Source organism: Furipterus horrens, unplaced genomic scaffold (genome assembly GCF_987537825.1).
Source record: "Furipterus horrens unplaced genomic scaffold, mFurHor1.1.pri manual_scaffold_4, whole genome shotgun sequence".
Lineage (NCBI taxonomy): Eukaryota > Metazoa > Chordata > Mammalia > Chiroptera > Furipteridae > Furipterus > Furipterus horrens.
This window is the reverse complement of record NW_028327174.1, coordinates 49,485,856-49,591,725: the sequence shown is the minus strand read 5'-3', so window position 1 is coordinate 49,591,725 and position 105,870 is coordinate 49,485,856. Positions and strand designations below refer to the sequence as shown.

The 105,870-nt window shown below is 42.1% G+C and overlaps 3 protein-coding genes and 3 pseudogenes across 4 annotated transcripts; 3 read left to right on the top strand and 3 right to left on the bottom strand.

The window, feature by feature from the left end:
- Positions 1–13,857: 13,857 nt before the first annotated feature.
- Positions 13,858–31,405, top strand: ADCY6 (adenylate cyclase 6). 2 transcript variants are annotated; one of them, XM_090273086.1, is made up of 22 exons: positions 13,858–13,951; positions 18,000–18,858; positions 22,453–22,602; positions 22,951–23,072; positions 23,166–23,277; positions 23,441–23,568; positions 24,076–24,234; positions 24,310–24,451; positions 24,566–24,694; positions 24,938–24,963; positions 25,193–25,340; positions 25,575–25,672; positions 25,839–25,926; positions 26,082–26,198; positions 26,463–26,621; positions 26,932–27,110; positions 27,953–27,988; positions 28,071–28,200; positions 28,493–28,756; positions 29,521–29,725; positions 30,827–30,951; positions 31,167–31,405. In XM_090273086.1, exons 2-22 carry the CDS (start codon positions 18,001–18,003, stop codon positions 31,290–31,292), a joined length of 3,501 nt encoding a protein of 1,166 aa, XP_090129212.1. In that variant the 5' UTR covers positions 13,858–13,951; position 18,000; the 3' UTR covers positions 31,293–31,405. The 2 variants fall into 2 exon arrangements, with proteins under 2 accessions (XP_090129212.1, XP_090129213.1); XM_090273087.1 differs by lacking the exon at positions 31,167–31,405 and adding an exon at positions 29,962–29,995.
- A 2,606-nt stretch (positions 31,406–34,011) lies between these two features.
- On the bottom strand, positions 34,012–64,891 carry SPMIP11 (sperm microtubule inner protein 11). Its single transcript, XM_090273089.1, has 5 exons — positions 64,786–64,891; positions 43,941–43,954; positions 36,883–37,005; positions 34,683–34,827; positions 34,012–34,201 (listed from the first exon to the last, which is right to left on the bottom strand). Exons 1-5 carry the CDS (start codon positions 64,803–64,805, stop codon positions 34,153–34,155), a joined length of 351 nt encoding a protein of 116 aa, XP_090129215.1. The 5' UTR covers positions 64,806–64,891; the 3' UTR covers positions 34,012–34,152.
- LOC150011684 (U6 spliceosomal RNA) lies at positions 35,918–36,013 on the top strand (annotated as a pseudogene).
- On the bottom strand, positions 41,926–42,435 carry LOC150011683 (transcription factor BTF3 pseudogene; annotated as a pseudogene).
- Positions 64,890–94,864, top strand: CCNT1 (cyclin T1). The gene is made up of 9 exons (XM_090273088.1): positions 64,890–65,417; positions 70,099–70,180; positions 78,877–79,005; positions 81,208–81,268; positions 82,584–82,646; positions 84,317–84,362; positions 85,466–85,629; positions 85,794–85,864; positions 92,969–94,864. The coding sequence occupies exons 1-9, from the start codon at positions 65,257–65,259 to the stop codon at positions 94,367–94,369; spliced, it is 2,178 nt and encodes a 725-aa protein (XP_090129214.1). The 5' UTR covers positions 64,890–65,256; the 3' UTR covers positions 94,370–94,864.
- Positions 68,146–69,147, bottom strand: LOC150011681 (cytosolic 5'-nucleotidase 3A-like; annotated as a pseudogene).
- Positions 94,865–105,870: the final 11,006 nt, after the last annotated feature.

Below are 105,870 nucleotides of genomic sequence, written 5' to 3'. Positions count from 1 at the left end.
AGTCACTTTGAAGCAAAAAGGGTATGTAATTGCTATTATTATTACTTTTTGTAAATCAATCAAAATTACACCTATTTTTTGTCAGATAGGCAAAAAATTAACATTTTTTTTGTGTGCCACAGAATTTTAGTAATTAGTTTATAAGTCATGAGATGAAAAAGATCGAAAATCTCTGGCCTACAACATCCTCACCCCAGGAATTTCCCTCATGCACCTCCACAGTCACTACCCAGCCTCCAGTGGTAATGGCTCTTCAGGCTCTTATCACCATAGATTAGATTTGCCTGTTCTTGAACTTCGTATGAAAGGATTGTACAGAGTGTACTTTTTGTATCTGGCTTCTTTCCCATAGCAGACTATTTTTTTTTTAAAGATTTTATTTATTTATTTTTAGAGAGAGGTGGTGGGAGGGAGACAGAGAGAGAGAGAAACATCAATGTGTGGTTACTTCTTGCGTGCCCCCAACGGGGGACCTGGCCCGAAACCCAGGCATGTGCCCCTGAATGGGAATCAAGCAGGCAACTCTTTGGTTTGCAGGCTGGTGCTCAGTTCACTGAGCCACACCAGCCAGGGCAGTAGTCTATTTTTGAGTCATCTTTGTTGCATTTTTCAGTAGTTTGCTCTTTCTTATTGCTGTGTAGTATTCTGTTGTTGGAATACACCATAATTTATTTATCTGTTCTCCTATTGATGAACATTTAAGATGATTTCAATTTTGTTGATAATGAATTAAATTACTGTGAACCTTCTTAAACATGAGCCTTTTGGTAGACATAGGAACTCATTTCTCTTGAATGTATATGCCTAGAAATAGAATTGCTGGGCAATAGGGTAGGTTGTATCTTTTTTAATGTACGCACTCGCACGCACACACGTGTTTGTTTTTTTAGCAAAATGATATCATAATCGGCATGCTATTCTGAACTTACCTTTTCTCAGTCAACTGTCTTCACCTTTCTACTTCATTAATTTTCATTTTCTCTAATCCCAGTCAATATTCAAATCTCCTCCATTGGCCCAAAAACGTCTCTTACAGGTGACATGTCCTCATCAGCACCCAGTCAAGGTCCGCACAGTGCATCTGGTAGTTGCACCCTGTCAGACCTCACTGTCGGTTCTTGCTGGGTTGCCTGGAAACATCAGTTCCTCTACATAGGGTTACACACCACAGGGCGACTTACTTCTGAGAGAGAGAAAGGATAGAAGTTGCCGTATGTTAGAGATTTTGGAAGTGACTGTTCATCACTCTTGCTGCGTTTTATTCCTTAGAAGCGAGTCACCAGATCCAGCCCACACACAGAAGGTGGAGATTATACAAGGACTTGAATACCAGAAGGCAGGGGTCATTGGGAGCCATTTCAGAGCTGCTTACCAATTCATTGTAGGTGTTGTTGCAGACTTGACCACATGGGAAGATCCGTAGCAATTTAAAGAGCACTGTCATATATATACGAAGATGAATGTTCCTGCTTCCATTTTATACCTGAGAAAACAGTCTCGGAGAGGCTTCCTTTTCACCTTATCTAAAGTAGGTCCCTCTAGTTGCCTTTTATCACATGTTTCCCACAAAACACCTTTAAAAAAATAGACTTTATTTTATTTTTAAAAATATATTTTTTACTTATTTTTAGAGAGAAGGGGAGGGAGGGAGGGAGAAGGAGAGGGAAAGACACTTCAATGTGTGGTTGCCTCTTGCCTGCCCCCAGCTGGGGGCCTGGTCCGCACCCCAGGCTTGTGCCCTGACTGGGAATCCGTTTGCAGGCAGGGCACTAATCCACTGAGCCACACCAGCCAGGGCTAAAAATAGACTTTATTTTTTAGAGCAGTTTTAAGTTCACAGCAAAACTGAGCATAAAATACAGAGTTCCCATATGCCCCCTTGCCCCTCACATGCACAGCCTCCCTCACCATTAACTTCCTCCGCCAGAGTGCCACTTTTGTTACAATCTGCAAACCGATGTTGGACACATCCTAGTCACTCAGAATTCATAGTTTGTTGGGGATCACTCTGGGGTGTTGCACATTCTGTGGGTCATGGCAAATATAGAATGACATATTTCATCATTATAGGAGCATACAGAGCAGATGTACTGCCCTAAAATTCCTCTGTGCTCTGCCTATTCACCCCTCTCTCCCTGAAACCTCTGGTAACCACTGATCTTTGTACCGTGTCCATAGTTTCCCCTTTTCCAGAAGGACAGATAGTTGAATTCATACCATATGTAGCTAGATTCTACAATATACTTTTCATGGTATTTACTTTTCTTCTTCTTTTGTCTTTGTGTTTATTATCTGCCTCCCTGACCTAGACTGCAAGTTGCATGAGGGCAAAAACCTTGTCTGTCTCCTTTACTTACCGTTACAGCCCCTGGACCTAGAATTGAACTTGCTACCTCTTTGAGATTAATGGATATTTGCTGAGAGGAAGAATACATTTTGAGGTTTGTCCATGCCACAACTGATTTGAATCCAGGTCTCCTGGACTTCACAGCTCAGACCCGTCTATTCATCATACCACCCGGGAAGGAATACAGGTGGTGTGGTGTGGGGCAGAGAAGGGACGCGCAAGAGGATTGAAGGGGAGGAGAAAGGGTAGGAGGCAAACAGCTTTTTTACAAAACACACTTGGCCAAGGGGGCAGCTCTGTAAGGCACTGCTTTCCCTTTAGAGCTCTGCCCAAGGCTGGGGGTGGGGGTTGCACAATCCCCTTGTCTTGGTTCTTTGGAACATAGCTGAGAGAGGCTCCCATTTGTTTTAAGCAAACACAAATCTTTACCTAATATTAAGGAAGAACAAAAAGAAAATAAACAATGGCCTCTAAAACAGTCCAGGATAGACTGAAGTATAAAGTTTCCATTCTCACTACAGCTAGAAGCTTTCTCGCCAGATTCCCAGACTCCAGATACCCAGTTCCAATGGGCTTTTCATAACTGTGCAGCCCCCTGTGCACCTCACTGGCTCCCCTGCTGTCAGCTCCCTGCCCATTTGCCTCAGTGGGTGGCTGCAGGCACAGGAAAACTTTAGACCCTTTAAGCCTGAAAAAGATTGTGACAGTCCCTTCACAGAGAAAAAAACAAGTCAACTGTAAAAAAATTTTAAGAAGTCTGACAAAATGCTAAAAAATTTCCATGACAAATTTGATGTTTTTGGAAAAATATCAAATATCAAATTATTTCTAAATAAATATTTTTTCAGTGTTTCTGCTGTGCTGGCAGCTAGCACTCAGTGTGCCTATTGGGCAAATACCCACAGTCGCACCCCACTCCCACTTCTATGAGAAATTTAGGGGAACTACATTACCCTGTTACTTTCCTCTTTTGGAGTACTGTTCTGCTGGCATTAAAACTCTGAATGTTTGGCATTTCCCCAAATTTTTATCTTGAAAAATTTTAAACCTTTTTGTACACTTAAAGTTACAGGAATAATACAATGCCTGCATATACCTTTCCCCTAGATTCATTGGTTGTTAACATTTCCCCACATTTGCTTAATCTCTAGGCAGATGTGTGTTTTTACTGAATCATTTTGTGACATCAACTTCATTACTAAATATTTCATCATGTATTTACCAAGAACAGAGAGCATTTCTACATAATAGAGCATTTCTACAAAATATCATCACACTCAGGGACTTTAACATTATGCAATGTTTCTAATATACAGATTGTTTCAAATTTCCCCAATTGTCCGAACAATGTCCTTATGGCTTAAAAAAACAATCTGAGGTTCAATCAAGCATCATGTATTACATTTAGTTATGTCTGTCCAGTTTCCTTAAAACTATATGAGTTCCCCAGCTTGTTTTTTTCTTATATAATATTGATATTTTTGAAGAGTGCAGACCAATCTTTTTCGAAATGTACTTCAATTTATTTCTTTGTGATTAGATTCAGTTTAAACATTTTTCTGGTATGATTACTACCTAGGTGCAGTCCTTCCCAGTGCATCTGATTGGGGGTCTATGATTGTCAGTTTGTCCCATTTTTGGTGAAGTTAAATTTGATCACTTGGTTAAGGTGGCATTCGTGACAATTTTAGAGAGGAGAGAAATGAGGAGAGCTGGGAGGAAGAGTGAGAAGACCAAAGAGAAGAGGCTCAAAAAGGAAAGCTGTAGATGTTGATTGTTTTTCCTGGGGCCAAGAAAGCAAGAAGCAACTAGGTGCTTCCTGCTCTTGTCCCAGAGGTCATGACCTTGGACCCTGCCTGAGCCACGCCCAGCAGCAATTGATCTTCCTCCCTTCCCTTCTCCTTCTCCTAAGCCCACGTCCTGAACCAAGGGCTGAGATACACCTGGGTCAACCCCAAAGCAAAAGAGGATCTTGGTTCCGAGGGTCTGTGTCCCATGTCTGTGTGATGGGGCTCGAAATGAGCAGGGCAGTAACTGATTCCTGGAAGATGGTTCTCTACCTCTGGCTTCCTCCAGGATCCTTTCCCTTCCTGATCTGAAAGATCAAGCACAACACAAAAGGGGAAATGCCATATGTTGAACACCATGTTTTTACTGATGACAGTAGCTATAAGTCAAGGACAACCATCCCCACCCTACATTCTTTTGTTCATGAATTTGTATGTCTCTGAATACAACCCTAAAATGGGAGCCCTCTGAAGCTTATGAGATGGAAAACTGTATTTGTTAAATATTGTTCCTTTTAGTTCCTCTCACCTCTTATACACACATACAATGCTGGCTTCCTGAACCATTTTTGGCAAGAGCAAAAGCAACTTTTTCCATGGCAACTACTTAGGGATATTGGGAAACAAAGGAAGAGTGACCTTATGACTCTTTTCTTACTACTCTAAAGTATTAAATTAAATTTAATTAATTAATTAATTGATTGATTGATTTTTACATTTTATTTTTTATTGCATTTTATTTTTAATATATTTTATTGATCATGTTATTACAGTTGTCCCAATTCCCCCCCCTTGTCCCCTTCTACCTGGTACACCCCTTCCCTCCCGTGGTCCCCCCCTTAGTTCATGGGTTATGCATATACATTCTTTGGCTTCTCCATTTCCTTTACTATTCTTAACATCCCCCTGTCTATTTTACTTCTACCAATTATATTTCTTAATCCCTGCACCATTTCCCCCATTCTCTTGCATCCTCCTCCCCACTGATAACCCTCCATATGATCTCCATATCTATGATTCTGTTCCTGTTCTAGTTGTTTGCTTAGTTTGTTTTTCTTCTTTTAGACTCAGTTTTTGATAGTCGTCAGTTTGTTGTCATTTCAATGTTCATAGTTTTGACCTTCTTTTTCTTAAATAACTTCCTAACATTTCGTATAATAAGGCCTTGGTGATGATGAACTCCTTTAGCTTTACCTTGTCTGGGAAGCACTTCATCTGCCTATCCATTCTAAATGATAGTTTTGCTGGATAGAGTAATCTTGGTTGTAGGTCCTTGCTTTTCATCACTTGAATACTTCTTGCCAGTCCCTGTTTCCTGCAAAGTTTCTTTTGAGGAATCAGCTGATAGTCTTAAAGGAACTCCTTTGTAGGGGACTCTTGCTTTTCTCTTGTTGCTTTTAAGATTCTCTCTTTATTTTTAGCCTTTGGCATTTTAATTATGATGTGTTTTGGTGTGGTTCTCTTTGGGTCCAACTTGTTTGGAACACTGTTCTTCCTGGGCTTGAATGTCTATTTCTTTTGCCAAATTAGGGAAGTTTTCTTTCATTATTTTTTCAGATACGTTTTCAATTTCTTGCTCTTCCTCTTATCTTTCTGGCATCCTTATGATTCAGATGTTGGCCCTTTTGGAGACGTCCCAGAATCTTCTTATAGTCTCCTCGTTTTTATGAATTCTTGTATCTTTGTTCTGTTCTGGTTGAAAGTTTATTTTGTCCTTATGTTCTAAGTCATTGATTTGAATACCAGCTCCCTTCCTTTCACAGTTGGTTCCCTGTAGATTTTTCTTCATTTCACTTAGTGTAGCCTTTATTTCTTTCCATATGCTTTTGCCATACTCAACCAGTTCTCTGAGCATCCTGATCATGAGTGTTTTGAACTCTTCATATGATAGGTTGGCTATCTCTATTTCCTTTCATTTAGTTCTTTCTCTGGGGTTTTGTTCTGTTCTTTCTTTTGGGCCATATTTCTTTGTCTCCTCAATTTATCAGCCTCCCTGTGTTTGTTTCTGTGTATTAGGCAGAGCTGCTTTGGCTCCTTGTTGTGACGTACCTGTTACATTGTAAGGGGCAGAGCCTTAGGTATTTGTCAGTTTGGGGCCACCTGTTTCACTGCTTTGTGGCGCTGTATGTGGGGGAGGGGTCAGAGAGGGAACAATGCCGCTTGCTCAACACTTGCCCCATTTCCAGTCACTTCATCCACTTCTCTTATGCGACTGCCGCCCCTCTAGCTGTTGCCTTCGTGTTGGTTCCCAGAGTGGGTGAGTTTGTGTGGATTCTAGGACCGCGGGGGCCCTCTAAACAAACTCTCCTAAGAGACGGGCAGTTTCTTCCGCTGTACCAACTCCCACTGGTTTTTACAGCCAGAAGTTATGAAGCTTTATTTTCCTGGGGCTGGAACCCCGGACTGTGAGGTCTGGCCTGGGGCTGGTATCGCTCCCAAGGTGTCCCTCCCAGCTTTTACCCACCACACATGAATGTGGGACCAATCATTTCACCAGCCGCTGCCATCTCACCACAGCCACACCGAGTCTTCTCTACCCCAGCTCCCCTACTCTGCCCCTCCTACCCGTCTGAGTGAATATTTTTTCTTTAATCCTTGGTTGTCAGATTTCCATACAGTTCGGTTTTCTGGCACTTCTGGTTGTTTTTTGTTTTGAGTTTAGCTGTGATCCTTATTTTGGTTGTGCAAGCAGGTGAAGTGTGTCTACCTATGCCTCCATCTTGGCTGGAAGTCCTATTTTATTTTTTAAAGATTTTATTTATTACTTTTTAGAGAGAGGGTAAGGGAGGATGAAAGAGAGGGAGAGAAACATCAGTGTGAGAGAGAAACATTCAATTGATTGCCTCTCATGCAACCAACCAGGGACCTGGCCCGAAACCCAACCAAGAGTCCTGACAGGGAATCGAATCAATGACCCTCTGGTTCTCAGGCCAGCACTTAGTCCACTGAGCCACACCAGCCAGGACACTCTAAAATATCTGAAAGAAAAGTGTGTGCATAATGATATTCTACTACTAGTATTTCTTGAGAAGAACATCAGATAGCGCCAAAATAACATCATTCCTCCTAACGCAAACATAATCCCATCTGACAACCAGTACATCTTCAAGTTTCCCCATTTGTAAGAGGGGTTAATTTTGATGGGTTTGGGTTGAAGAGGGACTTGAAAAGCCCTCAAGAAGGAAGTGGGATTGTGAACAAGGCCTTGACTAACAGCTACGTAACATGGCAGGCTGACTCCAAGACAGCCCCAAATGATCCCTATCTCTGGGTATTCATGGCCTTGGGTTAGTCCCTCCTCTTATCTTTGGACTTGCTTCTAGTTCATAGAACACAGCATAAGTGATGGGACGACACTTCTGTGGTTAGACTCCCAGAGACTGTGACTTGCATCTTGCTAGCAGATTCTCCCTTGCTGGCTCTGATGAAGCAAACAGCTGGGTGGGAGAGACCCATGTGGCAAAGAGTTCGAGATCTTCAGTCCAGTGACCTACAGGAACTGAGCCCTGTCAATAACCACCTGAGCTCAGAATTGATCTTCCTCACTTGAGCCTCAGATGAGACTTCATCCTTGGCTGACACCTTGATGGCAGCTTTGTAAGATCCAGAAGCAGAGCACCCAGCTAAGCCATGCCCAGACTCCTGACCTCCAGAAACCAGAGATGATAAGTGTGTGTTGTTTTAAGCTGGTAATTGTTATGCAGTAATAGATAATTAATATACTCATCTAATAAAACAGACTCGCATATGAAAATTATTGTTATCATCCCTTTTTACTGAGGAGAAAACTAAGGTTCTGAGAAGCTTGTCCACTTGTCCAATGTACCAGTCATTTTCTTGATTGCAAAAACAAAAACAGACTCTAACTTTTTTTACTTTCAGAGCAGAAAAGACATTTATTGGAATGTTAGTGAATAATTTGCTCATAGAATTGATGGAAAGTCCAGAGTACCAGGCTTTTAAAAAATGGGCAGAAACAAAGGGAAATTAGACAGCAGGAACCATGACAAAGTCTGGCTTAGGGCCACTGTCACTGGAGGCACAGCCCCTGACAGCAGAATGGATTCTAAACTGCTGTAGCTTCTTTACATTACTAGCTCCAGACTCAAAGCCCTGGTGGGGACGTCTGGTCATCTGAGCTTGGGTCTACTTTGCATATGGTGCCTGGGATCAGCTCACAGTAGGTGCTTAGAATAGTTTGTTTAAAGCTCATAAACAAGAGATGAATCTGGCAATAGATGGAGGGCTAGCTTATGCCTGTAAGGCTCAGAATCTGATGTAAACCTTTGTCTTAATACAGTGACATTCTCAGCCCTCCCGAGAGTTTCTGGAATTTCCTATATGGCTCTCTGGAGCAGGTAGCCAGAGAAGTTTGTAGATTGAGCAGTGAAAAACTGAGATTAACTTTGGGGTGCAGTGTCAGGAATATGCCACGAGAAGGCACACGAGACTCAGAAATCTAAGGAGCCTTGAGGGAATCGCAGGGAGAAGGAAATGGTAGAGAAAGTTGAGGAAGTCTGGCGTGACTAGGACTCTGACAGGCAGAGGGAGCTCTGGGGACCCAGAGAAAAATGAGTAGTGGTGTGGCCACCAACAGGTTTCTCTTGTCCTGTGGCCCTGGCTCTCCCCAATGTCAAAACGTTGGGCTCCCCTGGTTTTTGCTCTGAGATCTTGGGAGAACTTTGGACTTTTTTTTCTTTTTTTATGGCATCAATTCTCCAGCTGTAAACACTCCTCAGACACCATCAACTCCAGCTCAGCATTGGAGTAGAGTGCAGGGGTGGAGTGAAGGGTGTGCCTCTGGCCCTGAAAATGGGGTGGGTTGGGATGGGCAGTAGCTTCCCCAACTTAAGAGTTTCCTATGGCAGTAGGGCAGGAGGAGGTGGGGTTTGTCTTCTCTGGACTGTAACTTCCAGTGCCTAGCACAGTGCTTGGCGTATAGTCAGTGCTTGATAAATATTTGTCAGTTTTTGATAATTATTTGGTATAGATAAACCATGCAGAGGCAAGAAAGACCAGTCATTAGGCTACTCCAACTTCAAAATATTTCCTGTGTCCTTCCACTTGTCATCAGTTTGCTATTACCATGCTCCTTCTACCTGGACCATTATAATAGCTAAGTGGTTTGCCTCGCATCTCTTGACCCCTGAATTTATTCTCCACCCAGTAGCCAACACAATCTTTTAAAACCATAAATCAGGTCATGTGACTTCCAAGCTTAACATCTTCCAAAGCCTTGCCATTGCACTTTGAATGAAATCCAAACTCCTTACCCTGGCCTGTGAGTGGTGCACCAGCTAGGGCATGCCTCCCTCTCTGACCTCATCTTCTACTTTCTCTCTGCAACACACTGGGTTTCAGCCTCATAGACTTTCTCTTTCTTGGAACGCAGTGAGCTTGCTGTTGCCATGGGACTTTTGCAGGAGCTGTCTCCTTTGCCTGGAATGCTCTTTACTCAGATTGTTTGCATGACTGATTCTTTGTCACTTAGGTCCCCATGTAAATGTCACTTCCTTAGAAAGGCCTCTGAACAACCCAACCTAGGTTCCTCCCTTAGTCACTTTCTAGCCATCCCCATTTCTAATGGTCATCATTGCGTTTATCACCATCAACTATCACCCCATGAGACTAGGGAGCCAGTCTGCTGAGTTCAATTTCTGTATCCTAAGCACCTATTAATAGAACAGTACCTGGCACATAGTAGGCACTCAATAAATATTTGTGGAAAGAATGGATGGATGAATGAATGATGGGGAACTAAGGAATGAGCAGGGAAGTTTGTATCCTTTTGGAGTTTAGTCTATAATTCCATTCCTGTGGGTGTTAGTGGTTGTGGGACTGATGGTGGCCAAGGCTTCCTCCACCCCTGGGACCTAAAGGAAGCCAAGAGTCTCTGGGCAGTGGTGGGAGCAGCAGTCATGTTAGGGATGGTGAAGTGGACAGGATACATTGGCTGGATTGAATGAATGTGGGCTGTCTTTACACATCTTTCTTACTTTCAAAAAATATAACTTAAAGAAATCTGATCTTTAAGACAGAAAAGTTAAGGAATGGTTATTTGCACTGTAAAAGGAATCCTTGCTTTGTAAAAGGGAGTAGGCAGAGGCTTGCCTAGCTGTTTCCCAAACAACCCAGGGAAGGCTCAGGGGACCCGAGCCCATCCATTTGTTACATTACAGGGTGTTTCCAACACTACATATTTACAGAGTGTGGTCCAGACACACTTACTGCTATATGGAACTTGCATTTACATATAATACATGCTCCTTGTAGGAATTTTCTCTCCCAGAAAATGAGAGGTTGAGAATGCATCACTCTGTGACTGTGGTCTGTATTAGAAAAATAACTGGCCATTTGAGACTAAGTTAGACTTGGAGAAATAGCAACAGCTCATGCCAGCTGCCTCTTTCCCTCTCTCTCTTTCTTCTTTTTTGTCAGAGCTAAAACCTTCCAATTCATCCCTGCTTTGCTGTTTGTTTTCCATCCTGGGATAAGGAGACTCATTCTGAATATTTTACTTATTGTAGTGGTTCTCAAACTAGGCTCAGCAGGGCTGATGATCCATAGGCTGGATCAAGGTGCTCAGCTATGAAAAATGACTGATAGCCACCTTGTCCTAATTCAAAGAAAAAATTTGATCGGTAGAATTTTCTCAATTTTAAGGCTTTACAATATTTTTTTTTTCTAAAACTTTGGTGCCTGCGATTCTAGACTGTATTAGATATGGCATAGTACAATATTATGTATTTAGTTATTTTACTATATTAACATTTCATCATGTTCTGCTGACTGTACCATTTCTTTTAGGGGCTCAGAGTAAGTCTTAGAATCACTGTCTTAGGGACTCCATGTTTCCCACCAAGCTACTCACCTGCAAGCTTTGTAAAACAGCCTTGGTACATTTCAGAGGTAAATGGCTTGACTAAAATAGGTCCCACACATACAATCCTCTGCTTTGGAGGGGATTGGTGGCAGGCCCAGACTCTAACCTGCTGGTCTAATGAGGAGTCCCTGTCCCTTTGCAGTTTGTCAGTAGCAGTGGTTCTCACACTTTTTGGGTCATGAAGCTAAAGATCCAGGGCCCACTCTCCCCATCCTTCAATGTACATACTCCCCACAGCGAAATGCAGATAAAGCCCACCCATTGGCAGAAGAATGTCAGTGCTTCTGAGTAGACTTTGGGAAGGCCTGGCACAATTCACTTCTGTGATATGTACAGACATATCGTAGTGAGGCGGAGTGGGAGGCGCAATGAGTTGGGATCAGCGGCTATGAGTTTTGGTCCTACTTCTGCTATTACCAATGTGACCTGGGCAAGTCACTTCCCATCTCAGGGGCTTGGTTTTCTGTAGTCAGTATAGCATAGTCATTATAAACACAGACTCTGAAGCGAGACTGCAAGCATTCAAGTTCTGGATCTACCACTTCCTCTATGACCTTAGAGGAACTGTTGAACCTCTCTGTGCTATCTCTAAGGTGAGGATGATAGGAATAGAATCATGAAGTTGTTATGAGAATTAGAAGGGCTAAGAAGAATACTCGACACATAGGAAATGCTATATAACTACTTGCTATTATAGTTACTAAAAGTATAGCAGCTGAATTAGATCACTTTTACGATCCCTTCTGTTCTGATATCCTGTCCATTTAAAGATTCAAAAATTGAGCATTTCCGATGTGCCCAGAACAATCTATGAAATAGGAAACTAGAATCATTTCTAAGGCCTGAACAGTCTATAGAGCTAGATATAGATCTTCTGTGTAAGGTGCCGAAGGTGGCTGTGCCCTCCAGTAACCGGAAATGGCATTCAGGAGGCGGGACTAACATACCAGTGTGACTTAAAGCGCCCAGAGATGGACCCCTAACATATTTCTCCGGCTTACTTGGTTGGTGTACAAACTTTTTTTCATTCTAAAATAAAACAAAGGACAAAGCCTTCCATTCCAAATACAAAGTTTCACAATGCACACCTTTGTTTTTCTCAATTGCCGTCTGCATTTCCCCCAAATACCCCATAAGCATATTATTCTAAGAGATAACTGGCAAATACTGGATTCAGGTTGGAGAGGAAATTTTAACAGTGGTGAGAACACTGGCTACTCAATGGGAGAAGTCAGGCAAAAAGACCCCAAAGGTCAAACTACAAGCTGGGCCTGCACATTGTATGTGGTAAAATAAACTATGTCTTTCTCATTTTCAAACATTTTAACCAACACTTTTCTAATTGAGTCTCAAAATCCTGTAAGAAAGACAAGGCAGATAGTTTCATCCCCATTTTATAGATGAGTCTCCAAGAGAGTAAGTGATGATTTACCCAAAGTATATAGTGTGCAATTATATATGCCTGATAAATAATGGAAATTCATTTTCCTGATTCTTTCCATCTCTTGCTTGCCTCAAGCTCTGTCCTGGGCTTAGGAATCCCAGTGGGGATTGGACAGGGGCAAGAGTTGGGCCCTGAAGGACAAGATTGTAGGGAGTGCTGAGTCTGAGGGGGGAGTAGCTTGAGAAGTCTAGATTGTGAGGCCTTAGACAGCGAAGGGGCTGCCAGGGGAGGAAGAGCTACAGGTCATGTTGAGAGAACAGGGGTGGTCCTCAAGGGGTGCCAGGCAAGCTGCCCGTTTCCCAGTTCTGGAGAAATGGCACCCCCTCTAATGTGTCAGATTCACCTGCGTCCTGGGAATTAACCCTCTTCCCCTTTCTTGCCTAACCCTCAAAGGGTTAAAGCAGCTTTCACAAGACTTTCCCGTCACCCAGGTAGCTTGGATTGCTCCTCCGTGCTTGGAAACGTGGGAAATAAAGCCCCAAACGATTCTCAGTTCGTGCGCCCAGCAATGTACCCCCTTCACCCACCACCCTCAGCAGGGAAGCGCTATCCTTTGCGTAAAAGGTGCTGGGGGAGGGGCCATGCAGGTTGGCAGGTGCCGGGGCGGAGCTCCCCCGAGACCGTGGGGCCCGCGACTCCCTCAGTCCCCATTCTGGGCTCCGGCTGCAGTTGGTTCGCGTCGTGGCCGGTGCCCCAGAGAGTTGGGGGAGGAGGAAAAAAGTACTGCGCGGGGAAGCAGGCCGCACACACCTGGCGCCTAGTGGAATGAAATCTTAATTAATTATTAAACAGAGTTCCCGCGGGCGGAACAAGGCCGTAGCAGGCAGGGCGGGGGAGGGAGGGAAGGGTGAGGAGTGGGCACCCCGGACCAGTTCAGCTCCCGGGGTCCCGGACTGGAAGGCAGCCGACCCTCCGTGGGCCGCGCCGGGGTGTTCGCTGCGCGAGGGTGGGTGTGCGGGAGCGCTGGAAGACCCCAGGGATGAGAGTGGGAGGAGAAGGCTGGAGGATGCAGCCCCGGGGTGGAGGGAACCGGGAGCCGGCTGGGCTGCCCCTTCCCCCCGGGGTCTTGATCCCAGAACAGTGGCCGCTTGTTTTCCCAGGACTGGGGGAGGGAGCGGCCGGAGGAGAGGAGGGGGCGTGCGGAGGGAGGGGTCGCCTTCTCCAGTCTCCCCCCAACCCCTATCCAGTTCCTGGGGAGAGCAGCGGGCCGCTCAGCGGGCGTCTGGGGAGGGGGAGGGGCGCCCAGACAAAAGGAGCTTGTGCCTTTAAGGCGGGGAGTCCGGGAGCCAGCGGGGAGGGGACTTCTGGATCCGGGGTAGAGGGCGGCTGCGCTGGACAGCAGAGCAGGGAGGGGGCGCGGGCCGTGCGGCGGCGGACGGCGGGAGGGACGGCCGGGGCGCGGGCACGGAGCAGGACTACGGGACTGCGGGCCAGGGCCCGCGGGGGCGGCGGGGCGGGGGCCCGGGACAGGCGCCGACCCCGACCGGCAGGTGAGACGCGCCCGGGAGTAGGGGGCGTTCGCTGCGGCGGGAGGACTCCCGCCCGGCTCCCAGAGTTTCTTGGAGGGGCGCGGAAGCGGGGACGGGGAGTCTCGAGGGTGCTTGGGGGCAGCCCGAGGCCCTTGGGGCTGGCAGAGAGCAGTCGGGGCGGAGGTAGGGGCTCGAGGCTCCCGGCCCTCACTCGCTGCCGCACGCGTCCCCCCTCCGCCCGGAGCCAATTCCCGGACCCCGGGGAAAGGCGTGCACTGCGGTAGGCGCTGTCCCGAGGTTTTTGCAGTGTGGCGACCCTGCAAATTTGGGGTAGAGTGTGGTTGTGTTTCGGGGAAGGAAAGGCAACCTGGGCGGAGGGAGGGGTGCCTCTGTCTGCAGGAGTCCCCTTCCTCTCCCCACAGACCTGGGGAATGAAAGGGAGGAGGGGTGGTGTCAGGACCGCTGCAGGGTGGGCCGGGGAGCAGACTGAATGCCGGCTCTGGGGCCTTAACTGCAAAGCTCGAGGTGGATGAGGCGGCGGGACTCTTTCCCCTTGCCCTCCTCTTTCGAGGTGGAGCAGCCTGGTGGGGCTTTTGTGGTTGGGGTGGTCTGAGAGCTAGGGAAATAAGGGGAACGTGATGCTGAACCTCCAGTTACGGGCCCCGGGGAGGCTCCTCTACATCTGGAAAGGCCTGGAATTGAGGCCCATGTCCCAGGATGGTGGGTGGTGCTGGCTTTGAAGGGCTCTGCCTGGGCAATGCCTTCTACCATGAACTTTTCTGAAGTTGTATTAAATCCCCTGGAGCCTCCTTTTGCCAAGGAGGGCAGGGGCAGCGGATCCCTGGAGAGAGGACCAATGGGAGGTAGCCAGGAAAAGGGTTTGGGCAAAGGAGAGGACAGAGCCATCCTTGGAACTAGGCCTTGGCCTGCTTGGGACTTTGGGTCTCAGGCTGAAGGATCAGGGTTTGGAGGCACTTGAGGTATGGGAGGCCATGGGCCTCAGTCTTCCAGGCTGAATGGACATGACTGGCTGTGGGAGCCTGTGGTGCCTGGAGCAGCAGATCTGTTCAGACTGAAGACACAGGAAGCCAGGGGAGGAGGAGATCATTGGCACAAGCTCAGGAGCCTGTCTCTGGGGAAGAGGGAGGTGATCTGTGGTTCACAGTGATGGGTTCCTGGACAAGGAGAGTTGGAGGACCATAAAGGGAAGTTTTGTGGCATTGAACAGCACCTTCTCCTGTTCCCTGCCATTCCAGCCTGATGTGGGGTGAGCTCCCCAAGATGGACAGTGCCCTGAGTGGAGCCTGGGATGGGATGGTTGCATTTGGCTGGACAATTACAGAGCTTTGAAGCCATCTCTATGTGAGAGTCAGAGTGTTCTCGGGAGGGTCATGTGTTCCCCTGGACAGTGTCTGCCCTTTCCTCTGTGGGTATGAGCCAGATGCTAGGATGTGCTTCCAGGGAGCTGGGAATATGGCCAGAAACAGGTCCTTTGGGAACAGAGGTCTGGGCCAGTGTGCTGGTCCGGGTAGTGACAGGTCAGGGGACTGGTAAGTGGGAGGAGGCTGAGGCAAAATGTCATGGGGTGGGGTGGGAAACCTGCTCATTCTGGGCTCTGTCTCCAACAGCTCTGGGGACTGACAGCCGAGAGGACACAGGGACTGATAGAACCAGGCATCTGACTGGCTGGGGAGATGGGTGTTCTTGCTCCTGACTTTTCTGTCTTTCCATCCCTTGGACACCAGCAGAGTTTTGGGTTCAAAGTGGCAAAGGGTGGGGAGAACTATTTATTGACTGTGTGGTATGTGACAGGTGCCGTTAGAGTCTTTCCTCACAACTATGACTATTCCCATTTTGCAGATGAAGTAACCGACACAGGGACGTTAAGGAACTTGTCCAAGATAACAAATAATCACAGTAATGTTTGAAACCTGGTCTGTCTCCAAAGATAAGACTTCTAATCAAGTATTTTGGAGAGCCAAGCTTTCTTTGGTGACCTTTTGGAAATGACAGGCTGGTCAAAAGTCTTGGGCTTCTGATCTTCCCCTCCATATGGTGCTGTTTGTGATACTAAGGAGTCTGAAGGATGAACTGCTCTGTGGGGATGCCGAGAAAACTTGGCTGAGGGTGAACCAAGGGTGGGGGCATCCTCTGTGCAGAGAGATCCCAGTTTGCATTCTGCTTCGTGAGCCCCTGGGTGTCTGCTTGGAGCACTGCTTATCTGGCTGAAGCGGCTGGTCCTGTGACCACCTAGGGCAAGGGCTGCGTACTCTCCCCTTGTCCCCTAGTGAGTACAAATGCCAGTGCTGCTAACTGCAGGTTTAAGTACAAGGAGCACCTCAGGGTGCCCTGTAGGCATGGAGGAGTGTGACCCTGGTGGGGACACAGGCATCCATTATGATGGTGCTCTCATCCTTGCCACTGGAGCTCTGGAGCTGGGCTTAGCTAGGGGACAGGTTGAGGGTGATGTCGTGGAGTCCTCCTACCCAGTTTAAGGCACTTCACGTCAGGAGACCTGAGCTGGGAATCGAACCAATAACCCGTTGGTTCTCAGGGTGGCATTCAATCCACTGAGCTACACCAGCCAGGACTCATTGAACATCTATTTAGACCTTAGGGAGGTTGCAAATGTAGCAGTGAGCAACACAGGCCAAATCCTTGCCTTCATGAAGTTGACATTCCAGTTAGAAGAGACAGACAATGAACAAATTAAAAAAATATATATGTGTGTGTATATATATATATATATATATATATGTATATATATAGAGAGAGAGAGAGGGAGAGAGAATGGCAGTTGTTGATAAGAGCTGTGGAGAAAAATAAAACATAAAGCTAGGAAGAGAGATAGGAGCTCCAGGAAAGGGGTTGCTATTTTAATAGAGTGGTCAGGGAAGACTCATGATACAGGGACATTTGAGCTGTGACTTGGAGGAGCTCTTGTTCTAAGCAGAGGGAGCAGCAAGTAGCAGGGTCTCAGGCTGGCCTGTGTATGGTGTATTGGGGACCAGCAAAGAGGCTAGGAGGACCGGAGTGCAATGAGAAATGAAGAATCATAGAATTATCATTATTATTATTTCAAGGTAGATGCTCTATACCAAAGCCCTTGAGGTTTCTATCTTTTCAACATAAATTTATTGATTCCCAACTATGAGCCGAGTTTAGTAGTTGGTGCTGGGGATAAAGCACTGAGCCAGTGCATAGATGTAATCTATATAGTCAGAGGGGCAGAGACACACATTAACCAAAGGATGATTTAATTACAATTATGATAAGTACCATGGAGGAAATGTACAGAGGGTAAACAAGGGACCAAACTTAGCTGGGACATCTTTCCTGAGGAAGTTCCATGTCACCTGTGACTTGGGGAAGAAGTTGAATGTAGCGTAGTAGAGTGTGCATTTTGTGTGTGTGTGTGTATGAGTGTGATGGGGAAGGATGTGGAAAGATTCCCTCTTGTACAGAGGTCACCGACTGGCAGCTCACAGACTGAATCCATTCCACAGACTTGATTGATTTGCTTGCAGGGTTGAAAAATGTGAATGACTCGCCAACATTTAAAAATCAGGAACTGTCTCATTAAAATCTACATATTTGTTTTCCGCTTCTGTTGAGAAATCAGATCAGGTTCCACTGGGATGCCAGGGGCAACAATCTACTCACAGGGGCTGGTGTTTGCCTCTGAGCTCAGGGTGTGCACTCTCCTGAACCAGGGAGGTGGCTTTGCTCATTGACACAGGCACTTGAGTCTGTAATCACCAAGAAATTACTAGTGCTTTTTAGGGAAGAGGTGAATGTTTAAGTGTACCGCTTTGGAATCAGGTGGATCTGGGTTAGAATCTTTGTTCTCACCTTTATATGGCTGCTTGATCTTGGGCAAGTTACCCCACCTCCCTCTGTCTCAATTTCCTCACCTGTTCAATGGGGATACCTACCATTATCTTCCTCAGAGTCATTTTATGAGAATGACGTGTCTGAACTTGGCAATGGGATGTGCTCAGTTAATAGCAGCTGCTGGTGGTGGCAAGCCGTGATGGTGGTATTAATACCATCTCATTCCTCCCTGCAGCATGTCATGGTTTAGCGGCCTTCTGGTCCCCAAAGTGGATGAACGCAAAACAGCCTGGGGTGAACAAAATGGGCAGAAGCGCCCTCGTCACAGGACTCAGACCGGTGGCTTCTGCGCGCCCCGCTATATGAGCTGCCTCCAGGATGCACAGCCACCCAGCCCCAACCCCGCTGTCCCATCTCGGTGCCCCTGGCAGGACGAGGCCTTCATCCGGAGGGGCGGCCGGGGTAAGGGCGCTGAACTGGGGCTGCGGGCCGTGGCCCTGGGCTTCGAGGACGCTGAGACAACAGTGGCAGGTGGGGTAGCCGAGGTGGCACCTGACGCAGTCCCCGGAAGCAGGCGATCCTGCTGGCGCCGTCTGGTGCAGGTGTTCCAGTCGAAGCAGTTCCGCTCCACCAAGCTGGAGCGCCTGTACCAGCGATACTTCTTCCAGATGAACCAGAGCAGCCTCACGCTGCTCATGGCGGTGTTGGTGCTGCTCACAGCGGTGCTGCTGGCCTTCCATGCCGCACCCGCCCGCCCTCAGCCTGCCTACGTGGCCCTGCTGGCCTGCGCGGCCATCCTCTTCGTGGTGCTCATGGTGGTGTGTAACCGACACAGCTTCCGCCAGGACTCCATGTGGGTGGTGAGCTATGTGGTGCTGGGCATCCTGGTAGCTGTACAGGTTGGGGGCGCCCTGGCAGCCAACCCCCACAGTCCGTCCACAGGCCTCTGGTGCCCCGTGTTCTTTGTCTACATCACCTACACGCTCCTGCCCATCCGCATGCGGGCAGCTGTCTTCAGTGGCCTGGGCCTTTCCACCCTGCATTTGATCTTGGCCTGGCAACTCAACCGTGGTGATGCCTTCCTCTGGAAGCAGGTGGGTGATCAGGGAGGGAGGGATGGGGGCACTGGGCTGAGAATGAGAAGGGGTCTGGTAATCGATGGTGGGTGAGTCACAGGTGGGTACTGAATGCTATATCTGGGAGGAGGGGCAAGTGATGGGAGGCCAAGTTTTGGGGGTTGGTCTCCATTTGGGATCTGGGCCAGAGGACACTGTTGAGGGGAAGGAGGGCTCTAGGACCCATGCCTGTAATCTCACTGTGAGCCACAGTCTACAGCTCTTTGGCCTGAGGCCCTTGACATAGTGTAGTGGAGCCTGTAGTGACACAGTGTAGGGCTGGAGGTGAGGCTGCGATGTTTCAGGCCCAGAGGACAGTGTAGGCTACCCTCCAGACCTTGACATGTCTGGCCCTGAATTGACACCTGAGACTCAGGCCCTGGTGCCATCTCTGAAAAGTAGCTCTAGGGATCGAGCAGGTTTTAGGTGGAGTTAGCAAGGGCAAAGGGGCCTCTCTCCTGTATCAAGGCTGTCTCTGAGAGGACAGGGAAGGTGACGGGTGGGGTCAGCCCTCTCCTGGGCTGGGAGTGGTTTGAATGGGGTTGGACTGTAAAAGAGAGGGCTGTTAGGGTGTGATCTCATCCCGCCCTCTCCCACTGGGCACCAGAGGCCTGGCAGCCCTGTCTTAAGTTTCTCTGCTGTGCTGGCTGCTGCCTCCCAGGTTGGAGTGGTGTATGAGGTGGGGCTTGACTGCGCAGTGTTGAGTGAGAACTAAAGGCTTGGCTGCAGGAGGACCCGGTTGTCTAGTGAACTGTGTTCTTCCTGTGGGATCCTAGACAACTAACCTCGCCTCTCCCAGCGTTAGTTTCCCAGTCTGTAAAACTGGAATAAAGATAATATCTACCTCTTGATGTTGCTGTTAGGGCCCCACCCTCTCCCAGAGTGAATCTGAGCCACAGGGGCAGGGAGGTGTGGGAAACGTATAGGGGATGATGTCCAGGGAAGGGGCATATGGGGAGTCCCTTTCAGAGAGGCAGGAGCTGGGGGAGTCGGCCATGTCCTGCCATCCCCCTGCCCAGGGAGCAGACACCAGGTGATCCTTCAGGGGCTGCTGCAGGCACAGACCCCAGCCTGCACACCTCACGATCCTGCCTGCCTGTCGATCCTGCCCTCGATCCTGCGTAGGCACCCTGGTGTAGAGGGCGCCATCCTCTGTCTTGCTCAAGGTTTGAGGGAGTCAGCCTCTGCCTTTCCAGGGGTTTGAGGCCTGTAGCTCTCCCTAGCCCCACCCACAAAGAAGAAGTTACCTGGGGCTCCCAGAGTGAGAAGCTGGGTGCTCTGGCCTGGTGCCCTTCCCTGCCTAGCCTGTGCTCCTGGAACAGAATGTACCTTTTTAAAAGTAATTTTATAGCCCTTTTGTTTGTGAAGCATGTGCCTGCAGGGCACTTGTCAGACATTTTAAAGGGCCAGGTCCTTCTACCCCTTCTAGCCCCCCACTTCACTCCAGGGTAGCTATCAAACTGGGCTTTGGACTTGGACTGTCCTGGGGAAGGAGAAGCTTGAAGGTAGTGCCTTCCTCCCTACTCTCCCCTATCCTCTCTGGCTGGCCAGGGGTGGGTGGGTGTCTCTTCCCTGCTCTCAGCTGGCATGGTGCCTACAGCCAGGCCCAGAGCCTGACTGGGGAGACACAGTCCCATGGAGGCCAGGACTGTACGGGCTTCCACCTCCCCAGGGGTGCCTGGCTGTAGCCTCACCCAGTGAGTCCCAGCAGGCGCATTCTTGGGATGAGTGGAGAAAGTCAGCCCTGCCTCTGTGCTAGTCCTGGGTCCAGGGCGCCCATAACCCCTCTCTGAGCATGCTGCCCCTGCCCCTGTGCCCAGGTGGCCTGTGGGTTCTGGATGGGGTAAGGATGTGGCCTCCTTTCTAGGCTCCTTGGGCAGCCCCTTCCCAGATCCAGACTTGCTCATACTCACAGGAAGGACCCTTTAGTCTCCTCAGACCCATCGTTCAGACACACTGAGAGTTTCACTCAGTTACCTCTGCCCAGCTTGGAGTCTGCTACAGTGCCCTGGCGTCCATTCTTTTCTCACAGTCTGATAGGGGTCTGTGCACAGGTCTATTTCAGTCTCTCGTCCCCCTTCCCCTTCCCTCCACTGTGACTCACATTTTCCTCTTGGGCTCCTGGGGCCAGGAAGGGAAGTTGCTTGGTTTGCGCCCCCCTCCTTCTCCCCCACTGGGGGCTATTCTTAGAAACCCCTGAGGGAGATAGTGTACCCCCCTCTTCACCCCTGCTGCTGGGAGGGGAGCCTTGTAAGTGTCCAGCTTGGAAGGGAAACTGGGAGGCTAAAGCTAGAGGGTCAGGGCTTGAAATGGCTCAGGGGTTAGCCAGACGCCCCTCCATCTTACCTAGGAAAAGTGAAACTGAGGTCCCAGAGATTAACTGACCTGCCTGATTTGCTGGACTAGTTATGGTTGTAGGCAGAGCCCAGAAGTCCACAGTTGGTGCTCTTTCCCTCCCTTCTCCCAAAACCAAAGCCCTGCGTGCCAACTCTGGGGTGGAGCCACAAATGCCAGGTTAACCCCTGAACTTCCAGATGCACTGAGGCCAGCTTCCTTTAAACTTGCTCTCCAGTTAGTGCTACTGATGACGATGGAGGGCTGAACATCCTGGGATCGGGGTTAGGTCACAGGACCTGGCTGGGCCAAGTGTTGGGGGTGGCTGGGCATGGTGGCCCCCCATCCCAGTTAGGAAGGCTTCTTCGTATCTAGAATCGATGACTCCCAAGCCTGGGCTCCGAGGCTGGGCCTCAAAAGCTTGGGTAAGTGGAGTGAGTAGGAACCTTGAACACCTGGAATATACTGTATAGTAGGTTTAGGACTGACACTGGAGTCCTAGACTGTCCTGGACTGTCCTGGACTCAAGTCTCACACCAGTCACTGCTAGCTGTGTGATTTTGGGCAAGTTACTTAGTTTCTCTGGGCCTGAGTCCCTAACCTTTAAAGTGAGATAGTATTACTTATTTCATAGAGTTTTAAGAAATACATTTCTTAATTTATAGGAGACCCATATATGGAATCTATGTACATTGTAGGCAGCGAATAAAAATTAGCTCCAGTAATAATAATTATTATTATTACCATATCGGGGCAGGCAGGACCTTGGAGATCTTCCTATGCACCCTCTCCAGGTCCTGTATGAGCGAACAGAGGCCCAGAGAGATGAGATGACTTGTCCTGGGCACTCAATGGAGGACGGAGAGCTCAGGTGTCCTGGGCATTGCCTACAAGGAGAGCCGCATGCAGAAGCAGTAGCATTTGTCTTTTGTTGAGGGTGTTTGTGGAGCAGGCAATCCTTATGTGCTAGGCTCAGGCTTGTGACCTACCTGGCCCTGGTTGGTGCTTCTGCTCCTAGGAGATGGGAAAAGATCTCATTACTAGCCATGGAGTGATCCAGGAAGGGAGCTGGAGTCTTGTGGGGAATAGGGGAGACGTATTGCAGGGGTGGGGGTAGCTTAGGGACAGATGGCTCAGGGCCCTGGCTTGCTCCTCAAAGGAGTTTATCTATAGAATCTAGCTAGTCATGCCTGTGCATGGGCAGGGTGGTCACCCATCTGCCTCTGCCACCCCCTGCAGCTCGGTGCCAACATGCTGCTGTTCCTCTGCACCAACGTCATTGGCATCTGCACACACTACCCAGCTGAGGTGTCTCAGCGCCAGGCCTTTCAGGAGACTCGTGGTTACATCCAAGCCCGGCTGCACCTGCAGCATGAGAATCGGCAGCAGGTGGGCTGCTCTCCCTAAATAACTTGCAGGTTGGACCTGCCTCCTCATACAGCTCCGTGGAATAAGTGTGAATGGTTCCCTGACTGAGTATCACGGAGGCCCTCTGGCAGTGGAGTTTCTGTCCTGTCTGAGGGTGGGAATACATCTGAGGGGTGGTTGAATGGAGGTTGGTCAGAGACAGCTGGGATGTCTACCTGCTGGGGGCTCCAGGAGAGGAGGGTCAGGCCACAGCCCAGAAGGGAAGCTCAGATCTCCAGAAAGGTCTGGGAGGGCTCTGGGGATGCGGAGGAACCAGGAGGGATTAAAAAGTGAGGCCGAGAGATAGTGATGCCAAAACCGCTGGTCCAGGAGCGGCTGCTGCTGTCCGTGTTGCCCCAGCATGTCGCCATGGAGATGAAAGAAGACATCAACACAAAGAAAGAAGACATGATGTTCCACAAGATCTACATCCAGAAGCATGACAACGTCAGGTAGGGTGGGACTGGAGGATGCCAGGAAAAGTGGGGAATCTGGGAGTCTTTGGGGGCCATGTGCCACCTTCCATCTTCTGCCATTGTCCGCAGCATCCTGTTTGCAGACATTGAAGGTTTCACCAGCCTGGCATCTCAGTGCACCGCACAGGAGCTGGTCATGACCCTGAATGAGCTCTTTGCCCGGTTCGACAAGCTGGCTGCGGTGAGGGTGCTGGGACTTGGGGGCAGGGCCGACGGGTAAGCACAGTGTCACTGGTGGCAGCCTGGGGGTGTGGGGGCAGACAGAGGCTGCAGTGAGGGTGGTGGGCCAGGCAGAGAGGGCAAGAGAGTAAGGCAACTAACTCTTCCCTAACTTTCCCTTTCAGGAAAATCACTGCCTGAGGATCAAGATCTTGGGGGACTGTTATTACTGTGTGTCAGGATTGCCAGAGGCCCGGGCAGACCATGCCCACTGCTGTGTGGAGATGGGGGTGGACATGATCGAGGCCATCTCGTAAGCAGCACCGCTCCCAGGCTTCCTGGAACTGAGGGTGCCCCAGACTGCTCCTACTCTTTGATACGTCCTCAGGGCTTTTCCTTAGTCTGGCCAGTTTCTCTGTCTTTGAGATCTGTCACTGATGGATCTTTCTTCAGCCCCTGTAAAGACCCCTATGTACCTGAAACTGTAGCGAGTGGGGATGGGGTAGGGGAAGCAGGGTGAGGGGGTCAAGGGCCGGAGAGAAGGCCAGCTGAACAGGCCCATGGGGAGAACAGTGATTCCTCCTCACCTAGCTCAATTCCACAGATGCTGTGGGGCCCCTGCTGGTGAACACAGTTCTCAGACATTTGTCCTTGAGCCCCGTGCAGCCTTCTGCCCACATCCAGCCAAGGCTGTGCTCTTGTTCCCTGCATCTGGGTCTGTCCTGCCTACCTGGCTCCCAGGGCAGCACAGGGGCTGCGCTCTGGCTTGGAAGCTGGGGAAGACCATGCCAGGAGCTGAGCCAGAGCTGCCTCCTCCCAGGCTGGTGCGTGAGGTGACAGGTGTGAACGTGAACATGCGCGTGGGCATCCACAGCGGGCGTGTGCACTGCGGTGTCCTTGGCCTGCGGAAATGGCAATTCGATGTGTGGTCCAATGACGTGACTCTGGCCAACCACATGGAGGCGGGGGGCCGGGCCGGGTGAGTGTGGGGTCCAGGTGGTGAGGATGGGAGCAAGTGGGAGAGCCCAGGTCTCACCCTCCTGTACCTGCACAGCCGCATCCACATCACTCGGGCCACGCTGCAGTACCTGAATGGGGACTATGAGGTGGAGCCAGGCCATGGCGGTGAGCGCAACGCATACCTCAAGGAGCAGCACATTGAGACCTTCCTCATCCTGGGCACCAGCCAGAAACGGGTCAGGCCAGGGCGGTCAGTGGAGGGACCGGCGGGGCGAAGGATGAAAGGGGGTTGCTGGCAGAGGCCTTCTCTGGGCCCCTTTTCTGAGTCTGTACCCTTGCTGCCCACGCAGAAGGAGGAGAAGGCCATGCTGGCCAAGCTGCAGCGGACCCGGGCCAACTCCATGGAAGGGCTGGGGCCGCGCTGGGTGCCGGACCGTGCCTTCTCCCGGACCAAGGACTCCAAGGCTTTCCGTCAGATGGTGAGGCCCCCGCACCGGGACCTGGGTCTCACATTCCTGTCTCCCTTCACACTCGATGTGTCCCCCTTCCCTCTTCTGCCTTCCTTGCTGTGGCTGCCATCTCTATGAATGATTTCTGGTATTGGGGGTAGGCAGGATGATTTCATCCCCCAAGTATAAAGAGGTACCCTGAGCACAGTGTGGGGGTGGGGAAGCAGGGCAGACGACTTGCACCTCACTTGCACACTCTGTCCCTTTCTCCAGGGCATTGATGATTCCAGCAAAGACAAGTAAGTCGGGTTGCTGAGGAGGGAAAGGAGCAGGAGGGGAAGGCATGTGCAACTGGGATAGGGTTGTGGGGAGCAGAGGTCCCACTTTTCCTGGACCTTGGATGTGTCGTGTGGGAGCAGGCGCCACGCACTTGCTCTGTCTCTGGGGGCTGCCCATGGCCCTTCCCTCCTCACTGTCTCTGCCTTGGCCATGCTCATGCCCCTGGTGATGCCATGTTCCTGCCCTCAGCCGGGGCGCGCAAGATGCCCTGAACCCTGAGGATGAGGTAGACGAGTTCCTGGGCCGTGCCATCGACGCCCGCAGCATTGACCAGCTGCGCAAGGACCATGTGCGCCGGTTCCTTCTCACCTTCCAGAGGGAGGATCTTGAAAAGAAGGTTTGGAGGATGCTGGAGCAGAAGGAGAAGGGCTGGGGGAGGAGGTGGGTCCAGGCACGGAAGTCAGAGTATAGGGGAGGGAACAGGAGAGGGCTTTGGGGACTAGGGAGGTGACCACAGGGCATGGTGGGGATTCCTATCAATCGGGACAACTGCTTTTCTCCTTTGAGGCCCCTGGGAGCTTGTTGCCTCCCCAGGGCAAAGCCAAGTGCAGCTCAGCCTCCTCTCCCTCAGTACTCGCAGAAGGTGGATCCCCGTTTCGGAGCTTATGTGGCCTGTGCCCTGTTGGTCTTCTGCTTCATCTGCTTCATCCAGCTCCTCGTCTTCCCACAGTGAGAGCCCTTCCCCTCCTCGCTCAGCCTCTCTTCCCTCCAGCACTTGCAAGAACCTTCCTAAACAGTCTCTGGCACCTGAGCCTGCCCATCTTGGGAGTGGGAGCAGGACAAGGACACCCAGGTTTTCCAGAGTAACGTTTTCTCCGGCTCTCTTCTGCCCCAGCTCAACGCTGATGCTTGGGATCTATGCTGGGATCTTCCTGCTGCTGCTGGTCACTGTGCTGACTTGTGCCCTGTACTCCTGTGGCTCTGTGAGTAGGGGGCCCATGCAGGAGGGCAGGCTGGGCCAGGTGTGGTCACACAGGGAGGGGAGGAGGATCCCCTGTCTCTTCCATTGGGCCCCACTGCTGGGTGGCCTTAGCCCCTGGCTGATGTGGTCTCCACCTTATCTCTCGCCTACCTCCAGCTTTTCCCGAAAGCCCTGCAGCGTTTGTCGCGCAGCATTGTCCGCTCGCGGGCACACAGCACTGCCGTTGGCATCTTTTCGGTCCTGCTTGTGTTCATCTCCGCCATTGCAAACATGGTAAAGGCCCACCCTCCTGTGTGTTGAGGCCCACCCTCCTGTGTGTTGGCACCTTGCGCCAGGGTGCAGGGAAGAGTAAGGCACACCTCCTGCCCTCAGGGAGCCTATTCTTCCCAACTCCAGTCCTCCCTCCTCCTTGATCTCCCCACCTTTTGTCACCCCTCAGTGAGAACTGTGGCCCCTGGGGTATAAGGCACCTGGGCATGGCCCTTGTAACCCCTCCCTTCCTTGGTTACTCTGATATGCCTCTCCCCACTCCTGCAGTTCACCTGTAACCACACCCCCATACGGACCTGTGCCGCCCGGATGCTGAATTTAACACCTGCTGACATCACCGCCTGCCACCTGCAGCAGCTCAATTACTCTCTGGGCCTTGATGCTCCCCTGTGTGAGGGCACCGCACCCACCTGCAGCTTCCCCGAGGTGTCCAAGCAGTGCTCAGGCAGGGCGGGGGGAGGGGTTCCTGATCAGCACCAGTTATTGACCTCTCTGTGCCAGGCCTGGTGATGGGCACTGGGGACTGAGGGTCTCACCAGAGTCGCCAACTTCAGGAGCAGCCGGAGCAGCCAGGGGCCCTTGTGCGCTGTAGGGGCCGACTCTGGAGAGTGAAGGAATTTCAGGTTTAAGGTTGAGGAAGGGAGCTGAGATCAGGCAGGGGATTGCAGGGCTCTCTCTGCATGGGGGCACTTTGGCTTTTGCCTTCACCCAACACTGCCTCTGCTCTCGCCCCCAGTACTTCGTCGGGAGCATGCTGCTGAGTCTGTTGGCCAGCTCTGTCTTCTTGCACATCAGTAGCATCGGGAAGTTGGCCATGATCTTTGTCCTGGGGCTCATCTATTTGGTGCTGCTTCTGCTGGGCCCCCCAGCCACCGTCTTTGACAACTATGACCTGCTGCTTGGTGTCCATGGCTTGTGAGTTCATCCTCATGCCCTTTCATCCTTTCATCCCCCAGAAGCCTCTCTGGTGCCCAGGCCCCTTGTGCCCTTGGAATGTCACCACTTATCCCTCACCTGTAGGGGGAATGGAAGCAGTGGAGGAACTCCCAGCATAAGACCCCAAACTGTTACCACAAGGAAACACCAGCCCTGGGAAATCCCTCTTCAGGCTAGACATTTAAAAAAAAATTCCCTTTTGAATTTGCATGATGCTTTCATATCCACTCTTGTAGGTCATACAGCTGCTTGGTGGCAGAGCCCAGGCTAGGAACCAAAACCTCTGACTCCTCAAGGGCTTTTCTTCTGTAAAACCCCACCCTTTGTGACATGTGGCCATAGCTTGGTATAGTTGAAAAAGCCTCTGGAGTCCACTGGATTTGAGTCCCTGCTCTGCCGCTCATTAGCTCTGTGACCTTGGACAGGTGAATTATCTTTTCTGAGCCTCAGTTTCCTCAACTATGAAATGACAGTGCCACCTGTATCACAGAGTAGTTGTAAAGATGATAGTAACTAATACTGCAGAAATCTTATTGCATGTCAGGCACTGTGCTAAGCCTTTTGTGTACATTATTTGGATCTGATTCCTCTTTTATTGATGAGGAAACAGACTTGGAGAATTAAGCAACTTGTTCCAAATCACATAGCTGGTAAGTAGAGGAGCCAGGAGGGAACCTCTGCTCTTAATGAGTGAATATAAGCAAAGCCCTGGCCCAGTGTCTGGTTTATGGTATGTACTCAGTAAGTGTAATTTCTGTCTCCCGTTCCATGCCCCACTCATATCAGAACTGATGACTTTGTCTCTCGTGTCTTCCTGCCAGGGCTTCTTCCAATGAGACCTTCGACGGGCTGGACTGGTGAGTAAGGACTCCGCGTCAGTGAAGGGGAGGGCTGCCAATGCCTCCTTTAGACACTGAGAGTGCCTCTGCTTACCTGCAGCCCAGCTGCAGGGAGGGTGGCACTCAAATACATGACCCCCGTGATTCTGCTGATGTTTGCACTGGCCCTGTACCTGCATGCTCAGCAGGTGGAATCGACTGCCCGCCTGGACTTCCTCTGGAAACTGCAGGTGACTGGGTGGGCAGGGGAAGGGGGCAGGATCTTGTAGGCAGAGCCCGGGCCAAGCCAGAAGTGCATCTTGTTAGCTGGCCAAGGCTCTGGTCGCCCCAAGCCCACCCTGGCTCTGTGTTTTCTCTGTGTCCCTGTCCCAGCCCCCTTCACCCCATTCCGTTCTTTAGGCCTCACTTGTCCATGCCTTTCTTCTTCCACGTGGTTCCCTCTGATGCCCAGCTCCAGGTGTTGACTGCTGCCCCCACGCCATGTGAATGTTGGGCAGTGGGTGATGGGTGTGGTGTTCACAGGCAACAGGGGAGAAGGAGGAGATGGAGGAGCTCCAGGCATACAACCGGCGGCTGCTGCATAACATTCTGCCAAAGGATGTGGCTGCCCACTTTCTGGCCCGGGAGCGGCGGAATGATGAGCTCTACTATCAGTCGTGTGAATGTGTGGCTGTCATGTTTGCCTCCATTGCCAACTTCTCTGAGTTTTATGTGGAGCTGGAGGCAAACAATGAGGGTGTCGAGTGCCTGCGGCTGCTCAACGAGATCATTGCTGACTTTGATGAGGTACTTGTTCAGTCGGCTGGTGCTGGGAGAGTGGGGAGAGCTTTGGCTGAGAAGGCCAGGATTGGAGGCAATGGGTGGGACCCAGAGATGGTAGGCAGGGAGGTGAGGTTAGGTACAGTGAAGATTGGTGAGGGGTCCTAGTTGCCTAGAGGGGACAGCATAGAGACCCATGAAAGTGTTAAGAGGCAGCAAGGAGGTGAGCCCAGTGGGTCCGGGTTATCATTGTTGGGGAGCAAAGGAGGACAAGAGGATCTGAAAGGGACAGGACAGGTACCAGGTGAATGTCATTGAAGAAGGCGGCAAGAGTCTGGACAGAGCCCCACGAGGCCAAGTAAGTAAGGTGGTCAACCTGAATAGAGGAAATAGAAGCAAAATATAAGGAAGTATCTTGAACATCCAGGCCAGGAATGGGCTTCCCACTGTTCTGGGGGGACTCAGTTTCCTAGCAGGCGAGGGTTGAAATAATTGATGCTCAATATCCCTTCTGTGGTTCTAGATACTGTGAGTGAGCTATTTAGTTGACCTGAAGCTCTGTGCTCGGGCCCTGGCCTGCCTTCTGATGGCTGTTTGGTGAAGGAGGCCTGTTTCCCTGGCTGCTAGGTCCTGTGCTGAGAGCAGCAGCTGGAGGGAGGCTCTCACTGAAAGGAGGGGAGCTGTTGAGGCAGGGCAGTGGGGAGTGGGCTGGGGCATGGCAAGGAATGAGCAGTGGCCAGGGCCGGGTTTGGCCTCTTGGCCTTTATAGCTGGGCACCCTGTGCTGTCCAGATCATCAGTGAAGAGCGATTCCGGCAGCTGGAGAAGATCAAGACGATTGGTAGCACCTACATGGCTGCCTCCGGGCTGAACGCCAGCACCTACGATCAGGCGGGCCGCTCCCACATCACCGCCCTTGCGGACTACGCCATGCGGCTCATGGAGCAGATGAAGCACATCAATGAGCACTCCTTCAACAATTTCCAGATGAAGATTGGTGAGGGGGCCTATTTGCCTAGAGTGTTTTCCCAGGGCTGTTTCTGGGGGAGGCCAAGGGAGCAGGAGGATAACATCACACATTCTTCATCAGGACTCTTGTGGGTTTCCTTTCTCTTACTGTATTATCTGACAAGAAGGACAGAAATCATTCACTGGGGGCCAGCTCTGTGTTAGGCACTGTTCTAGAAATTTGTGAGCATGTTTTAATTCTTACATTATTATCCCCTTTTACAGATAACGAAACTGGCTCTCAGAGATTAAGTAACTAGTAAGTGGTTCAACTGGGATTTCAAACCAGGTTTAGCTCTGGTTAGTGTGACTCAGTGGATTGAGCGCCAGCCTGTGAACCAAAGGGTCTCTGGTTCGATTCCTAGTCAGGGCACATGCCTGGGTTGTGGGCCAGGTCCCCAGTTGGGGGCGTGCGGGAGGCAACCACACATTGATGTTTCTCTCCCTCTCTTCCTTCCTTCCCCTCTCTCTGAAAATAAATAAATTTAAAAAAAAAAAAAAAGACATTCTTAGGACCTACCCTCTGAGGCACTGATTTGGCAGGTCTGGAGTGATACCTACTTCTTGGCCCTAGAAAATCTATTTATTAAAAAAAAACAAAAAAATGGTTTATGTCAACTCCAGAATCTACCTGCCAGTCTGATAAGAGGCACTTCCTCTCAGGTGAACTGAAGATGGGAGTGATTGATAGCATGGGTTCTGGAGTCAGACGGTCTGGTGTGACTTCTGGATGTTCCACTTACTGGCTTATTAATAAGTCACCTAACTTCTCTTAGCTTCACTTGCCTTATCTGCAAAATGGGGATAATAATACCCATCTTTTAGGACTGTTGAGAGGATGAAATACTAATGGAAATGCTTGCCAGAGTGGTTGGCACAGAGCACTTTCAGTAGCTTAGCTACTGTTACAGCAGAGCTGTCTAGACTCAGCGGAGCTCCTCAACTGACAGGACCATTCTTTACAAGCAGGACACTTGTCCCTTTGTCACTTTCTTTGGGTTCTTCCAAAGGTGCCAGGAGGTGGGATGACTCCATGGGCTGACCCTGGAAAGCCACTAGTGTCAGTGTCTTACTGCTCTTTCCATCCCAGGACTAAACATGGGCCCAGTTGTGGCAGGCGTCATTGGGGCTCGGAAGCCGCAGTATGACATCTGGGGGAACACAGTGAATGTCTCTAGCCGGATGGACAGCACGGGGGTTCCTGATCGAATCCAGGTGAGGGGAATGTGAGCAGAGGCTGGGATAGGTATGGGTCCAGAGGTATGTCCCTTTCTACAGTCATTAGGACAGGGACAGGTGGCAGGCAGTGTGCTGTGGTTGGTGGGGTGGGGATTGGGGGAGGGCAGCTAGTGTGATGAGAGGACCCCTGGGCCCCTGCAAATGGAGCAGGAAGGATCCCAGGCTAAGTAGTCTCCCTTCCCACTCCCCAGGTGACCACGGACCTGTACCAGGTTCTAGCTGCCAAGGGCTACCAGCTGGAGTGTCGAGGGGTGGTCAAGGTGAAGGGCAAGGGGGAGATGACCACCTACTTCCTCAATGGGGGCCCCAGCAGTTAACAGGGCCCAGCTACAAATTTAGCTGAAGGGACCAAGATGGGCATTTGACTGGACTCTGTGCTCGCTGGGTGGAGCTGTGGCAGGGGGCACTGAGCCTCAAGACCCTGCTAACTTTACAAAAGGGAACATGCCAGCAGGCTGTGCTGGGACCATGCTCGTCTGCCCTCAGGCTGGAGAACGAGGGGTTACCAAAAGGGTTTGCAAGTGACTTTCTTTTTAAATTGGGCAGGGCTGTTCCCTTTCCTCTCTTCCAGCTTTTGGGAGCAGGGGAGGGGGCAGCAGCAGAGGCAGAGGAGCCCTCCTGTCTGAAACATGAAAATGGCAGCTTGCCATGCCTACCCTTTCCCTGTCTGGGCAACAGGCTCAGGGCTGGGCCCTTTCTTTCCCTTTTTCCTGGGAATATTTTGTACAAAGATTGGGGTAGGTGTGAAGAGTGCCTATTCCATGCTTGCCTTTGCTATGCCTGAATCTCCAGCATGGTCCTGGGGACCCCCCCCACCCCAGCCAAATCTCCCTCCTAGGCACAGGACAGAGGAGAGAGATGCTCTCGGGACCCAGCTCTGTCCATATTTCAGGGGAATGTTTCCATTTGCCAAATCCTAGTCCCAGGGTCTGTCCCCAAAGGGGAACAAAGGGACACCTGACAGCTCAGATTTAACCCCAGTTCCTGCAAAGTGCCAGGGAAAGGGGTATCTGGCTTCTTCGGTACTGTGAAAATGCCCAGCCAGAGAGCAGGCATTTGTGTGGGGATGTCAGATCAGGAGCTGGAAGTTCACCTGCAGATGCCAAAGAGAGCAGGCTGGCCAGGGGGAGAGGTGGGACCAGACTCTAGGCTGAGGGCCCCAACGGGCAGGGTCTGGTCACTCTGCCCTTGTGCTCTCTTGTGGTCTCCTGGCAGGGGGCACAGAGCATCTCTACCCCTTCTATTGCCAAATTAGCAAAGGGCCAGGGTGTGCAGGAAGATGACCCTGATCCCAAACCTGCCCTCCCCAGCCTTTGGTACTGGGGAGGGCCTGTGTGTCTGTGCAGTGTGTGTGCATGTTGGTCATAATGTGCGTGTCTGTCTTCCGGGCTGTGTGTCCTTGTGCTTCTGGTCTTCAGTTCTCCACCCCAGGCTGCCTCTCTCCTGTGGTCTCTGTCTTCTGGGAATAAGGCAGGGTTTCCAGTTTCAAGGGATGGAGAGAGATGCCCAGGTTGCACAGCAGTGGGATTCGGTATCACAGCAAGAGGAGGGGTCTCTGGGGAGAGGAGTCCTTTTAGTGCCAAATCCCTAAGTGCCATTTGGGGGCCATGTGAGCAACATGACTGTCTCCCTGCCTGGGGCAGGGACCAAGCCTGAACTGTCTGGGGTTTGGTGGGCAGAGGCTCAGGAATTTCCTGGGTTTCCAGCTGGTGTCCTGGGACGTGGTATGCTTTGGGACTGGGGTAGCATGGGCTCCCTCTGAGGACCCAGATACTGGTACTAGGGGATGGGGTAGGGGAACCTGAAAGTTGGCCTTCCCCAGACATTCAGCCTGAGTCTAACATGTTTCTGGCTCCCCAATCCCCGTGAACCCTGTAAGGGCTGGCAAGAGGGTTAGGAGGCTAGATTCTATATTCCCTTCTTATCCTTGCCTTCTTTTTATCCTTTTCCTGGCAACCTCCTTGCCTCTGGCCTGAATTAGCTGGTGCCTTGGTGTTTCTGTCTGTACCTATTTAAGCCTGAATTTTGCTTGAAGATTGCTTTGTCTTTGGAGGTGATTAGAGGCAGAGGAAAGTGGGTCCCAGAGTTGCTGGGTTGGGAGCAGAAGGGGCAGGTGGCACCCTTGCCCTTCCTTGTGCCCTTTCTGACTGTAGCTCCTGGTGGAGGCCTGGTTTCTGATTTGAACTGCCTGCCTTGGGGGATCATCATGCATCAACCAAACAAGCCTTTAGGCATTTCATTAGACAAGGTTGGAGGAGGAGAAAAGACTAGTTGGTCCTGACAGAATATCAGCTAACCTCCCTCCAGCTGTATCCCTGGTTGGAAGGGGACTGCTTGGAGCCGTGGGCTGGTGTGAGGGTATAAGGAGACCAGAGTGGGAAGATCTCAAGTCTGGGTGACTTGCCTCTGCTTCTTGCTAGGTGGGAAGGGCCTGTCTATACCCAGCTCCCCCTACCACAGTGCCAGCCAGTGTCCTCACCCGGGCTACCATTGTCCCCTTCCTCACCAGTCGGTGGGGAAATCAGTGGATGGGAGGCCCAGGCACTTGGTTTTATACTGTAACCACTGAGGGAGCGGGGAGGGAAATGTACCATGTATTTCAGTGAAATATTTAATATATTTAAATACCAATAAAAATCAAATTCTTTGTAAAATCCCACGTTCTCTGCAGCTGTTCTGGGCCCCGGGTTGGGTCAGAATTGGCAGAGCCTGGTGTAGGAGGCAGCCTCCCGCCTGAGGGCCCGGTGAACCCCTCTCATCTGTGGTCAAAGGGCTTCCTTTGGTTTCCTCCCTGCCAAGGTGAAGCTGTGGTATCTTCAGAGAGCATTACTACTCTAGGCGCTTCAGCATCATGAAGATCAATGTGTCTTCCCAGATCTGTCACTCTGACCTCTTCCACAGACAAGGTTAGGACCCCCTGTGGTGGTGTTTCCAGGGCCCTGGCCTCTCCCAAAGCAAACACGAAGTTCTGGCCACTTCAAGAGTCTCTCACATGCCTGACCTCCCTCCCCCTCACTTTCAGTGCATACAAGTGACTTCTAGTCCAATCTAAATTTTACTCTGCTTTTTCAGTCCCCTCCTCCCATTAGTCAGCCATCAGAACCAGGACACTTTCTTCCTCTTTCCCCTTCTTTGTCCTTCCACAGTCCATCCTGTCCTTCTGCAAACACATCCTGCTCAATACAGACTGAAGATTCTGTTATTGAGGATCGAGTGGTCCATAAACCTGAAAAAGAGAGGGTCTCAGGTTCAGCCAGGCCAGGCTGGAATGTGTGAGCGCGCGTGGGTGGGGTGGGGGTGTATGTGTGGTGTGCGTCCTTAAACATAGCTCCCAAGACTGCTTCAGGGCAGAATGGACAGGCTAGTGATGAGGAAGTAGGGCGGGCCACTGCCAATGGATGGTGGCTGGAGTGGGGGGAGGCAGCAAGGAAGGGAACAGACACCCCCCAGACTCCCACAGCAATGCTATAGACACTTGTGCCTGCTCAGAAGTCATATCCACAAGGTGAAACACAAAGACACAGACAAATCTTTAACTCCTTTGAATGCCACCACTGCCCAAATTCTGGGGCCAGCTTTCCCTAGTAAGACCCAAACCACCTCTTCTATTCCCTAACTCTGAGTGGAGATGAAACAGTCTGTAAGGATTTAAGTGAGGGGAGGGAGTACTTCCCTAGGTCTCCCCACCTCGCCCCTCCCAGCCTAACCTGGTCATCGGGCTTTTAATGAGGCAGTGGCGAGGGCCCCGGATCCATGGCATGCTTTCCTCTGGGCGCACTCCTGGATCGTGGGACCTCCAGAAGCTGAAGTTCTGAGCATCAGTCAAGGGGACTCTGAAGACTTGATTGGGGACTGAAAGGGTTTGGGAAGAACAGGTCATCCAATTTCTTTGAGTTCTCAACTCCCTTTTGTGCCTCAGGGCAGCACAAGCCCAGTTTAGCAACTGGGCCTGACCAGGTGCTGAGAAGTCCTAGGAATTTGGTCACCACACCCAGCTTTGCTTCCGGATTCCAGCATCTCACACCCTTCACGGTCAGTTGAATCTGTTTTGGTTCTTCCTGCTGCTACTAAGCCCATCTCCCAAGAGGGCCTTCCCCAAGTGCTAAGATTGTGGAAAAGAAGTGGTCAACTCACTGGGAAATGTGCAAGATGGGTCCACAGGTCACAGGTTCTTTTTTTTTTTTTTTTAAGGCTTAATCATCCTCATTTCCATCCCTTCTCTCTGAAGTAGTTCCTTTGTTCATGCAAAGGAATTTAGCTAAGATACTACCTTGTGTTTACATACTGCTCATAGATATCATTTATTAAGTAACTATCATGTTCTAAATGTTGTATTAGAGGTGTTCTTAAAATTTTGAAAAAATGTCAGACTTAGATTTTCTTTTGTATTTTCACTATTAAATTGGGTAAATCTAATTATACCAGTGTATAAAATGTTTATATTTAAAAAATTTAGAATTAAAACCTAATAATCTGGGTATATAATCTTTATAATCATCATTTAAAAAATCTCTAACATATCATTGAGTAGATGTTATATTTTTTACTTAGTTGCTTTCCTGTTAATAATAAGCTTTTAAAAAATTTTGCTATTAAGAAACAACTCCTAGATACTCCTTCATGTATGTCTTCTTTAATTTCTGAAAGCATTTCAGTTTTTTAAATTAAACTTTAATTTTGAGATAATTATAGAGTCACATACATTTGCAAGAAAAGATACACAGATATCCCATGTACCGTTCACCCATTTCCCCACAGTGGTAACATCCTGGAAAACTACTGCACAATATTACAACCATGTTATTAACATACTAATAGAGAACAGCTCCATCACTACATGATCCTCTACTTGCCCTTTTATAGCCACTCCCTCCATCCCCTAGCCCCTGCCCTTGGTAATCAATAATCATTTCTTCATTTCTATCATTTTGTTTTCTTAAGAGTGTTATAGTTTTGGCAGCACATATACTAAAATTGGAATGATACAGAGAAGATTAACAAGGATGACACATAAGTCTGTGAAGCATTCCATATTTTAAGAAAACAAAGGAAAAAAAGAATGCTATATAATCAGCATCATACAGTATGTGATCTTTTAAAGATTGGCCTTCTTTATATAGCATAATTCCCTAGAGATTCCTACAAGCTATCGCATCTATCAGTAGTTCGTCCTAGATGCTTTTTGAAATTTACATTTTCTTTTTCATGCAATGCTAGAGTATTATTCCCATTTCCAGATGGTCCAGAGCAGGTAAGTGTTTAAAAGAACTTTTTCAAGGTCACATGACTTGTTTGGAACTTAAACTCAATTTAAATCCCTAAGGTAGTCCTTGGTCTATCACTCCTCACAGGCACAGCATATAATAATATGCAAGTACTAAGTTGTCTCATTTTTGGTTTGATCTGCGTAGCAATTCTGTAAGATTGGTAGAGCAGGCATTTTCTGTTTCTTTTTTTAGCATTTAAATATTTTAGAGACAGAGAGAGGAAGGAAAGGAGGGAGTGAGGGAGGGAGAGAAAGACAGAGAGACACATGAATTTATTGTTCTACTTACACTGGCAACCTTGGTGTGTCAGGACGATGCTCTAACCAACTGAGCTACCAGGCCAGCGCTTGTTTTGTTTTGTTTTGTAATGCATGAGGAAGCAGGTTAATTAAGGATAAGTGACTACTCAAGGTGAGACATTTAAAAGAGGCAGAGAACTAGGACTCAAACCTGGATCTTGTGCTTCCAAGTCTGATTTAATTTTTATTTTATCTTGCTCACTCCACCACTCAGATCTGCTTTCTCCCTCTCTCCTCACTCTTTTCTTGGCTCGTTTTTTCCTCTGCCCTAGAACCACCCAACTTCATCCCAGCCATTATTTAGGAACTCAGACATAGATAGGCCACTGGAAGATACTTACATGTCTTTAACAACACCTTCCGTACAGCTTTATGGTACCTTGTGTGGCTATTCTGGTGCACAGAATAATTCCCATCTTCTGAGTTAATTGGGGGAAGCTTCGTGGGCACCAGTTCCTTCTGGTCTGAAATAAGAGCAGACTTGATTTGAGTACTTGACAAATAGGGCTATTTGATTCTCTGAGTCTCTGGTGTTCATGCCAGCTAGGCACAAGGCAAGGATCTCTCCTAGCCACTCAAGTCTGATTCTTGATTCTTGGGATCTCAGGAGTCAAATCACAATGCCCGTGACAGAGGGGAGGAAGGGAGAACCCAGTGATCAAGAGACCTTCTTCACCACCCTCTTATTCCTCCGTGACTCCTGGGTTTTGAGTGGCCTCCTGCTGGTATCAAAATATAGACAAGTACTTAGGATTAGTGCAGGCAAAAAAAAAAAAAAAAAAAAGGCACTTTATCTGGATAGACAATCCTTTTCTGGGACCGGCATATTTGCAGACCTTTAATTGGTCTAATAGGGGAAGTTATCTTTGAGATAAGTCTTGGAGGTTAAGAAAAAGTATGTGGGATGTGGCAGTATCAGGAAGAGCTATTCAGGCAGCATGACAGCAAGTGTTAGAAGCATTAGAGAGGACTCAGCTTGCTATTGATTTGGAGCCTGATTAATGCTGGGTAAAGTGGAGAGGGACAGGGGATATGCTTAATGTAGGGCAGGGTAGGGTATGGTAGGGTGTGGTAGGGCATAGTAGTACAGTAAATTTAGTATTCTTATGAGGGTTTGGGAATCCCCTGTGATGCAAAACCAGATCTAGGCTGAAAACACCAGATTTTCCTTACCCAGTGCTGTGATCTGAATGTTTATGTCCTTCCCCAAATTCATATGTTGAAAACTTAATGCCCAAGGTGATGGTATTTAGAGGTGGGGGCTTTGGGAGGTGATTAGGTCATAATGGAATTAGTGCCCTTATAAAAGAGGTCTGAGCCCTGGCCCTGTGTGCTCAGTTGGTTGGAGCATCATCCTGTAAACTGAAAGGTTGTGGGTTCCATTTCAGGTCAGGGCACATGCCTAGGTTGCAGATCAGTCCCTGGTCCCCTGTTGGGGTGCGTTACAAGAGGCAACTGATAGATGTTTCTCTCCCCTCTTCCTCTCCCACTCTCTAAAGTCAATAAACATGTCCTTGGGTAAGGATTAAAAAAATAGTAATAATAATAATAATAATAAAATTAAAGAGGCCTGAGACCATAAAGAAAGATGGAAATCTTACCCTTTGCAACAGCATGGTTGGACTTGGAGAGCAATATGGTAAGTGAAATAAGCCAGTCAGAGAAAGATAAGTACCATATGATTCCACTCATGTGGAATCTAGTGAACAAAATGAACTAACAAACAAAATAGAAACACTCATAGATAGAGAACTGACAGCTGTCAGAGGGGAGGGGGGTTGTGGGACTGTGTGAAAAAGGTGAAGGAATTAAGCAGAAAAAAACCCCCTCATAAACACAGACAATGGTATGACAGTGTGGTGATTACCAGAGGGTAAGCTGTAGGGGCGGATGTAGAAGAGGGTATACGGGGGATAAATGGTGATGGAAGGAGGCTTGGACTTGAGGTGGTGGACACACAATACAATACACAGATGATGTGTTATAGAATTGTACATCTGAAACTATATAATTTTATTAACCAATGTCACCCCAATAAATTTAGTTAAAAATAAAAGAGGCCTGAGAGAGCTCCCTTACTCCTTCCTCAATGTGAGGACACAGAAGTCTGCGACCTAGAAGAGGGCCCTCACCCAACCATGCTGGCACCCTTATCTTGGACTTCAGCCTCCGGAGCTGTGAGAAATTTCTGTTGTTTTTAAGCCACCCAGTCTATGGTATTTTGTTACAGCAAACTTAGACAGCAATTTTCAACTGGTGTGCCACAAGAATTTTAAAACATGCAGCACCTGACTATTTAAATAGTCAGGGGCACTGATCTCTTTTCCCTTAGGTTGTCAAATAAAAAAATGACAATAGCCAACACAACACTACCCATCTGGTGTGGATGGATGAAAATTATACTTTTTTTTTTTTTTTGTCAGATTGGCAAAAATACTTCTTTGGTGTGCCACAGAATTGCAGCTAGGGCATGGGTAAAGACTGGCTAGGCCAATCAAATACATCTGTTCCAGATTTTGAATCAAAGATGAGATTGCAAAGAAGCATGGACATGTCAAGTTTTCTTCTGTTGGTGGGAAGTTGCAGCAGTGAAGCTGCACCTGCTCCTGGGAGCAGTACGCCCGGCGTCCTTGGTGCCAGCAGTGCCCGCCCTAGCATTGAGTGCAGTAGTGTCTATGCCCACCCAGGTCTGCAGCGTCATGCTCAACAATGTTTCTGGTTACTATCCATAAAGCTTGGTTCTTTGTTCCTTCTATAGCTAAACGACTTTATTGTAAAACTGATGTAAAAATTGCACATATTTGATACATACAACTTAATGAGTTTGGAGATAAGTACACACCTGTGAAACCGTCTCTACAATCTATACCATAAACATATCCATCCCTTCTAGAGATTGCCTCCCACCCTCTTTGTTGTTATTATTACTTTGCGATAAGAACATTGAACAAGATTTACCCTCTTAGCAAATTTTTAAGTATGTAATACAGTATTAAGTATAGGCTCTATGCTGCAGGGTAGATCTCCAGACTCACTCATCTTGTATAACTGAAACTTGTACTCTTCGACCACTATCACCTCCTTCGTCCTTCCCCCTTGCCACTGGCAACAACCATTCTATTCTCTGCTTCTATGAGTTCGATTATTTTTGATTCCTCATGTAAGTGGTATCATGTAGTATTTATCCTTCCATGTCTGGCTTATTTCACTCAACATAATGTCTTCCAGGTTCATCCATATTGTTGAAAATGGCAGAATTTCCACTGTATACACATACCACACTTTCTTTACCTGTCCATGCATTATGAACATTTATGTTGCTTCCACGCCTTTGGTGTTGTGAACAATGAGGCAATGAACATGGGAGTGAGATGTCAGTCTGAGATCTTGATTTCAATTCCTTTGGATATACACCCAGAAATGGAACTGCTGGATCATATGATAGTTCTATCTTTAATTTTTTGGGGAATGTCCATAATGTTTCCCATATTGGCTGCACCAATTTACATTCCCACCAACAGTGCACAAGGGTTTTCTTTTCTCCACATCTTCACCAACACTTAATCTTTATTATTTTTTAAATAATAACCACTTTCAACACATGTGAGGTGTTATCTGTGTTTTCAACTTGCATTTTCCTGATGATTAATCATGTTGAGTATCTTTTAATTTGCCTGTTGCCCATTTGTATGTTTTCTTTGGGGAAATGTCTTTTCTGTTCCTTTGCCCATTTTTTAATCAGATTTCTCTCTCTCTCTCTCTCTCTTTTTTTTTTTTTTTTTTTGCTATTGAGTTACGAGTTTCTTATATACTTTGGTTACTAACCCTTTGTCAAATGTATGGTTTGTAAATATTCTCTCTCATCTGCAGGTTGTATTTTCATTTTGTTTCATTTGTTATGCAGAAGCTTTTTAGTTTGATATAATTCCACTATTTTAAATAAGTTCATGTTCTGCTTAAATAGGATTTGGCTTTCACCTCTGAATCCTGAGCCGTCAGTGAAAGGATGAAAGTTGGCCATTTTCTCTGGAAATTGTTGAAATTGCTGCCTCACCTCTGGTGGAAGGCAGGGATGCCTCTTCTTTTCTGTAGTTCTTCCCTCAGCTCCTGCTTTTCCCCTTCTTCCTAGCTTGGTCACACTCCATCATCTCTGTCCCTCCTCCCTCACTTTTGCACTTCTATGGAAGTCTCCTTTAGTATTCTCAGAGATAATGACACTGCCAGAGTGGGACACTGTTTGAATTCCCTCCCTCTACCAAGAGTTGAGGACTTGGAGAGGCAGCAGAGTACAGAATTTTGGAAGCTTGGACTGAACCAAGGGGCTGATTTGTGCCTCATCACAGGTTACAGCAGCAAGAGGGGAAAGTTCCTGAAACCAGTGTCATTTGAGTTTTGTGGTTTGACTTTGGGCAAGTAGTGGGTGGTGGAATGTTCATGTAGATGTAGACTCAGGGTAATGGGATCTGGACTATGCATAACTATTGGTCCGGGTGCAGGTGACAGTGGGAGCTCTTCATCTGGCCTCAGATTGATTGTTCTTAAGCGTACAGCCAGATGGTCTTCCCAGCTTCCCATATGGATGGTTACTGTGTGCTTGGAGGCATGCTGGACAATATTATCCACTTGGATGCCTTCCTTCTGAATCAAGGACTGGTTGACGTACTTCTCACATCAGTTTTTTTGGCAGGCTGGAGGATAATTTTTGGTAATCATAGCTTCCCCAAACTTCCAGGATTGGAAGCTATGATTGAAGCTATGATGAAGGGTATGTAAGAATCATGCCACAGACTCTGAGCTCTTTATATGCAAACTCCACAGTGGTAAGGTAGTAGAATCCATCATTTTGTTGGAAGATAGTATAACAGAGGTTCTTCATCCACCCAGTTAATACCATGCCATGCTTCATATGGCTTTGGGGACTAAACAGATATGGAATACCCTGAACATTTTTTTCTAGAATTAGGCCATGAAATGGGAGTTGCCATAAGACCACACTTGATACTTTGAATGGACTGGTTGTAAAAGACATCTGGGATGGTGCAAAAGTACTTGGGTGGATCTTTCACTCATCCTAATTAATGTTGCAGACTTCTCAATATTATAGGCTTCCCAGGGCCACTGAAGTCATCTCAAAATCTTAGTTATCTCCTTCTTTTCCCATTGCCTCTGTTCATTGGAACTGGGGCTGATTTGCCACAATATTTTCAGGTTGAAGAATTTTTAAAATGTGTGTGCCTTAGTGGCTCCCAGAATTCTTGATTGATTGATTTTTTTTTTTTTTTTCGTTTCAAACTTTATTCCCAGGCTTCTTCAGCTTAATTTGCTGCAAAGAATGATTCGTGTATAAGCAAAAACTGAAAAAAGCTGCAGTGTCCAAGGGGCTAGGGCTTAAAAATATTAGAGATCTAGATTTTATCAGATCCATAAACAAAATTTGAAAAAGCAGTCATATTATAAAATAGCAGCTCCCAGTAACTTCTTCAAGTTTATCTTCTTCAGAAGTTGACTCAATTCAGTTTGCTTCATTCTTGGAAGCCTCATCAAAATTCTCCACAAGATCTGGAACTTCATCATCATCATCCTCTCCTGTAGCAAGTGGTGCTTTTCCATCCACAGATTGTTTGGGCAGAGCTTCAGCTAGTCTCCTTAAACTGGTCAGACCGTCTGCACCAAGCTGATTTAAGATGCTGGGCAGCATTTCTGTCAGCTGCTTTGTCTCAGCGTGGCCCGTAATGGTGAACGTGTTCGCTGCTAGAGATGCCTGAACTTTAGGGTTGTTAAAGTGGATCACTGTTCCTTGGTTTGTGAACATATTTACCTCTTCAATGCCAGAGATGTTGTTTACCCCCAACTTCTTTAAGGAGAACTGAAGTTTTTTATCATCGCTGTAGCTGTTCTGTGAACCACCTTCTTCCTACGAGCAGTACCTTTCCCCCCAATGCGCACTTGTGCCTGCAGTTTGGCGAGTTTCTCTTGGTTCATGATAGTTTCTTTCATCTTGTTGGAGAGAAAATGGGGGGACTAGGGTTGGTGCTCAGGGGGGTCTTTGGCAGACCAGCTGAAAATAAGCACGCACACGCGGGGATGCAAGATGGCAGCTAGAGATTGATTGATTATTGTTGTTCAACAGTTGTCCCAATTTTTCCCCCATTGCTCTCCACCGCCCCATCTACCCCCCTGCCCCCACAGTCAATCCCCACCCCTGCTGTCCATGTCCATGGGTCATTCATTTATACATGTTTCGTGGCTCCCAGAACTCTGACTTCCAGGTTAGGGTACTCGCCTGCCTGTTCAGATGCTTAGTACATAGTAGTGATAATATCTTAACACTCATTACTTGCAGTTGTCTTAGACTTGGTATTACTGCTAGCATAGTACCACCCTGACTAGAGAATCATATAAGATCAGTCTGAGAGAAATGTTGTGGTATTATACATAACAAATGACTCCTGTCCAGGAGGTCATACCCAATACTAGGCATGAATCTCTTGAAGTTGGCTGGGACATTAAAATGGGTTGAAATTGGCTGATGTGTGTTTGGAAGGCTGTATTGCACTTATTGTCTTCCCTGATACAAGGAAATTGCCAGTGCTTTGGGAGGAAGTGGACAGGAGCATGAGCCCAGGGAACCAGACCAATCTGCAGGGCACATTTCACATATAGGGGAGTTCCTTTGCTTTCATTTCCAACATTATCTTCCTCAAAGTGGTGCACTTGCTCAGGATCCTCAACACAGGGGAAATAGATGGGGCGTGAGATAACAGAGAGGCATAATGCTGGTTGCAGACTCCGGACCTAAAACTGATTAGCCTGGATCTTCTAGAGATAACAATACAAAAGCTAATACTTAGTGAATGTGCTCGGCACAGCTATAGAAGGTAGGTACTATTATTATCTTATTTTACAAATAGGGAAACAGAGGCCCAGAGACATTTAGTAATTTCCCTAAGGTCACATGACTAGCATATGGCAGAGACATGAGTTTAACCAAGCAGTTTGGCTCCAGAGCCCTGTTCTTAACCACTGCACCAAACTGACTCTTGAAATAACCTAATCAGAGCATCCAGGAAAGACCAAGGACTAAGGGAAAACATGGACTAAAAGAACCAGCTTCTTGATGGGCTCCCTACGTACAGCTCAATGGGGGTGCTGTCAAGGGTATCTTGCTCACACCAGAGCAGCCTTGAATTGGATGGTGGACATGATATCATCACCTTGATCCAGAGGCAGAACTCTGGCTTCGTAAGTTCCACTGAAATGTGCAATACCATTTCCTATGGCCAGCATCAGGGACCAGAGATGACAGGAACCTGGTGGCCACTCTGCAGTGGACTGGATCAGTCCCAGTGGGGCAAGGCTGAGCCAATGTGGGGAAAGTGGTCTGCTGCAGTCTAGTCACCCACCTTGAAGGTGCTCATTCCCTAGGCTTTGAAGGATTGTAGTTATGAGTAGCTTGAGTGCCTTCTCCCCTCCAGTTTCAGGCAGATGGGGATGGTGGTCTGTAGCAGCTATGAGACATATGGGTTGTTTCAAAGATACATTTCTATAACCATAGTAGGTCTATCCATTTGGAAAGGCAGAGGGGCTCAGAGCTTTGGCCAATTCATTCTTGCTGAGTTCCTGCACCTATTTGAAAATTCAGAACTACAGTGCCCTCTGCTGGCATCTAAGAATGGCATCCCCCGCTGGCTCCTAACAGGTGAGTCACTGGGACAGGCAGCTGGAGAGGCCAGGAGACTTAGGAGATTGAGCAGAGGACATCCTAGCCAAGGTGGGGAAAACCACTAATTACATCCTCTGACAGGATCCAGAAAATGATAATGCAAGCTAGATGTGCTCAGTTTTTACCAGAGACTTGAGACTTAGTTATTCTGTGAAGAGATTCATTTGGAAGTGGAAGTAAGAGCAACTCTGAGGATTAGTTAGTGAATTATTCTGGAAAGAGGAATAATAAAGGCAGCAGTGGAAGAAGATGGAGTGAGGCCCTTTGGATGTGCATAGCTTGGATTTCATTATATCTCTGGATAGAGGGCTGTCACTGGAGTCTGGCAGGGAGAGGTCTTTTGTCTCCAGATAAGAACAAACAATCTCTTCTACCACCTACCCTCATCGATTTGCCTCTGAAACTTCTTTCAGTGAGCAATGAGGACAGATTGTTTTGATAAGGTCTAGCTTGACCAAGGGTTTTCATATAATAAAGCAAGGGAGTTATCTCAGCAAAGGACCAGATAATAGTTAATTTGTTTGAAATCAAGACCAAAACACTTATGGACCAAGAGAAGTGTCCAGGTGAGATGCTAAGGTAGGTAGGAGAGCAGGGTTCAAAGCAGGTAGAGACATTCAGCAAAGGAAAGGACAGATATAGGGCTATTCTCCCCTGGACAAGACAGAGAATGGAAAGCTTAGGTACTCAAGAGACTTGGACATCAGATGAACAAACTCTGGAAGCTAGGCTGAACTTGTAGGGGAAACCAGTATTAGGATCTGGAAGGGTGAGTCTGGGAGGGGTAGGAATCCACTGACTGGTGGATATGAGAGGTCTAGTCACTGCTCAGGTGTGCTCTTCTGTGGGCAGCTGTAGTCAGCAGGCTCCTTAAGGGCCTGAATGAACTATCCTTTGAAGCCAGCCAGAATATTTTTCTTCTCAAGGAATCATATAGTTAAAAATGTTCCTTCCCAACTTGAAACAGAAAGAAGAAAAAAGAATTGAAAGAAACAAGAAGAGGCTTAGGAATCTTTGGGACAACTTTAAACATGACAACATATGAATCATAGGGGTGCCAGAAGGAGAAGAGGAAGAGCAAGAAATTGAAAACTTGTTTGAAAAAATAATGAAAGAAAACTTCCTCCATTTGGTGAAGGAAATAGACATGTCAGTCCAGGAAGCACAGAGAGTCCCAAACTAGTTGGACCCAAAGACCACAGCAAGACACATCATAATTAAAATGCCAAAGGTTAAAGATAAAGAGAGAATCTTAAAAGCAGCAAGAGAAAAGCAGAGTCATCTACAAAGGAGTTCCCATAAGACTCTCAGCTGATTTCTCAAAAAAAACTTTGCAGGCAAGAAGGGACTGGCAAGAAGTATTCAAAGTGATGAAAAGCAAGGACCTACAACCAAGACTACTCTATCCAGCAAAGATATCATTTAGAATGGAAGGGCAGATAAAGTGCTTCTGAGACAAAGTAAAGCTAAAGGAACTCATTATCACCAAGTCCTTATTATATGAAATGTTAAAGAGACTTATTTAAGAAAAAGAAGATCAAAACTATGAACATTAAAATGACAACTCACAACTATCAAGAACTGAATCTAAAAAACAGAAACAAAACAAACTAAGCAAACAAGCAGAACAGGAACAGAATCATAGGTATGGAGATCATTTGGAGGGTTATCAGCTGGGAGAGGGAAGGGGAGAATAGGAGAAATGGTGCAGGGATTAAGAAGCATAATTGGCAGGAACAAAATAGACAGGGTGAAGTTAAGAATAGTATAGGAAAGGGTGAAGCCAAAGGACTTATATGTATGACCCATGGACATGAACTAAGCAGGGGGATTGCTGGAGGGAAGGGGGGGTACCAGGTGGAGGGGGGCAAAGGGGAAAAATTGGGACAACTGTAACAGCACAATCAATAAAATATACTTAAAAAAGTGTTCTGTCCCAGGTTTATCCTGGCAAGTATGTCTTAAGTAGACAAAAATATTCTAGTCATAGGAAAGGTATATATATTCCACATGTACAATAAATAGTAACTTACATATTATGGCTTATAACTTCCAATCATCTGTTGTATAGTTCTATGTGCTAAGTCTTAGATGTATTGCATATATTATTTTATTTAATATCCACAGCAAATCGAAAAGAAAGGCATTATTATCTTCATTTATAGGTGAGGAAACTGAGGCACTCTGAATTTGCTTACTGTGATTTAACTCCTGAATCTGAAAATTTTGGGGTACCTGATAAAACTGAGTTTCTGAAATTGGGGATAGATCAAAGTATTCTTCCCACACCCTGCTATCTTCTTTGGTTTTTCTCTTTTGGTTCTTTATTGGTGGGGTGGGTAAGGAGGAGGCAGGGGCTGGTAGAATATTTAGTTACACATCGTGACTCACCTCCGAGTTTTCATTATGATTATACCAAGGAAAGCTTGAGTGGGCTTTTTTTGAATTGAATGTTAATACACTCCCATCTACTAGAAGAGAAAAAACCCTATCTTCAAAGAAAAATTGTGAATGACTTCAAAATATCACTCTAGTAAGTGTTAAGAATGAAAAGTGTCAGTATTAACAGGTTCATTTTATGGTTGCTGTTAAAGTCCTAGTTGAGGGGCCAGGTAAGAGTGTGGTTGATTTGAGCACATAGAACAGGTTGAAGAGCTAGCATTGGTGGGGAGAAAAGCGTCAAATCACTTGAGTGAATATATTAACAAGGTGGAATCAGCCACAAAGAGAGTGAGGCCAGAGAACCATTCTGAACCTAAGTATGGATTACAAATTAGAATCCTGCAAGATCATTTGGATTGTGGAACTAAGGGTGAGCATAGAGTTAGGAACTGTGGGTTCCTAGAATTAATGTAGAAATTGGGACTAGAAAGAAGAATAAGTAAGGTGGATGTGGCCCTGCTAGGAGCCAAATATAACGCTGTCTTTTACCCATAATCTCCCTTCCCTCCTTGTGAATTTCCCAAACCAGTTCTGAAGTAATAGAAAGGTATGAGACAAGTTTCCCATTGTGGTGTTCCTCATTCCTATTGAATGGAATTTTCAGGTGGAAGACTGAATGACACAGTTGAAGCCAAATTTGGCAGATTGTAGCCAGGTTGTCTGAATGTCTTTGTGGAAAGGGTAGTATGATCAGAAATATTGTTCTAAGGTTCTTTTTGTTATGCGGTCATGGATGATGAGCAGAGTATATATATATTTCAGGTGTCTACAAAAAATGGCATGTCAGAAGTGGAAGATGAGTTACAGGCATCTGGAGGCGATGCAGTGAAAGCAATGCATCGAAGTGGGAGGTGGAGATGCTTTGCTATAGTTTTGTCTTTGAACTGCTCTAGATTTTGAAATTTTTTCTCCTAAAGATGAAACTCTAGTCTCAGCTCTACACATGGTTGACTTGTTCCCATTCTTGAGGTGTTGCTCATATATTACCTCCTTGATCTCTATGTATAAAATGGGTCTTCCCAACTTACTCGCCATCATGGTTATCTGCAAACTCAGTTGCCTGTAGGAGCCAGGCAGATGACATTTATGCGTAAAGCAAACTGAGCAAGAAACCTGTCCCACCTAAAGGGAAAGCTGCTACTTTGCTTTGACTGCTTGTGCTCATGTGATAATTTAGGGCCAGTGTGGCTAGTTCTAATTTTTAAAATAGAAGTTAGAAGTGGAGGCTTTACATAAAAGCTCTTTTATTTTTAAATGTTGGTCCAAAGTTTTTTAAAAAGCACTCTGCAGGCTGAGTCTGGTCCTCTGGTCAGCAATTTACAAATTTGGATTTATTGCTTTGCCCCCTTATTTCCTTCCCAGCACTTCTTACAATCTATATTTCTTTATTTATATATCTTCTGTGTTAATCACTGTTGTATTTCAAGTGCCTAATATGTGCCTGGCACAGTAAGTTCTCAATAAATAAATATCTGATGTAGGATGAGGAGAGGAATCTGGATTGGTGCCTTACTTACAAGCTTTTTGTATATTCTGAATATTATAATATATACAAATTATACATATGTATATGTATTTATATATATACACACATCTATATGTAACAAATATTTTCTCTTTGTCTCTTGCCTTTTAACTCTGATGTCTTCTGATATATAATTTACAATTTTTTTACTTAGCAAAAATGATCATTCTTTTCTATTAGGCTTCTGGGCTTTATGTTCTAAAGGAAAGATTTTCCAAAACCACCCTGATTATAAAAATATTCTATGTTTTCCTCTAATATTTCTATAGTTTTGTTTTATATATTTATCTTTAATCCATTTGAGAGTTATTTTTGTGTATGATATAAGGTTCGGAGGTCTTTATTATGCTAAGGAATATCCTTTTATTTTTAATTTACAAAGTATTTCTTAAAAATATCGAATGACTTTAATTTTTAGTGAAATAGTTGGATATACCTTTTTTAATTTGACAGACAGATGTCATGTATTATATTAATCTGTTCCCTAAAATTGAGTCACCATTGTATTTCTGGAATAAATCTACATCATGATAGATATTGTCTTTAATATATTCTTTAATTTTTTAAAAATCTTTTAAATTACAGTTGACATTCAGTATTATATGTTTCAAGTGTACAACATAGTGGTTAGACATTTATATAACTGACAAAGTGATCCCCTTCATAAGTATACTACTCTCTTTACACCATACATAGTTATTACAGTATTGTTGACTATACAAGGGGGGGACCCCAGGAAAACCCAGCTTTACCTTCTGGAGGGTGGGCCCCTTGTAGTAAAGGTTTCCTTGTAGTAAAGGTTCCCCCCCAGGTGCGTGTTCTAGGTACGTGTATCAGTGTACCAGCTGGCATTGTTGTGAGAGTCTGCGTTTGGCTTCAGTGGATTTTTTTTGAACACTCTTTCAATGCATTTGCCCATTTCATGATGGGTGATTTACGAGCGCACCTGCCCACACCGCACGGAGTGTTCAGCAGTTTTTGACCAAAATGACCTAATTCCCATGCTCCACCCTCCCTATTCACTCAATCTTGCCCTGAGCGACTTTTCTTTGTTTCCCTGGATGAAAAAGTCCTCAAAGGGAAACATTTTGCAGATGTGGAAGAGGTGAAACGAAAAACTGCAGAAGCACTAAGAGGCATCAAAATTGACAAGTTCAAAAATTGTCAATAGGTATATTGTATCAAATGAAGAGTACTTTGAAGGTGACTGAAGTTTTAACATGTAAGAATACGCTATTTTAAATAAATAAATTGCATTTTTGGGTCTCCTCTTGTAGTCTCTATTCTGTTTTACCTCCCTGTGACTATTTTGTAACTACCAATTTGTAGTTCTTAATTTCTACACCTTTTTCACCCAGTCCCCCAAATCTCCTCCCACCTGGCAAACACCAGTTTGTTCTCTGTATCTATGAATTTGTTTTCTGGGTTTTTTTTTAATTTTTATTTTTAGATTCCACACGTAAGTGAAACTATATGGTGTTTATCTTTGTCTGACTTACTTCAGTTATCATAATATCCTCTAGGTCCATCTATGTTGTTACAAATGGTAAGCTTTCATTCTTTTTCAGGACCAAGTAATATTCCAACAGTCCACTGCATATATGTACATCTTCTTTATCCAATCATCTATCTATCAATGAACACTTGGGTCTTGCTTTTTTATCCATTCAGCCACTCTATGTCTTTTGATTGGAGCATTTAATACATTTACATTTAAAGTAATTATTAATAAGTATGTAGTTACATTTTATTATTCATATTTTTTCTACCTCCTCCTCTTTCTTCTATTGCTTTTCCTTCAATATTTCTGGCAATACTTGTCCTGGCTGGTGTGGCTTAGTGGATCGAGTGCTGGCCTGTGAACCGAAAGGATGCTGTTTTGATTTCTGGGTCATGACACATGCTTGGGTTGCAGGCCAGGTCCCCAGTTGGGGGTGTGCGACAGGCAACCAATTATTGTTTCTCTCTCTTTCTCCCTTCTTTGCCCTCTCTCTAAATAAAATAAAATCTTTAAAAAATATTTCTGGTAATACTGGTTTGGTTGTCATGAACTGCACTAGCTTTATCTTGTCTGGGATTTTTAATGTATTCCTGAATCTGATCCATTTGTAGGATTTGTCCATTTATATTTACATTGGTCTATAGGTTCTTCTTTTGTACTATATTCTGTATTGTGCTTTGTTATTGAATCAGTGTTGTGTTAGTTTTATAAAATTAATTATTTTCATTGTTTTCTGTGCCTTTTTAAAATTCTCATTGGAGGACATTTTTTCATTGCCTTTAGATAGAGAGGAAGGGCAGGGGGAGGGGTTTGAGAAACATCAATTGGCTGCTTCAGGGACTGAACCCACAATTTAGGTATGTGCCCTGACCTGTAATTGAACCCACAACTTACAGTGTGTAGTAAAAGACTCCAACCAACTGAGCCACACCAGCCAGGGCTATATTCTGTGCTTTTAAAAATGAAATTATCTGTTCTAAAATTTTGAAAAAGAATTTAATCAAAATTATGTGGGCCCACAGCCTTTTTTCTTTTCTTTCTTTTTTTAATTTACAGATTTCTTGTTTTATTATTCTTTTGTTTTTTTTTTTATTGACCTTATTGGGGTGACATTCATTAATAAAGTTATATGGGTTTCAGGGCTACAATTTTGCAATACATCATCTGTATATTGTATTGTGTGTTCACCACTCCAAGTCTCCTTCCGTCATCATTTATTTCCCTTTGCCTTCTCCTCCCTTCTCCCACTCCCCTTTCTGGTAATCACCATACTGTTGTCTGCGCATGAGGGCTTTTTTTTTAGTTTAATAACTTCACCTTTTTCACCCAGTCCCCCACCCCTCCCCTCTGACAGCTGTCAGTCTGTTCTCTGTATTTATGAGTCGGCCCACAGCTTTTATTCATGCAACCGTTTAACAAGTTTACTTTTCTCTCATGAGTACTAATTTAATAAAGGCTTATACTCAATTATTTAAAATCTGTCTTGTAAACAAAACATTAAAAAAACTTTTTAAATTTTTATGAAATCTAATTTATTTTTTATTCTATTGCCTATGTTTTTGGTGTCATATCTTAGACATCATTGCTTAATCTAAGGTCATAAAGATTTTTCTTCTAAGAGCTTTAAAGTTCTAACTCTCAAATTTATGTCTATGATTTTGAGTTAATTTTTGTGTGTGGTGTGAGGCGTGGTCAAATTTCATTCTTTTAATGTCAATATCCAGTCTATGCAGCACCATTTATTGAAAAGACCACTCTTTCCCCATTGAACTGTCTTGGTACTCTTGTTGAAAATTAATTGACCATATATATATATATACACACACACACAATGGAATATTACTTGCCCATAAAAGAGGACGAAAACTTACTGTTTGTGACAACATGAAAGGACCTAGAGGATGTTATGCTAAGTGAAGTAAGTCAGAGAAAGACAAATACCGTATGTTTTCACCCATATGTGGAATCTAAAGAGGTCTTCCCAGCTCTAAGCCAGGCTCCTCACAGCTCCTAAATGCCACCCACATTCCTTGGCATGTGGCCCCTTCCATCTTCAAAGCCAGCAATGTGTCAAATCCCATTTATGCTTCCAATCTCTGAGTTCCTCTTTTATTGCTAGTTGGGGAAAACACTCTGCTTTAAAAAATATATTTTTTTTAAAATATATTTTTTATTTATTTTTAGAGAGGTTAAAGGAGGGAGAACGAGAAGGAGAGAAACATCAATGCGCGGTTGTCTCTTGTGTGCTCCCAACTGGGAACCTGGCCCACAATCCACGCATGTGCTTGGACTGGGAACTGCACTGGTGACCCTTTGGTTCACAGGCTGGCACTCAATCCACTGAGCCACACCAGCAAGGGTAACACTCTGCTTTTAAAGAGCTTGTGTGATAAGTTAGGCCTACTTGGATAATCTCCCTCTCTCCATATGAAGTAACAATCACCAGAATGTCATCCATCATATTCAGAGATTCCGCCCACACTCAAAGGGATGGGGATTATTAAAGAGGAAGTTTTATTGGGGTCCATTCTTAAAATTTTGCTTAATATAACTATAGTAGAATACTAGGGTGGGAGAGGGGAAGAGCAGGATATGGTACAAGAAAGCTAAATTCTCAACTGTCATATCAGGAAGGCAATATATAATAACCACAAATAGACAAATCAATACATGCATGTAAACTTTTTCTTTAGAAGTAGGAAGGTAAGCACCAAAAGAAACTAAAATAGTCGAAAATGATTGTCTCTGAAGAGTGGTGCTGAGAGAACTGGAGCAGGAATCTTATTTTTCTTTATAAGCCTTTTTAGCACTATTATTCATATTTAATACTTCGAAAATGAAGTAAAAAGATAACTTTTGCCCTGCTGGGTGGCTCAGTCGGTTGGAGTGTTGTCCCGTATACCACAAGGTTATGGCTTCGATTCCCCAGTTGGTGCATGTACTGGAGGCAACCAATCGATGTTTCCCTCTCACATTGATGTTTCTCTCTCTCTCTCTCTCCATTCTTCTCTCTTGAAAATTAATGAAAAGCATATCCTTCGGTGAGGACTGAAAAATAAATAAAAATAAAACATAACTTTTAAATATATCTGTTGATTAGACACGAGAGGCACAACTAAAAGATTTGAGGAAATCATAAAAAATAAGTTTGCTTTGCAAATCCCTGAATTCACTTTAAATAAACCCAAATGTAAATTGTAGATGATACATTGAGGGGGGAAATCATCAATAGACACATTTTCAAAGAAAAGGGAATGGCATCATATTAAAAAATGGTGAATCTACAGTTAGACTTTTTGTTTTTTTTGAAATGCTGATGTAGGAAATTTGTTTTCTAGACTTAGTTTAGGTTCTTACTAGCTGTGTGATCTTGCTCGAGTTTCTTAACATCTCTAAGCCACAATTTCCTTATTTGAAAACGGGGCTTTTCTGAATACAAGAGCCTATCATCTTTTATTTTTTTTAAGTATATTTTATTGATTATGTTGTTACAGTAGTTCCAATTTTTTTCCCCTTTGCTCCCCTCTGCCCAGAACCCACTTCCCTCCAGCAATCCTACCCACCCTTTAGTTCATATCCATGGGTCGTGCATATAAGTTCTGTGACTTCACCTTTTCCTATATAATTCCTAACTTGCCCCAGTCCATTTTGTACTTACCAGTTATACTTCTTAGTCCCTGCACCATTTCCCCATTTCTCCCCCTGTCCCCTCCCAGCTGATAACCCTCCGAAAATTCCCCATAGCTATGATTCTCTTCCTATTCTGGTTTGCTTAGTTGGATTTTGTTTTTATTTTTTAGATTCAGTTGTTGATAGTTGTGAGTTTGTTGTCATTTTAGTGTTTATAGTTTTGATCTTCTTTTTCTTAAGTCCCTTTGACATATCAAATAATAATGGCTTGGTGATGAAGAACTCTTTTAGCTTTGCCTTGTCTGGGAAGCACTTCATCTGCCCTTCCATTCTAAATGATAGCTTTGCTGGATACAGTAATCTTGGCTGTAGGTCCTTGCTTTTCATCACATTAAATACTGCTTGCCCATCCCTTCTGGCCTGCAAAGTGTCTTTTGAGAAATCAGCTGAGAGTCTTATAGACACCCCTTTGTAGGCAACTCTCCGCTTCTCTCTTGATGCTTTTAGGGTTCTCTCTTTATCTTTCACCTTTGGCATTTTAATCATGATGTGTCTTGGTGTGGTCCCCTCTGGGTTCAGCTCTCCTGGGACTCTCTGGACTTCCTGGATTTGTATGTCTATTTCCTTTGCAAAGTTTGGGAAGTTTTCTTCCATTATTTTTTCACGTAAGTTTTCAATTTCTTGCTTTTCCTCTTCTCCTTCTGGCACCCCCATGATTCGAATGTTGGCACGTTTAAAGTTGTCCCGGAGGTTCCTAAGCCTCTCCTCACTTTTTTCAATTCTTGTTTCCTCATTCTGTACTGGGTGACTGTTTTTTTCTTCCTTATGTTCCAAATTATTGATTTGAACCCTGGTTTTCTTCTCTTCACCATTGGTTTTGTGTGGATTTTCCTCCGTTTCACTTAGCATAGATTTCACTTCTTCTCTTATCCGTTTGCTGTACTCAAGCATATCTGTCAAGCCTGTGAGCATCTTTATCACCAGTGTTTTGAACTCTGCATCTGTTAGGTTGGCTATCTCCTCATCTGTTAGGTTGGCTATCTCAACATTTAGTTCTCCCACTGGAACCTTGATCCATTCCCCCTTTTGGGCCATACTTCTCTGTCTCCTCATCTTGACAGGCTCCTGTGTTTGTTTGCCTCTGTCTTAGGTAGAGCTGTTACGTTGTAAGGGCTACAGTTATATATATTAAGTGAAACTAAAATATATGAGAAATGTATCTTTCCTTGATTCCCCAATTTAATTTAAATCTTCCTTTAAATTAACTAATTATCTCTGATAAGATTCTACTGTAATTGCATTCAATTTTTATTATATAGGACTTATTAATTAATCCAAGCTTGCTAGCTTGATGTCTAGTGGCTGGTTTATACCAGGGATCCCTACTTTATGGTTAGAAGTTTATGGGTATTGATTAGGTAAGCCACACTCCAGGGTCTGGTGGACCACATTTACTTTTCAAGAAGCCTCCTGAAAAGATGGGATCAATGGTAACTAGTTGCCTTGTCAAATGATGACTTCACTAAATTCTGTCCTGGACATGAAAGTTCCTAGTTTTATTTGGAGAGATAAGATATGGTTAAACTTCTAGCATTGAGTTTTTACTAGTAACTCCAGCAAAGTCTGAGTTTTAAGCACAGAAAACAAGTCAAACTATTGTTTTAGTACCTGCATATAACAGGTGGACCCCATAATGATGATTCTGTAGTGTATGTGTTTAAAAAAAAAAAGATCAGAAGGAACCCACCCAGTTACTCTTTTCTGTTCTTGCAGAACACTACTGTAAAGTTTTAGTGTTATAACTCTCTTGGGAAGTTTCCCTGGGGCTCTGGGAGAAGGTTACAAGGTATTGACTCCAATAAAGAAGTTCCCAAGTCAACAATTCTGGCCATTAGCTGAGCAAAAAGTTACCATTCAGCTCCAGTGAATGGTGGGCTCCTGACAATCTTGAGAACCATCTGTTAGGGAACAGTGAATTAAAGAACTCTAGGTAAAGCCCATCTGCCATTCAAACTTCAGGGTTTAGAGGTTAATAGATTTTCCTAGAAAGGCTGACTTTGTACAGTGGTCTTGCTCACAGCAAAAGACCGTATAATTTGTCTCTATAAATAACTGTTTAAAAATGAGCACAGACATCAGTGTCTGACAATTTGGAGTAAAATTTTGACTTTATCACTGTGACCTTGGGTAAGTAAATTAACCTCTTTGAGCCTGTTTCCTTATTGGTGAAAAGGGAATAGTAATACTACCTCACAGGAATGTTGAGAGGATTAAATGAAATCATGCATGTAGAGTTCTCAGCACAATGTCTGGAACACAGTACATGCTAAATAAATAGTTAAGTGCCTGAATCAACACACTTAGGGATTAATTAAAATTTAACAAGTGGAACTCCTCTGTACAAATCTTGAGAGGTAACCAGAGGGTGTAAAATTGAAGTGGGTGAGGAAAGCAAGCAAGGGATTAGTGGAGGCAAATTTGATGTTCAGTCTTCCCTCTAATCTTACATTTTAGGCCAGCAGTTTAGCCTTGACTTCTGCCTCTGATAATCTTCCATTTGAATGAAAAACTTAGGTAAGCAGATGATATCAGGACACTTCCCTATTATCCCATAGAGGACTCCAGTTTTTATAAAGTTAAGTATTTCTGCCAACCCTAAAATAATCAGAAATGAGACCCAGGTACTTTTGATTTGGTATCAAGTTTTGTCCACCAGTGTTTAACAAACTGGGTAGGAAAATCCCAGGCTTGATGCTTAGTTCTCTCATGGTGAGAAGTTGCAACTAGTAGGGGAAAGTAGGGTTTGAGCAGCCAGGAGAGGCCTACTCTTGGCCTGTAACTAGGGAAACTTGTGGGTTAGGCCAAGTGTGTTTCTCTGAGAGAGGATGAAGAGCTCCTTATTTGCAGACAATAGTAGCCCTACTGCAAAATGCTGGGACTCAGACAAGCGCGGGCAAGTGAGGAGGGCTGATGTAGGGCTATTAAGGGACTCCAGGAGGCCCACCAGTGGGACCCTTTCTACAAGTCTTACCTGGAAGCTGAATATGTAAAACAGAGCTTCTATAATGGAATGAGAAAGAGGACAGAGAATGCCCAAGGGAGTCCTATACAAGATCAGTCCTTTACAACCTTAACTTTGTCTTTAATTTTTCTAGTAACCCCCATTCCTCACCCCAATATAACTTTTGCTTTAGTACCTGCCTATACTTAATTTCCTTTGTGTGTTCTCTATTATGTCCCAAAAATGCTTTCTCCTCCATTTCTGTGCTTTCAAACAAGTCATCTTCTGAGACCTTAATCAATTGTCACATCTCCTGCAAATCCTTCCCTAACTTGTTTTGGTTAGTCATTCTACATTATTCACTCATTCATTCATTATATGGAGTGGGCAAAAGCTTACAGTTGTGAGTATGTGAAACACAGATTTTATTCTTGTAGTATTATTTATTCTTGTATTATACATTTTTCTATATTAACAACTGTAAACCTACTTTTGCCCAACCCTGTATTTATTAAACCTCTATTATGTATGAGGCACTGCTAGGCATTGTGGATAAAATACAAGTCTGATACTTACTCACTGACAACTAAAAATCCTTCAATGGCTCCCTATAAAGTTAAAATGGTTAGCATGACTAACAGCATCTTCAATTATCTGGCCCTGCCTAGTTTTTTGTTTTTTTAAGATTTTATTTTATTTTTAGAGAGATGGGGAGGGAAGGAGAGAAACATCAATATGAGAGAGAAACATGATCAGTTGCCTCTTGTATGCACCCTGAACTGGGGACCGAACCTGCAACTCAGGCAGGTGCTCTGAACAGAAATTGAACTGGTGACATTTCTCTTTGCGGGATGATGCCCAACCAACTGAGCCACACCTGTCAGTGCTGGCCCTGCCTAGTTTTCATGGCCTGTCCCAAGCATCTGTTTACTTCACCATTTATCTGTACCCAAGGACTTGAGTGTTCACATAATATAACTCTCTCTCAAGTTTCTGTTCCTTTGTGCTATGTTTCTTTCTTGACTACTTGGTGAACTCCAACCATCCTTTAACACTTAGTTCTAGAAGCATTGGTATATGAGGTGTTCTCTAAAGGATCCCCCTATTCTCACTTCAAATCCAACAGTATCAGGTACTTCCTCTTTTATGTCTTCATAGCATTTCACAATAACGCAAACTTTCTCTTTGTTTACTTACCTTCATTTGATAGTCTGCCACTTTATGGTAGAGGCCTTATCCTATCCATCTTTGTAACCCCAGTCACCAACATAAAGCATGGCACAAAGTTGGTGCTTAATAAATGTTGGGTAAATGAGCAAAGGTAAACATTTATTTGGCTGAACAAATTGGGTATAATAAGGATATTAAGTGACAAGAGAGGGAGCCTGAATGGATACTCTGCCTGCTCCATAATTTTAACTAGTATAGTTAACCTTGGGAGATAAATCTCTAACTCAAGGTAGGAAAAGAAATAGCTAAGAAGTGAGCCTTCTAACTCTTTACTCTGTATTCCCCTTACTTGTTTTTTCAGTTGTGTCTCTGTCCCTTTTCTTGTGCTGAAAGGAATTTTGATATCCCAGTAGATATAAGTTGAAGAAGGCCATCTCAGCTTCTCCCTATCTTCTTCTGGAATGTCCAGGCTGGAGCACTGAACTCTGGTAACCATGGTACTGTTCTGAGGAATTATTGCAACTGACACTCCCTTTGTCTAAAGAGGCTCATTATGGGTTCACAATGGAGCTGGAGTTGGAGTGGGCTATATAACTTCATGAAAATGGAGTAATCAAGTGCTGGTTATCTTTTTACTTGCCCCCCAGTTTTATTATAGAAGGCAGTGAGTAGAAAGAGCACTGACATGTGCTCTAATCTTAGTTTTACCATATTCTAGGTGCCTGACTTTGAATAAGGTAATCCTTTTTAATTTAAAAAAATGGAGATGGTATCTATTTCATAGAGGTATGAGAATTAAATAAGATAATGTATGCAAATTTCCTCAGCATAGTGCTCAGCATATAATGGAACCTTATCAAACAGTATTTAAATCTGAATATGGTACTTCCAATGAGTCTTTAAGTTATTTCAAGTGCTGAGCTAGTTCGTACTTAATGGTTCTTTTGGAGCCACTTACTTAATTTTCAGGAATTTTTAGAGCTGGTTTTTAAACAACCATTATTCTAAAAATTAGAATAGAATAAATTACATTAAAAATAAAAGTAGTAAATACTAAAAACTCTTCCTAATTATTTTACATTTTATTATTATCTATGCTCATGAGGTTATTTACAGCTATTGTATCTGGATATTCTGTTCTGCTTTTTTATTTCTTTTTCTCTTTGCTTTTCAGTTTGGGAAATGTCTATTGGCATATCTTCAAACTCACTGATTCTTTTCTTGATTGTGTCCAGTCAACTAAGCCCATCAAAAGCATTCTTCATTTCTGTTAGTGTTTTTGATTTGTAGCATTTTCTTTTACTTTTTAGAATTTTCATTTCTTTGCTTACATTACTCATCTGTCCTTGCACATTGTGCACTTTTCTCATTAGTCCTTAGCATATTAACCAGTTATTTTAAATTCCTTGTTTGATAATTCAAAAATTTCTGCCATATATGAATCTGATTCTGATGCTTGCCTTGTTTCTTTAAACTTTTTTTTTTTTTTGTCTTTTAGCATGTCTGTAATTTTTGGTAGAAAGTCAGACATGATATACTGGGTATCTGGCTGGGAGTTAGGCTGTTTTGTTTGCTATAGCTGTAGGTGTCAGAGGCTAAAATGTCCTTGTCTTTGGGTTTCCCTAGAGACTCCTTAAGTAGTCTGAGCTTATAGTTCTTTCAGTTGTAATGCCCTGTTATTACATAGGAACGGTACTGATGTGTCAGTAAAATGGCAGGGAGAAGTATTCTCTAATCCTACTAGGCCTCAGTCTTTCAGTGAGCTTGTGTTCCTGGACTGTGACCTTCACAAATGTTTCTCACCTTTTCCTTCCCCTTAGGTGAAACAAGAAAGCTACAGGAGGCTGGAGTTGGTTGTTTTCCATCTCCCACATTGGTTAAACTCTGTTAAATAGTTTTCCTTCAGGGCAAGTCTTTGTTAAGAACTGAATATTCACTCTAGGTATATTTCAGAATGGTTACTTTCCCTCTTTCCTTGCCCCAAGGATGAGAATTTTTTCCAAAAAAATTTCCCCCAAATATCTTACTATGATGATAGTAATACCTGTGGGGCTCCTGGAGGTAAAACTCACAAAAATGTGGGGGGCTCCTTAAGGCTAAGCCCCCAGGAGTTTTTTCTAATCTTTCAGCGTAATCCAATTTCAAGTTACCAGCAATTAGTTAATTGCCCTTTAAGTATTCCTACTAGTTGCTGGTTCCAGTCGTAGTTTTTGCTTCCAGTGAGCCATGATTCTCTGCTCTGATTCTGCCTGTTGTGGCAAAGGTTGCGCTGTCACCTCAGTTCTCTGATGCACTTAAGAAGGGTTGTTGATTTTCAGTTTGTTGAGCCTTTTTATGATTCTGAGAACAGGAGTGATGACTTTCACGCTTTTTACATGGCAGACTGGAAACCAGAAGTCCCTGTTTATTTGGATATACTATGTGATTGTGTGTTCATCTCTTCCCAATTTCATAATCAGTGAGTGATTTCACATTGTTAGCTTGAAACTGGCCATGGTGGGAGATAACACTATAGGAATTAGCAAATGCTAGAGAGGCTTGATTTATTTTGTTGACTGTCTAGAGTTAAGAAACAGAGAAAAATTTAATCATGTAGATTAAAAGTGTATCATGTCTGTAGCCATTACATTACAAATAGCACAAAAAATTGAATAGTCTTCCAGTATTCAAAAACTATTATCCAATTTAGCAAAGATGTTGCTCAAGTCAATGAAGAATAAGTGAAGTGTCCACATAAGTCTCATTGTTTCACTTTCATGTTTTTGAATAATGCAGATGAAAATATCAACCAACAGTCAAAGCTATACTCATCTGTCAAATGCAATCATAGGGTTTTTTGTTTTGTTTTGTTTTTTAAGATTTTATGTATTTATTTTTAGAGAGGGGGGAAGGAGGGAGAAAGAGAGGGAGAGAAACATCAATGTGTGGTTGCCTCTTACACGCCCCAACTGGGGTCCTGGTCCGCAACGTAGGCATGTGCCAACTGGGAATTGAACCAGTAACTCTCTGGTTCACAGGCTGGCACTCAATCCACTGAGCCACACCAGCCAGGGCCATAGGTTTGCTCTTGATTCAAGAGTTTGGTAAAAGTCAATGAAAATATCTGTGAGAATCAGTTGCCTATAAAAAATTTACAATAAATAAAATTGCATATTTTATTTTTTATAAATTGTGTGCTGCACATCCTTTTTATCAGTAAATTTTACAATAAACTTTATGTACATATACATACACATACAATTATTTTTCTGGATAGCTGCTTGTTAGTAATTTTTTTTTAAAGATTTTATTTTTATTTACAGAGAGGGTAAGGAAGGGAGAAAGAGAGAGAGAGAGAAACATCAATGTGTGGTTGCCTCTCGCACACTCCCAACTGGGGAACCTGGCCCGCAACTCAGGCATGTGCCCTGACTGGGAATTGAACTGGCGGCCCTTTGGTTCACAGGCTGATTCTCAATCCACTGAGCCACACCAGTCAGGGCTGCTTGTTAATAATTTATGAACACACACTTGCCATGGCCTATTTCACAAATTATCATGTCATATCACTGAATGTGGAATTAGGGATAGTTTGGAAGAGCACACCATCTTTTCACATGTTAATTTGGAGACTATAAGAATGTTGCAAAAAATTGTTTTTAATTGTAGTAAATGGTAATGTCAGTCAAGACTGAACCCTGGCCAGGTACCTCAGTTGGTTAGAGCATTGTCCTGATACACCAACATTGTGGGTTCCATCCCTGGTCAGGGCACATACAAGAAGCAACAATGAATGCACATGTAAGTGGAACACCAAATCAATGTTTCTCTTTATTTCTCTCTCTCTCTCTCCTCCTTCCTCTCTGTCTCTCTACAATCAATAAGTGAAATTCTAAAAAAAGACTGAAACATGACATTCATAGGCACAATACAAAATAAGATTAAACCATGAACTATGGTATAATCCTGTACTACATTAGTTTAGCGAATAAGAAGAGTAGCCTTATAGCTGTGATTTACAGAAAATGGAGCCCTATTTAAATTAATAACAACAAAATTCCTCTGGTTTAAGATTTTGTCAGTTGTTCTTTAAGGGCAGAAGGTTGTTAACATTGTTAATTTTTTGATTTTAGAGAGGGGAAGGTAGGAAGGAGAGGGAGGTGAACATTGATGTGAGAGAGAAACGTCGATTGGCTGCTTTCTTTCTACACACTCTCCAACTGGGGACTGAACCTGCAACCTAGATACATGCCCTGCTGGGAAATCGAACTCTTTCAGTTTGCGGGATGACGACCAACTAAGCCACACTGGCTGGTACTTAACATACTTTGACAACAAACATGTATTGAACACCTTACTGTGTGCCAGATGGTGTTCTGTCAGGATGCAGAGATGACATTTAAAATCACAGAGCTGGTTAAAAGAATAGCTTGGAATTTTGGGGACATTACACTAAGGGAAATAAGCTAGTCACAGAAAGATAAATACTATGATTCTACTTATATGAGGTATCTATAGTAGTCAAACTCATAGGAACTGCAAATAGAATGGGGGTTGTTAGGGCTTGGGGAGGGGGAAATGGGGACTTGTACAATGAGTGCAGAATTTCAGTTTTGCAAAATGAAGAAGCTGTACAGACCTGTTGCATTATTAATGTGACTATAGTTGACACCATTGATGTGTACACTCAAAAATGGTTAAGATCATTTTAAAAAAAGAATAGCTGGGATTTGAATCCAGACCTGACTCAAAAACTCAAATTTATTTATTGTTATCACTGCTGCCTACTTTCAAGTAATTTCATCTTTGGTCAAAGAATATTTCCTTTTTCTGATTTACACAGGTCCTCCTCTTCTGTATTGCAGGGTAGCAAGTCATTGATTAGCAGGCACAGTGCCTGAAGCCTTACAGATACCAGAACTTTTTCTTGGAAGACTGGCATACTCAGTCAGAATAGTAAATTTAAAATGGAGTCATCAATCCAAGATAGGGATTTTCAACCTTTTTCATTTCATGGCACACATAAACTAATTACTAAAATCCTGCAGTGTGCGCTCAAACTGACAAAAAAAATAGGTACAATTTTGATTCACACTGGATGGCTATTGTTGTGTTTGTGGTTGTCATTTTTAATTTGACAGTATAAGGGAATAGAGGTCACTGCCTACAACTAAACAGTCAGGTACTGCATGTTTTAAAATTCTGTGGCACACCAGTTGAAAATAACTGATCCAAGAGATTAAGTGGAAAACCAAACACAGGCCAGAGAAATAGGCAAGAGGCATCTGGGATAAATAAACTTGACTTTTAAAAGACAATATACATGACTGAAAAAGTGCTTAGTCTATTAAAAAAGTCTGTGATGAAAGAAGTGTGAAATAAGTTTTTTCAATGTTATAACCTGATGTGAATAATTTAAATCTTCCTGAACCTCAATTTTTTCCAAAGTAAAATGGAGCTAAGGCTAACTGTAAGTAGTATATGGCAGAGCAGGGCCTGAAATGGAAAGAAATACTTCTGAGAATGCGATAAAATAAAACTTACTGCATTGGAACAGCCATGTCTAAAAAGAACAAAACTCAAAACATTTTAATTGACTAAAAGCTTGTTCTGCTCGCTGCACGACAGCCAAAAAGTCAAGTGACAGGAGTTGAGGCAAGGAAAGTGACTATCTGGAAAGCCAGCAAGCCAAGAAGGCAGTGGAATAGTGTCCTAAAGAACCATCCCAAGAAAGTACAAAATTTATGCTTCTTTATGTCAGGGGAAGGGAGGAATGAGAAGGGTTTGAGGTCAGGTGGTGACTGATGACTGTAGACATCTGAATGTCAGCAAGGACTGAAGGGGGATGGTGAAACTTCAAACTCAAGTCACAAGGTTCCTATAAATCATTTATTTTTGTACATACCTTCCTTATCTCTTTGGGAAGGTAGTTTCAAGCAGGGAGGTTGTTTTAGTAATTTCTTGGTTATAGGTTAGACCCCTTTAATGATAAGCATATCTATCTGCAGGACTAAGCATAAGTAGCTAAATGACAGATCAGGCTGGAGTGAGATGGGTCAGAAGGCCCTGGCCAGGTGGTTTAGCTGGTTGGAGGTACACCGAAAGGTTCCCTGACTATCCCTGGTAAGAGAACATACCTAGGTTGTGGGTTTGATCTCCAGCTGGGGAACATGGGAGGCAGCTGATAGATGTTTCTCTCTCACATCAATGTTTTTCTCTCCCTTCTGAAGTGTTAAAAAAAAATCCTCTAGTGATGATTAAAAAAAAAAAAAATAGATGGAAGTCAGAAAGAATGATTATTTTATTCTATTACACTATAAAAGACAAATGATTCTACTGTTGCTCAGATTTAATCAAGGTAAATTGAGTGTTCCAGAAAAGCTATGATAGTTTGCTACAATGGAAAGAATAAAATGAGACTTGTCTTTAATATCTATACATATAAATGCTATAGTGTAGGGCAAGCTACTTAAATCTCCTTGAGCCTCAGATTCTTTATTGTAGGGTATCGTAACCATTTATTTCACATTTATTGACTACCAGGGCAGGACTATATTAGGTAGGTGCTAGGGATACAAGAATGAAGAAGGCATTGTCTTTGCCTTCAATATCAATATAATGTGTTTACTTCTGTAATACCTACTGTATGTCTTCTATGTGTTAGGTACTATTATAAATGCTTTTAACTGATTACATCTTCATTGAAAATTCTTCTTACAACCTAAAATGAATTAAAAAAAAAATGAAAATTCTTCTTACAACCTAAAACGTAGGTAATAATATCACTTACATTTGTACAAGAGGGACAGAGAGGTTAAGTATCCTGCCCAGGATCAATGAACCATCAAGCATTAGAGCTTGGCTAAATCCTTATATAGGACAGGAATTTACAAATTTGTGCATGTACAGGGTCGTCTTTAAAGCTTTCACCACTGAAGAGCAGCTTTAGTTTACTCGTTCGGAAAACAGGATTTAAATTATTACTACCTATTGGGGTTGTGCCAATTAAATAGTATACTTAAGAGCCAGTTTCGTGCCTGGAACATGTTAAGCACTAAATTAATGCTATTAACTTCATTTTATTCCTTTGAATTGGATCACTGTGGCGAAGCTAGGAATACTTTAAGGCTTTTGCTACATTTAGTATATCGGCTTTTCAAATGCGTAATTTACACTGTTGTCAACCTTCTAGTTGATTTACGTTACGATATACGATAGGGCCACTCTGATTATTTTTTCAGTTTTTGACAGCCTCACCTATACTTTGTCTCACGGTCTCTCCATCTGCCCCATTTTATATCGCCAGATCAGGCCCAAACGAAATTCTCCAAGGAGCCGCAGAGCGGCGCGTGGGCGGCCGCTTCATCCCGCCACAAACATTGCTTCACTCTCGCGTTGGCGCGAATGCTCAACCCTGTTCTCGCGAGAGGAGACGTGCTTTTTGAACAAAAACTTCTAACTTCACCCTATTTCTGAAGTCACACGACTGGCGCTGGCGTTCTCGACCCAGGGTCTTACCTGCTTGCTACTGGGTGTTTACTTCGCTACAGGCTTTCGCGAGGTCTATTCCGGAAGTAGACACTTCAACTATACTCCTCGGCGGAAGCGTGTCACAACCTAGACAGCCACCCTTAGCGGAAGTTCGTCACGGCGTGGTTGCTCCCGCACAGCGGATGTGTGTCGCCGCTTAAGTGACGCTGGGAAGCGCTTGCAGCCATCGTCGCTGCCTTCTGGTTGAAGCACTATGGAGGAAGAGAGGAAGAATAACAACAAACGGTGGTATTTTACTCGAGAACAGCTGGAAAATAGCCCATCCCGTCGTTTTGGCCTGGACCCAGATAAAGAACTTTCTTATCGTCAGCAGGCGGCCAATCTGCTCCAGGACATGGGGCAACGTCTTAACGTGTATCCTTGCGGCCTAGGCCTTCGGCCTAGGAGTCAGTCCCGCCTTGCTCTCGCGTCCAGGTCTCAGGCTCTTTCAGGGACGGAAGGGGGGAGAGGATGGGCAGGAGGTGGATGTTGAGGTGGGAAAGAGTATGATGGGGCAGGCTAAAGTTAAGTGTTTGCGCGAGGTGGCGAGGCGGAGTTAATTTCCCGCTCGCTCACCAGTGCCACCAACCTTGCCGGGAATTCGTATGCTTCCCGGCTTTGTGTTTTAAACCGCCCTTCCTATGTCCTTTTCGGTGTGTTCTGATCTGTTCTGGTGACTTTGAGATTCTGCTTTTCTGCTATGCCCTAGAAGGCTTGGTGGAGGTTTTACCGTTGATGAGTGCCTCTTGAATTTAGAAATTAAAAACCTGAAGGTCTTATAAAGGGTGGCTTAGAATTCCCAGCTTTGCTTCAAAGTCCGTTTTTCCTACTTACTAGCAATTTAAGAAACCTGTCAAATTCTTGGTTTTCTTGACTGTAAAATGAGGTGGTACCTTTTGCATTTAACTACTATGGCCAACACAATGCGTGGCACTCAAGTTCAAATAGTAGCTACTGTTAGAGTTTCATAGAACTTCAGAGGAAGAAGCGATGTCCGTTTAGATTTGCAGGTTTGTAGACCTAGGGATCTAACGGTTTAAAAACTACTGAAATATGTTGGCTTTTTGGAAGCATTTTCCCAGTCTGTTACTATCTTATTTTCTGGGATACCCTGTGTTAGCCTTAAATAAATCTTTTATAAAAATTCTCTACGGATTAAAAAAATAATATTGGGTTTTTAAGATATTCAGCATGCTAATATGTATTTGTTCATCTCATATTTTAAAGATGAGATAATTTAGTGATTTTTTTTTTACCTCCAAGCATTTTTGGATTTTCATGTTTATTATGGTGGAGCCAGCAGTTTTTCAAACATCAAGTGCCAATATTTTCTGGTAAATATCAATTTTCCTGAAACAAGTTAACCAACATAACACAATTCCAGTGGATGGTGATACCAGCAGCTTAATTCACAGAAATTACACAAATGGCATTACTTAAAATCATACACATTATTTCACCATTTCATTAAACTTGTTTCTAAACTTCTACAAACTTTCTCAGTGTAAAGACGCCTCAAAAACATACCGTTAACTACAAAGTACACTGGAAATGGAGTAGTTTCCAATTTTAACTAAGCTATTTTTAAATTTAATAAAGTTTATATTTCAAAATATACAGCTGGTGGGACCTTTTGTTCATACATCTTCACCAGCATTTGGGACATCCCCCCCCCCCCCCCCCCCGGTGTTTCTGGTATAAATTACTTGAGCTCTGTGCTTTCAAAGTAATAAGTCCTTTACTAAGGAGCTCCTGAAGGGCTCCCCTGGGCAAGGAACTGGATCTTCTGTCTCTTAGAGGCAGGAGCTGGGGTTCTAAACTTATAGTTGGGAACTTCCTCACAGTTTGTCATGTTGCTTTGTCAAACAAGACTTAGGTTATTGAGCTTCTTGCTTTGTCTTTGGACCACTGCTTTGGACCTTGCCCCAAGATTTGTTTACTGGTCTTTGTATTTCTTTACTGACTTCCCAGTATCTTTCTTCTCATCCTTGGGTGGCATAGTGAAACTTGAAGAGCAGCTGCTACCACTGCAACTTTGCTAAGATGTCAAAAAGGAAGACTTTTGTATTTCAATGTTAAAAAATAAGGTGAGGAGTCTGTTGCAAAGAGGTGGAGAAAAAGGAGCTTCCAATTGATGGGTTCAACATGTCTGAAAATATTGGGTTGGTCAAAAAGTTCGCTTGTTTTTTTTCCCTTAAAGTGGCTCTAGTAGTGCTTAGTTGTCTTGAACTTCATTTGAAATAATTTGATTGTATTGTGATAGTTGTCATATCAGCATGCACTTAAGAAAAACTTCCCAAATTGGTGAATTTTTGTGTAGCCATTTTAATATAGAAGATGGAAGAAAATAAGCAACATTTTCCGCATATTATGTTTTATTATTTCAAGAAAGCTAAAAACACGAGTGAAATGAAAAAAAAGATTTGTGCAGTGTATGGAGAAAGTGCTGTGACTGATCGAACATGTCAAAAGTGGTTTGCAAAGTTTCTTGCTAGAGATTTCTCGCTGGATGATGCTCCACAGTGTGGCAGACCAGTTGAAGTTCATAGCAATAAAGTTGAGACATTAATTGAGAACAATCAGCGTTATCCCACGTGGGAGATAATGGACATACTCAAAATGTCCAACTAAGTAAAGTTATCAGTGAAAATGAAAAATGTGTCTTATTTTACGGAAAAAACCATATGGACTTTCTGGCCAACCCAATACTTAAGTAATGTAAAGAAAAACTTACAGAGCAAGAATAAATAAAAGTCTTTCAGCAAGGTGAACAGATTAGCAGTTCTTGGATCAGTTTCACCTATAGGAGAGAGATCTTCTTGAATATTGCTTGCTTATGGAATCTTTTGTAAGTTAGAGTCGGCTACTGCTAATGATTTGTCTTTTACTGGAACACTATCATGAATCTATGTTTTGTTTTGTTTTTAAGATTTTATTTATTTTTAGAGAGAGGGAAATGGAGGAAGAAAGATGGAAAGAAACATCAAATGTGTGGTTACCTCTCTTGTGCCCCCAGCTGGGGACCTGACCTGCAACCCAGGCACATGCCCTGGCTGGGGATTGAACTGGTGACCCTTTAATGGTTCGCAGGCTGGCACTCAGTTCACTGAGCCACACCAGCTAGGGCCATATACTTTTCTAAAAGCTCATCCACTTTGTCATTTAGATATCCAGTTTTCAGAATGTGTTCAACGTTATCTACCCCATCTGCCTTAAAGCTTCCTTGGGAGTCTCTGAAGTAGAATTATGTTGTTGTCTTAAGTTGATTGAAATAGTCTGTTCTTCAAGGCATCATTGTGTTTGTTAAATACATGAATTAGGTCTCCTTTAAGTCGTTTGAGTACCCCATTATCATCAAGATCTATGAAGTTAGACACCACTTTCACATTTGGATAATAAAAACGAGGTTGATGGATAATCTGTAGTACATCATTGATAATAACTGAAAATAGGAACACAGGAATGCTGTGTTGGAGCTTATCAGAGAAATTCTCTTTCTTCCTTGAGCATAATGACACAATTTCTTTAGGTTTTAGTAAACCCTGTTCAATAAGCAAACCATGTAATTTACCATTGTATTATATAAGGGTACTACTCTTCTATGGTAAGAACAGGACCAATTTAGCAATTTTTTCCTTTAGTTGCAGTAACTTTTTCGACATCCTCTGAAACCACTTTACAGTTGTTAATGACCATGACTTGTGAACATCTTTTCCTTTGTAGGAAAATCAACTCAGTGTCAAATCAGAGTCTGGTATCTTAAGTTTAATAGCTGCTCCTTTGGTAAGACCACAGTTAATTTCTACTCTTGTAGGGATCTTCACGTGAACTGAACTTTTCTTGAATTCTGGCATCATTTTCACATGGATAGCAGAATCTTAGTCATTTCTTGGTTATCCAGTCTTCCATAAGGCACTCAAGTTCTTTCCTTGAAGTTGTCCTAGAAAAACAGCATAGAGCATAAATAATATCTAGAGATAGAGGGCTTGGATAGAGGCATCTTAATGATCTTGGTCTTCTGCACTGTCTTCCTCTTCAAGGTGAGTATGTACTGGGTCAGCACCACCCCAGCCACCAGGGTGCCTATGCTGGTGCCAGCTACCATGGCCCATGCTTGCCACGGCCATCTGGTTTGTGGGTGGGGCCAAAAAGAATTGAAGCATTCAATTCGAGCATTTTTTTGTCAGAAAATATACTCATTTTGTAGCAGAAAAGGCTAAAATAGTTTTAAAGTTCTTTTCATTATGGAAGTGAAAAATTATCCTTGAGTGCAGCTTCCATTTAAATGTGTTGCTGACTGTATAATGTTTGTTTTTTAAGTAGTCACCTCAAGAGGTGTTCTCTTTGTTACCAGTATCCAGTTTGTTTCCTAAGCATCCAATCAGTGTAGTTAAACCTTTTGTTTGAAATTCTGTTTTAGTGCATCCTAGCCCTTTCTTTTTTATGTTTGTTGTTATTCAAGTTGTTGCCATTATGGGACTGCCTCATCTCTATATACCCCCACATGGTCTTCTGAGGTCTTTAGAAAGAAGGCATTTAAAAGTTTTTCTTAGTGAATGAATATCAAATCATTCCACAGTGTTTCTGGTCCCAGGGATCACCATATGAGAAGGCTTGGTTGCTAGAGAGAAGTTGAATTGAAAAGTTAATTGCTGGAGATTAGAAGGTGAGGCCATGGTGGAGACATATCTCTCGGGCCAGGTCAGGGAGGGTGTTGTAAATCATGTCAAGAGATAGCCTGAGTTAATGAATCACCATTTCAGGATTTTCAGTAAGAAAGTGACAGGTTTAGGCCTTAGATTTGTTTGTATTCCTTCTTGATTCACGCGTGCTGATAAGCTTGCTTGTTTATTCAAATTCGTGTTGAATATCCGTTGTTTAAGGTATGCTCAATGTCAACTGGTACTTAATAATTTGGTGGAGAGGTAAGTATGATTTTCATTTGGGAGCATCTACTATGCTTAGCTTGCATAGCCATTAATGGGAGTATATAGAGATTGTATTTTTGGGAATTGTACTGCCTGCCTGTTTTGGGGCCTTAACTTGAACATTTTAGCTCACAATTGACTATCAACACTGCTATAGTATATATGCATCGATTCTACATGATTCAGTCCTTTACACAGTTCCATCGAAATGTAAGTATAAATTTTTTGTAAGGTGTAATTCTTTAAAAAAATTAAGATTTTATTTATTTTTTAGAGAGAACGGAAGGGAGGGAGAAAGAGAGGGAGAGAAACGTTGATTGGTTGCCTCTTGCACACAACCCAACCAGGGACTGAACCTGCAGCCCAGGCACATGCCCTGACCAGGAATTGAACCACCAACCTTTTGCTTTGTGAGACAATATGCAACCAACTGAGCCACGCCGGCAAGGGCTATATGGTATAATCCTTTTGTGATTGATTCCAGCTTCATATTTCTTTCGTTGATCTTTGTTGCTGAACTGGGATTTAAAGTTTAGAATTTAGGATTGGTCACTTTCATAATGTTCCACACTGCTGTTCTGAATCCAGCATCCTTAGAGATAGATTATTGAACACTTAAACTTAACAGTTGGGTTGGGAGAGTAGCATTTAAGGGGGAACTGCACTTAATTTTAAGTGTAATTTTTGAAGTAGTAAATAATGTGGTCACAGAAAAACAAATGAATATAAATTATTTAGATTTATTTTAAAACTTTTGATATGGTCCTATTTAACATAGTAAATGACTTAGAAGTGAGTTCATAGTGATATGTCAGTTGTAGGCAAGACTATATTTGTTTAATAAAGGAAATAGGGCTAACATTGATGAACACTATGGAGTTGTGAGTTAAAAAAATTTTTGTTAAAGATTATGTTTTGAGAAAAGTTTTGCGCTTAAGGATGATGAATTTTTGAACTCTTATTAATGCCATAGGAAGAGGATATTTGAAGCTAGATATTCTTGTAATGTAATTGGTGGACTCAGTATTTGGAGTAATTACAAAGGAAATCCTTTGGATTTGGGGATTAAATATTCCCAGTTTTTGTTAATTATTCAGTCTAGCCATACTCTACCTCTGATGGCAAGGAGCACACCCTTATTAAGGGATGGAGAAGTAGTTAATGAGGATATCTGATAGTTCTAGAATAGAACGTAGTGGGTAAAGAAAAAAATTTGAAGAGGAAGTCCATAGCTGTTTTGCCAATTCTGAAAGTTTTCTACATTTCTTCCCTTTCATTATGGTAAAGATCTTTTTCTTTTTAACATTTATTGAGATACAATTCTCACACCATACAATCCACCCCTTTACAGTATAAAATTCAGTGCTTTTTGCAGATGAATGCAGTCATCCCGCAATCAATTTTAGAGACACTTCACCACCTCACAAGGAAATCCTGTGCCCCTTATGTCTCACCACGCCATTCCCACATCTTACCAATCATAAGCTACCATTAATCTACTTTCCATTTCTATAGATTTCCCAGTTCTGGACATTTCATATAAATAAAATCATTCAATATGTCACCTTTTTGTCTGGCTTCATTGTGTCAGCTAATTGTTGGTGCCAATTCAACGCCATCGGGAATCCCCAAATTGAGGTGCAGTGAAGAAGAAACTTTATTCAGTGATATTATGGTAAAGATTTGAAATCCAGGGTGAAATATATCTCAAATCAATTTGTTCATTATATATAAATGTCTGTCTGGAGAAAGTCCAGCCATTGTTAATATAACAAGAAAGGGTTGCGTGACATCGATGTAACCTGACAGCCAAGGAGAGTGGATTGGAATATATTTGTGTGAACAATGATGAAAACTTCACTATACTAGTCAGTGGGGCCTATAGATGCTGTTGAGTGAGCATGTGTACTGTGTGACCATCGCAATCAAAATGAGTGAGTCAAGCAACGAATTTTCATCAAATTTTGCATTAAGCTTGAACATTCTTCATGGAAACTATTTGGATGATTTGGAAGGCTGCAGATAAAGGCAACTGGTGATTGGCAACTTCATCATGACACTGTGCCCACTCATGCATCACGTCTTGTGCAGAGTTTTTTGGTGAAACATCAAATCACCCAGGTGACTCAGCCCCGTCTACAACCCAGATTTGGCGCCCGATGACTTCTTCTAGTTTACCAAAACTAAAATCACCTTTGAAAGGGAAGAGATTTCATACTGTCAGTAAAATTCAGGAAAATACGACGGGGCAGCTGATGGTGATTGGGAGAAGTGTGTGAAGTCCCAACGTGCCTACTTTGAAGAGGACTGGACTGATATGTCATTATCCTATGTACAGTGTTTCTGGTTTCTTGTATCTTCAGTAAATGTCTCTCTTTTATATTACATGGCTGGACACCTGGATAGACCACACAGACACAGACACACACACATACTTTTACCTTTTAAGTTATCTTTCCTTATTTCCTTTGTATTAAGTTTAGTAGCTGGGATTGGGACACACTTTTTTGTGTATCCTCCAAAGAACCTAGATTAAACTTGTTGAATGAATGAATGGTAATTATTCAGTATAGAGTGATTCTTTGTGATGTTCTGACCTTTTTCAAATCCAGTAACTTTTAATTTGGGAATGTTGGTTTTTCAGAGAACTGATTTTAGGCACATTCTGGAGTTAACAGATCAAAAATATCACCCCTTTAGTAGGTTAATTCTAAGAGTTTAGCTGTGGGTGAATCCAAATTTAAATTTGAGAGGACTTAATGCATTGTGACATTGGTATGTTATATGTCCTATGAAGCTCCTACGCATTTTTCATATTTTTTTTTATTACAAAGGTAATAAATGTTCATGGTAAAAACTAAAATAACACAGTAATGTAAAATGTAGAAATCTCACCCTGCAGAGGTAACCGTTGGTAAATGTTTTGGCATATGGTGCCCCAGACCATGTTTCTCTACATATACTAACATTTGTGTATTTTTATAAAAATCACTTTTTACTATATTACTCTTATCAACTTGCCTTGGACATCTTTTCAGATTGCTTTTTCATTCCTTTAAATGACCACATAATATTTTTGTTTTTGCTATAATTTTTTTTGCCAGTTCCCTATTGGTGGATATTTATTTGGGTTGTTCCTAGTTTATTTTTTATTTTTTAAAAATTTTATTTATTTATATTTTAGAGAAAGGGGAAAGGAGGGAGAAAGGGAGAGAAACATCCATGTGTGAGACATCATTCAGTTGCCTCTTGCACGCCCCCAACTGTGGACTGGGCTCACAACCCAGGCATGTGCCCTAACTGGGAATTGAACCAACGACCCTTCAGTTAGAAGACCAGTGCCCAGTCCACTGAGCCACACCAACTAGTGCTCTAGTTTATTTTAATATAAATTGCTGTAGGTGGAATTGCTGTGTCAAAAGGGCATGCATTTAAAAACTTTTTGTTGTGTCAATTTGCCCTACTGAAAGATTACATCAATATACATTGACATTGTTTCTAGCCCTGTAGGAGAGAGTCCTTTCCTCTACATTCTAACAAGTATTTGTTACTTCAGGAAACACTGAGTTCTAACTACTTGTCAACAAGCCCTAGGGATACAGTCGTGATCATGATAGAGGGAATCCTAACTTATTTTCTTAATTTACATTTCTTAATCAGTGAAGTTGAGCTGCTCAAGCCTATTGGTTATTGTTCTTATGAAGAATTAACATAAAAATTGATTGTCAATTCGTTTTGCCCCTGTTTTGTGTAATTTTCTTCTTTTTTCATTTTTTATTCTGTTACAGTTGTTCCATTTTCCCCCATTGCTCTCCCCTGCCATGTCCACCTCTCCCCTAATTTTATTATTTATGACTGTTTTGTGTATTAGATCTCTGTGTCATGTGTTGTGAATACTTTTCTCATTTTGTTGTGTCTCATCATTGATAGTGTTTTGAAGCCTAGAGCTCTTGCCTTAAAAAAAATTTTTTTTTAATTTAGGCACAAAAATACGGTGTCCAACTAAATTACTTCTTGCATTATTTTATATATGTAACCGCTACTCAGATCAAGATACTGTGTATTTCCAGTGAGGGTAGAGAACGTGCTTTTCATTGATATTCATTTTATTGCTTTAGTGGATATGATTAAATTACTGTTTTTCCTCTACTTCAGTTCTGGCCTAACATGTACTCTGTTTTTGAGAAGAAATTTAACCTCATTACCTGATTTTCTACATGTACACTTTTAACTGTTTTCAAGCAGGGGAATATAAAAACAGTGGTGAGCAATTTGGTGTATGTTTACTCTGTATTTTATGTTTATATATTTTAAAATATAGGTTATATTTTAATAGCTATCAAATTTGATTGCGTGTATGAGGTCAAGCTTAGAGGTTAAGAGAATGTGCTCTGGAGTCAGACATGTCTAGATAGGTCTCAGTTTTGTCATCTCTTTGGAGTCAGTAATAGTGCCTGCCACTTAGAGTAAGTAGTTAATAGGATTTAAAAGAATTATTTTACGAAGTGCCTGCACATAGCAAACAAATAAATAATAGCTGGCATTATTATTCTTTAAAATGGAGAATAATCTTATACCTGCTGTAAGAACTCCTCTGAGAAACTGCCTTTGCTGAGAAAACATTTTGATAAGCCAACTTGATAAGTGATTCCATAAGAAGAAATAAGTATTTGTGTGGATGATTTGCACAAAAATTAGATTAAAATTATCTTTTTCAGGCCTTTACTGAGTTACTATCTTGCCTTGTTAGCCATTTTTTGTATACCATATTTTAGTTAGCTCCTTTCAAATATATTTTTAGCCCCTTGAAGGCAAATATGAAGGCTTAAAATCTTAGTGTTGTCTTTGAGTTGTCCTTTTCTTTTCCACACTGTTCAATCAGTTTTAAAATCCTTTAATTTTAATTTTTATATTGTTAGTGATTTTTCTGTCCCTATAAATGTATATTATCATTATAAAATTGAAAGAGGACAGAATAAATGAGAAATGATTTTCCTATAATCCCCTGTTCAGAGATAACACTTAACATTTTGGAGCATATTCCATTAGAATTTTTTTCTCTGTGTGCAGATACATGCACATATCTAATTAAGGCCTATTTTACAAGTGATACCTGGAAACTTTTTCTTTATTTCTACTGCTAGTGCCTACTCTAAATTTTTCCCATGCTTGGATTATTACATTTTTTTTCTTGTAAATAATTAAGTGTATCCTATCCCTTTCAGTCCTACTTAACACCAGATTACTCTTTCTAAATAGTTCTTAAAACTACATATTTTTCTAAAATCCTTAGTGTCACTTCTGTTAAAAACCTTTTGTGTCCCACATCTGTATCGCGTAACCTACTCAGTTTAGTGTTCAAAATGTGCTTCATGCCCTGATTCACCATACATTTGTTCATGCCCATTTTCCTCTGCTTCTTCCCTTAACCCTAAACTCTAGGAATGTAAATGTAGCAAGCTACATATGTGACTGCAACAAACAGGAAGGAAGATAACTGTTACTATGTATTGAATTGTGAAGAAAAATCGGTTCTATGAAAGTATAACACAAAACAGCAAAGATACAACTGTAGTCCTCCCTTATCTGTGCTTTTGCTCTCAGCGGTTTTAGTGCTTATGGTCAGCTGCATGTGGTTAACCGTGTCAAAAATATTAAATGGAAAATTCCTGCAGCAAACAGTTGATATGTTTTAAATTGATCACTGTTCTGAGTAACATGACGAAATCTTTTGTAGTCCCTCTCCTTACCAGCCATCTTAGTTGGGGAGGGAGGGGGACAAGCCGCATTTACGTAACTTTTATTAAGATATACAGTATTGTTTTAATTGTTCTGTTTTATTATGTCATTGTTAATCTTGTACTGTGCCTAATTTATAAATTAAACGTCATTAGAAGTATGTATGTATAGGAACAAAACATTGTCTACATAGGGTTTGGTACTATTTAAAGTTTCAGACATCCATTGGAGGCCTTGGAATGTATCCCCCAAGTATAATGGGAGACTTCTGTATTAGACTGCATGTCAGTTCTGTTCATTAAAGTGAAATAGATATTTCAATTCTGTAAAATTTCTTTTATTCCTGGTGAATTCTAGCTTTTGTCATTGCCATCTTTGATTCAAGAGAAGTTCTACTTTCTGAGATTCTGCAGATCACCAGGCTACATACATATAGATGGTCTGTCCAGAAAGTACCCAGCCATGTAATATGAAAAAGACTTTTTGTGTGTGTTTTATTGATTATGCTGTTACAATTATCCCAATTTCTTTTCCTTTTGCTCCCCTCCACCCAGCAGTCCACCTGCCTCCAGCAGTCCCCCACCCTTAGTCCATGTCCACGGGTTGTGTGTGCATCAAAAGCTCTCCTTAACATCCCCCTGTCCATTCTGCACCCTCCTACTATGCTTCTGAATTCCTGCACCATTTCCCTCCCTCTCCCTTCTTCCCCCTCCCAGCTGACCTCCCGAAAAATAGACATTAATTGAAGAAGATACAAGATACAAAAAGCATTGTACATAGGATAGTGATGCCTCAGTCCCCTTCAAAGTAGGCACCTTGGAACTGCACATGGTTCTCCCAGTCGCCCGTCAGCTGCCCCGTCGTGTTTTCCTAAATCTCATTGATGGCCTGAAATATTATATGTTCCCTTTCAAAGGTGATTTTAGTTTTGGGAAAAGGCGGAAGTCATAGGGTGCCAAATCTGGGCTGTAGGGGGGTTGAGTCGCCTGTGTGATTTGATGTTTTGCCATAAAACTCTTGCTGGAGACATGATGGCTGAATGGGTATGTTGTGGTGAGAAGCTGCCACCCACCAGTTGCCCTTATCTACAGCCCATTCAAATAGTTTCCCTTGAGGAATGTTCAAGCTCAACCCTTTGAGTGCCAGTGTCACTGTGACCGACGCTGACAAATTTTCCCAAAAGTGCCAGCATCGCTCCCAGCGACTCTATTTTTGGTGGCTATAAATGTAAATAACAATGGAATAATTTGTATTTTATGTTTTGTTCCCTTTTTTTTTTGTACCTCAGCTTATATATTGATATAACTTTTTCTCGAGATGTTGATCCAAATTTCGAATTTTTACGCTTCTTCAAATACTGACATATTAATTCTGTTATAATTTTTACCTAAGTTTTTTCTTCTTCAAACATGTATGCAGTATTTGGCATACTTCTTGTTATCCATGTTGCTATGTTTTTTCAAATTATAATCATAGGTTTTATATTATGCCATATATTATACTTCAAAAGCCGTGTTGAAGGAAATAATTTATTTTTTCTAAAATGTTATAATAAAATAATTTTAATGCAATAAATATTTTGCTAAATTGCATCAGAGAACACTGCTTACAAAAGAAGAGTGTATTTACTATATGTTGTGAAATTTTCAGCAAATTATTATGAATAATAATGTTTTTATAGACAATTTTCATAAACTCTGCATTTCTTAGCAAAATAGCCTGGCATTTCTCACATGAATTTTAGCAATTATGCATGGCACTCAAAGGGTTAATGCAAAATCTGATGCAGATTCGTTGCTTTACTTGCTCAGTCATTGTGAATGTGATGGTTACACAGTATACATGCGTACCCAAGGGCATCTACAGCCTCCACTGCCTAGTACAGTGAAGTTGTCACTATTCATTCATGCACATTCCAGGCTACTCCTTGGCTGCCAGGTTACATCGTTGTCACGCAAACTGTTCTGTTATATTAACAATGGTTGGACTTTTTCTGGACAGACCTCATATGTTATATCACTCTATTTATATTGTTGAGTACTTGAGTTTGATATCTACTTGTGTGTTGGCTAGAATATTTTTCCCCTTAAGTGTCTTCCATGTTATAACCTCTTGAATATACTATTATACTTTGAATTCCCTTTGTTAAGATTTATACCCCCCCATATAAGTGTAATTAAGATGATTCTCATACAATAAAATCTTCCATTTAAAGTGTACAATGCACTGGTTTTTAGTATATTTGTAGAGTTGTGCCACCACCACCACAATCTAATTCCAGAACATTTATGTCACCCCAGGAAAAGAAACTCCTCACACTTGAGCAATCACTCCCATTCCCCTCTCCTCCTAGCTCCTAGCAACCACTAATCTACTTGTCTGTATGGATTTACCTTTTTTGGACATTTCAATTTACTCCTTTTAAAAAAGTATGTAGCCCTGACTGGTGTGGCTCAGTTGGTTGGGTGTCATCCTGCAAAGCAAAGGGTCGCCAGTTGGATTCCTGGTCAGGGCACATATCTGGGTTACAGGTTTGGTTCCTGGTGAGCGTACAAGAGGCAACCAGTTGATGGTTCTTTATTATATCAATGTTCCTCTCTTTCTTTCTCCCTTGCCCTCTTTCTAAAAATAAATAAAATCTTTAGAAAAGTAATGTATAGAAAGTTTTGATACAAACTTAAGAATCTCATTTATAGAAAGTTGTCTATATCTAGAGGCTTCTTGAAAAGGTAGCCTGTTTTTTCTTTTTTTTAATACTTACTTGAGGATATGTTTATTGATTTTAGAGAGAGGGGAATGGGGAAAGGAGAAACACAGAAACATTGATTAGTTGCTTCCCAAATGTGCCCTGAGCAGGAATCAAACCCGAAACCTAGGTATGTGTCCTAACTGGAAATTGAACCTGCAGTCATTTGGTGTATGAGACAATGTTCCAACTAACTCAGTCACCCGGCCAGGGCTTACACAGGTAGCTTTTAATGAAAAATTTTTGAAGAAAGTGGAAATGGGTTAATAGATAGTAGGGGTGCACATTTTAAGTACAGGAAAAAGCATATGAGGTGATAAAGTTTGAGTTAAGCAAAGAACCTGGTTTCAGACTTAGTTCTTTTTTAGATCTAGCTTGATCTAGAAATAAATAATAAATATGATTTATTTTCTCCATCCAGTCTGTGGCTCCAGCGGCCTTATTTCTAGCAGCTAAAGTAGAGGAGCAGCCTAAAAAGTTGGAACACGTCATCAAGGTAGCACATGCTTGTCTCCATCCACAGGAATCACTTCCCGATACTAGGAGTGAGGTAGGGTATTAATTACATATATGTGTTTTTCTCAGTTTATTTTGATCATAACCTAGTTTTGTAACTTATATTTTGAAGTCTAAATGGGGGCTTTTAAAGGAACCTTTTATATTTGTTTTTTCCTTAACAAAAACATCATAAAAATTTTATGGCAGAAGTTAATTGTATTCATTGTAATAAAATCAGAAAATGCTGAAAAACAGAAGAAAATACCTAGGTGTAATTTGGACCATAGATTTAAGTGAATCATTATTATTTCCAGCTTCTTTTTTATGAATAGCTATACATATGTATATTTTGTGGTTTTTTTCACTTACTATATCCCAAATATTTTCCCATTATATTAATTTTCCACTTATTTTAAATATTGAGATAGTATTTCATCTATTTTATGTAAAATATATATACATTTTATATATTTTATATATTTTTACCATTCACTGTTTCAAAGAGAATTTTCTAAGAAATTACAAAAGTTATATGCTCATTATAAAAGAATCCAAACAATTAAGAATCATTTAAAGTGAAAGTTAAAGCATTTTCCTCCTCTTTCTAGGAGGATATTGCTGATTACAGTTCCAGTATACTATATTCTTCCAGACCTTTATCCTATGCATATACATACAGCTTGTTTTTCTTCCATCCTTTCTTGATTTTCTTAAAGAAAGGAAAATCTCTCCTGGCTTTGTAAGCCAGTGATCAGGGAGTAGTAAGTTGCAAGAAATCAAGAGGTCTGACATTTGAGAAAAATTATGGGTTATTTAAGTCTTACAGTAGATGCATGAGCCATCCTTTATCAAATAGATAAATGGAATTGTGTGTTCTGATCAGATTGGAGAAAGTGGGTTTTTTGGAGGGGGTATTGAGAGAGAGAGAGAGTGAGAGAGTGAGAGTGTGTGTGTGTGTGGATAATAGGCCCTAATTATGGGAATTAAGTGTTTTGCATGGCAGTGTCTTGACTTCCTTGGTTTTCTCTTTCAGCTACACTGGTAGCTCTTGTTGAAAAGAATCATTGCTCTGGGCTTTTATTTAGGTTTGAGACTACTAAACATCATTGGTCTATAGAATTGGCCAAATAAAACAATTTTATTTTAACAAAATGAAACAAAATTTCCTGCTTCTTTTTTTCTTTTCTGAAGAATATTTACATACTTTCACACCTGAGTCTTTATTCCTTGTGAGGCATTAGAGGAAGATATTTTCTTCATTATATGGAGCGGGGAACTAGTGTATCAAGGCATTACTGGACCTATTAAAGATTATAAGTTAAGTTGAAGGTTAACTGACAAAGTCTCTTAACTCCTCACCTGAGTCTCATTCTCCTAGAGTTCTAGTCCAGTGCTGGAAATATAAGGGGAGACATGTATAATTAAAAAAAAAATTTTTTTTTAAAGATTTTATTTGTATTTAGAGAAAGGGGAAAGGAGGGAATCACACAGAGAGAAACATTGATCGGTTGCCTCTTGTGTGCCCTCAGCTGGGGACTTGGCCCATAAGCCAGGCATGTGCCCTGAAGGAAATCAAACTGGTGAACCTTTAGGGTAGTGGGACGGTGCTTAACCCACTGAGCCATATCAGTCAGGGCATAATATAAAAAAATTTTACTTCGTTTAAAATATGTAATTTAAAAATAAAGTTAATTTTAATATATTTTATATAATAATGTTTTACTTAATCATAATTATCATTTCATCAGATAATCAATATTAAAACATTATTAATGAGCTAGTTTACATTATTATTGTTTGTTCCCTTTTCTTTGAACTCTCCTATAAATTTCTAGAAATCTAGCATTATCCCAAAGGGGAAATTTTGACAGGAGTCAAATGTTTTGAGATTGCCTACATTGCCTATAGGAATGCTATGCAAATGTTTTTTGATGGTGTTGAAGAAGACGTATTTTTAATTTTCTTTTGTCTATATCAAATGTATTTTAAAACCTAAAATGTCAGTCTGAAAGTGATCCAAATCTCAGGTGTTTTTTCTGTAGCTACTTATGAATAAATGTTTTCTCTCAGTATACCTTTTTTTTTTTTTCCTTTAAAAGGAGAATCTGTACTGAATAGGGATAAAGATTAATTTCAGTTCCTACTCTACCTCATAACTCCACACCTGCCTTTTGTGGCTTTGGTTTCTCTGGAAAGGATTGTTAAAATTACTTACACTTTATATATTGTACCTTCTGTGTCTTCTCATCTGCAGGCTTACCTGCAACAAGTTCAAGATTTGGTGATATTAGAAAGCATAATTCTGCAGACTTTAGGTAAGTTTATTTCCCTTTAAAAAATTAAAGAAATATACATGTAATATGATATGATTTCTAGAATTTGCAAAATAAGAAGCAGGAGGAAAATCTCTTGGAAGGGTTTTGCAAATTTAGAGGTGGTAGAGCTCAGTTTTACCCTGGCTTATATAGAAGAAAACATGAAGGCACAGCTGACCTTTGAAATAGCAGTTAGCTGTCTGTTTTTTTCCATTCTGGGATTAATGGTTTGCTTTTTAAGGTTTGGCAGTTTTAAATTTTAATATAACTAACGGCAGAAACTATTTAAAGAACTCTTTTCCTTCCATGGATTTTTTAAAACTGTCATTATATTTAGATAATAGCATTTATTTTGAAATTGGTGGTCAGTTTAGAACAGCAGGTTGTAGGGGGGAGAATTCAAGCTATAGTAAGTTCTTGCTTAACTTCATTGATAGATTCTTAGAAACTGGTTTTAAGTGAAACATATAGCAAAACTAATTTTATCATAGCCTAATTGATATAAATAAGAGTTAAGTTTCTATGACATATTTCTGGTCACAAAAACATCACCAAACTTGTAATTAAAGATCCAAAATACTTCTTAGTGATTGATTGATTGGTTGATTGATTTTAGGGAGAGAGGGGAAAGGAGAGAGAAACATTGATTTGTTGTTCCACTTATTTATGTATTCATTGGTTGATTCTTGTTTGTGCCCTAAGGATTGAACTCACAACCTTGGCATATTGGGTCGATGCTCTAACCAACTGAGCTACCTGGCCAGGGCCTAGGTTTCTTTATTTAGAAAATTTTATTTACATACACAAAAAGAGACACTCAAAACATTTTATAGACATACTGATCCTTTGTAAGTAATTTTGGTAAAGACCATTTGGGGTTGGATAAAATGATTAGTACCTATTGTAATTAAACTGTTGAAAAGGAACAAAACTGAGGTAAGAGAATAGGTTTTAAAATGTTTTCTCAAGGTTAAGTGTTACAAGATAGTCATCACTTGATTAAAACTGCTCCTTCCAACCATACATTATTATATTCTGTTGTCCCTAAAATGTGTTTAGAAGATATTGGTTTTCAGGGGTCTTGAGACTGCATTAGCTTTATTATCTTAGTGGTACCTTCTAGCTCAAAATATGATAAGCAGATTTGGAGATCATATGTCTTAAGAGAAGAGCATGCTGCATACTTTGTGTGACTCAGCCTCTGAACAACAATTTTGGGATCGGAAAATGAGGGAGGCCTTTAATGATGACTCAGATAAAAGATGTATAAAATGTCTTGAGTACTTTAGCTTTTTAACCAGTCACTTTTTTTTAGGCTTTGAACTAACAATTGATCACCCGCATACACATGTGGTGAAGTGTACTCAACTTGTTCGAGGTAAGCAATCCCAGCTTGAGATAGTGCCCTTAAATTGTTTTACCATTTAGAGACTAAGTTTGCTGTGGATAAATATATAACACAGCTGCTAATTAATGTGTTTAGGTCATCTCCATTTAAAGAGAGTGACCCTCATGAGGATGTTTGACAAAGCTGGGGGCAGATTTTGAAAAGTCACTAAATTATAAGGAACTAACAGCAATTTTAAGGATGTCTTGGGAGTGGGCAATCTTAATTTGATTGTAGGGTTGATTGTCCTAGACATTTTTTAAAAAGATTTTATTTATTTATTTTTAGAGAGAGAGGATGGGAGGGAGAAAGGGAGAGAAACAGCAGTGTGTGGTTGCCTCTCACGTGCCCCCAACTGGGGACCTGACCTGCAACCCAAGCATGTGCCTTGATGGGGAATTGAACCTGCTACTGCTTGGTTCGCAGGCTGGTGCTCAGTCCACTGAGCCACACCAGCCAGGACTATCCTAGACATTCTTAAAGACCACCCAGAGGATCATTTAGAAATTATTTGAATTTATTTCCATGATTGACAATCCTTTGTCAGGACTTTAAAAATTTTTTTAATTTAGCTTTAGTAGCTATAATTTCATGAAACCTGGTTTCTCTGGTTTCTCTTACTCAGTTTAAATAGTAGTATCAAGAATATCAACACACCATCTTGCATTTCATTGCCTTTAATGGAACAAACTAATAATTGGTTTTATTTTGAATTTTGCTTATGTATGTTTCATCTGAAATTCCAAAAGTTTTCTGATTTCTTTATATTTTGAAAGCATTAAATGGTTTACATTAAGCAAGGATAAGCTTAAACAGATGGATATATGATAATATTTAATCTAAGGGAGATTAAAATTTGCTTTGTCAGCCAGAACATTTGTTTTGTTTTGGAAGAAGAAATTTTCTTTTGGTAATATTGAAATACTTTGTTATTTTATTATTTCAGTGTTAAGTCACAGGTTGCTCAATTTAAAACGTTTTTTTAAAGCACAAATTACTTTTTCCAAACATATCAAGGTCTTTTGGATTCTGATCTTGCCTCCAAATTAGTTTGTCTCTTAGTTTAGTATTTCTCAGTGAACCATTGCCTCAGAATCTCTGTTACTTGTTAAAAATGCTTGCTTGTGTCCTTCTCCAAACATTGAGTCAAACTCTTAAGGAAATTGCCCATGAATTGCATTTTAAACAAGTATCAGATACTCGATATACAGGGTAAAATTTGAGCCCCTAGGTCTGTAAACAATCTATTTATTAATAATTAAAAATTGCTAATCTTTGCCTTTTTTTAGAATTTATTTATTTATTTTTAGCAAGAGGGGAAGGGAGGGAGAAAGAGAGGGAGAGAAACATCAATGTGTGGTTGTCTCTTGCACGCCCCCAACTGGGGACCTGGCCTGCAACCCAGGCATGTGCCCTGAGTGGGAATCAAACCAGTGACACTTGGTTCACAGGCCAGTGCTCAATCCACACTGAGCCACACTAGCCAGGAAAGCTAATCTTTCTTTAGTAGAATGTAAATTTCAGATAGTCAGGGACCGTGCCAGCCTCATTTACCACTACCTTGCAGATATTAAATGCTTATTAATTTATTGTTGAGAATAAATGGAACTAATAATTTTTCCCTCTCCCTCACCTTTTTTTTTTTTTCTTTCTTTTTTTAGCAAGCAAGGACTTAGCACAGACTTCTTACTTCATGGCAACCAACAGGTTTATGTTTTAATATTTTTCCTTTATATTTTTGGGATAGGACTTGACTTAGGTTGGGATTGTCACTTTGTGGGGCATATGGAAGGATATCTGGCACTTAGAAAACTAGAACCCAAAGACCCATGCAGTAATCTTTGATGCAGTGTCTTATAGACAATTCTATGGTAAATGTTGAATTTTATGCAGTTTTCATGTTGTGTCTTAAATTCCCATGGTTCTTTTTTAATTTGCTATGGTGATGTAATCATTTACTACTGATTGATAACCTACTTAATTCTGTATGTTACTTAGCTTTAAAATGTCCAAGAGCATAGTTCTGAAAGTTGGTAAACCTGGAATTCATTGACAGTGACTGAAAACCTGATTTGGAGGATTCTGCAATATTTAGGATATTTTAAAAGACTCCTTGTTCTTTCCATATTTCCAGATAAATGGGCTTGTATATGTATAAAGAGTTGTAATACTTTTTCTTCTTCTCTTTTTAAAGAAAAAAATTAATACATAACTTAGATTACCAAATGACTTGCTATTTGTTGTTCATGGAAACCAAAGATATTCCTAATGACTGTGAGGACTAAGAAGTTCCTTTTAATAGACTGATAGGAGAAACTTTAAAAATAAACCATCAATCAAGCATATTCACACTTGAGAGAGTGGTTGTCTATTTATTATTTTAAATAGCCCAGTCCTGTGACTGGCAAGAGACAAGATACTTTTTAGGGTATTTCCTTAAGTGTTTGATTTAGGGATTATACATGTCAAAAATATTTTCATTTTCCTTATGTTCTGAGCTTATTCTCAGAGTAATTGATCCTTGTTTTAAAAAATAGAGTACCCAATTTGCTTTAATTTTTAGATTTTTTGTTTTTTGTTTGTCAGTTATGTGGGTTGAATGATGTGTAGTCAGAAAATTTATAAATGTTACCTGAGCAGATGGGTTAATGGAAAGTAGTGTTTAGTGTTAGATCAGAGTACTGGATATTTCTTACCCTTATAGTTTGCCAGTGTTTTTTTCCTTTTTTTTTAAATAATGGAGAGTTTTAACTTTGGGTTCAGAATTGAGAGCTCATGATACTCTCTTGTTTCCTTTCCTCTGATGTCAGCCTACATTTGACCACATTTAGCCTGCAGTACACACCTCCTGTAGTGGCCTGTGTCTGCATTCATCTGGCTTGCAAGTGGTCCAACTGGGAGATCCCAGTCTCAACTGATGGGAAGCACTGGTGGGAGTATGTTGACGCCACTGTGACCTTGGAACTTTTAGATGGTAAGTTTTAGGGTTAAGGGTCCTTGAAAAGCACTTGATCTTGATCTGTCACTATCTGGCCAAAGGTGACTTGATTCAGATCAAAATAGTTAGTTGAGGTTAATCTTGTTTGACTACTTCTGCCTTTCTGTGAGTTTTCCTTAAATGTTCTGTTTCATTTGTAGAACTGACACATGAATTTCTACAGATTCTGGAGAAAACCCCCAACAGGCTCAAACGAATTCGGAATTGGAGGGTAAGAATTATTACTGTCAGCTTATGAACAAACCATTTTCTTTTTTTGACTGCACCAGTGAATAAACCAGAACTGGATATGTGCCCTAGATTTGCAATTTCCCTTTTTGTAGTTACGTAAGAATCATGACTTCAACTTCATATCTTGAGTACTGGCCCAGAGTCAGTGGCTGTAGTCATAGCAGAATTTATTTTGGGTTTTGCAACTCTTGTGATAGTTATTTGGTCAGCAGCATTGATTGAGTATTTTCTGAATGGAGGCTGTTAGGGGAAAAAATGTGGCTTCTTTGAGTCATAGAGTGTTGGCTTCTGGTAGAGGAAAGATACAGAGTTACAGGATTAGAGCTGATGCCATAATTTTGTCTTTGACATTACCTGCTTTTGAAATGGACTTAAAACTTTGTTTTTATATAGATTGAGATCTAAAATTTTTTCAAATATTTTTCAAAGTCTCATGAATAATGGAATCACTCCTCTTTTTTTCCCTCCCAGTGTCAAAAAGTGTGTTTAAAAACATTTCCTGCATTTCTCAGAATCCATACTGATAAGCTTGATTTTCTTCTGAGTTGAATGACTTCCGGAAAATGAGTTTGCCTAAGGTTGAGTGGAAACTTGAACACATAGATCATCTTTTAATTTCTAGACCAAAATTCTCACCAAAATTTCTAGAATTTGCTTTTGTACTAACTGCAAACACAAGCAGTCATAAGGTATAGATGTTCAGAAATGAATTTTAGATATGCACCTCATTTTTTGAATTGCCTTGTAGCATTGATATAGATTGCTGTGACTCTTTCTTTGGTGATAGAACACTTAAATAAATTTTAAGTGTCCAGTACTACAGTTGTTCTCACCCGAAAGACCGAGAAGCAATTAAGTATATAATACTGTATTGTTAACTGTAGACACTATGCTGTGTAGTAGTTCTATAGGATATATTCATCTTATATAACTGAAACTTTATACTCTTGGACTAATACATCCTTGTTTCCGCCTCTCCCCACACCCTAGCAACCACTATTTTACTCCACCTCTCTGAGTTTGACTATTCTAGATTGCTCAATATGTAAGATCATGCAGTATTTGTCTGTGTCTGGCTTATTTCACTTAGCCAAAGGTCATCTGTGTTGTTGCAAATGGCAGGATTTCCTTTTCTCTCTCTGTCTCTCTTTTTTTTTTTTTTTTTATGTGTGTGGCAAAATACAAATGAGATAAAATTTACCATCTTAACCATTTTTAAGTATACAGTTAAGTGGTATTAAATATATTCATATTGTTGTGCAACCACCATTACCATCTATTGTTGTCATAACTTTTCATCTTGTAAAGCTAAAACTCTATACCCATTAAGCAAATAACTCCATTTCCTCTGACCCCTAACCCCTGATAATGACTATTATACTTTCTGTGTTTATGATTTTGACTACTGCTAAGTACCTCATATAAGTGGAATCATACAGTATTTGTATTTTAGTGACAAGCTTATTTCAATTAGCATAATATCCTTAGGTTTCATACACATTGTAGCATATTGTATGATTTTGTTCCCTTTAAAGGCTGAGTAATATTTCATTGCAATATGTATGTATGTATGTATGTATGTACCACATTTTGTTTATCCATTTTTTCATCAGTAGACACTTGGGTTTCTTCCAGGTTTTAGCTATTGTGAATAATGCTACTGTGAACGTGGGTGTACAAATACCTCTTTAAAGCCCTGCTTTTGATACTTTTGGGTGTATACCCAGAAGTGGAATTGATGGATCATATGGTAGTTATATTTTTAATTTTTGAGGAATCTTTATGCTGTTTCTTATAGTGGCTGCACCAACTCCCACCAACAGTGCAGGAGGGTTCCCTTTTCTCACATCCTTGTCAATACTTGTTATTTGTTGATTTTTTGATCAGAGCTGTTCTTATAGATGTGAGGTGATATATCATGGTATTGATTTGCATTTCCCTGATATTTAGTGATATTGGAGCATCTTTTCATAAGTCTTTTGGCTATATGTATATCTTTAAAAGAATGTCTATTCAGTTCCTCAGCACTTTTTTTTTTTTTAAGATTTTATTTATTTATCTTTATAGAGAGGGGAAGGGAGGGAGAAAAAGGAAGAGAAACATCAGTGTGTGGTTGTCTGTCATGCACCCCCAAACTGGGAACCTGGCCTGTAACTCAGGCATGTGCCCTGACTGGGAATTGAACTGGTGACCCTTTGGTTTGCAGGCTGGTGCTCAATGCACTGAGCCACACCGGCCAGGGCCCTCTGCACATTTTTAAATTGGATTGCTTGTGTGTATTTTTTTGATGTTCACTTGTATGAGTTCTTTATTGTGTTTTGGATATTAAACTCCTGTTGAATATATCATTTGTAAGTATCTTTTCCCATTCAGTAGGTTGTCTTTTCATTTTGTTAATGGTTTCCTTGGTAGGCAAAAGCTTCTTAGTTTATTATAGTCACATTTGTTCCTTTTTGCTTTTGTTGCCCTACCTGAGGAGACATACCAAAAAAATAAGACTGATGCCAAAGTATCTAGTGCCTATATTTTCTTCTAGGAATTTTATGGTTTCAGGTCTTATATTTAAGTATTTTTGTATATGCTATTAGAAAGTGGTCTATACAAAAAAAAAAAAGGAAAATTTTGAAAAGAAAGAAAGAAAGTGGTCTAGTTTCATTTTTCTTTCATGTATCTGTCCAGTTTCCCCAGCACCATTTACTGAAGACTGTTTTTTCCCCATTGTATATTCCTGCCTCATTTATCATAGATTAATTAACCATATGAATGTGGGTTAATTTCTGGGCCTCCTCTGTTTTTGTGCCAGTATCATAGTGTTTTGATTGTATAACTTTGTAGTATCCCTTGAAATCAGGGATCTTAATACCTCCAGCTTTGTTCTTTCTCAAGATTGCTTTGACTAATTCGGGGTCTGTTGTGATTTTATATAAATTTTAGGGTTATTTGTTCTAGTTGTGTGAAGAATGCCATTGGTATTTTGATAGGGATTGTGCTGAATCTGTAGATTGCTTTGGGTAGTATGAGGGCAGTATGAGCATTTAAAAAGCATTAATTTCCCCAGTTCATGGCATACATCCAATTATTTATTTGTGTTGTTCAATTTCTTTTATTAATGTCTTTGAGTTTTCAGAGTATAGCAGGTCTTTTGCCTCCTTGGTTAAATTTATTCTTGTGTAGTTAAAAAAAAAATTTTTTTTTTATGTAGTTGTAAATGGGATTGTATTCTTAATATTTTCTCCTGATAATTTGTTATTAGTGTATAGACATGCTACTGACTTCTGTATATTAACTTTTTTATCCTGTAACTACTGAATTCATTTATTAGTGTAATAGTTTTTTTGGAGGGGGTAGTGTCTTTAGGGTATTTTAATATTTAGTATCATGTCATCTGTAACTGTCACAATTTTGCTTCTTTTCAATTTGGTTGCCTTTTCTTTTTTTGTCTGATTGCTGTTACAAGGACTTCCAATACTATGTTGAATAAAAGTGATAAAACTGGGCATCCTTGTATTGCTCCTTACCTTAGGGGAAAAGCTTTTAGATTTTCACCATTGAGTATGATGTTAGCTGTGGGTTTGTCATACATGGCCTTTATTATATTGAAATATGTTCACTCTAGTCCCAATTGGTTGACATTTTTTTCATAATAAATAGATGTTGTATTTTGTCAAATGCTGTTTCTGCTTCTATTGAGATGATCATGTAATTTTTATTTGTTGTTTTGGTAACATATATTATGTTGATTGACTCTCATATATTGATCCATGCTTACATCCCTGGAGTAAATTCCACTTGATTATGGTATCTGATCCTTTAAATGTATTGTTGAATTTGGTTTGCTAATATTTTATTGAAAATTTTTGCATCTGTGTTCAACAGGGATATTGGTTTGTAGTTTTTTATTTTTTGTACTGTCTTTGGTTTTGGTATCATTTCTCTTTTTTAAGTATATTTTATTGATTATTCTATTACAGTAGTACTAATTTTTTCCCCCTTTGGCCCACTCAGCCTGGTACTCCACTCCCCTCCAGCAGTCAACCTCCCCCCCAGTCTTAGTTTATGCCCATGGGTCATGCATATATAAGTTGTTTGACTTCTCCATTTCCTATGTTATTCTTAACATTCCCCTGTTTTGTTCCTACCAATTATGGTTCTTAATCCCGGCATCATTTCTCTATTACCCCTTCCAGCTGATAACCCTCCAAATGATCTCCATATCTATGTTCCTGTTCTGGTCATTCCCTTAGTTTGTTTTTGTTTTTTAGATTCAGTTGTTGATAGTTGTGAATTTGTTGCCTTTTTAATGTGTGTGGTTTTGATCTTCTTTTTCCTAAATAGGTCCCTTTAACATTTCCTGTAATAATGGCTTAGTGGTAATGAACTCCTTTAGCTTTACCTTGTCTGCGAAGCACTTTATCTGCCCTTCTATTCTAAATGATAGCTTTGCTGGATAGAGTGATCTTGGTTGTAGGTCCTTGTTTGAATGCCTCTTGTCAGTCTCTTCTTGCCTGCACAGATTTTTTAGAGAAATCAACTGACAGTCTTATGGGAACTCTTTTGTAGGTAACTTTCTGCTTTTCTCTTGCTGCTTTTAAAGATTCTCTCTTTATCTTGAACCATTGGCATTTTAATTATGATGTGTCTTGGTGTGGTCCTCTTTGGGTTCAATTTGTTTGGGAGTCTCTGTGCTTCCTGGTCTTGTTTGCCAAATTAGGGAAGGTTTCTTTCATTATATTTTCAAATAGATTTCCAATATCTTGCTCTTTCTCTTTTTCCGGTACTCCTATGATGTGAAGATTGGAATGCTTGAAGCTGTTCCAGAGGCTGCTTATACTATCCTCTTTTTTTAGATTCTTTTTTCTTCTTATTGTTCTGATTGGTTGTTTTTTACTTCCTTATGTTCCAAATCATTGATATGATTCTTGCCTTCATCCACTCTTCTGTTGTTTCCATGTAAATTGTTCTTTATTTCAATTAGTGAATCCTTCATTTCAGACTGGATCTTTTTTATGCTGTTGAGGGCCTCACTAAGTTCCTTGAGCGGTCTTATAACCAGTGTTTTGAACTTTGCATCCAGTAGATTGCTTATCTCCCTTTTGTCGAGTTATTTTTCTGGAGTTTTGATCTGTTCTTTCATTTGGGCCATGATTTTTTGTTTACTCGTTTTGACAGCTTCCCTGTGTTCCTTTCTATGTATTAGGTAGAGCTGCTATGACTCTTGTCTTGGTAGCATAGCCTAATGTAGTAGGTGTCTTGTAGGATCCAGTGGCACAGTCTCTTATCACCCAACCTGGGTACTTGAAGTCTGCCCCCTGTGTGGGCTGAGTACCCACCTCCTCTTGTAGTTGAGCCTTGGTTGCTGTTGGCAGGTCAATGGGAGGGATTTACCCAGGCCAGTCAGCTGCAAGGACTGGCTGTGACCACTGACCACCACCTTCCGCCCTCCATGTAGTATCAGCTGTGCAGGTACAGGGTGGTGGTGATGTGACGTGGTCTGTAGCTGTCCATTTAGTGTACTTTTCAGCTCTAGCATTTCTCTTTGGCTTCTTTTTAGGTTTTCTATCTATTGATAAGTGGTGTTTCCATTTTGTTTGCAAGCTTTATTCTTAACTTTCTTCACACCTTCCTTTAGTTCCTTGAATATCTTTAAAGGAGTTATTTTAAAGTTCTTGTCTAGTAAATTTGCCACCGGGTCTTTTTCAGAGATAGTTTCTGTTGATTAAATTTTTCCTTTGAATGTGCCATACTTTCCTGGTTTTTAAAAAAATAATCTTTGTGATTTTTTGTTGTTGAACACAGGACATTTGAATTTAATAATGTGGTGACCCTGGAAATCAGGTTTTCTCCCCCATGGTTTGCTGTTTTTCTTATTGTTTTGTTCATTTTGGGGGGCGGAGGAGTTGATTTTTGTAGGATTTTTTTCTGCTGAGGATCAGCCTGGAGTATAAACTTAAGGTTTTTTCAGAGCATTTCCCTGGACATGTACAGTCATTTTCTTATTTTTCCTGTATATGGAGTTGGTTTTGAATGTGCTTCTCTTTAATGTCAGACTCCCCAAAGGGGAAAAAAACAAAAAAGTGACAAGGGAGGAAGGCTGTTGGTCTTTTAAATCCCCTGGCAATTGCTTCAGCTAGAGGGGGAGGGGCTTGCAACAAAGGAGGAAGGTGCAATAATAAAGGCTGCCTGCCTTTGGTATATACCTCTGCGATCAGAAGCAGCAACCAGTGATCATACCACAGATTTCCAATATTTAGAGCAAAGAGCAATTTTTGCTCACTCTGGCTTCCCAAGGTTGTGTGCAAGCTACTCCAGAAATGAATGCACAGATGCTTGCTGTATGGTTGGCAGTGGGTGATGGATAGTTTCTACTGTTCGGAGAAATGAAATTAACCCCAATTTACTGTTCAAGGCTTATCGTGGAAGTTGCAAGCCTTCAACAGACTCTAGAGTTCCAAAATATTAATAGTTACCATTAGACGGATACTGCAAATGTAGTTGTTTAGATGGGAAGACAGATTCCTGGAGCTTCCCAGTCTGCCATCTTCCCAGAGTCTTTCTTCTCTTTTTTAATGCTAATAATAATTTATTGTGTGTATATATACATACACACACACCACAATTTCTTATTAATTCATCCATAGATGGACACTTGGGTTGCTTTTATATCTCAGTTATTGTGAATAATGCTGCAATGAGCATGAGTATGCAGAGAGCTCTTTGAGATGCTGTTTGCCTGACTCTCGATTGTAGTTTGTTAATCTTAATGTCTCTGCCCTGGCTGGTGTGACTCAGTGGATTGAGCACCGACCTTCAAACCAAAACGCTGGTTCAATTCCCAGTCAGGGCACATGCCTAGGTTGTGGGCCAGGTCCCTGGTTGGGGGTGTGCGAGAGGCAGCCAATTGATGTTTCTCTCCCTTTCTTTCTCCCTTACCCTCTCTTTAAAATCATATGTCTTCTGATGGTAATAATTATCAATTTTATGTTAGATAACTACAATGTCAAAGCAAGCACAGTCTACTCATTTCAGTGTTTTTTCTGTATAATAAGTTACTTGAAGTGAAGAGATATCATTTGCTTCATTCTAGGCATGCCAGGCTGCCAACAAAACTAAAGCAGATGACCGAGGAGCGGATGCAAACACTTCAGAGCAGACAATCCTCAATATGATTTCCCAAAGCTCTTCAGACAAAACTATTGCAGGTTTAATGAGCATGTCAACAACTTCTGCCACAAGTGCAGTGCCTTCCGTTCCAGCCACCAAAGAGTCATCCAGCAGTGTGGAGATGTTGCAGGCTGAGCGTTGGCTGCCCTCCCAACCTCCTTTTAAAGTAGAATCTGCTCAGGGTCATCGGACTAGTGAGAATGTAGCACTTATAGGAGGTGATCATTCCTTGCAACAGGATAGTTCGAATGCATTCGTTTCCCAGAAGCAGAACAGTAAAAGTGCACCATCAGCTAAAGTATCACTGAAAGAATACCGTGCAAAGCATGCAGAAGAGTTGGCTGCCCAGAAGAGGCAACTGGAGAACATGGAGGCCAATGTGAAGTCACAGTATGCATATGCTGCCCAGAATCTCCTGTCTCAGCATGATAGCCATTCTTCAGTCATTCTGAAAATGCCCATAGAAGGCTCAGAAAATTCTGAGCGGCCTTTTCTGGAAAAGGCCGACAAAACAGCTCTCAAAATGAGAATTCCAGTGGCAAGTGGAGATAAAGCTTCCTCATCAAAACCAGAGGATATAAAAATGCGCATTAAAGTCCATGCTGCAACTGACAAGCACAATTCTGTGGATGACAGTATCACAAAGAGCCGAGAGCACAAAGAAAAGCACAAGACTCACCTCTCCAATCATCATCATCATCATAATCACCACTCACACAAGCACTCTCACTCACAGCTTCCAGCTGGTACTGGGAACAAACGGCCAGGCGATCCGAAACATAGTAGCCAGACAAGCTCTTTAGCACACAAAACCTATAGCTTGTCTAGTGCTTTCTCCTCCTCCAGTTCTGCTCGTAAAAGGGGTCCCCCTGAAGAAACTGGAGGGGCAGTGTTTGATCATCCAGCCAAGATTGCCAAAAGTACTAAATCTTCTTCCATAAATTTCTCCTTTCCTCCTCTCCCTACAATGGCCCAGTTGCCTGGGCATAGCTCAGACACAGGTGGCCTTCATTATTCACAGCCTAGCTGTAAAACTCGAGTTCCTCATATGAAACTGGATAAAGGCCCTGCTGGGGCCAATGGTCACAACACAACCCAGACAATAGACTATCAAGATACTGTGAATATGCTTCACTCCCTTCTCAGTGCCCAGGGTGTTCAGCCCACTCCACCCCCTGCGTTTGAATTTGTTCATTCTTATGGTGAATATCTGAATCCGCGGGCTGGTGGAGGAATGTCCTCCAGATCTGGCAATACAGACAAACCCCGACCACCACCTCTACCTTCAGAACCTCCTCCACCACTTCCACCCCTTCCTAAGTGAAAAAGAAGAGGCGAAAAGAAACTTCTCTAAAAACATTTTTTTTAAACTACTGATTCTGGACTAAGAAAATTACTTCCCTAATGAAATATGTCTCCCTTCTTTGACTAGGGAGTAAATTAATATTGAGACATAGGTGGGAGGATGTAGAGGGCCTTGGTTATTATATCTGCTGCCTCAGAAATTTAACTATTTTATAGTTTTAACTGGTATTAGAGAGCTGAGAATGTGTTGAAGCTGTGAAAGATTAAGAATACTTTCTCTGTTCTTGGCCTCTCCACCTCCTAATTAGGTTGATTAGAGCTGATATCATCCTCCCTCTTCTTGCCAGGACTGAAATATGGAGGATTTGTTATTTCACATAGTTGTGGATCCTTTTGATGTTTAGTATGTCAGAAGAGAGGAAGTATTTAAACATCAAAATCTTTTAAGAGACTTAAAAAAAATAATTTAAAGAAAGTAAGTTATCTGTTTAGTTTTTTTATATAATTGGGGAAGGGATAGGGATTTTGCTGTGTGTATGGGATACATAGCAGTGAGTCCTGGGGGTGGGATTAGAGGGTGGAGGGTGTGTAGGGGGGGATGGGAGGGTAGGCTTTTGGCCATGAGTTCTGAGATAATCTCTGGCCACTTGAAGTGTTAAGATCTTTAAGTGTGTATGTAAGTGTGGGTATGTATGTTTTTAAGTGTGTGTGTTTAAATATCATGTTTTTCCTTCCCTGTCCCTCACCATTTTCATTTCCCAACAGTCTACTAGTGTGAATACCGTGTGGCCTTTAGAACATGAAGAGGCATGTATTCGACTTGGTATTTTCCCCTTTCTTTATGTTGCAATTGAGCAGTAGCCTTCTGAATTCTAGTTTGGGCAAGTGTGGCCAATGGCCTAATTTTGGACTCCATTATAAAAACTTCCCTTTTATCCTCTTTCTTTTGATTCAGAATAAAGGTGGGGTTGAGGAAGGTTTGGAGAGCAAGGCTGGCTTCTGCTGTACAGAATTGGATGTGTCTTTTTTCAAGTTGGGCTTTGGGTAAGGGTCTCAGATGGGAAGGGATAGGTGCTATACATCCTGCTTGTGAAAGCCCAGACCATGTGTGAGAATAGTTCTGGGAGAAGCCATGAAGCTAGAGGATCCTGAAAACAGTGAAATTGTGATTTGGGATTTTTAGGACATTGTATTTTAAATTATATTATAAATATAAGACTTGCTTTTTATCTGTATAGCTGAAGAGAAACAGCTGCATCCTCAGTTTTTGCAGCCTGTATGTCTTCAGAGATTAGAGCTTGTGAATTTTAACAGTGCTGATGCCAGGAGAATGAGCAAGCCTAGCCTACATATACTGTTATGTCAGATTGTCCATTTTTGGTGGCTTTAGATGATAGGCTGAGGTTCTTCAGATTTCTAAGAATCCTTTTTAAAAATGGATCAGTTGTCTGATCTTATGGGTGCTTGATTATCCCAGATTTTAAAGTGAACATTTTTGTTGAGAACAGAAATCTTCTAAAGGGCTAGAAGATTTCTAATAAACCATGTTGTCTAACTGAAAATGCCACCTAGCCACTGATCATTGATGTCATATTCTTTGGTCTTCATGGCAATTTTTGTTGTGGAAATACGATGCAGTTTAAATGTGTCTTTTTAATGCAGCTTCCTTCACACCAAATATTCTTTCTGAACAAATTGAAATTTTTATTGGAAGTCAAAGGGAGGTGGGAGTTGTACATGTGCTGCTGCTTTCCAGGAACAGTTTGGGGAGAACACTGAAACAGTTGGAATTAATTATGCACTGGCCTAATATAGGGAGGAATTTGTGTAGTAAACTTAACTGAAGGTGAATTAGTGTCCAGCATCTTTCCATATTTGAAATGTCTAGAGTGCCTGCCATTGCTGTATAAAATGAGCTCTCTGTTGGCCTATAAACTAGTATTTTTACTTGGATGTCACTTTCACTTTTATAGATGACATTTTCTTCTTTCTCCTTGATAGTCTGTGTTGTGCTAATCAGTAGATGTGTGATACTTTTACTAAATATAGGCTTTCCATTTGCTTAGCTTTTGTTTAGTGGAGTCTGCTTTCCTTTTAGTCACTTAGTTTGCATCTGTATCTTTGTGAAATTGAGATCACTGACTTGATGATGAAAATATCTTTTCCAGCTTTTGGTTTTTCTCATCAAATGTCACGTATTTTCTAATCATAGGCACTCCCTCACCACAGAGACATACGTATCTGCTTGACCTCATTAGTGGTGCTCCATGGCAGTCTAGTTAGTTCCTTAGGACTTTGTCAGGAGTGAACTAGAAAAAAGTGCTTTCTAGAGCCTAAGAGCTGTTTTATGCTGTGTAGTCTGGCCTATGCACTACTAGATCATTGCTGGTATAGATCAGTTTAGAGACTTCTCTATGTTAATGCCTCCTGATACTGTTTTAAGATACCTACCATATCCGCTTTTAGATTTGTGTATATGTCCTGAACCACTTTATGGGCTCTGCGTGAAGCTGTTGCACTGTCTTTGGGTTAGCAGTGTTCCTGTCAGCTATCATGTATATTGTCCAAATTCTCAGAAACTTAAGCTTCATAGGGCTGTGTGGTTTCTGAATTCGGTGTCTTCTCTACCCTCACACCTTGAAAGGGTAAGACATGGGGTTTAAACATCCAAAGTTAGTCTAGTAAACATGGCTTTCCCTCCTTCTTTTAACCTAAACTATTGAAGATAAGTGGTGATAAGCAGACCTGAAGCCTCAAGTTCTGTAAATCTGATTCTTAAACTGTGCTTGAATCTCATGTTGGCAAAAACAAATACCTGTGGATTGCCCTTAGGGCTTTTAATCAATACCTGTGTTGCTCTTAGCTGAACTCTAATGAAGCATTAATCTAAAGCTAAATTGGTCTTCTGAAGTATCAGTTATGCTTTTTGGGTTTAGAAAATACATACTAATTAGTTTAGTCTTCACTCTTGAATCACTGTGTTTCTATATGTGAGATTCAGCTTGCTTTTTTTTAAAAAATATTTTATTGTTTTGATTTAATGTATTTTTTTAGTTCTATATTATTGGCTTCACCTGTGTTAATAGAAAAATTTTAAATCTCCTGTTGGAAACAGCAATGGGTTAGGATACAGAAATAAAATCATGGTAACATTAGTGCTGGATTTCCTTAAGCCTCTGCTACCTGATTCCCCTCATACCTTGCTTCTTGGACAAAGGCAATAAGAAGGGGTCTTATCCCTGTATGTGGGATTTTAAACATATTCATGTTTCCCACAGAAACACAGGAACTGTGGGGACTTGGGAAATTTTTACTTTTTTAAGCAATTATTATTTTGTTGATGAATTATTTTGATACTAATGCTAAGAAAAGGGAGATTATAGAACATCTAGAAGTTGGAATACAAATACTGTTCTCTTGGGTTTGGGAGAATTGAAGCAGTCTATGTAATCCTTCATGTGGTGAGAAATAAGCCCTCTGCAATCCCATTAAGCCTTCAGTGACTTTGATACCTTCCCAGATTTCTTGTGTTGCTGCTTAACACCTAGCTTTTAACTGAACATTTGCTCCTGATGGTTTAAGAAACGTTTACGTGGTATCACCCTGTCAAGTTTTATTTTATCTCTTTATCCCTCTGGATGTGAGTTTGAAACAAACATGGTACTGTAATCCTACCTGATAGAATGGTCTACGACGAGAGGTATTTTTTAGTGGGAGATCCTTCCATTTTAATGTTTTTAAAGTTTTTAATATGAAATTGGCATTGGAAAAGGGAGGAAAAGAAAAAGAATGTTTACTAAAAAGCAGTGTCTACTCTTCCCCTTGATGAGTGTGTATTCATGGTTGAATGAAAAGAGAAAGACTTGGGTTTCCTGTTGTCATATTAAGTGTGGGAGAGGGATGCTTGACAGCATGCTAATTGAAGCCAGAGCAAGTATGTGTCCATCAGGTTATCAGGAAGTCTTCACATGAAAGCTGAGGACCTGATTAGTGTTTGATCCCATTGGAATTTATTACAAGGTGGAGGTGCTGACTGGGTTAAGCACCCAAAGAAACAAATGCAGCAGCCTAACTTAGTGTTAACCTAGGTTTCTGGATTTGAAACTGACCTTTTCCCTACCTTACTCCACACACCTAAAATTGTCCGTTTTCTTATCAGACCAAAGAGCAAAAGAAGGAGAGAAAAAAAAAACAACAAAAAAAAAAACACTTTACCAATCTGTGTCACTCAGGTACAATTTTGTGGTGATATTTTTGTCTATTTTCTTTGTATTGCTCTTAAGAGTCCTTTCTCAGCATCTTACTCTGCTGTTGCCTCTGTCCTCCTTGGGGCATCTCAGTTCTGAATGCTACCCCTGGTATCTCTACTGCTGTTATATGAATGATAGGATGTAAGTGACTATTACAGTAAGGGCTCTTTGTAAAAAATTTAAAAATTTTTTTAAATTTAAAAAAGGGTGTTGTATACATTTTATAGTCTGGCTGTCAGTTTGATATATTGCTGTCAAGTATGTTCTCAATCTGTATTTATCCATCCCATCAATAAATGTTAATTACAGAACACTCATCTGATTATTGTTTTTGCGTACCGAGTCTTCAAATTAGTCTTTAACTGTAATTTTATTGATATAATTATAGCTTTGTTTTAGTTTTGATAGTAGTATGTACCTTCTGACCGCAGAAGATCCTGTGGGAATTGAGTCCTAAGATTTGGTCATTACAGTGAACCTGAAAGTATAAAGCATGATGTAGTCAGGATAGAAAAAAAAAAAAACCTCATTTAATATTGTGTGGATACCTGGAAGAGCAACTGCAACACACACACGCACAAATACATAACTCAAACAGATGATAGCAATATGTACTGCTTATTTAGCAAGCACTGTCAACATGATTCATAATTTTATACTTGGTTTTAAAAATATGAAATGAAAAAAATGAAAATTTGAATGATGGTATAGACAAGGAGTGCACTTGGAAGCAAAAATTGATAGTGAATACTTTTTCCTGAGATAATAAAACTACACACAAGGTAAATCTTGTAAATTACACATTTAAAGGGAAAGAATTATAACACAAAATTAGTAGTTTAAAATCTAAAAAGAAAAAAAGATAAATTGAACAGAATTATATTTCTGAAAAATCACTTGTTCTGTTCATTGCTTTCATTAAAAGAATAAGAGAACTTAAGATTTTTGTTTGCTATGTAGTGTGAGGTGCAGTTGCTGGAAGGAGAGTCTGAAGACCAGGTATATGGTATAAGCAGTTTATTGAACAAGCGGGGACTGGGTGAGAGGGAATCTACTGGACCACCTCAGGGGCCCGCAAGAGTAGGGGGTACTGGGAACTCCTGGATCCCCTTGAGGGCCTATAGGAGTCCTACTCCCAGCCTCTACTGAGATGCACCTTTTAAGCCTGCAAACCACAACAGCCACAGTGCCAGACACTGTGGAAAAGTTCCTGATTAGGGAGCCGTCACTGCAACATTTGTTATTTCGGCCATGGGGTCAGCAATTTTTCATTTTGACTGCCTCTAGATTCTGACATTTAGATCCTGACATTTACCTCTTCTGAAACTTTTTTGGAAATTGCAGACATTTTAGGAATTCTGATCAGGTTTGAATGAAAGAATAGAAAAGCAGTAAATAGAGAATGTGGGAATGGGTGATATTAAAAATAATAAATTTAGTTATTTGCCTTTGTTATGAGAGATATCAACTGTATCATTCTTGGGAATAAATGGAAACAAATCAATACAGTATAATGGTTGTGTACAATGGTATCCCCAATTATAGAGTTTGTTTAACTAATTGATGCAGAGCCAGACTTTATTTTGTAATCAATCCCTAAATTATAAATTTTCCTGATACTTTTAAGACCTAAATAAGATTGGCTTGATCTCTATCATTCAACTTCCTGTAGAAAGTTTGAAGCCCTTTCTATGATTTCAGTGGATTCCCTTAGAAGATCATGCAGGGTGGGGCAAAAGTAGGTCTACAGTTGTTCTTGTGGTAATTAATACAATAATTAATAAGCAACAATACAAGAATAAACTTCCGCGGACTCACAACTGCAAACCTACTTTTGCCCCACCCTGTATTTACTAGCTTTAGGGCCTACTTTTGAAATGATTTGGTTTGTGAATGGTCACATATCCTACTTCTACCTTTTTGCATCATGGAATCTCAACATCATTTCATGTAATACTCAAAACCAACACATAATAAAACCAGTGATGAAAGTTAAAATTGAATACAGCAAATCCTAATTGAACATTGTTGATAGAATCTTAGAAATTGACATTTAGGGAAAGGATGGATAAGGAAGCTAATTTTACCCATTGGCTCAGCTGGTTGGAGCCTCATCTCATACACCAAAAGGTTGTGGGTTCGATTCCTGGTCAGGGCACCTACCTAGGTTGCAGATTTGATCCCTGGTAGGGGTGTGTATTGGAGACAACCAATTGATATTTCTCACATTGATGTTTCTCTTCTCTCCCTCTCTAAAATCAATAAAAACATACCCTCAGTTGAGGATTAAAAAAAAAAAAAAATCCTGTATTGTATTCCTGGTTAAAAAAGTCACCAAACTTGTACATAAAAACCAAGAAAACTTAATATTAAACATTGAAATACATATGAGCTATGCATTCATTTAAGAAAGATTAATAAGTGCTGGCCAGTGTGCTCAGTGGATTGAGTGCTGTCCTGCGAACCGAAAAGTCGCTGGTTCAATTCCTGGTCAGGGTACATGTCTCCAATGTGGGCCAGGTCCCTGGTTGGGGGTGTGTGATAGGCAATTGATCGATGTGTCTTGCACATTGATGTTTCTCTCCCTGTCTTTCTCTTTTCCCCTCTAAAAGTAAATAAATGAAATTTTAAAAAAAGAAAAGACTTCCGGCCAAGATTGAGGCCTAAACTGACTCACTTTGTCTCCCTCCACAACTAAGAAGGAATACAACTACCGCAAAACCAGAAAAAAACAAGTTCCAGAAAATAAAGCTATGTGGAAGTCTAACATATGAAGTTATAAAGAAGTGCTCGTTCAGATGGGTAAGAGGGGCGAATCTGGGGTGGAGAGGTCAAGCTGTGCTGGCCGTGGCAGCTGCAGTGATGGGTGGCGGAACAGTGGTAAGCACAGACACCCGTATTTAGGGGGAGGTGAGAAGCACCTGGGGAGCTCCCCTGGCTGCAGACCAAACCCGTCAGCTTGTGATTCCAATGCCAGAGAAGGCAGACCCCCATTGCCTCGGACTGTGAGGCCCAGAGAGCATGGGGATAGAGGAGGAGGCTCCCGGTCTCTCAGCAGAGAGTGAATGGCAGGAATCCATCTTGGACCCCCACCCCCACACAAAGCGCCACAGTGTGGTGAGAAGGGTCGCCTGGTAGTGATGAGTACATCCTATAGCGTAGGAGGTGTGACAGCCCCGCCCAAGAAGGAAAGGTAAACGAAAACTGTCAGGATGGCAGGGATAATGATAGAGATCCCAGTCACAAAGCTGACCAGAAAGCAAATACATGAATTAACGGATGAACAGATAGATAACCTTTCTGAGGCTCAATTCAGAGCTATAGTTATTAGACAGCTTACAGAAATAACAGTGGGACTGAATCAAAATGGGAAGGAATGAAGGCTAGTCCTGCTGAAATGAACGAAAACACATATGAAACAAGTGGTGAGGGAAGGAAAACCAGGGATCAAATCAAATCGGAACATAGGGAAGGGAGAAACAGTCAACCAGTGCAGAAAGAGGAAACGAGAAGTGGGGAAAATGAGAAGCTCAGAAACCTCTGGGACAACTATAAGAGAGCGAACATCCAAATTATAGGGTTGTCAGAAGGTAAAGAAGAACTATAAATTGAAAAATTATGTGAAAAAATAATGAAGCAAAATTTCTCTAACTTGGGGAAGGAAATAGACTTACAGGTTCAGGAAGCACAAAGAGTTCCAGAAAAACTGGACCCAGGGAGAACCACAACAAGACACATTATAATCAAAATGTCAAAAATCAAAGAGAGAATCTTAAAAGCAGCAAGAGAGAAGAAGAGAATTATGTACAAAGGGGTCCCAATTAGACTATCAGCTGATTTCTCAAAGGAGACTCTGCAGGCAAGAAGGGACTGGCAAGAAATATTCGAAGTAATGAAAATCAAAAACCTATAGCCACGATTACTTTATCCAGCGAAGCTATCATACTGAAGGAGTAAATTAGATCCAAACCACTGTTATATGAGATGTTAAAGGGACTTGTTTAGGAGAAGGAGGGTCAAAACTATGAACATTAAAATGAAAACTGTATCACAACCACCAACAACAGAAGCTAGGGAATCAAAACAAAGGCAAACTAAGTGCAACAAGAGTGGAAAAAGAATTATAGGTATGGGGAACATATTGGGGGCAGGTCAGCGGGGATGGGGAAGGGGGAAAAGGGAGGGAGATGATGCAGGAATTAAGAAGCATAGTAGGAGGGAGTGGAGTAGACAGGAAGATGTTGAGAAGAACTATATGCACAACCAATGGGCATGGACTAAGGGAGGGGACAACTGGAAGGAGGGGGGGTCACTGGGTGGAGGGGAGCAGAGGGAAAGGAAATTGGGACAACTGTAACAGCATAATCAATAAAACATTTAAAAAATTAATAAAAACAAGGTAATTATTTTCCAACCTGCTTTTGCAATCTACCATGGATAGGATGCCCATCCATTGCAAGGCACATCACACATCCACACATCCATACTGGGATAATTAATTTTTTAATTTACGATATTTATTGATTTTTAGAGAGAAACATCTATTTGTTGTTCTACTTATTTATGCACTTATTGGTTGATTCTTGTATGTGCCCTGACCGGGGATCGAATCCACAACCTTGGTGTATTGGGATGATGCTCTTAACAACTGAGCTACTGAGCGAGGGCTAGGCTGGGACAAAAGAGTAATCACATCTTGGGACTTTGGAAGAAACTGAGTACCTGGAGAAAACCCACATAGATTTTGGGAGAATGTGCAAACAACACACACAGTGGTCCCTGTGGGGAAGTGCTTTCCCCGCCCCCCAATGTTACAATGAAACAATGTGGAAGCAAGAGGTCAGTTGAGGACCTGCTGTACTAGATGCATCTTTTCTGAAAAACTGTTTCAGGCACTTCCTTGTCTTTCATTTATTCCTTCACTAGAAAATAGTAACTACCAAGTACTATGTACTGATTACTGATGGGAATGTGACAGTGAACAAAACAAGCATCCTGTCCTTGTAGAACTTACATGCTAGTTATAGGGAGACAAGTAAAACTATTAACTAGTAAGTACGTTGGAGAATGTAAAGCTTGGAATGTAAAGCATGGGTGTATGTGTGTGTAGAGCTGTTGAAATTGGAAATAAGATGGCTAGGGAGGAAGGCCTCATGAAATTTCAGTCAAGGTCTGAAAGAGGTGAGAAAGCAAGCCATGGGAATAGTTGGGGTAAGATCATTCCAGGAAACAAGTGTAAAGGTGCTGAGGTAACTATAGCAAGGATGCCAGTGTAGCTAGTAAGAAAATGAGTGAGGAGGGCAGAGGAGTAGGATATGTGGTTAGAGGAAATAATGGGACTTTGTAAGCCATTATAAAGACAGTGAAATAGGGCACCATTGGAAAGTTTTGTGCAGAGAGGTGACATACTCTGGCTTAAGGTTTTTGTTTCTTTTAAAGATTTTATTTATTTATTTTTAGAGAGGAGGGAAGAAAGGAAGAGGGAGCGAAAGATCAATATGTGGTTGCCTCTCTCACACCTGCAACCAACCCAGGCATGTGCTCTGTTTGGGAATTGAACCTGCAACCCTTTGGTTTGCAGGCTGGCACTCAATCCACTGAACCACACCAGCCAGGGCTTCCTTAGGTTTTAAAATGTTCATTAGGGCTTTTGTGTTGAAAATGGATTGTACGAGTCAAGGTTAAAGAGGCTCACAATAATTAAGGTGAGAGAAAAAGTGGTTGGACCAGGTTGGGAGTGCTGAAGAGAAGTTACATACCCGTATCTGGAAATTGGAGCCAGTTAGGATCTGTTATAAGGTTAGAAGAAAAAGAAGTCAAGGATGACTCCCAGTATTTGTTTGGCCTGACCAACTGGAAGGATGGAGTTGTCGTCATACTGAGATGAGGATGACTACAGAAAGAGCCAAGAGTTTGGCATTCCTTTATTCTCTCTCTCTCTCTCTCTCTCACACACACACACACACACACACACACACACACACACACACACACACTTCTAGGGTTAGCCCCCAAAACTCCAAATTTTTACTTCTTTCAGAATTCATCTTTCCCAACTTCTATAAACAAAAACCCTCACTCAGGTCCACTTTAACCTATTTAATAGCTAACAAAGCATTGAATGGATTAAAAATGGTCATCAACTTTGCTACACAGCATAAATAATTTGCTAATATACCCCTGGCTGCCGTGGCTCAGTGGATTGAGCGTCGGCCTGCGAGCCGGTTCGATTCCCAGTCAGGGCACATTACTAGGTTGCACATCAGGTCCCCAGTTGGGGGCGCGAGTGAGAGGCAACCACACAGTGATGTTACTCTCCCTTTCTCCTTTCCCCTCTCTCTAAAAATAAAATAAATAAACAAATAATTAATTTAAAAAAGAGAATCCTTTAAAATTAAAAAAAAAATAATTTGCTAATATCTTGACCCTTTAATAATACCTGCCCCCTCCCCAATTTATAATGAAGTGGGTCTAAATAGCAACATTTTGTCTGTTTTGGCTTTAGCAGGAGGATCTTTTTTAAAACAAAGACCTTCAGTTGAGCATCTAAACAAAATCTTTGTTGCATCCCTGTCTCATTTGTAATGGCTCTTTACATTGTTTCATATGGTAGTTTTAATATTCCTTTTTGATATTACTATATTTGATTGCAGATTCTGATTCCAAGGTTTTCTGTAATGTGCCTGCCTCTGGCTAGTTTTGAGTTATAGAGTATAACAAATATCTTCTCTGTACCCCTCTGAGGGTTGGAATGCTTGCTTATGTATATAAATCATAGTTGCTATTATATTTGTACTGTGTCCACAACTCCAGACTGCTCTAGAATGTTTACTCCAAAAACGCAGGATTATCTTTCTTGCTCTCTCTATCTCCAGTGTTGGGCACTTAGGTGCTCAGTAAATAATTTGTTGAATGAATAAATTTCAGGAAAAGGCCCTCTCTGCAAACAGCACTTCACCTGTCCCACCAGTCCTCTAATGTTTTTAATCACTTCTGTGGCTTAACTGACTGCTGTTTTTGAGCGTTGTGAATTCTTTATGCTCTCCTCCTCATCGATAGTGGAGAAGTCTCTTAACTGAAAATGAAACAGCAGATAAGGATGCTTGGAAAGGTTGGAATGCAAAAAAAGATCCAGAGGTTATGGAGAAAATGTGGTTAATTTCTAAAAAGAGATGAAAAAGAGAGATCCTTTTAACTAAAAAAAAAAAAAAAGAAAAAAGAACAAATCCTCAGGGGATGACAAAATTGGGATTGTGTCTGCCATTTCTAT

What these genes read in the sequence shown, in the direction of transcription:
- ADCY6 (XM_090273086.1), top strand. Translation starts at nt 18,001, where the DNA reads ATGTCATGGTTTAGCGGCCTTCTGGTCCCCAAAGTGGATGAACGCAAA. An exon ending in GGTTCGACAAGCTGGCTGCG is followed by an intron (nt 23,278 to 23,440) that starts GTGAGGGTGCTG and finishes TTTCCCTTTCAG; the next exon opens with GAAAATCACTGCCTGAGGAT. An exon ending in GATGATTCCAGCAAAGACAA is followed by an intron (nt 24,964 to 25,192) that starts GTAAGTCGGGTT and finishes TCCTGCCCTCAG; the next exon opens with CCGGGGCGCGCAAGATGCCC.
- SPMIP11 (XM_090273089.1), bottom strand. Translation starts at nt 64,805, where the DNA reads ATGGGGCAGATGGAGAGACC. An exon ending in GAAGGTGTTGTTAAAGACAT is followed by an intron (nt 34,828 to 36,882) that starts GTAAGTATCTTC and finishes AAACCCTTTCAG; the next exon opens with TCCCCAATCAAGTCTTCAGA. An exon ending in ATTAAAAGCCCGATGACCAG is followed by an intron (nt 34,202 to 34,682) that starts GTTAGGCTGGGA and finishes TCTCTTTTTCAG; the next exon opens with GTTTATGGACCACTCGATCC.
- CCNT1 (XM_090273088.1), top strand. Translation starts at nt 65,257, where the DNA reads ATGGAGGAAGAGAGGAAGAATAACAACAAACGGTGGTATTTTACTCGA. An exon ending in CATAATTCTGCAGACTTTAG is followed by an intron (nt 81,269 to 82,583) that starts GTAAGTTTATTT and finishes ACTTTTTTTTAG; the next exon opens with GCTTTGAACTAACAATTGAT. An exon ending in TACTTCATGGCAACCAACAG is followed by an intron (nt 84,363 to 85,465) that starts GTTTATGTTTTA and finishes CTCTGATGTCAG; the next exon opens with CCTACATTTGACCACATTTA.